The 121,896-nt window shown below is 42.3% G+C and overlaps 1 protein-coding gene across 1 annotated transcript; it reads right to left on the bottom strand.

Annotated features, from left to right (window-relative positions):
- Nucleotides 1-6,353: 6,353 nt before the first annotated feature.
- On the bottom strand, nucleotides 6,354-85,446 carry LOC126176179 (putative inorganic phosphate cotransporter). The gene is made up of 10 exons (XM_049923320.1): nucleotides 85,407-85,446; nucleotides 72,707-72,927; nucleotides 68,800-69,033; nucleotides 63,049-63,133; nucleotides 56,470-56,693; nucleotides 46,030-46,191; nucleotides 33,912-34,044; nucleotides 31,225-31,466; nucleotides 14,012-14,135; nucleotides 6,354-6,448 (listed from the first exon to the last, which is right to left on the bottom strand). The coding sequence occupies exons 1-10, from the start codon at nucleotides 85,444-85,446 to the stop codon at nucleotides 6,354-6,356; spliced, it is 1,560 nt and encodes a 519-aa protein (XP_049779277.1).
- Nucleotides 85,447-121,896: the final 36,450 nt, after the last annotated feature.

The following is a 121,896-nucleotide window of genomic DNA, read 5'->3' as shown; positions in this document are numbered from 1 at the left end:
TCCCAAGCATATTGCAACAAACGATGTATTTCTATCGCTGCTCGTTTAGTTTTTATTGCCGTTTCAAATATACCGGTCATTTTTGAAACACCCTGTACATACTCCGCAATCCACCATACGGTGCGTGGCGGGGGGTAAACACCAATCACAAATCCTGTCCAAGTCATCTTGTATCCTCCTACAGTCACTCAACGACACCTTCCCGTACACCACAGAGTCATCAGCAAACAGCCGCACATTGCTATCCACCCTATCCAAAAGATCATTTATGTAGATAGAAAACAACAGCATACCTACCACACTTCCCTGGGGCACTCCAGATGATAGCCTCACCTCCGATGAACACTCACCATCGAGGACAACGTACTGGGTTCTATTACTTAAGAAGTCTTCGAGCCACTCACATATTTGGGAACCAATCCCATATGCTCGTACCTTAGTTAGGAGTCTGCAGTGGGGCACCGAGTCAAACGCTTTCCGGCAGTCAAGGAATATGGCATCCGTCTGATACCCTTCATCCATGGTTCGCAAGATATCATGTGAAAAAAGGGCGAGTTGCGATTCGCAGGATCGATGCTTTCTAAAGCATGGACAGCTGATGCATGGACAGCAACTTCTCTGTCTCAAGGAAATTCATTATATTCGAACTGAGAATATGTTCCAGAATCCTGCAACAAACCGATGTTAAGGATATTGGTCTGTAATTTTAAGGATCCGTCCTTCTACCCTTCTTATATACAGGCGTCACCTGCGCTTTTTTACAGTCTCTCGGGACTTTACGTTGGGCAAGAGATTCGCGATAAATGCAAGCTAAGTAAGGAGCCAATGCAGTAGAGTACTCAGCCATATGAATATGTTAATGCTATTAAAATTTTTCTGTTATTTTACTATTAAGTTGCAATCCACATAGGTTTAAAGTGCAGGCGTTTAACACTTCACATTTCTTTATTGTCATAATAGGAGAATTAAGGTCATCACGTTTTTCTACGTACCAGTGAAGCACACCGAGAAACGATTTCAAATGCTTAAGAAAGAGGGATATATTGCATGAAACCTTAGTCAAAATCTTGTGTATATGGTTATTTTTCCACCAGATTCAAACTCTAGTAATCGATCGATTATAGGGAACAAAAAAGGTCTAAGGAACTTATGTACGGAAATGGATAGTTTCAATGCTGGAGCCCATTCATTCAATTATACATTCTTACAGAGACTGTGGTCTAATACTTGCTGTACCATGCAGCCACAGTTACAGTACGTGTTGAAGATGGTTTCTATGTTTTTCAGTACATGCGTGTACGCGCCGTAGCGCGTTCTGTCTCACACGTTCACGTCGCCCAGGCTGCATCCGAATAGGGTCAAAGGCAGCATGAATACACTGCTCAAGTGTTTCTAAATCTGGAATGGGCTCTTCATACACGATACTCTAGAGATAAGAAACATAACCAGAAATTGCAAGGTTAGAGATCCAGTGAACAAGTAGTCCATAGACCAGCGAAAACACGATGAAGATGCGTCCGGACGTTAACGGCGAAGTGGGCTGGAGCACCGTCATGTGGCAGCCACATAGCCGCTCGATTCATCAATAGCACTTCTTCCAGCAGGGGAAGCAAAGTCATCTGTAAGAAACGCCGAGAGTCCCGGCCTGTTCGGCGACGTGGAGGGAAGACTGATTCTCAAATGCGGTCGCCAATAATCCCGGCCTACACATTCCGGCTGCACCGATGCTCTTGATTCGCTGTCACCATAACATGAGGGTTCTGCGTACTATCCCACAGGTGAGTGTAATCCGCGTAAAGGTGGCCTCATCTGAGAATAGGATGAATTACACAAATCCCGTAATCGTGATTGCCTTGTGAAGAAACAACTGCCAAAACTGCTCCCGATGTGGAAAGTTTGTCGCTAGAAGCCCTGCACCCGCTGTAAGTGACAAGAGTAGTAACAATTGTCGTGGAGAATGTTCCACACGTTGGTCTGGCTTACTCTGTACTGGCGGGCCAGCTGCCATGCATACTGTAACTGTGGCTTCATGGTGTAGTCTCGGTAACAAAGTATGACTGAATAGATGGTCCCTGGCATGGCAACCTTGCCTTTCCGGAAATAATTTTGCTAAATCTTTTTTGTTCCGTATCCTCTCATCGGTCAATCCCCAGAGTTTGCACATGGGTGAAAAAATCACATGTCCATGTGAGAACTCATGTCTCACTCGAAGTAGGTTAATTTTCTGTAAATTTTCTTGATACATAGTTACTTCTTTAGAGCCATGAATCATGGCCAATACGTTTATATTCAGTTTTACGCGCAATTTGTTTCGGCAAAGAACTGCTTCGCAGCTTACCTAATCTTTTCTCCACGGTAGTCTGAAAGAGATTTTTAATAAAAAAAATTCTTATCGTTTCACACTAGTCTATCTTAGTGCGGCTCTGTGCAATTTTTACACTGGTTTTGGAGATGATGAAACGCGTCAGTCTGGAATGACGCGTGTCATTCCTATTTCATTTCATGAATTCATTTTCGCATCTGAAACATTCTGGCACTGACCAAATACGTCAACCGTGATTATGAGCAGCCTCCCATGACTGCAGCGACAATGCATCACTTCTCTTTTTAACGTTCTCTCCATACTGGATAGTTTTTGCGTGTGATTTTCTGTAGCAGCGTGTCTGGGACATCTAATGCGCTCAGGAAGGGTCAGGCATGATTCAGTGACTCCAAGGTAACTCTCAAGCGTGGTCGATTCCGTTCTAAGAGGCGTCCGGCCTGGGTATGCCACCAGCTGTCGACTGGCTGAGGACGCAGCTGCTTTCTCTGAAATACGGTGGTCAGCACAGCACGAGGATATGTCGAGTCCACCTTACAACACCAGTGTAATGAGTTGTGATGAAAATTTGGCCCTGTATAAAAAATAACCCTTTTTACAAAGCCAAAGCTATTCTGATCTGCGGTCTACAGAAAGGCCTCTCGTAACGTAAAAAACGCGGGAAGGAGCTCTATTGATTGCTCTAAAATTATCAGAGAGTGGAAGACAGGAAGCCACTTTCTGACGAGGGAGAACTGCGGATTAGCTGAAATTATTACATCTACGAACAGTGGGACTCTTAGTTTAAGTTTTAGGAAATATGCTTGCAAAAACGCGAGCCATTGGCTGACTGACAAACCTTTTCCTAGGAGGAACGTTTTGTAGTTTAGTTACGAACATTTTCTTTGGCCAGAATGTAATTGTACTTGCAAAAACACGAGTCACTGGCTTGCTGACAAATTTTTTTCCTAGAAGAAATGTTTAGTAGTTTAGTTACGAACGTTTTCTTTGCCAGAATTTAATTGCACCTGGACACTGGCGAAACATAATTTTATGTCAACTTCAGGGAAAGCAGAGAGGAATGAGCTCGGGGATGGGGACTTAGATTCAGCTCCGCAAATAATGAGGGGCTTTGGTTCGATAGCTGTACGAGGACGTGCAGTGTTCAGTGGCCAATCTGTCGGGAACCCTTCTTGCTACCCCATCCTGCAGCTCAAATCTCAGTGAGAATCTGCAGCACAGGCTATTGGGAACAAGAGTTATCAGTTGATTGATAGGTGCTGATTTTGAATAGTTAGATTGCGGAATCTTTTTGTTCTAGATTAGGCTTCCAGGGTTCAGTAACGGCTCAGTCTGTATGCTAGTGACGTCGTATGTCTTGTGGCAAGGTCGGAGCAATCACTATATGGTTCCAGCGACCCTTTCAAGAGTCAGGTACCTTGGTGTATATATCCAGAGTGAAGGGACGAATGAAAATTTGTACCAAGGCGGGCAGATGCGCTGATCAACAAGCCACTCTGGCACAATGACATCTCCCATTCATTCGTCGCTTCAGTCTGCATATATACCTCATAGATGTTTGAAAATTGAAAAGGTCTCTGGAAGCACATAGTTTCATTCAATTAAACCGACTATACCTGGGTTTCAGGCAGGACCCCCCGTTTCTTTCGATGCTGAGGTGCTATTCCAATCAAGCTGGAGAGCGTCTGGAATTCTGTTCGAGTTTAGGTGGAATACCAAGTGGGCTGAGACATGAATGGGAATGGAGATTGAGGAGGGAGACGTGCTAGGATAGTCAACGGAGATGTGCAAAGCCACTGTGCCAGGGTGGCGTAGTGGTTAGCTCTCTTGCCTAGTGAGTAGGAGATCCAGGTTCGAATGCTGATCTTGGTGCAAAGTTTCATTCATTGCTTCAGTCTGCATGCACACTTTTGATCAGTCATGTGTAAGATGAAGATTATTGCTGTCTTCCTTATTCCTGCAGCCATTATCAAGTGAATCAGTTATTAGTTTATATTGTTCATTATCTATCAAGATTAGTTGTTTTTGGTATGTATATTATTTCCTCATGATTTCATTTTCTCTGAAAATTCGCGTTATGTGTTTGTCACAGAGACTTTGTTATAAATCGGTCACATAAATCGGTCATACTGGACTGACATTTTACTTCATCAGAGAGATGAATCAACTTTTATTGACATTATTAATGATTTTTGAAGGAACCAAGATCTCGGACTCATTTGTCAGAGCCACGTTTGTCAACCCTTTTTCTCTGCCGCGCGACGGTTTTGCTTACCACATCTGAGATCCAATCGATGCAGATCATTGTGGCTGCCAGAAGGCATATCCAGCTCAATTGGTGTCTTTCAAGTTTAGTTGAAGCTGCTCTTAGCATTTCACGGTTATTCTTTAGATGTCACACACCCTTACTATGACTTCTGTCCCTAGGCCTCTAATGTTATTCGAAATGTCATAAATCAACCCAACCACATCAAAGATTATAGATTCGTGAATATACAGTTCGTTTACGATGGTACACTGTGATACGTTTCTGACAGGTCTGGAGGAGAGGAATTGAATTATAGTATAAAAAAGTACAGAATCTGTTCAAAACAGACGTGCTACTTTTCATATCTTCGTAATGAATATACTTACGAGACAGGCAAGCATGCTGGTTCACGGCCCCCTGGTATAAGCATAATTAAATGGATCCATTTATAATTAGCTTCTGCACAAAATTCATTTGGGGTGATCAAGATAAAAGAGACACCCTGTATCATATTATCTTGCGAATATTCTTCGGCTGGAGCCTCTTCTCACTCCAAGATTTCAACTTCTTGCGATCATGCGATCACACCAATCTCGTTATAGTCCTCTAGCATCCACCGAGTCATGGACCTCTCCAGCTACTCTCGGGTTTTCCACGCTTTCTTCTTTCCGCTGGAGTTCACTGTCACACTTTCTTTGGCCATAAGCTGTCATCCATCCTTTCCAGGTGTGCATACCATTTTACACGTTTCAAGCGAACTGTCTCCAACCTGGACAACGTACCAAATACCACCGTACAAATATACAGTGTGTTCCATGTGTAGATACAGATATTGTGATCATTGGTACCTTAATGTATACCCATATACTGTGTTAATTGTTTTCTCTCTGGATCTAACAGTATTCCTGCATACACGCCAGTAACTCGTGTTTTCTGCAAGGTCGTAACTGTACCGGAAAATGGATTATGTCTCTCACTACAGACAATCCCTTTTGCGTAGACACTTCACTGCCTGAACTGCTGCCCAGGGGAAGAAAACATTAATGCCTTCTTTGTGCCACACGTCCTTGGAAGTACTAATCCATAACATACTACTCTTAATAGCTGTAATTATTAGTTAGTAAAAGAAGTGGATACTGATGTAGTATTATTCAGTACACCGTCCTTAATCATCAATAAAAACAACTGCATTTGTGCTCCTAATACCTTGGATAGTGTGTGTGTGTGTGTGTGTGTGTGTGTGTGTGTGTGTGTGTGTGTATGTAGTAGAAAATATATAAATTTCGTTTTCAGTTTAGGGCTGATTGTGCATATAAGCTAGTTAAGTCCACTCATGAACTCGACCTATTTAGCTGAGTGACCACACTTCACAGTACAGTTTTGCAAGGACTTTTACTTCTACTACTGTCTAATCAGTACAAAGATATATGTGACATCCTATAATGTAGTTCTAACACATTTCCTAAGAGAAAGATTATGCTTCAGATATTCCAAATATGTGTCAACAACTGCTGAAGGTGGTTCTAATGTTTCATTTTGTGAATTCTGTTGAAATATTTCTATCTTCCAAGGGCATCTCTATAACTATGTAATGTTTGATACTCCAGAGAAAAGCAATGTATTCAAATAACATAACATCTTTAATCTGCATAGCATTGCAGTCTTTATGTGACAGCTATGTACACGATATTTACAAGGTAACAAGTAACAAATAATCGTTACAAAATGTAAATAAATATTAGACTTAATTTAAGCAAAACGTCCAACACAGCTAACAGCTGCATTTCAGATGTACACCGAGTGTTCTTTCTCAAACGCATCGTTGACGTGGCCCTCGTCGAACTTCTTATAGGATTCTGGAGTCTCTGGAATCTGACACGCTGTAAGCAAATTAAATACGAAGTTATTATTTAGTTCTGTACCTTGCAGTACTTGATATATACGACATTACCGGTAGACACTGATTACGTGTCAGAAATTCAAATTTTGATTTTCTAACTCTGTCTCAAGCTATGACTGAAAATTATAAATTAGAAATCTGGTATTATCTTGCAATTGTTTCTACAATGCTACTTTGTGCAACACAAAGTAGCCTTTATGAACACTTATTTTCCAAGCAATTGGAGCAAAAATATTAGATAGAAAAAAAATATATGAACGTACTAAGGAAGAAAACAGAAATTTTTCGAATTTGTTAGGCAAGTATTTTAATAACCAGTATAATCAGTTGTTAGGATAACGTTACAGACAAAACGAACGTCAAGCTCTTCTTCTGTTTCTCTCTCTCTCTCTCTCTCTCTCTCTCTCTCTCTCTCTATTTTTAAGCAGAAGCCTTTACTGGTATTAAAAATGCTAACTGATTACATGGCATCACAGGGTTATTCATATATCTCTGAGTCCTTTTTACAGCAAAAGTAACTAAATCTATCGATGGGGAAAAATCGAAGTTACTTAGGCCTATACGTTTCAAGAGAAGACTGCAAGTACAGTATGCAAACAATGGAATAACATCTGTTACAAATTTTTAAATATTAATTAAAAATTCGTTTAGAAACAACTTTTTTGTTTCTCATCCAGAATCTAGATTGCATAAATTCTAGAATGAACCCTCAGTTCAGCAGCAGCAACAAGGAGTTTCTTGTGGCAGAAGCAAGTTGATCTCAAATCCAACTCCGGACACTTCCTTCTGTTCGACTGAACTTGTGCTCAAATGTCAAGGGGAGTGTAAACAATGGCCTTGTTGACCTTTACTTCTACATACTCTCTTCCAACTTCTAGGTAACCTAGAGGTATCTTACTCACACACTATCTTTTTCCAGCCAGCAGGTTTAATTTAAACTGTTCTCGGCGAAGGAGAAGAATGTCACCTAACACCCACCCCTCTGCGTTCTTGGATTGTCTTATCTTAACAGAAACTTTTCCCACATAGTAACATGTCGATCGAACTATTTAAAATCTTACACTTTACCTCACGCTCTTCACATCCCCTGGCCCATTCATAACGGAACTAGGGTATATCACAACGAAATAATTTATTTTCTCAGTTAGTAAGCCTTGTGTGCACCTACTTCGGTTGAAATTACTCTACGAGTTCCTCACTTACAAACCCATTTCACTCCTCTACAAGTGACACACTTGTCGGGGTCAAAATATGAATGGAAGACCGAATTTGTTTGTAGGAAAGGAATACAGGCTATGTATGTATGTATGTGATAGGGTGCGTTCTGTTTTCGCTGTCACAAGTAACGTTATATACTGTTCGTCAAGCACATATTTCCTGAGATGAAAGAGAACGGTGAAAGGTTTCCAGGATCTACTTTCAAAAAGCGGTACGTGATCTGCTACAGCTGATAATCAGAATCTATAAGTCAACTGGGACAAATTTAAGTTCGTTATCTGATTATCTGCATTGACCCACAATAGTCTTCATTCTAAAAAAGAAACAACGAACAGAATGGTACAGTTAAGCTTTTTATGATATAAATGAGACTACAGTCGTAGTTCCTTGCGTGTAAAAATTCCAGATATGTCTGATTATATTAGCCAAGTTAGCTACTGCAAATGTCAAAACTTTTGAAATTGTTAAAATCTGATCTGCTGGCGTATCTTATTAAGCAACAGCATGTGTACTGCATTACGAACGGGACGTGGCCAGAATAGAACAAACAAATGAGAAAGGCATAATGCTGATCATTAACCGCCGCTTACACAATTTGTACAATATGAGTACTGGTGACGTCAGCGAGGTGCTGTAGATCAATAGATGTACATCTGTCGCCAAAACTGGAACTAACTTTTTTTCAGCGTAAATCAGTTTCATATTTACACTTTAGCATGTCTACGTACTTTCGCTGCCTTGACGATAATTACACACCAAACTACACTTTCGTGAGTAGCTTCACTTTAATTATAACGAGGAAGTAAAGTGAATGTAGAACGACTAATACTGGTCAAAACCATAGTGTCATGGTCGTGAGTACAATCACATGTGATAATTATACTGCCTGTGGCAGCACTTACGTCTATAGGGAATAACAGCGGTCTTATCACATTTCTACATCTGTATCTATATACAGGGTGGAGAAATATTGTGTCACGAATTTTTAACCCTGGATAGCTAATGCCAGTAGAAACCAAAATTACTAATGTTGTGTAGGTCGACAACGCACAATTTTTAAACTACGGAAACTTGGCGCAACGCGCTCCGATTGGCCGTGGGATTGCCCCGTTACCATTCATCAGTTGACGGTTCACACATACAAACGTCCCTCGCCCCTTCACTGCCCCAACGTGATGGCGTTCCTGTTACGCTCCGCCCCTCACACAATTTCATCAGACACCCTTTTGTTCCCCCAAGAATCTTATTTTCCGGTCCAAAAAACCAATGCAGTGACATGGGTACGGGGAATGGTGGTGGACTACGTGTATAACGAATCGGAAAAGGACAAAATTGATTTTTGGCATTTTCTCCTGGATGGACACACGAAGCTGCAACAGCATAAGAAATATGGGCAAGACTTCGCTAATTACTTGCGACTTACATTTACCGACCCGCCGGCCAGATGGGGTGTGACGGGTGAGAGATGAGATAGACGAAGAAGCCGAGACAGACATCGATCAAACTTACGGACCCTTAGTTCATTTCGAGAAGACGACCCAGTCTTACACCAACGTCTGGAGAACGAGTCGATAGATGGCTCTCTTGCTCTATCGAACGTCGGGTCGTGAGCAGGTGTCGCCCCCGACACGAATTTCATTTCATTGCTACAGGAGCATGTTTCTTTTACATTTTTCCTACCCGCAAAAAAAAAAAAAAAAAAAAAAAAAAAAAAAAAAAAAAAGGATGTTAAGGGCTCGTACTCTTATGCCAGAGGTCTCGGGTTCGATTCCTCCTCCAGCACTTTTTTTTTCTTCTGTTTCATTTTCTTTTGTTATTCCACCAATTATTCAGTACGTTTCCCAAACCTACATAAAAAAAAAAACGTGATAGGCATACGTGACAAATAGATCTTGCTGTTTGTCTCTACCCCACGTAAGATTCACTTCGCTTCGGAGCACACACACACCTGCGATTTAGTCATACAGTAAGCTTGGCGGCACAGTATTTCCACTACTGCAATTTCGGCCTTAGCCCATTATCAAGTGCAGATGTTCTGGCTTTAAGCCATGTCACCTTTATACACGCTGACATGGCTTAAAGCCAAAACATCTGAACTTGATGATGGCATAAGGCCGAAATTGCAATAGTGGAAATAAAACGTTTAACAGTCACTGGCGTAAATATGATGCGTTAAAAAAAATTTTACATGACTGTGAATCCCAGTTTTGAAAAGTTAACGAGGTATAGTTTCTGTTTGTGGACTAGCCGAGGGTAATGCGCATGAAGCTCGACGGTTGTATGAGGAACGGTACCCCTCAAGACGCCGCCAACACCCGCATATGTCGACTGCTACGGTCGCAGGTTCGAATCCTGCCTCGGGCATGGATGTGTGTGATGTCCTTAGGTTAGTTAGGTTTAAGTAGTTCTAAGTTCTAGGGGACTGATGACCACAGATGTTAAGTCCCATAGTGCTCAGAGCCGTTTGAACCATTTGAACCCGCATATGTTTACAGCAATTCACCAGCGACTTAGCGAAACAGGCTGGTTAGCGGGATATCATGGTGATGCTGGAAGATCTCGAACACAACAGGATGCTGCATTTGAAGAGGCTGTTCTCGAGCGCTTCCAGGAAACACCTTCGACAAGTACTCGAGCCGTTAGACACGACATGGGGGTCACTCTTCAGTTAGTCTGGGAGGTTTTGAGAAATGACGGCCAGCATGCATTTAGTCTCCACCCTGTCCAAGACCGAAATCCTGTGGCGGACTATGAACACAGGCTAGGGTTTTGACGGTGATTTCTGCGACGTGTTGCACGAGATTCCGCCTTCTCCGCCATGGTGTTGTTTACCGACGAGTGCACCTCCAATCGGAATTGCCTTTACAACACTCGATACGCTCATTACTGGGCAAGGGGAAAACCTCATGTCACGTACGTCCACGGACACGAAGAACGATTTTCGCTCAACATTTGGGCAGGCATTGTGGGTGACCATCTGATTGGGCAGGTCGGTCAACCTCCTCGACTTACCGGGGCGAATTACTTTACCCGGTCCGCTGGAAGATGTTCCTCTGGACATACAGCAATGCATGTGGATGGAGCATGATGGGGTGCTTGCACACAACAGTCGTGTTGTGAGTGGATATTTAAATGAACTCTACGACGGCCAGGTAATTGGCAGAGGTGCTTGTAGGACATGGCCCCCGCGATCACCAGACTTCACGCCACTGGATTTTTTCCTGTGGAGATTCTTCAAGGTTCTAGTTCACCCACCCGGACGCGAACCACCTAGAAACGAAGAGGAATTAATGGATCTCATCCAACAGGCCGCCAATCACATCAGGACAGTGCCAGGAATCTTTGAAAGAGTTCGGCGAAACACAGTTCGACGTCACCAAGCTTGTGTCACGTCAGAAGGTTGCCAGTTTGAGCGCTTGCTTGAGGTAAACAACGTCCTGGCTACAAAAAAGGCCTTTATCAGCGCTGACGCAATTTTCAAAAGACTTTATGCGAACTAACAGCAGTTGACGGGTTTGTTCTCGGTACGTCTTATCATAAAACTAAATTAGATTTGTCGTGACCCCGGCGGATGTCCCCCTCGCCCCCCAGGCCCCCAGAGTGGAAGGCTGAACGCTACCACCGAGCATGCGGGCCGCCTTGGATACATCGCGATCTCCGGCTGGCAAAGCACTTGCGGTCATGCGTTGTTCAGAGCATCCGGCAACAGGGCAATCCCGTGGCCAATCGCAGCGCGTGGTGCCAAGTTTCCATAGTTAAAAACTGTGCGTTGTCGACCTACGCAACATTAGTAATTTTGGTTCCTACTGGCATCAGCCACGCAGGGTTAAAATTTCATATTTCTCCACCCAGTATGTACTCCACAAGCCACCGTATGGAGCATAGCGGAGGTACCGCATACAACAACTGACCATTCGTATCGTGTTCCACTACCAAACAGAGAGAGGGGAAAACTAGTGTCTTTATGCCTCCGCAAGAGCCGTAATTTCTTTTGTGTTGCGGGTTTTTATACGAAATGTAAGTTCGCCGCAGTAGAATCGTTCTGCAGTCAGTTTCAAATGTCTGTTCTATAAATTTTCTCAATAGCGTTTCGCGAAAAGAACGTAGTGTTTCCTCCAGGGATTTTCACTTGATTTCATCAAACATCTACGTAACACTCGCATACTTATCACATCTCCCTTAAGAAATCTATCAGTATGTCTCTGAATTACTTTTATGTCTTCCTACAATCCGAAATGGTGGGAATCCCAAACATTCGAGCGATACTCAAGAATGGGTCGAACAAGTCTTCGAATAACTGATCTCCTTTATAGATCTACACTTCCCTAAACTTCTCCCAATAAACCGAACTCGTCCATTCTTATGTGCTCGTTCCATTTCATATCGCTTCGAAACATTACGCCTTAATATTTAATCGCTGTGACTGTGCCAAGCAGCACGCCAGTAACACTCATTGTTGTTATCTCATGCTGTCTTTCCAAGGATCCATTTACGCCATTGCGCCTTGCTCCTAACGCGGTGCGACTGTGCTTGTTCCATACGCAAGTAGAGGCACGTGTGTAGGTAGTCCCCGTCCCCTCCTCCCAGTGACAGTCTCCTTCGCTCTGTCCTACCAGTACTGTCTCCTCTCGCTGTCACTCTCTCCCTCTCGTTCTCTCTTACTATTAGTATCTCATTTACTTCTTCCCACTGCTGCCATTTCTTCTCACTGGCACTCTCTTAATCGTTGCCAATGGCGCAGATCCTCTCAGTGTCACTGGCTTTCACCCACTTCCACTTTCTTCTTCTCTTTATTCGTCTCGCACTGGCACTGTTTCGTGTTTCGTTCACTCTTTTCCTAGTATTGTTCTGTTCTGTCAACTACGTTCCGCTGCCGCTGCGTCCTTTTCTTTCTCTCAGGCTTCTTTCTCTCAGGCCTGCTACTCCCTTTCTATACCTCAACCACTGTCTACTATCTTCCAGTAACTGTGACTTCTCTGTCTCCTTCCCAATGCCATTGTCTCCTTCTCTCTCACCATAAAATAGCGCGAATACCTTCGCATGCCAAAATTTTTAAAGGTGCTGAGGAAGGTAGAATGAGGCAACTGGTACCCCTTTTCGGTGAGTCTTCTGATAAACAGGTGTGTATTCGCCTTTTCTGGGCACGGATGGGAGTATTTTTCCGCTAGTACCCTTCTTCCCCCCCCCCCCCCCCCCAAAGTAGGGCATGTCACTTATATGAAAAGAACTGTATGGTCAGCAAAATTTTGATAGTTTGCTTATGTGAAATTGAAGTAAAGTAAAACTAATTTTACACCTCAGACCGAAATTTACGTGCAAATTTTTTTTTGCATATGTTTTAGTTCTGTAACAACGTCGAACTTCAAGAACCCTTCTGATGAAAGCGGAGAAACTTAATGGCATACTTCTCCTTGCTACATCGCTTTATAAGCTACGGTAAACTGCACAACGGATTTTACGAGTACGTGTAGAGTAACTTAGAAACATCTGTATCAAGAACACTTAACATCTTACTAATATATCGTCATAATTTCAGCCATTTCCTGTGTTTAGCGGTCTTGGAATCCACTACATTGCATATACGCTTCAGCGACGCTCCCAAATGGAAACTTTTTGATCGCCCCATGTATAAACATCTCGTCAAAAGCCTGTGCTCGACAGAAATATGCGTCGACCAAACTGTTTTATGTCACTGTTTTATTGTCACGGTGTGTAACTCCATTAGAATTAAATCTGATTAATTACTGAGCGCGCCTCTTTCTAAAAGTGGCCTACGTTCCGCTACTGTGGAATATTTTTCTGTTATAAAACTGCATACGGTGCAAAGGCTAAAGGAAAGAGTGGTACAAAAAGGCGTAACGTGGTTGTTAGATAATGGAGGCATGAACTACTGTTGAAATACACGAATGGGCACATTCACACAAACAAAAGCTATGGACACATGGCCAAGACTTGAAATCAGACCACGTATCAACCACAACACATCGTAACACAAGCCACAGTGTCTTTGACAACTGAGTTACGTAAGGGAACGTGTATTCAGATTTTGCTAAACATAACATCTTATCTTAGTTGAAGGATAAACATTGTAGTACTCTATTAGTGAACGTTGGTCCATGAAGAGGTTCTTTTCTATGGGGTGTCGGTAATGACTTACAAACAGCGTTCTCTGCATTGTATGAACAGCAGTTTGGTTTTTGAAAGTTCTTGTGTACTCTGATGATGTAATGTTTCCTCACCACCTTTGGAAGAATACAGCAGAGCAAGTAGAATGGTGCGTATTTTTGGAAATGAGAAGTACAAATCCGTGCACGTCGGTACCGACCTTCTTCTTCAGGCCTGTTCCAGGGTTGCTCCTTGTCGGTGGCCAGCACCAAGTACAGCAGGAACGTGACCAGGCCCACGCCGGCAGAGATGAGGAACATGATGTCCCACTGGCCTCTCGTTTGCTGAAACATTCATGCCGGACGAGGAATGAAGCACTCGCTATCCTCACTACTTCACAAAAATTATCATTCGTACTAAGAGTTAACCACTTAAAGTATCAGTAGACCCTTCATACAAGTTACGTTGCGTTTATCACTTTATCTCAAAATTTGCATACATTTTGTCTTTACAGCACTGTCAGCAACGACGCTGTCCACGTTATTGTACAAATCTACTGTACTTACACACTGGCTTGTCAGTTATCATTCCTTGCTTATTTATTCCCCTATAGTGAAGTAAATGAATTATCACGACCAATTATAATCCATATAACGAATTAATCTAAAGAGAGAAAGAAATGGACTGCTGTTCACTCAAGTGTCATTACCTTTAGTGTATCGCTAACGGTAAAACTGTCAGGAAAAGCTGAAATTTTTTTTGTTGGCACGGGTGTATAATAAAGAGCAGCAGAATAGTTCTGGGTGACAGTTTGTTAGGCGTGCAGCTATGTCATTGCAAACTGTGTAAATCAGAATCTCCCGGAAACCCATGTTGTGCAATTTGGAATAAGTAAATGAAAAGTAAACATTGACAGTCACACAAAAAAAAATGTATTTTACGCTGTCAGAGTGAGTGTTAAATTCTGTAACGGAGTGTGGGCAGTTTAGCACTGCTGCCAGATCCTTCCCGTTCACCTAGTTGTACCGTATTTTGGAGTTCACGTTGGACTTTAGCAACCCACTTAACTGGCAGGGTACATTATTTAAAACGTTGAAGAAAGGCAATATCTACAATAAAATGACGTCTAGTAAAGCGCTGTGGTGCTCAAACCAATCTCCGCATAGCATTCTTTACTAGGATATTTCATTATAGATATTCAGTAAGATATTTGACAGATATAAGTATCACGACTTAATGTATTCTATGCTGAAAAACAGAAATAGGCTGTGGCCGTTACTGAAGCGACAGAGTTTCACTGCAGATCTCCCACTGCTGAGCGTTATGCCATATTTTATGAATCTTACAGGTATATACAAAGATTAGCGGCACATTTTGTAAAAGCCTGTTGTGACTATTCAACGCACCAAATAATCCACAAAGAGTACGAGAACTCAGCTCCGATGAAATTATTTTTAAAGACCGCAGGCACTTACTAATTTGTAAAAACATTTCTTTCAAACCAGAACTACTATGCGTCCTGATGATACGATTGTAAATGGTAAATTAGTGTCACGTACACTCAAACAAAAAGAAAAAAAAACAAAAACAAAAAGACTCGCCACGAAGGACTTGTCCGAATGGGATGGAAATCGGTAGTCGTGATATACATGTACAGAAAAAAAATGATTACAGTTCCAGAACACTTGCCTGATTTATTTCAGAGAGAAAGAGCTACACAAAATAAGCAAGTCAGTAACACATTTGGCGCTTATGGAACCAGTCATTCGGCTTGGCACTGATTAACAGAGTTGTTGGACGTCCTCAGAAATATTGTTCAATTGGCGCTTTAGATCGTCAAAATCGCGAGCTGTTTGGAATGCACTGTTCAGAATGCTCCTAACGCTGTCATTTGGGGAGAGATCCGGCGCCATTACTGGCCAAGACAGGATTTAGTAAGGACGAAGACATGCAGTGCCAACCGTTTGCAGGCGGGCACTATCTGCTGAAACGTAAGCCCAAGAGGGCTTGCGAGGAAGGGCAACAAAACAGTGCCTAGAATTTCGTCGACACACAGTATTATCGGAAAACCGATGTGATGTAAGGGTACCGCAGATGTCAATCAAAGGGGTCCTGTTATGAAGAGAAATAGCACTCCTGACCATCACTCCCAGTTGTCAGGTCGTATGGCGGGTGACACATTGGTATTCTACCGTTGCAAGGAGCGTCTGCAGACACGTCTTCTCTATTCACCGGGGTTCACTCCGAAGTGGGACTCATCACCGATACAATTCTAGTCCAGTCATGAGATTCCAGGCCGAATACCCCTTAAACTTCTGCATACTGGTTTATTGATGTACAGAGGTCAATGGCAGTTGGTGCGAGGGGCTTCGTGAGCTAAGCTCGTTTCCTGTTTGCCGCCTATTAATGCTCCATGTGGCCACTGAAGCACCAGCTGCACTTTGGGTGGATATAATGAATCCAGGGCTCTGAGTACCTCTCTGACGAATGCTCGGTCCTCTCGTCTGTCGCCTTTCTAGGTCGACCGCTTCCTTCTTGGGCCATGGTTCACCCAATCCTGAATAGTGGCATCGCTCCTATTCAAATGTTAAGCGATTCGCTCATTGTTCCAACCGGCTTCTCTGAAACCAACTATACGTCTTCCTTCAAATGTTGATATCTATATACATAGTTCACACCCCTGTTCCAAGGCATAGTTACTGTCCAAATAATTTCACGGAATGAAATTTGTAAATATTTTATTCTCTGGTATCGATATGTCAGAAGTTCGCTGTTCTTCCAATCTGCGAGGCGAAAATGTGTTGCAGCGACCCACATTCATCCATCGGCTACCAGTGTTTACATTGTTGCATTTTCCGTCGATACCTGTATGATTAGAGTGTATAACATACTGTCCTAGAGACTCTTTTATCCTATGTCATATTCCACTAAATCCTTTCGTCTAAATTACTGTCTAAACTGAGTATGAAACATGCGGGCAGCAACTCTACTTAATGGACTCCGGATATATGTTAAGTATTAATTTACGACTGCCCAAAGCATATGAAAAGCATGTGAGTAATCCGTAGATAAGTGTCAGTCTTTTAAATGTATGTCGGTAGTGCGAAAGCCACCATATATTGTATGGTGGAGGTTGCATAGTGAACCAGAATCATATTCGTCATTTCCTATTCAATTCGCGGATGGCCTTTCTTGTAGAGTCAGCCGTCGGATTTTTTACAGTACTTGCGTGAAGCTCACTGAGTAATTGAACACTTGTGAAAGTATAAGAAACTGAAGCAAGAGCGTTTCTTTCGTTTACGAGGTAATTGCAAATATGTGATTTCGAGCCACCATTGACTTCTGATACGATGTATCGTCCATAGCACAAATATATTTGAACTGTAAACTTTTCAGTCTATTTCCTACTTAACTGAGCACAAATTTCACTCATAATCTGTTACTTGATAAAAGTTACTGTACAGTCGTTCCTCTTACTGCAAGTTTTCTACTTGTCGTTTGCTGCAGACGGAGAATTCATCCAAACACCCTTCGACCATTCTATTAATCACGACAAGATGTACTATTCGGACTTCAGTTCTGAAATGCTACCAAAGCAAATTCCACGCCATTCCTGAGATGGTTCCAGACAGAAAAACCACAGGATTGGGGCAGGTGAGTTAGAAGGCAGAGATCGGCCGGCTCGACCTACCTATCTAGGACCATAAGGCTTGTTATATGTGATGTTACTCTCGTCAGCAAAATGTTGATGTGACAATCACGCATGTATCACATTCCATAACCACACTACGTGAATGAAATTTGAACCCAATTCGTATATATTTTTACTAACTAGGACAACACTTCATGACGAGGTCTGTGGTGGCTCGTAACTTTACATGCGAAACTTCATTGCAAACTACTCATTTGCTGATATATGTTTACCGGAAGCTTTTTTTTTTTGCATCTATTAGTGTATACTTTCAGCATGTCAGTTTTTGCTAAGAATTATGATTCACACTGTATATTGGTAAACACATTATGATTGATTATCAGTTGATTATCATGCACTGTAAAGTATAAATCCAAGATGGCGTTATCGAGAAATTCAGAAATTTTATTCCAGTGGTGGGGTATTCAAAAAGGCAAAATGGCAGAACTAACCTGTTTGTGCTAGCCAGAAATTTAAAAAAATTGTCTTAGTCATCAGTAATTTCTAAATAATAGCAAATACTGCAGTGTTTTATCTAAAAAAAGTGAGCTTCTTTGTTATTTTTTGTTAATTAGTGCCATCTACAAAAGTAGTCAATTATTTATCAAAAATGCGTAGAGTTATTAACAATATCTGTTTAAAATGGCACTAATGATCTATTTTATAGGTTAAGCAGCACTTGTAAACGAATTTAGTTTGATTAATGTACCAAAATTGGAGCAAGCCACAATTGACTCAAAATGAAATGAACACACACACACACACACACACATACACACACACACACACACACACACACAAGCACATCTGTCTTTTGCTACATGCTCAGAAGTGTGGATGCTTCAGTTAAACAGTGTCATTTGGCCCCACGTTCAAAGTATCCTAACGTCTTGCATTATTGATCAAAAATACATAAAAGGTATAACTTACAGTAATTCCACATGTAAAAATTTGTGAAAAAGACGTCAGGAAGAAAATGTTCATGTTAAGTATCACAATGCTATTCTCACCTAAATGGTGTAACTTACAGTATTTCTATGTCTAAGATGTCTGTAAAAAATATGTAAGTAACATAAACTGCGTTTATATCAAGTGTTGCAATGGTATCACCAAATCTAAATTATTTGTCAGACTACATAAGGGGCGTTGACATTTCGATTGTGGGATTAGTTGAGGCTATGTTACACATGGTAAAAAGATCAAACTATGAACACCTGACATTTCAAGAAATTTTTCAGTTTCACTTCACGAAGCACCATTTTAGGGGGAAGAAGGTAAATCTCCATGTACCGTACTATAAAAACATAATCGTCAATACAGATTTGGTAATACTGTTTTTTAATAAATTTGCTGTAGGCCTACGAGAGAGTATGTGGCACCGAAGTGAAATTTCGAGGAAGGCTGCGACAGCTTCTGATCGACACTATGGTACCAAGGCTCTCTAACACTGTATTTATCTCCCTTCCCAAAATCAGCTACTTCTCCAAACATATTGTGTAAATACACAAAATGGCTAAAGATTAAGTAACTGACCAACCACCATTTTAGGGGGGAAGAAAACATTTTGACAAGATCTTTAATGTGTAGCAACACATAAATTACAAATTTTCGTAATACACAACGAGACATTCATAATGCATGAAATACAGTTTTAGACATGACCAAAGACAATGATTAACTGGCTTCGACACAGAGAGAGAATCTCTACACTAAAGTAAAACCATTTATCAAAACACAAGCAGGCTGTTTATTGCAATACACAAGTATAATTATAGAGCTCCTATTGTGAACAAGTATTCGATCTTGCAGCAAAATAAAGTTATTTCTCAAAACATGTAAAATTTTGTGTATAAAACACATGTAGCTATACTGTCGTAAGCTGATTGTTCTACAACATTCAAGAAGTAGATGGCTCACATAGTAACACTAAAGATAAAACTTACAGCTTAAACAGTGGTTGTGGATGAACTTAGTTCGATCTATGTACCACGCATTGAAGAAACCAAAATAAGTAATGATATATCCTACAACATTATTAACATTATAAACACATGTAGGCACCACTGTTCTCTAACTTACAGTACACCTTTCAATGAGAATAGTTTGATCTTCGTAACAACGTAGACAATGCTATTCCCGTGACTAAAGTGAATTATTTCTAAAGATAAAAATCTCATCGTACTTCAGCTAAAAACAATATCAAAATCAGACCGACATTATAGAGATACCACACTAGGGTATTAACTTTATCCTGCACTGGAAAACTTTGTCGTCTTTTCTTTATAACGGTAAATTTTGCTGCCTCACAGTGGAGATTACGGCACTGTGCCCACATACATCGTTATGTTTAGGAAAATTGCTACAAATTGTCCTACACATCGTCATATTCACAAAACGCATGTGGGTTCCATGCAATGTAAAGTAATTTGTAAGACAGGCTTTTTACATTTCCGAATGCGGAGATGGGAAGTGAATTACAATAAAAGATTTGTTGTACAACAGTTTACTGATTTATGAGCATACATTTATAAAACTAAAAATTTGTCATCATTTTACACACATTCAGCACTTTTTGTTAGATATGCTTGGTCAGCATGGTCTCATGTGCTGTGTGGGCTGCAGCTCTTGTCACTGCAGCACTACTGCAGTGTATAGCATTCGCTTGTCAATTACTTCTGGAACTTCAAACAGAATCAACTTATTTTCACTGAACTGTGTGTTCAGTAGCTTAATTCGTAAATTTCCTATGAATTTGTGTGCTTAGTAGACACAGTTTCGCATTTTAATAACTATGGCTGAATAGTTCCACTGCTTGTATCGCCTCATTCTTTTGTTTCAAGCTGAACATCCAGTTCAGCTAGAGCTCAGTAGGGCGGCAGCCGCATGTCCCTGCAGAAACGCAGGAGAGTACAGCGTTAGTTTGTAAATTATTTGTACGAGCTTCACTCCAGAACGTCTCACGTGAGCCCAGATGAGTCCGCTACTGCGGCGACCCCCATCTCTGCCCGTACTGAGGTCGACCCCTCACCCACTGACGAGTGGGAGGTCGTTGTGAGGTGTGGAATGCAGCAAAAGACTTCCCGGGGGGGCGATCGTAAGACCTGTCCAGTGCCTGTCGCTGATAAACATCCTGAGACAAATTCAGTCGCTTGTCCTGTTTCAGGGGAAGGCTCTCAGCCGACAAGATCCGGGCAAAGGGTGAGATTGCGGTAGGTGGAGCTCCAATGTTGGGCACATAATGGAGCCTGTTAGGGATATGGCAGCCAAGAACTTCTGTAAAGTTTGGAAGGTAGGAGACGAGGTACTGGCAGAAGTAAAGCTGTGAGTACCGGACGTGAGTCGTGCTTCGGTAGCTCAGTTGATAGAGCACTTGCCCGCGAAAGGCAAAGGTCCCGAGTTCGAGTCTCGGTCGGGCACACAGTTTTAATCTGCCAGGAAGTTTCATATCAGTGCACACTCCGCTGCAGAGTAAAAATCTCATTCTAGCCAAGAAAAAGTTCGGTGTGTACTGTGTGTGTATACTGTGGGGGCATCACTTCAGATATGGAACGGGTCTTTTCAGATGTCGCGAACAGCACAGGATGTAGACAACTGCAGGTAGCGGCCCGTGTTGGTGCTAATGATGTGCGCGTCTCTGTACTCGAAGAGACAGTCTGATGTGGTAGAGACTTCCAATCTCACTCACCGGATGAAGACAGTGTTCTCCATCTGTAGCATCGTCGACAGGACCGATTACGGACCTTCAGTACAGAGCCGATAGGAGAGTTTGGATGACAGCTACACGGGCTTCTGCAACCATATATGGTGCCGATTCCTTGACTTGCGCCGACGTTTGTCGGGTTTCGCTTAACATGTGTGGTTTCATCAAACACAGGAAGCCGCTTCGTGGGTAGTGGAACTGTGCGGAGAGGAGTGGCCTTTTGTAAGGCTAAAGGACTTCAGGAAAGAACAAATTGGGCTTCAGTCTCAAAAAGAGCGGGTCAAACGCAGGGCGAGGATAGACCGAGAAACATTAGGTATTATAGTGGTAAACTGCTATATCTGTCTCGGAAAAGAACCAGAGGGACAAGCGCTGATAGAACCTCAAGTCGTTATAGACACTGAAACCTGGATGAGGTAGGAGAGACATTCCGCCGAAACTTTTGTAGGGGATCTAAAGATTTTCAGGAACGAGAGATTAAATACAGTTTACGGTAGCGTGTTTGTTGCTGCGAGAAGCAGGTCTTTAGGTATTTTTTCTTTTTTAGCGAAATTAAAACAGTTGCTTCTTGTGAATTAGGACAGATAGAGGTTACACTGTACAAACTAAACTAAACTCCGTCCGAACAAGCCTTGAAAGGACCAACGGTACCAACCGGCCGTCGTCACATCCTCAGACCACAAGCGTTGCTGTATGCGGATAAGGAGGGGCATGTGGTCAGCACACCCCTCTCCCGACAGTATGTCAGTTTTCAAGACAGGATATACTGTGCAGCCGGAATAAATTAATAATTGGTTCATTTCACTGTCTCCCGCTCCACCCCTGAGCTAATAGGGAGCATCATAACGGATGCAAGATTTGTAATCACAAAGTCATCGTAGCGATACTGAAAACCGTAACATCCAAACCCACCAAAAATAAACGCAGAATGTATCTGTTTAAAAAAGCAGGTAAAAATTCGCTTGACGCCTTCCTAAGAGGCAGTGTCCATGCCTTCCGATCTCATTAAACAAGCAAAGCCAGATGATTTTAAATTCAAGGAAATAGTATCGATAGCAATCAAGAGATTTATACGAAACAAATTAATACGAGAAGGAGTTCATTCCACATAGAAAAAAAAGAAAAAACAGGGTAGGCAGAAGCAACGATTAATGCACGACAAATTTAAAAGAACGCACAATCCCAAGACTGGTGAAGCTTTACGGACGCTCAAAATTTAACACTGAGTCCAATGCGAGATTCATCAGTGGCAGGACATAGTAAATACCCTCACTGCAAGCTAACGATGATAATATCACCGACAACAGTGCCATTAAATTACAGTTACTAAATACTGTCTCCATTGAAATTCCTTCATCGAAGAACATGAAGTAAATATTTTGGAAATCGAATCAAAAACTATTGCTTACTAGAGTAAGGTAAAAGTAGATATCCTCAGTACAGCGAAGCAACTCGGATCAAAAACTGCAACTTTTCCAGTACAGACCGTGTACCAGTTAGTTTCCTTTGCCGTAATAGATCCATACCTACAAATCATATACAGCCAATCGCTCGAGGAAAGATCCCTATCCAAAGATTGGAAAGTGGCACAGGAAACAGAAGGAATCCGTTGAATTACAGGACCGTATCACTGACTCTGATTTGCAGGAGGATTCAGGGGCATGTACTATTCTCGAACATTGCGAATTAGCTCGAAGAAAACCATCTGCTGAAAAATAGCATAGAGTCAGAAAATATAGTTCTTGTGCAACACTAGCTCTTTATTACATGAAGAAATGGGTGCTGTAGACGGGGAATCTCAAATTTGTTCCATATTTCTGGATATCCAGAAGGTTTTTGATACCTTTCCTCACAAGAATTACGTACCTATCGAGCATCATCTCAGTTTTGCGACTGGATTCGTTATTTCCTGTCAATAAGGTCACAGTTTATAGTATTTGAGGGGAACTCATCAATTAAAATGGAAGTGATATGTGGCATTCCCCAAGGAAATGTTATGGGCCACCTGCTGTTCCTAATCTTCATAAATGGTGTGAGACAATCTGAGTAGTACTCTTAGATTGTCTGCAGATGATGCTATCATTTACAATCATCAGAAGATCAAAACCAACTGCAAAATGATTTAAACAAGATATCTGCACAGTGCGAAAATGGGCATTTGATTCTAAATCACGAAAAATGTTGGGTCAACATGAGCTCTAAAGGGTCTGTTGAATTTCGGTTACATGATAAATCACACAAAAATATACAAGCTGTCAGTTCAACTAAATACCTAGGAGGGATAGTTACGAACAACTTAAACTGGAACGATCACATATACAACGTTGCGGGAAGGCGATCCAAAGACAGCATTTAACTGGCAGAATGCTTAGAAGATGCATCAAATCCATTAGATGGGCTACACTACGCTTATCGTCCTCTGCTGGGGTATTCCTGTGCAGTGAGGGATCCTTAACAGATATGATTCATGGCGGACATCGAAAAAGTTCAAAGAAGCGCAAGTCGTTTGTACTCTCATAAAATAAGAGAGAGAATGTCACAGTTAACTTAAGAGAGTTGGGATGCCAATCATTAAAACAAAGGCAATGTTCCACATGGTGGAATCTTTTCATGAAACTTCAGTCTACGATTTTCTCCTCCAGATGTAAAAATATTTTGTTGATGCCCAACTGCACGGAGAGCAATGATCGTCCCAAAAAAAAAAAGAGAAAACTGAGCTCACACAAAGAGATTTAAGCGTTCGTTTTTCCCGCATGCTGTTCGAGAATGGAACAATAGTCAAATAATGTGAAAGTGGTTCGATGAAATAAGGCACTTAAATGTGGACTGCAGAGTAAACATGTAGATGTAGATGTAGAAAGGACAATTTGTTTGACACTTACCAGTAAGCGTGAACAAAATGATAAGGATTCAATAACTGACACCCACTGTACATACACATTGTAAGCTTCTGGTGCTAAAGTAAAGTTTCAAAATTCATTAGATGACACCCACTAAAAATTTACGCTATGACCTTTTCGTGTTAGAATACTATGTCAGATACAGTAGCCGACAAACGCTGCACATACACACTGTATGCTTCTGTTTTACGATACAGTTTCAGAACCAGTAGTTAACACCCGCTATACATACAAATTACCAGATTCTTGTGTTGAATACTATTATTGTAAAAATGGGCCTGTCGTAAGAAATAGTATGGGCGTAGGTGGTGTTAGTAAATTTTACGAAGTTTCCAGACCATCTGTGATTTATAAAATCCCTGGAATATATCCAATTCTTAAACAGATGGGTCTCTCCTGTATACTCGGTCAGTGTGAAGCTCATTTAGTGAAGTGGATCTCGTTCAGCCAAGGTATTGTTTCACTATTAGCAGACGTCAAGTAACACAATGTGTCCACAATCTTATTGCTGAGCTGAAGCTGGATATTTCATTCAAAGATGGAAAACCTGGCAAGAAATGGATAGGATTTACTTTTCCAAGACACCCAGACATTACATACAGAATTCCAGACGTAATGACTCCATGAAGACGGAATGTTACTCATAAAAGACCAAAGATGCAGCATCTGCAATTCATCCTGATGTCAAGAGTTTACAAAGAGTATCACGAAAAGAAGGATATAATGCGATCAAGTATGGTTAAAACTGCAGAATGTATGAAAAATGCTAAAAATAAATGATGGTATTCTTTTATTTGTGTAAATGTATATACATAACTCTGTAAACTACTTTTACAATAAATGATTTTCTTAAATTCGCTTCCCACCCAATGGAAAATGAATTAGGTAGACTTACAAATAACCTTAAACCATTGTATGCAGGCATATATCTTACACATGACAATCTATATGACAATTCATTGCAATTTCCCTGTAACACGATCATGTGTGAAGTGTGATGAGTCACATAGTCTCCACAGTATGACAGTATAAATTAATTATCAATAGAATATGACACATTTTGTACTGGAAGAAAAAGTTAATACCTTAGCTTGGCGTCGCTATAATGTTTGTTGTTGTTGTTGTGGTCTTCAGTCCTGAGACTGGTTTGATGCAGCCCTCCATGCTACTCTAACCTGTGCAAGCTTCTTCATTTCCTAGTACTTATTGCAGCCTACATCCTTCTGAATCTTCTTAGTGTATTCATCTCTTGGTCTCCCTCTACGATTTTTACCCTTCACGCTGCCTTCCAATGCTAAACTGGTGATCCCTCGATGTCTCAGAGCATGTCCTACCAACCGATCCCTTCTTCTAGTCAAGTTGTGCCACTCCTCTTCTCCCCAATTCTACTCAATACCTCCTCATTAGTTATGTGAACTACCCATCTAATCTTCAGCATTCTTCTGTAGCACCACATTTCGAAAGCTTCTATTCTCTTCTTGTCTAAACTATTTATCGTCCACGTTTCACTTCCATACATGGCTACACTCCATACAAATACTTTCAGATACGACTTTGTGACATTTAAAACTATACTCGATGTTAACGAATTTTTCTTCTTCAGAAACGCTTTCCTTGCCATTGCCAGTCTACATTTTATATCCTCTCTACTTCGACCATCATCAGTTATTTAGCTCCCCAAATAGCAAAACTCCTTTACTACTTTAAATGTCTCATTTCCTAATCTAATATCCTCTGCATCACCAGACTTAATTCGACTACATTCCATTATCCTTGTTTTGCTTTTGTTGGTGTTCATCTTGTACCCTCCCTTCAAGACACCATCCATTCCGTTCAACTGCTCTTCCAAGTCCTTAGCTGTCTCTGACAGAATTACAATGTCATCGACGAACCTCAAAGTTTTTATTTCTTCTCCATGGATTTTACTACCTACTCCGAACTTTCTTTTGTTTCCTTTATTGCTTGCTCAATATACAGATTGAATAACATCAGGGAGAGGCTACAACCCTGTCTCACTCCCTTCCCAACCCCTGCTCCCTTTTCACACCCCTCGACTCTTATAACTGCCATCTGCTTTCTGTACAAATTGTAAATAGCCTTTCCCTCCCTGTATTTTACCCCTGTCACTTCCAGAATTTGAAAGAGAGTATTCCAATCAACATTGTCAAACGCTTTCTCTAGATCTACAAATGCTAGAAACGTAGGTTTCCCTTTTCTTAATCTTTCTTCTAAGATAAGTCGTAGGGTCAGTATTGCCTCACGTGTTCCAATATTTCTACGGAATCCAAACTGATCTTCCCCTAGGTCGGCTTCTATCAGTTTTTCCATTCGTCTGTAAAGAATACGCGTTAGTATTTTGCAGCTGTGACTTATTAAACTGGTAGTCCGGTAATTTTCACATCTGTCAACACCTGCTTTCTTTGGGAAACATACATCTTGCTCATCAGACGGTAGAGTTTTGTCAGGACTGGCTCTTCCAAGGCTGTCAGTAGTTCTATTGCAATGTTGTCTACTCCAGGGGCCTTGTTTCGACTCAGGTCTTTCAGTGCTCTGTCAAACTCCTCACGCAGTATCATATCTCCCATTTCATCTTCATCTACACCCTCTTCCATTTCCATAATTTTGTCCTCAAGTACATCGCCCTTGTATAGACCCTCTATATACTACGTCCACCTTTCTGCTTTCTCTTCTTTGCTTAGAAATGGGTTTCCATCAAAGCTCTTGATATTCATGCCAGTGGTTCTCCTTTCTCCAAAGATCTCTTTAATTTTCATGTAGGCAGTATCTACCTTACCCTAGTGAGATAAGCCTCTACATCTTTGCATTTGTCCTCTAGCCATACCTGCTTAGCCATTTTGCACTGCTTGTCGATATCATTTTTGAGACGTTTATATTCCTTTTTGCCTGCTTCATTTACTGCATTTTTATATTTTCTCCTTTCATCAATTAAATTCAATATTTCTTCTGTTACCCAAGGGTTGCTACTAGCCATCGTCTTTTTACCTATTTGTTCCTCTGCTGCCTTCACTATTTCATCCCTCAAAGCTACCCATTCTTCTTCTACTGTATTTCTTTCCCCCATTCCTGTCAATTGTTCCCTTATGCTCTCCCTGAAACTCTGTACAACCTCTGGTTCTTTCAGTTTATCCAGGTCCCATCTCCTTAAATTCCCACTTTTTTGCAGTTTCTTCAGTTTTAATCTACAGATCATAACCAATAGATTGTGGTCAAAGTCCACATCTGCCCCTGGAAATGTCTTACAATTTAAAACCTGGTTCCTAAATCTCTGTCTTACCATTATTTCATCTATCTGATACCTTTTAGTATCTCTAGGGTTCTTCCAAGTATACAACCTTCTTTCATGATTCTTAAACCAAGTGCTCTGCGCAAAATTCTACCAGACGGCTTCCTCTTTCATTTCTTAGCCCCAATCCATATTCACCTACTATGTTTCCTTCTCTCTCTTTTCCTACTCTTGAATTCCAGTTACCCATGACTATTAAATTTTCGTCTCCCTCCACTACCTGAATAATTTCTTTTATCTCATCATACATTTCATTAATTTCTTCGTCATCTGCAGATCTAGTGGGCATATAAACTTGTAAAATTGTAGTAGGCGTGGGCTTCGTGTCTATCTTGGCCACAATAATGCGTTCACTGTGCTGTTTGTAGTAGCTTACCTGTACTCCTATTTTTTTATTATTTATTAAACCTACTCCTGAATTACCCCTATTTGATTTTGTATTTATAACCATGTATTCACCTGACCAAAAGTCTTGTTCCTCCTGCCACCGGACTTCACAAATTCCCACTATATCTAACTTTAACCTATCCATTTCCCTTTTTAAATTTTCTAACCTACCTGCTCGATTAAGGGATCTGACATTCCACGCTCCGATCCATAGAACGCCAGTTTTCTTTCTCCTGATAACAACGTCCTCTTGAGTAGTCCCCGCCCGGAGATCCGAATGGGGGAATATTTTACCTCCGGAATATTTTACCCGAGAGGACGCCATCATCATTTAATCATACAGTAAAGCTGCATGCCCTCGGGAAAAATTACGGCTGTAGTTTCCCCTTGCTTTCAGTCGTTCGCAGTACCAGAACAGCAAGGCCATTTTGGTTAGTGTTACAAGGCCAGATCAGTCAATCATCCAGACTGTTGCCCCTGCAACTACTGAAAAGGCTGCTGCCCCTCTTCAGGAACCACACGTTTGTCTGGCCTCTCAACAGATATCCCTCCGCTGTGGTTGCACCTACGGTACGGCTATCTGTATCGTTGAGGAAAGCAAGCCTCCCCATCAACGGCAAGGTCCATGGTTCATGGGGAGAGGCTATAATGTTTAGCTAATTTAATCAGTAGTTTTAGCCAAGTTAATATACCATTCTGACAAATAATACAGACAGTTTCGTCAAGGGGCTAACAGTGTTTATTTTGGTACATAGATCAAACTATTCTCGTTGACAAATACACTTTAAACTGTAGGTTGTATCACCCATGTGTGTTTGTAATATTGTTGGGCATAAGTTCACTTAGTTTGCTTTCTTTTATGCACAGTTCATAGATTGAACAAAACTCATCCACAACCACAGGTTAAGCTGTAAGCTTCATCTGTAGCACCATTATGTGAGCCATGTATAATTTCTCAAACATTATAGAAAAATTAGGTTACAAGGATAGTGCCACATATGTTTTGTGCTCGAAATTTTATGTGTTTTGAGAAATAACTTTTAGTGCTAGATGGAATTTTTGTTTGCTGTCAGAGCTCCATAGCTATACTTAGGTATTGCAATAAACAGCCTCCTTGTGGTTTGGTAAATAATTTTATTTTAGTTAAAGATTGTGTTTTCGAGATAAATGACTTTCCTCTCTGTGTGGAAGTTTTTTCCATCAGTGCCTACAAGTTTTGAACATGTTTCAAATTTGAGATTTCTGTGATTCTTTTGAACACGGTGCCATAATGGCTGCTAACACAAGTGAGCTAATTCCCCGATATTGGATTTTTGTTACAATTTCCCACTAGCATTACTGGGTTAGCCGCGTCATCTTGTGTTTTTTGATTTCTTGCCACCACCATGTTGCACTGCTGAACTTCCAGCCAGTGCCATCTTGGATGTATGTATTTCTCACCAACATCATGAGGCATCTTGGATTCCACAACTTCATCGCCGAAAATTGGCAGCCACTTGAAATGTGGCCCAGAATCCCTACAGCAACTCTAATGGACCATCTGAGGTTACACGGCCACTTGGTGCATGCCATTGCATGTGACACCATTCCGCCGACTTTTGTGTCGGTGATGATGACATGAAATAATCAGAGCAATATAAACATCCAAATCCGGAGCGAATAAAATCTCTAATCTGGCTAGGAATCGAAACCATAACCCTGCGATCTGGAGGCAGTGACACTAATTGCTACAACACGAGCCGTGGATAAACGACTGATAGCAAATTTTTGCCAATGAGAATATCGTTTTAACAACGAGACTCAAAAAACAAATACAGGGAGACACACGGGAGACGGACGTTTTTGAACTGCGTAGTACCGAGGGCGCGGTGGTGGGAGGTGGTCGTGGGGGGGATAGTTCTGATCCACACAAGACGCCATTTCATTTACTCAGTCACTATGGAGTAGTGGGACTTGCAACGTAGAGTGTTTGTCTATGGCAGTTTTGTGAAAAGTGGTGAGTCTGTTATTGCTATGCAGGGATTGTTTCGTGCGCGGTTTAATGTCGGTTGATATGGAGCTGTCCCGAGCCGTAACACAATCCTCACATGGGTGGAAAACCTCAGATCAACTGGAAACATACTGGATAAGAAGCATCCTGGCCCGAGAAGCAGAGTAACGAAACCAGAAAATGTTGAATGGGTAAGGCAGTCAGAAGCCCAGGACGGTCAGCTAGACGTCATGCTAGTGAGTTACGAATCAATTGTGAATCGGTTGGACGAATTTTGCATAAAGAATTAAAATTCCATCCCTACAAAATGCTCATTGTCCAACAACTTAAGGAAACTGATTTTGCTGTACGAGAAGACTTCGCTTACAGAATGCAAGTGATTTTGGACCGAATGATAATGAAATTTTAGTGATGAGCAATGAAGCTCATTTTCATTTAAACAGGACCGTGAATAAGCAGAACCTACGTCACTGGGCTCCAGAGCATCCACACCTTACCCACCGGCGTCCTCTACACTCAGAAAAAGTTACAGTCTGGTGTGCTCTTGGCTCTGTTGGCATTATTGGACCTTATTTTTTTTAAGAGAACGGGACCACAGTTGCTGTTAATTCGGTTCGTTACATTCGTATGCTTGAAACATTCTTGAAACCAGAACTAAGAATACGACGAATCCCTTTAAAATGCGTTTGGTTCCAGCAGTATGGGGCAACATCGCACGCCGCAAACACTTCAATGACAGTTCTTAGACGCATGTTTCCTGACCGGATTATCTCACGTTTTGGTAATGTTCCTTGGCCTCCCAGGTCTCCCGACTTGCCAGTAAGTGACTTTTTTTCTGTGGGGGACCCTTAAGAACTGTGTCTATAACCACAAATCACGAAATTTGAACGAGTTGAAGAATGCAATCATTCAAGAAATTACTGCCATCTCTGCAGAGATTTTAGTCGGTGTGATGGAGGATTTTGAGAAGAAACTTGCGTCCTGCATTCTAAATGATGGACATCACCTTGACGACAATATTTTTCACAAATAATTTTGTTAACTAAAATGGAAAATAATGAGCTGTGATTTTGTAAATAAACATGCATTAATTTTAAAGTTGGCTGAGTATTATTTCATTAAAAACCATCCGTCTCCCGTGTGTCACCCTGCACCTCTTTTGTCATTATGAGTGATTAGGCTATTGTTCCTTTGTCCTCCAATTTTACATAATAGTGGAAAAGTGGGTAGCTGTTGTTCCCTTGACGCTCCAAATGTTACATGAAAGTGGACAAAAGACAAGGGCAACCCCAGTGTGGTTCATAAAATTTGTCAATTCGACATTACGTAAATTTTTGATACAGCCTTCTGTCTACATACTTCTTAATCGGTGTTAAGCAAAACAAACAGTTAATGAACGGGAAACCTGTAAGTGCTCAGTTCTTCTACAGAGTCGTTTTATGCGTGGTGTGCATGACTTACGTTTCCATTGGTGAGGTAGCCGACGGCGTACGGCGCGAGGATGCCAGCGACGTTGGCGAATGTGTTGGAGATACCGTACAGCGAACCGGAAAAGTTGGGCGCGAGCGCCAGCAGGTTGGAGCCGTTGCCGGCATACTGCGCGCCCAGGCACAGTCCGTTCAGCGACAGCAGCCCCACGGCCAGCATGCGATCGCAACCGGCGCGAGGCAGCAGCAGCAGCGTCAACGCCGCCCCGGCACCCGCTGCAAGCACAGTGGACAGTATCAAGAGGTGTGCCGGCTTCTAGGGTCAAGGCTGGGAGGCTTCAGTAGGTATTTCAGGGTGTACCCGAAGAGTGAAATGTGCACGAACGACCAGCTCTAATTACTTTGGCCTCCTTCGTGTTTCGCTCTAACCCCAGCAGTATAAAAAACGATTATACATTCATTGTAACCTTATACTAAGGTGCCAAAAGTCATAGGATACCTCCTAATATCGTGTCGGACCTCCTTTTGCCCAGCGTAGTGCTGCAACTCAACGTGGTATGGACTCCACAAGCCGTTCGCTGCAGCCTCTACAGCTGTCCATACCTACGAAAGTGTTGCCGGTGCAGGACTTTGTGCATGAACTGACCTCTCGATTATGTCTCATAAATCTTCGATGGGATCAGTGTCAGGCGATCTGGGTGGCCAGATCATTCCCTCGAACTATCCAGAAGTTCTTCGAACCTATCGCTAACAATTGTGGCCCAGTGATGAAGTCCATGAAAGGCCGCACATTGGTTTCCAAGTAGCCGAAAATAACGATTTCCAGTCAATGATCTGCTCAGTTCGAACAGAGGCCTCAGTCCACTCAACGTAAACATGGTTCACGCTATTATGGTGCCAAAACCAGCTTGCACAGTGCCTAGTTGACAACCTGGGTCCATGCATTTGTGGCATTTCAGTCACATTCGAACCCAACTATCAGCTCTTACCAATCGAAATCTGGACTCAACTGACCAGGCTCAGTTTTTCAGTCGTCTAGAGTCCAATCGACATGGTCACGAGCACAGGAGAGGCCCTCCAGGCGATGTCGTGCCGTTATCAAAGGTAGTCGTGTCTGTCGTCTGCTGTCAGAGCACATTAACGCCATCTTTAGCCACACTGTCCTAACGGATACGTTCGTCGCCCGTCTTACATTGATTTCTGCGTCTATTTCACACAGTGTTGCTTGTATGTCAGCACTGACAACTCTGCGCAAACGACACTGCTCTTGGTCGTTTAGTGAAGGCTGTCGGCCACTGCGTTGTACGTGGTAAGAGGTAATGCGTGGAATTTGGTATTCCCGGCACACTCTGGATACTGTGGATCTCGAAATAGTGAATTCCGTAACTATTTCCCATTCGTCTAACTCCAACTACCATTCCGTGTTCAAAGTCTGTTAATTCCCGTCATCCGGCCACAGTCACGTCGGGAACCTTTTCACATGAGTCACCTGAACACAAATGACAGCTCCATCGTTGCACTGCCCTTTCATACCTTGTGTAGGCGATTCTACTGCCATCTGTATATGGGCTTATCGCTGTCCCTTGACTCTTGACACCTCAGTGTATATGTCTCAAAGAACAGTACAAGGATTAAGGTGTGCTTATAATATGCTATGTTGGCCTTGTGAAAGACACGACTGTCTAAACTTTCCATTCACATAAAGCGAAATGTTTCGCGACACAGACACGAAAACGATGAGCTGTTAGTTTCGGAGGCTGCCGTTTTGGTGGAGTGAAGAATTATTCTTACGAGAGAACTCGCAGAGCTTTATCTATATGCCCGCTAATATTTTGTATATCTTGTATCACTGGACTACGAGTAAAACCTGAAAAACTTGAGTCGCATGGCGGACTATGGAGAGACGACATACAGTGATAAGATGAAAGAACACTGCAGGGGAAGGAAGAGAAAACAATAGATTACGATACTGATACACATTCGGTCATATCGTCGGTAGGAGCAGAAATAAATCGTCACTGACAACTTAACAAGTAGTGCTGCAACACGTCAGCTTGTCAAAATATACATGCCACAACTCTTGAAAACACTCTAGGTTATAGTGATTTTTGTAGCCAATTAACTCATCACCGCTCAAGAAAGAGCGTAGAGGCGTTACCATTCCTATTCTGAAGGCGTGTTTCGCTAACTGGCTGCACAATCCTACTTTCCTTCTGCACTTGTATCACTTCACTATCCAATGTGCAATGCATTAATCATCGCAGAGCTGTAACAGAAGACCTAAGCGCATGCCCTTTCATTTGATTACTTTGTCTAACACCCCCACTTTTTTTCCTGTGAGTGTAGTAACAAATCTCACAAACGCTTAAAATTTTCTTCCGAAAGGCCAACCACACTGACACATGTTATCAAACTATTTTATAGTGTGGTTTATAACTTACAATATATATGTCAGAAGCAACTATGTCGTGACCTCATAAACTTAAGTATATTTAAAATAAACGGCGAATTATCCTGAGCTGTTTGTGGCAGTTACATAACAATGTAATGTAAAATTCGGGAAAGAAGAGAAATCCAATGATTGGTTGTGAGGGAGTAGTGCATACTAACACTACTGAAAAAAAAATGAAACCTCCAGTTAGTATTTGGATTTTTGAGTGGCATAATCTATACTTTTTTTAATTCATGGTGCACCTATTGTAACCATCAACAGGTACTCACTGAGGCCGTTGAAGATCTTGTAGCCGGAGAGAGGCGTCACCAGGCCTCTCTTGATGATCACGTCCAGGATGATGCTGGATAACACACTCGCCACTCCGCCGACCACGTAAGGCAGTGCCGACAGTGCTGCGTTCTGCAACAGTGATGTAGAACATTTGTTGGACACTACATGCTTTATCAAAATACGTGACCACAGTGAAAGTCACGAAATACTAGCAAAAGATCACAACCATCCCACAGTCATACATGATTGAGTTTAAGCAAATGTTGCTGTTGACTCATTAGTTAATCTGCAGCATTCCTCTGTAGCACCACATTTCTAAAGCTTCTGTTCTTACCGTCCACGTTTCAGTTCTGTGCAAGACAACAGTCCAGATGAATACCTCCAGAAAATATATGCTAACTGTTAAATTTACATTAGATATTAACAAATTACTGTTGCTGAAAAATGCTTTTCGTTTGATTTTATATGCTGCCTACTTCAGCCTTAGTCAGTTATTTTGCTGCCCAAATAACCAAACTCTTCTACCCACTTTAATTAGGACACATTGAATATCCTTGTTTTACATTTATTCGTGTTCATCTCATAACTTATTTCCGAGACAACGTTCATTCCTTTCAACATCTCTTCTTGTCCTTTCTTGTCTCTGACACGGTTAGGGGGACGTATTGGAAAACCTCAATATTTTTATTCCTTTTACTTGATTTTTAATTCCCTGTTCACATGTGTCCTTTGTTTCTTTGACTGCTCAATGTACACTTTGAATATCTCTGTCTCCCTTCCATCTCAACCACTGGTTCCATTCCATGTCTTTCCACTCGTATGACTGTAGTGTCTTTCTGTGCAAGTAGTAAACAACCTTCCGCTCCCTGTGTTTCATCCTTGCTACCTTCAGAATTTTGGAGAGAGTATTCCAGTCTACTTTGTCAAAAGCTTTCTCTAAATCACCTGATGCTATAAATATAGGATTGCCTTTTATAAGTCGTAGGATCAATATTGCCTCGCGTCTTAGTACATTTTTTGGAGCCGAAAATGTTCTCCGAGATCGTCTTTTACGAGTTGTTCTATTGTTCGGCATATAATCCTTGTCGGTATTTTGCAAGCAAGACGTACGTATTAAACTGGTGATTCGGTAATATTCACAACTGATGGCGCCTGCCTTTTTCGGAACTGGGATTATAACATGGTTATTGAAGCCTGAGGTTATTTCGCCTGTTTCATGTATTTTGCACACCAGGTAGAACAGTTTTATCAAGGCCGATTCTTCCAAGAATCTCAATAATTGTGAGAGAATATCTTCTAATCCAGGGGCCTTGTTTCGGCTTGGTAATTTCATTTTATATCGAATTCTTCTCGTAGAAATAAATCTCACAACACGTTTTCAAGTACTTCCTCTTCCCTTCCTGCCTTCTAGCTCGTTTCCGAGTAATTTTATATGTTACCTCCCCCTTTCACCTACCTATTCTTTCCTTAGTATTGGTTTTCCAACTGATAGCTTGGTAGTTATACAATGCCTCTCTCTCCGCCAATATTTCAGTAGATGACATCCACATTTTTCCTAGTTATGCATGCTTCTACATCACTGACGACGGTTCAATCCCGCGTCCGGCCATCCTGATTTAGGTTTTCCGTGATTTCCCTAGATCACTTCAGGCAAATGCCGGGATGGTTCCTTTGAAAGGGCACGGCCGATTTCCTTCGCCATCCTTCCCTAATCTGAGCTTGTGCCCCGTCTCTAATGACCTCGTTGTAGACGGGACGTTAAACACTAATCTCCTCCTCCTCCTCCTACATCATTGAGGCTCGTGTCCAGCCTGTTTCTGCCTTGCCATTTTGCACTTTCTTTCAACATTATTTTCTAGATGCTTATGTGCTATTTTGGCCTGCTCAGTTTCCTTCATTTTTATATATTCTCCTTTCGTCAATTAGATATCTCGTGCGTTATCGAAGGATTTATACTGGAATTTGTCTTCTGTCTATTTTAACAACTGGTCAGTTCACTATTTCGTCTTTCACGGTTACCCATCTTCTGTGGTATTCCATTCCCCACTTTCTGTCATTCATTGTCTAATGTTACTTCTGAACCTCTCAACTGCCTCCAGTTCTTTCAGTTTGAGCAGCTCACATCTCCTTCGTTTTGCAATGTCTTCAGTTTTAATCTGCAGCTGATAAAGAATAAATTATGATCAGTGTCTGCATCTGCCCGTGAAACGTTTTTCTGTGTAAGATCTGATTTCTAAGTCTCTATCTTATCATTTTGTAATTTTTTTCAAACCCACCTGTGGCTTAAATGTATGTTTCAGGACTGTTAAACCAAGTATTAGCGATGATTAGATTCTGCTCTGTGCAACATTCTACCAGACGGCTACCTTTCTCATTCATTCCCGCCACTCCATGTTCCCGTAATGGTTCTCATTTTCTCCTTTTTGCTGCTTAAATTCCAGTTCCATCACAATTAAACTTTCTACTCATTCAACTACCTGAATAACTTCTTTTATCATGTCATACATTCTTTCCAATCCTTATTTTTTCATCACCTGCATAAACTTGTGCTACAGTGCTGAGTACTTACTTCGTGTTTATCTTGACTATGATAAGCCGTTAACTATACTGCTCATAGAAGCTTATCTGCAGTGCTAGTTTCTTATCCGCCACTAGACATATTCCTGCAATACCCCTATCGGATTTTGTATTTATAATCTTTTACTCATCTGACCAGAATTCCTGTTCTTCCTGGCGCGACACTTCACTAGCTCCCAGTATATCTAACTTCAACCTCTCCAACTGCCCTTGTTAAATTGTGTGGCCTACCTAGCCGATTAAGAGATCCAACATATTTCGCTCCGACCTGCAGAATGCCGTGTTAGGTGACCCTAATAACGACGTACTGTGGAGTGATCTCCACGTAGAGTTCCAAGTGTGGGACTATTAAGGAGATGGGAGTTGGACAGACTGAAAGAACCGAAGATTATAGAGAGTTTTAGGAGGAATATTAGACAATGATTGACAGAAATCGGGCAAAGGAATACAACAGAAGCCGAATGGGTAGCTTTGAAAGGCGAAATAGTGATGAGAACGTTTGTTCAAATAGACAAAAGGTAGAGCTGTATGCTCTTGTGAAATATGTCTGTAAGTAGTTTCACCCTGCTTTCATTCGTTCGCAGTACCAGCATAGCGAGGCCATATTGGTGAATGTTACAATGCACATCAGTCATAGAGAGACATGGTTGCCTCCTACTTCTATTGAAAATTGGCTGACCTCCTACGTTGTGGTTGCACCAACGGTACTGTTATCTGTATCGTTAGTTTTATGCATCATCCAACCTTGGCAAGGTCCATGGTTCAAGGAAGGACCGAGAAACTATAGAACATGAAACGGTCACCACAACAATTGATTAACCTAACATATTAAACATGCCATTATCATATGTGATTCTTGACATTTTCACTGAGGAGGGAGTATTCCATATAGTTTCTGGACTGCACCCGCATGAAATATACATCTTGTCACGATATTACGGTTGACAACCATTCAGACATCTTCAGGTAAATGTTTTGCACTGGAGAATGTTATTTCACTTCCCTAACTTTATACTAAGCATTGGCGTGGAGATACACGCGCAAAGGCAGCTGCTACATGTGCGATATCTATCTACTTTAGCGCCATCTTCGAATGTTGCTCAGTCTATGGCACGTAATCGTAATACCACATGCGCACTGTCTGTCGGAATGCGGACTCGTGGATTTACGGTTCAAAATTCGAATTAATAAAATTTAGTGTGGCTAGACGTGTCGTTACGTATAAAATGTTTTCTTCTGACGATATGGAAGAAATCACTGGTTCCTGCGATTTGATGATGATGAGGTCCCATACTCCGAGGAGTGTGATGGACGATGCGGGAGCCCCGCACCGCCTACTAGGCAAGGTCCTAACGGAGGTGGTTTGCCATTGCCTTTCTCCAACCGTAATAAGGGTAAATGATGATGATGAAGCCGACACAACAACACCCGGCCATCTCGAGGCGGAAAAATCCCTGACCCCGCCGGGAATCGCACCCGGGACTCCGAGCGCGGGAAGCGAGAACGCTGCCGCAAGACCACGCAAGACCTGCGATTTATACAGCTGAAAACTGCCATAACGAGTAATAAGATTTTCCGCCAATCTGATTTTCAGAGAGTCCTTAATAACTAAATCTCAGAAGCATCTCGTCGAGGCCAATATTTCCTTGGAAGAACAATCCTTGGTATGTTCTGTGGAGATACAATACACGGCTGTGGCTTACTTACTGGACTGTGAAAAACGAGTGTCGCCTTCTCTGACCACTAAAGACTTTGATATCCTGGCAAGGTATTCCTGAAATTCCAGCCCTCCACCGTCGTGATATTATGTCAGTGCAACCGCGCCGGCTCCGACACGCCGTACAGCATCGCAACACACAGGCTCGTTTCTTCTGCACCAGCCACGTCGCGTTTATTTTCACGCTTGAAATAGCAGACTCAGCAATAAATGTAGAACCAGCTGCAAGCAGCGGTATCAGCAGAATCGTGATAAAATCTCCACCGTTCTGACAAAATAACCCCGTATTATGGTTCGCGGAACTGGAAAGCCAGTTCGTACTAGCAAAGATATCGTCAGATGAAACCAAATACAGCTACGTAGTCGCAGCACAAAATGAAGATCTATCTGCGGAAGTGCAGGACATCCTAGCTGTACCGCCGAACATCCAACGTTACGCGATACTGTAAACGCTTTATTTTCACGCCTACACCAATCAGAGGCGAAGCGACTGGAAAAACTTCTGTGAGCGGAAGAACTCGGCGATGGCACCCCATCTCAGCTTTTACGACGTCTACGGCCGCTGGGGAGTATTACAGTCACTGACGCCATACCGCAAAACATCTGGTTGTCACGCTTACTGTCCGATACACAGAAAATTTTAACGCTTAGCGCCGGTGATTTTAAAGCGCTAGCACAGACAGCAGTTTAGTGGAAATGTATCCGACTGCAAGCGTGTCTATATTAGTTTCACAAGAAGACAACGTGCCCGCAGTGACTCTTTCATCGCTGCAGTCGCAGTTAGCTGAACTAGCTACACAAATCGTTACAATGCAAACGACACGCACTCGTCGTCGGCTACGAAGTCGATCGTCGCGAAGCAGCAAGCGATCATCTGCCACGCCGAATATCTGCTGGTAGCGTAAGAAGTTCGCCAGCGACACCCGGAAATGTACGCCACCATGCAGTGGAAACATGACGCAGAGTGCACACCTGCAGCCGCCACTCCTGACAATAGCAGACGTCGCCTTATTGTCACGGACCGTGACACAAAAATGCATTATTTGGTAGCCACAGGGGTGGAAGTGTCAGTGTACCCGGAACCCCGACTACAACGCCGCAGCTCCGACGATGATTACTGCCTATTAGCCTCCAACGACTCCGAGATCAGGATATATGGGTGCGTGACACTAGTACTTAATCTCGGATTACGTCTCAGATCCGAATAGCAGCAGTTTCAATTGCAAATGAGTCGCATCCTATTCTGGGAGCAGATTTATTATCTTTTTACGGCTTGGTCCCCAACCTACAACACCAGCAGCTGATAGATTCTACTACTAATTGGGTAGCCGAGGAAAGATATGCTTTGTCACTCATATGACAGTAAATACGATTTCGGGGGATACTCCACGACTTTTTAGTGACATCTGCGTCAGAAGTGCAACATCCAGAACATTTAAACAACATACTTATCGCTTGCGTATGAAAGGCCTGATTATTAACCCTGCACACTGTACCTTTGGGGCAAGATACGAAAGTTCCTCGAGATAACAAAGTAATCGCACATCCTGGCGCCAGTGAAGCACGCCACAGAACATAGTACCCTTATCACACCAGGAACATCAGTCTACGCACCTCCTCGGCGGCTAACGCCGGAAAAATTAAAAGTCGTGAAGCAGGAATTCTATAACATGCTGACACGAGACATCTGTCGAGCTTCCTGTAGCAGTTGCGCAGCCACTTTCAACGTGGTGCCAAACAAGAATAATGGATGACGTCCTCGTGGCGATTACCGGCAACTCAATTCAAGGACCACTTCTGACCGGTATCCGGTGCCGCACATAGAGAATTTCGCTTTCAACATACACGGTAAGAATAATTCTCTACATTTGAGCGTACTATCAATTTCCTGTTGTACTACAAAACTTGCACAAGATGGTTGTAACAACGCCCTTCGATCTTTTGAGTGTGTGAGAATGCTTTTCGACTGTGTAATGCGGCGCAGATATTTCAACGCCTTATGGACGAAATGACAAGAGCTCTGGAGTTCTGTCTACATTGACGACATGTTAGTGATGTCTGCGTCAGAAGCGGAGAATCTAGAACATTTGAACAAGATATTGATTAGTACCTCGTCTCCTACCTTCCAAACTTTACAGAAGCTCTCCTGCGAATCTTGCAGGAGTACCACTCGTGAAAGAAAGGATATTGCGGAGATATGGCTCATCCACAGCGTGGGGGAAGTTTCCAGAATGAGATTTTCACTCTGCGGCGGAGTGTGCGCTGATATGAAACTTCCTCGCAGATTAAAACTGTGTGCCGGACCGTGACTCGAACTCAGTAGGCTAAGGTCCCGAGTTCGAGGTGCGTTTTGGGATGGCATTATGTGGGATTGACGTATGCCGCTGGTGGTCATGGAAGGCGTCGTAACGGCTGTACGATACGTGAATGCCATTGTACGACGGATGGGGCAACCATTTTCGCAGCATATTGGCGAGGCATTAGTCTTCCTGGACGACAATTCGCTCCACCATCGTGCACATCTTTTGAATTACTTCCTTCAGGATAACGACATCGTTCGACTAGAGTGGGTAGTATGTTCTCCAGACATGAACCCTATCGAACATGACTGGGATAGATTTAATAGGGCTCCAGAATGAGATTTTCACTCTGCAGCGGAGTGTGCGCTGATATGAAACTTCCTGACAGATTAAAACTGTGTGCCCGACCGAGACTCGAACTCGGGACCTTTGCCTTTCGCGGGCAAGTGCTCTACCATCTGAGCTACCGATGCACGACTCACGCCCGGTACTCACAGCTTTACTTCTGCCAGTATCTCGTCTCCTACCTTCCAAACTTTACAGAAGCTCTCCTGCGAACCTTGCAGAACTAGCACTCCTGAAAGAAAGGATATTGCGGAGACATGGCTTAGCCACAGCCTGGGGGATGTTCCCAGAATGAGATTTTCACTCTGCAGCGTAGTGTGCGCTGATATGAAACTTCCTGGCAGATTAAAACTGTGTACCCGACCGAGACTCGGTAGCTCAGATGGTAGAGCACTTGCCCGCGAAAGGCAAAGGTCCCGAGTTCGAGTCTCGGTCGGGCACACAGTTTTAATCTGCCAGGAAGTTTCATATCAGCGCACACTCCGCTGCAGAGTGAAAATCTCATTCTGAAAACATCCCCCAGGCTGTGGCTAAGCCATGTCTCCGCAATATCCTTTCTTTCTGGAGTGCTAGTTCCGCAAGGTTCGCAGGAGAGCTTCTGTAAAGTTTGGAAGGTAGGAGACGAGGTACTGGCAGAAGTAAAGCTGTGAGTACCGGACGTGAGTCGTGCTTTGGTAGCTCAGATGGTAGAGCACTTGCCCGCGAAAGGCAAAGGTCCCGAGTTCGAGTCTCGGTCGGGCGCACAGTTTTAATCTGCCAGGAAATTTAATAGGGCTGTTTATTGGCGAAGTGATCCACCAACCATTCTGAGAGATCTAAGCCAAATCGACGTTGAAGAATGGGGCAATCTGGACGAACAGTGCCAACTTGTGGATAATATGCCACGACGAATATAGGCATGCATCAAAGCAAGAGGACGTGCTACTGGGTATTAGAGGTACCTGTGTGTACAGAAAACTGGACCACCACATCTGAAGATCTCGCTGTGTGGCGGTACAACACGCAATGTGTGGTTTTCATGAGCAATAAAAAGGGTGGGAATGATGTTTATGTTGATCTCTATTCCAGTTTTCTGTACAGGTTCCGGAACTCTTGGAACCGAGGTGATGCAAAACTTTTTTTGATGTGTGTGACAGTATGCGATAAATTCGCCTGTGGCATAGGATAAGCTCATTGTCGTCTAGCAAATATCACTCGCCTAAACTGTTCTCAGCCCTATTTTAAGAATATTTCTAATGAAACTCAAATCCAAATCACAACAGAATACTTCGTAACCATTCAGCAGAAGGAGTACTCCACGACCAAACTACTAAACACTTCCATCAAAATTCAGAAACAGCATCGTTATATTTTTTTGTAATACATACAGTAATGCGCCACTTAAATTCCGTAACTAGTTCTCAGTTTAATACAATGTTCAATAATAAACCCGCAATACTAACATGGCGCTGTATGTATAAGTACATGACCAAGTCGACCATATCCAAAGAGTTTAAAATTTCATTGAGTAACTATCCGTCCGTCCTTTTGATGCCAGCTGAACTGCCTTTTTTCTGGAGAATCAGTTAGAGTCCAAACCTCCTGGAAAATTCCATCTACTTATATTTTCAAAACAGCTCCACGATTTAAATAACGATTTTTCCTTTCTTTTCACATCAGCACAGCTATCACTGACCGCACGATTTAGTTATGCATGCTCCCTATAAACACGAAGAAATGGTATTCAATTATTCGATCTTTTCATACTCCACATACAGACATGTATTGATACTACAAGCATACTGCAAAAATCTCAGTTCAATGTCTCCGGTACTTCAAGAGATATAAAATTTCACGTAAAACATATATTTTCTGCTGTTAGTTAACTGAGCTAGAGGCTGTAATTTATTCATTTATAATATCAGTTGAAGCTATAACTAGAAATATCCAGTTCATAGAACTTCTTTTTCTAGACTTTTCTTTGCTTTCGTTACAATAGCTTTCTGACGTTATAGCAACCACTTTGGGAATTCTAATTTATCTTTTGTTGGGTGCAGGATACAGGGAGACAGAGAGTGTGTGGAGGACATACGTAAAGTTCAGTTGCTTCATTTCATTGAAAACTATGTAAAATGTATGCGTGGGTAAATCCTTGTGCAATCATGTATCATGTGATGCACGTCCAGAGTGCATGCTTTTGTATCAAGGCAGCCAGAAGAAATGTTACATGTTAAATACGTGTTAAATAGGTTAGAATTTCATTTCTGGAAATAATTCTTATTTTATTTTATTTAAATTAACTTTGGCTCCGTAAATTCAGAATTTTTTTCATAAATTTACTTCAGTTTTTTATTGGATGACAGAGGAATTACCGCATTTGACGGCTGCAGCTGTTTTGATTGGCTGTCTAAATCATCAGCCAATAGGGCCTAAGCATTTCCCGCGCTATGTGCAGTGCTTTATGGCACAGTTCTGTGTATCTAGGATTCGCTCGGGAACAGTCTTATTGTGCAGATCCTTGTGGAAAAGCTGCTTCATATTTCTGTTAAGACGAAGAACAACTTGCATTTTTTCAGTTGTTTTATGGTATTTATAAAGCGACTTTAGTTTTGAACATTACAGTGAAATGGTTATCTGACATAATCAGTCAGTGCAGGAGGCGATCTATAATTTTGTATTATAGCTTTCTTTTGGAAACCAATTTATTTGTCAAGACCTCTGTTTTAAACACAGTTACAGGATTACTAGTTTCGTCAATATATATATGTTGCCATCCTCATATCCATAAAATCGGGTAGTGGTGCTACATCATACAATGCTTACATCACTCTGTCACATGAAGACTATACAGTATGCAAAACAGCCGCGACTGTTTTATGCGTATTATATAGTCCTCATGTAAGAGACTGATGTAAGCACTGTATGATGTAGTTACCACTCCTTATTTCATGGATCTGAGGACGTCAAAAGTAGTAGTATAGTGATTGTGCTTACGTAGCGATCTTTGCGAATAAAGTGGTTTTCAGAAGAAAACTAGTATACATTATTGAGAAAGTTTGGAAGTTAGTAGCGTGTGAATTATCTTGTCGTGCTTGAAACTCCGCATGACGTGTTCCGTGAATATCTCGGGACATTTTGGGGAGCATTTCTTCTTAAGAAGTCCACTGAACGATTTGATGTAGGAACTCGCGAATAGAATGTTAAAATCGTTCGGGTCGAAATCGTGTATATCTGGCTGCTTTCGTGGAGAACTTGTAATAGAAACTGTTCATAATTTCCGTCATTATTAGTTGTAATGTAAGTAGGGAGCTTCATAGCCATTTACAACATATTTTGAAGGCAATAAAACCTGATTAGTTGAACTGTAATACATTTTCAAGCAAGTTTTTTAGAATCCTGAACGCCAGAAATTTTACGAACTTACAGGTGCTGCTTCAAAGCTTGAGTTATACAGCCTTTGCTTTGTAGATATTTAGTCGGTGTTTCTTCAACGCTACACATGCATAGTGAAAGCGCAGACAACAGAAAACCTGTTGGGGTAGGTGCGATTGTAGCAGTTCTCCATATTCTATGATAACTTGATTATTAGTTCATATTGAACAAAAACTGTTCATTCATGTTCTTTTGAGAAGCAAAATCAAACCCTTGACTACTCGCCGCGCGATTAGCCGAACGGTCTGAGGCGCTGCAGTCAGGGACTGTGCGGCTGGTCCCGGCGGAGGTCCGAGTCCTCCCTCGGGCATGGGTGTGTGTGTGTGTGTTTGTCCTTAGGATAATTTAGGTTAAGTAGTGTGTAAGCTTAGGGACTGTTGACCTTAGTAGTTAAGTCTCATAAGATTTCACACATATTTGAAGTTTTTTTTTTTTTTTTTTTTTTTTTTTTTACTATTCCAAACAAAGTACAAATGGAAGCACTGAACTCCTTGACCGCCTTAATACCGTATCTGAACTGTTGTCGACACTCGAACATCCACACATCACTTTAATAACGCGTCACAATGACACCCCCCCACCGTTTTGAATTTGGGAATGAAGTTACGTTTGTGTGCAGAACTTAGCTGCTATTTCCTCTTCTCTTGGTCTCTTGGAAACGTGGTTCATTGTTACCTCTGGAAACATAGGATAGATTCGACGGACAGCTCGGGAGGAAACCCCTCTGTCGTCGTCCTTATCTCTGTCGGTGCCTTTTTATTGTACCTTCCAGTGTTAACGCCTTTCCACCACTGTGGGTGTCCGCAGTTGAGTGTGCTGTAGGCAGCACTGCGTCCTCTTCTTGTTCCATATACGCTGGCTTTAGCCTCTCTGTATGTACTGTCGTGGTCTTGCGTTGTTGCTGTATGATAAAATTATGAGTCTTACGTTCCAAGACACGGTAAGGTCCTACATGCAGTGGGCACAACGGTGGTTTGACTGCATCTACTCGTAACTACTATTGTGAAAATAGCTGAAGATCCTTATTCATAAATACAGGGTTTTGTACCGTGACGAAGAAGGACCTGTGGACTGATCCTTCTCAGCTCGTGATCAGCAATGTAGCAGTTCCCTATGTTCTATAATAACTAGATTATAGCCGGCTCCTCCGCGGGTCTTATAGCCACGCCGTGAAGTTTGAGCTCTTTGATCATACCACTACCCTCCATTTTTATTTTGTAATTTAATGTAAGTTCAACCCTCGGTCGTCTCGGTTATGTGTTCTTTGATGCCTGCCAAATTCTCACTAGGCCGTCGGCTATCCGCTTTTGGTGACCAGTTGTCGGTCGTAAGACTGACAGCAGAGCCCAATGATACATATCATGGTTTGTACAACATATTTTCAGAATAGTTTCAACACAGAATTTTTTCCCATTTTGGACCACGGTTGCACCGTCCGCTGTCTCTTTATCAAATATCATCTCCAAGTGAGCAGGTAGTGGGGTTTGCTTATATATTACCACGGTGGCAATAATCGATAGCTTACAACCTGCAACAGTTCAGTAACATGTGAAGACACCATGCGTGTATCGCTAAAGTTACAGGGTACACGACAATGTGTGGAGAAAAGGTACAGTTAGGAAATAAGTATAGCCATGATAATCTCCGGTGACATACTATCCTATTCCCGTACCAACAAGAGAACAGACACGCAAGGAATACGTAAACAGGTCATTGGTACGGAATTTGGAGTGGAATTTAGATGAGTTTGGTAGATATACTTACGCTGCGGATGGGGAACCTGAGGATGGCCGCCATGTAGGTGGGCAGGTAGGTGATCTGGCCGAAGAAGTTCCAACCGATGCCCACGTGCATCATGGCGCACGCCCACACGCCAGGGCACTTGAAAATGGAGCACCACGGCACTGGTGGCCTCTTCCGCTGGCCCTGCAACACATGCAACACGCCCACTCAGGTGTAACTGCTTTCAAACGATGAATGGACGGAAATTATTTCCCGAAAACTACTTGCTGAAAGAAACAAGCGAGAATAAGATTGATCGAGTTATTAACTATCAAAGAATAAAGATTCTTATAGCAATGAAGCAATATCAATAACAATTACGTCGGTAAGTGCACCAACGATTCGTGCTGCGATCAGAAATTTATGCATGACAAAATTATTAAACTATCGATGAATTGAAACTGACATAACGATTAAGCAATATCAATAAGACCTAAGTGTATAAATGCACCATCGGTTTGCGCTGTAATCAATCTGTGCAATCTGTCTTTCAAATGCGGTCCATTTCCACAAAGAGCCAAATGAGTACACTAACTTTTCAAACAGGAGATAAAAAACGCAGATAGACAGATTTTCTTACTTCCACTGTTTTCGAACTTTCTGATGATACCATGTGTAAATGACCATAATACACAGTCTCTTGTAAGATCCAGCCTTCGGCTTCTGGAAACGAATATCAACAGCAAATTGTTGATTCTGCTGTGTGTGAGATCTCCTTAGCAGTAAATGAGAAGCTGCGGAGATTAACAAAATAATTTGGTTATGTATTTCGAGTAAGTTGGAGCAGTATGGAATAAGTGGATAGCCTCCCCATGCCGGGAAGAATAATGTTGGCCTCCAATGCCAAGAAATGGGAAAAAGTTTGAATCTGAAAAAGATGCTGTAAAAACTATTGTAATACTGAGTCTTCTGCTTTTCTTTGTATATGTCAACGAACAGCCACAAACACAACAAATCACACTACATTTTTTCTACTTGCAATTGACGCAAGTCTCATTGTAAGATACGTTCTGATGATTTTTCGGTTACATCAGTCACTTATTCTTAGCCGTTTGTCTCGCAATCGGGCACTCATACTTGTTGGACTATTTCTGAGGTATACGGCGAATGCGGTGCTTAGCACCACTTCGTCTCCAGTCAGAGGATTGGAGACGCACAGCTGTGCGGCGACAGATTCTTTTCTGACTTACTGTTCACACAGCTAATAACTATTGTTTATCATAACATGGTTGTAGCACTAAGTAAGTTCGAGGGAAACTTCTTAATATATACTGATTCAAATAATGTATTTTATTGTCCGCCCGGCTAGCCACGCAGTCTAACGCGCTGCTTCCTGGGCGGGGAGGCGTGCCGGTCCCCGGCACGAATCCGTCCGGCGGATTAGTGGCGAGGTCGGGTGTGCCGGCCAGCCTGTGGATTGTTTTTAAGGCGGTTTTCCATCTGCCTCGCCGAATGCAGGCTGGTACCTGTTATTCCGCCTCAGTTACACTATGTCGGCGGTTGCAGCGCAAACATTTAGGGTTACTCTCGTCTGGTATGAGACGTCCTCCAGGGGGAGGTGGGTGGGGAGGGGGGGTGGTCCACTGTGAGCCGAACCGCACAACAGCCCTGGGTTCGGTGTGGAGCGGCGACGGGGTGGAACGAAGCCCCTCCGTAGCTTCTAAGTCCCCGGTTCAATACACACAAATGTATTTTATAAAGCAAATGAACTTAAGTTTGAATGAGCAGTGAGAGATGGAGGTGTTTACCTTGAGAATTCGGTTGTGGCTAAACCTGTGTGAACATTCACGAGGATAAAATCAAATAACAGTTTTCTCAGTGCCTGCACCTTCAGTAAAAATGTTATTGTCTACGTGTTGTTGTTGTTGTTGTTGTGGTCTTCAGTCCTGAGACTGGTTTGATGCAGCTCTCCATGCTACTCTATCATGTGCAAGCTTCTTCATCTCCCAGTGCCTACTGCAACCTACATCCTTCTGAATCTGCTTAGTGTATTCATCTCTTGGTCGCCCTCTACGATTTTTACCCTCCACGCTGCCCTCCAATACTAAATTGGTGATCTTTTGATGCCTCAGAACATGTCCTACCAACCGATCCCTTCTTCTGGTCAAGTTGTGCCACAAACTTCTCTTCTCCCCAATCCTATTCAATACTTCCTCATTAGTTATGTGATCTACCCATCTAATCTTCAGCATTTTTCTGTAGCACCACATTTCGAAAGCTTCTGTTCTCTTCTTGTCCAAACTATTTACCGTCCATATTTCACTTCCATACATGGCTACACTCCATACAATACTTTCAGAAATGACTTCCTGACACTTAAATCTATACTCGATGTTAACAAATTTCTCTTCTTCAGAAACGCTTTCCTTGCCATTGCCAGCTTACATTTTATATCCTCTCTACTTCGACCATCATCAGTTATTTTGCTCCCCAAATAGCAAAACTCCTTTACTACTTTAAGTGTCTCATTTCCTAATCTAATTCCCTCAGCATCACCCGACTTAATTCGACAACATTCCATTATCCTCGTTTTGCTTTTGTTGATGTTCATCTTATATCCTCCCTTCAAGACACCATCCATTCCGTTCAACTGCTCTTCCAAGTCCTTTGCTGTCTGTGACAGAATTACAATGTCATCGGCGAACCTCAAAGTTTTTATTTCTTCTCCATGGATTTTAATGCCTACACCGAATTTTTCTTTTCTTTGCTTTACTGCTTGCTCAATATACAGATTGAATAACATCGGGGAGAGGCTACAACCCTGTCTTACTCCCTTCCCCACCACTGCTTCCCTTTCATGTCCCTCGACTCTTATAACTGCCATCTTGTTTCTGTACAAACTGTAAATAGCCTTTCGCTCCCTGTATTTTACCCCTGCCACCTTTAGAATTTGAAAGAGAGTATTCCAGTCAACATTGTCAAAAGCTTTCTCTAAGTCTACAAATGCTAGAAACGTATGTTTGCCTTTCCTTAATCTTTCTTCTAAGATAAGTCGTAAGGTCAGTATTGCCTCACGTGTTCCAACATTTCTACGGAATCCAAACTGATCTTCCTCGAGGTCGGCTTCTACTAGTTTTTCCATTCGTCTGTAAAGAATTTGTGTTAGTATTTTGCAGCTGTGGCTTATTAAACTGATTGTTCGGTAATTTTCACATCTGTCAACACCTGCTTTCTTTGGGATTGGAATTATTATATTCTTCTTGAAGTCTGAGGGTATTTCGCCTGTTTCATACATCTTGCTCACCAGATGGTAGAGTATTGTCAGGACTGACACTCCCAAGGCCTCAGTAGTTCCTATGGAATGTTGTCTATTCCGGGGGCCTTGTTTCGACTCAGGTCTTTCAGTGCTCTGTCAAACTCTTCACGCAGTATCGTATCTCCCATTTCATCTTCATCTACATCCTCTTCCATTTCCATAATATTGTCCTCAAGTACATCGCCCTTGTATAGACCCTCTATACACTCCTTCCACCTTTCTGCTTTCCCTTCTTTGCTTAGAACTGGGTTTCCATCTGAGTTCTTGATGTTCATACAAGTGGTTCTCTTATCTCCAAAGGTCTCTTTAATTTTCCTGTAGGCAGTATCTATCTTGCATCTAGTAAGATAAGCCTCTAGATCCTTACACTTGTCCTCTAGCCATCCCGGCTTAGCCATTTTGCACTGCTTGTCGATATCATTTTTGAGACGTTTGTATTCCTTTTTGCCTGCTTCATTTACTGCATTTTTATATTTTCTCCTTTCATCAATTAAATTCAATATTTCTTCTGTTACCCAAGGATTTCTACTAGCCCTCGTCTTTTTACCTACTTGATCCTCTGCTGCCTTCACTACTTCATCTCTCAAAGCTACCCATTCTTCTTCTACTGTATTTCTTTCCCCCATTCCTGTCAATTGTTCCCCTATGCTCTCCCTTAAACTCTGTACAACCTCTGGGTCTTTCAGTTTATCCAGGTCCCATCTCCTTAAATTCCCACCTTTTTGCAGTTTCTTCAGTTTTAATCTACAGCTCATAACCAATAGATTGTGGTCAGAGTTCACATCTGCCCCTGGAAATGTCTTACAATTTAAAACCTGGTTCCTAAATCTCTGTCTTACCATTATATAATCTATCTGAAACCTTTTAGTATCTCCAGGGTTCTTCCATGTATACAACCTTCTATCATTAATCTTAAACCAAGTGTTAGCTATGATTAAGTTGCGCTCTGTGCAAACTTCTACCAGGCGGCTTCCTCTTTCATTTCTTACCCCCAATCCATATTCACCTACTACGTTTCCTTCTCTCCCTTTTCCTACACTCGAATTCCAGTCACCCATGACTATTAAATTTTCGTCTCCCTTCACTATCTGAATAATTTCTTTTATTTCATCATACATTTCTTCAATTTCTTCGTCATCTGCAGAACTAGTTGGCATATAAACTTGTACTACTGTAGTAGGTGTGGGCTTCGTATCTATCTTGGCCACAATAATGCGTTCACTATGCTGTTTGTAGTAGCTTACCCGCATTCCTATTTTCCTATTCATTATTAAAGCTACTCCTGCATTACCCCTATTTGACTGTGTTTATAACCCTGTAGTCACCTGACCAGAAGTCTTGTTCCTCCTGCCACCGAACTTCACTAATTCCCACTATATCTAACTTTAACCTATCCATTTCCCTTTTTAAATTTTCTAACTTACCTGCCCGATTAAGGAATCTGACATTCCACGCACCGATCCGTAGAACGCCAGTTTTCTTTCTCCTGATAACGACATCCTCTTGAGTAGTCCCCGCCCGGAGATCCGAATGGGGGACTATTTTACCTCCGGAATATTTTACCCAAGAGGATGCCATCATCATTTAATCATACAGTAAAGCTGCATGCCCTCGGGAAAAATTACGGCCGTAGCTTCCCCTTGGTTTCAGCCGTTCGCAGCACCAGCACAGCAAGGCCGTTTTGGTTATTGTTACAAGGCCAGATCAGTCAATCATCCAGACTGTTGCCCTTGCAACTACTGAAAAGGCTGCTGCCCCTCTTCAGGAACCACATGTTTGTCTGGCCTCTCAACAGATACCCCTCCGTTGTGGTTGTACCTACGGTATGGCTATCTGTATCGCCGAGGCACGCAAGCCTCCCCACCAACGGCAAGGTCCATGGTTCATGGGGGGGATTGTCTACGTAGAGAGTGTAATAGTGCCGATAGAGGTCACACTAAATTCATGTAATGAAATTCCTATTTCACTTCAAAGGAAACCCACAAAGTCTACATTAAGTAATCCCACTTAGTTACTAATATGGAAGGGGGGCGAAGAAGAGGTAAAAGGAATAATTTAGTCAGTATCCGCTATGTGTTTTATTTTTCTTTCAGGTGGTGTCAAATTCATGCGTCTGTCTGTTGGGCATGACAAAGAAACAGGGATTACTGCGTAAAAGGAGTAAATCAAGGGATACGTTATAGACTTCCATGCTGACGAAACGCGTTTGGCAGTGCATGAAGCCTTCAACGACTACAGTAGCGGAATGTTACAGAAGTGTCTCTTACAAAATCGTAAGAAATTATGGTCACATGTAAAGGCTATGAGTGGCACTAATTTTAATGTCCAATAACTCAGAGATGACACAGCAACCGAAATTGAGGGCAGCTAAGCAGAAGCTGAACTTTCTTATGAATTATTGTTTCTTTACAAAAAAAAGATACGGTGTTAAAGTCTTAGTTTAATTGTAGCACCACTGCAAGGATGACCGATTTGGAATAGTGCCAGTGCAGTTGAAATCCCTAAAATTAAACTAGTGTCTAGGGCCTGTCAGATTATATGCAGAATACGCAGTTGTGCTAGCTCCCAGTTTTACTATAAGTTACCGTAGATACGACAACCAAGAAAAAAAATGTGCCCACTGGTTGGAAGAAAACAACGGTCACACACCTCTAAAAGGGTAGCTGAAGTGATTCACAGAACTACCATCCAATCTCAGTGACGTCCGTCTGTTCTTAAATCTTAGAAATTGTTCTAAGCTGAAACCTACTAAGATATCTCAAAGAAAATGACCTCCTCTATGCAAATCATTATCGATTCCGAAAATAACAGTCACACGAAACTGACATGAAATCCTGAAAGCCATGGATAAAGGTAACCGGGTGGATGGTGTTCTTCTTGACTTCTGGAAAACATTTGATTCGGTCGCACACCAGTGTTGATTAAGAAAAGTGCAATCATGTGGTTATCAGACCAAGTTTGTTACAGGACTGAGTATTTTTGGACAGGGAGGACGCAGCCTCTTGCCTTTGCTAGAGAGATGACTACTGAAATATTTTGAATGAAATGATCAGCACTGGCTGTAAAATACTTTTATTAAAAGTCACAAACCGTTTCACATCAATATAAGACTCATCATGGGGTGATAGATATTCTTTTAAACAAGTGATAGCAGTACTGCTCTGTCTGCTGACGCTCAACCACCTTCCTGCTCGTGGCTCGATTCTGTTATCACCTTCAGTTTAACTACGGACTGCCCTTTTACAGCGCTGTGTGTTCCTACCTTGACGTTAATGGTGAGTATTGGGTCTATGGCAATTAGCTTCCCGCCATCACTTGTTAAAAAAAATCTCTATCACCTGAGCATGTGTCTTAAATTGAGGCGAAACCGGTGGTAATTTTTAATAAAGGCATTTTTCAGCCAATGTGTATCATTTCACTGAAAATGTGGAAATTTACCCGTGGTGGCCCATAATTTAAAATAACATGCTCAAGATTGTCTACAGAAATAGGTGTAACATTAGGCGTGCGCCAGAGAAATGTATTTCAACACTTACCGTTTGTTATGTATATTTATGAGCTGCCAGACAATGTTAATAGTAATCTGTGACTTTTTTCAGAAGATGTGGTTATCTACGGTGATGTATTTGAAAAAAAAGTTGTGCAAATATCCAGGCAGACCTAAGAAGCCAGAACTGTGCAAAATTGGGGAATTGTGTGCTTCACGAAAGGCAGAAAATTAGTATCCTATGGTTACAAGATCAATGAGTCCCAGCTACTGTCAAGTCAAATACATAGGTGCAACGCTTTGTGTGGATAAGAAATGGGTTCATCATATTGGCTGATAGGTTGAGTAAGTAGCAGACTTCTGTCCATTGCAGTCAGTCGACAAAGTACCTTGCTTAGAAAAGACCTATGGTAGCACGGATGGTCACACGTTTGTCTGACTCAGGAAAAAACGTTACGGAAACGCTGAAAACCAACCACTGGCAGACTTGAAGATGGGCGCCAATTTCCCCAAGAAGGCCTACCTTTATTAATTGAGATCATCCAGCTTTAAATCAACCTCTTAACTGAAAGGATTAGGCTAATTACAGAGCACACGTAGGTGTTCATGCAGTCATTCTTGTTGCACCCTATGCGGTAATGGATCGGTAAGAAACCATAACATGTGGTGCAATACTAAGTATTCTGTCATGTATTTCTCGCCGCTAGTGTTCAAAGTATATGCACTGATCAGCCAGAACGTTATGAATAATTACCTAAAAGCCGATAGTCTACGTTTGGCAATGATAACAGCAGCGGCGCGTCGTGGCATGGGAGCAAAGAGGTCTTAGGTCGCTGAAAGGAGTCGGCACCACATTTGCACTCACAAGACACCTAATTCCCGTAAATTCCAGGGAGAGTGGCGATGAGCTCTGACGCCACGTTCAATCGCATCCCAGATGTGTTCAATCGAGTCCTGATATGGCGAGCTGGGGGACCAGCACACCAATTGGAACTCGCCTCTGTGTTCCTCTAACCACTGCATCACACTGGCCTTGTGATACGGTGCATTATATTTTAGAAAATTTCCACGGTCGTATGGAAACACGATCGTCATGAAGGAGTGTACGTGGTTTGCAATCAGTGTATGGTACATGTTGGCCGTCTTTGCGCCTCGCAAAAGCTCCACTGGACCCATGGATGCCCATGTGAATGTCCCCCAGAGAATCATGGGGCCGCCGCCAGCTTGTCTCCGTCCTGCAGTGTCGAGGAGCTGTTGCCCTGGACGACGACGGATTCGCGCCCTTCCATCGACATGATTTAGAAGGTACAGGAATTCAAAAGACCATGTAATTCTCTGCCACTGCACCGACGTACAGTGTGGATGGTCACGTGCCCTTTCCAATCGCAGTTGCCGATGTCTGAAGTTAACATTGGCACATACATGGATCGTCGGCTGCGGAGGCCCTTCGTTAGGAGTGTTCGGTTAACTCTATGTTCAGACACACTTGTTCTTTGACCAGCATTGAAGTCTGATGTTAGTTCCACCACAGTGCGACGTCTGTCCTGTTTTACCAGTCTGCCAGTCTACGACTTCTTACAGGGTGTTTCAAAAATGACCGGTATATTTGAAACGGCAATAAAAACTAAACGAGCAGCGATAGAAATACACCGTTTGTTGCAATATGCTTGGGACAACAGTACATTTTCAGGCAGACAAACTTTCGAAATTACAGTAGTTACAATTTTCAACAACAGATGGCGCTGCGGTCTGGGAAACTCTATAGTACGATATTTTCCACATTTCCACCATGCGTAGCAATAATATGGCGTAGTCTCTGAATGAAATTACCCGAAACCTTTGACAACGTGTCTGGTGGAATGGCTTCACATGCAGATGAGATGTACTGATTCAGCTGTTCAATTGTTTCTGGATTCTGGCGGTACACCTGGTCTTTCAAGTGTCCCCACAGAAAGAAGTCACAGGGGTTCATGTCTGGCGAATAGGGAGGCCAATCCACGCCGCCTCCTGTATGTTTCGGATAGCCCAAAGCAATCACACGATCATCGAAATATTCATTCAGGAAATTAAAGACGTCGGCCGTGCGATGTGGCCGGGCACCATCTTGCATAAACCACGAGGTGTTCGCAGTGTCGCCTAAGGCAGTTTTTACCGCCACAAATTCACGAAGAATGTCCAGATAGCGTGATGCAGTAATCGTTTCGGATCTGAAAAATGGGCCAATGATTCCTTTGGAAGAAATGGCGGCCCAGACCAGTACTTTTTGAGGATGCAGGGACGATGGGACTGCAACATGGGGCTTTTCAGTTCCCCATGTGCGCCTGTTCTGTTTATTGACGAAGCCGTCCAGATAAAAATAAGCTTCGTCAGTAAACCAAATGCTGCCCACATGCATATCGCCGTCATCCATCCTGTGCACTATATCGTTAGCGAATGTCTCTCGTGCAGCAATGGTAGTGTGGGTTGCTGCGTTTGAATTTTGTATGGATAGAGGTGTAAACTCTGGTGCATGAGACGATACGTGGACGTTGGCGTCATTTGGACCGCAGCTGCAACACGGCGAACAGAAACCCGAGGCCGCTGTTGGATCACCTGCTGCACTAGCTGCGCGTTGCCCTCTGTGGTTGCCGTACGCGGTCGCCCTACCTTTCCAGCACGTTCATCCGTCACGTTCCCAGTCCGTTGAAATTTATCAAACAGATCCTTTATTGTATCGCTTTTCGGTCCTTTGGTTACATTAAACCTCCGTTGAAAACTTCGTCTTGTTGCAACAACACTGTGTTCTAGGCAGTGGAATTCCAACACCAGAAAAATCCTCTGTTCTAAGGAATAAACCATGTTTTCTACAGCACACTTGCACGTTGTGAACAGCACACGCTTACAGCAGAAAGACGACGTACAGAATGGCGCACCCACAGACTGCATTGTCTTCTATATCTTTCACATCACTTGCAGCGCCATCTGTTGTTGGAAATTGTAACTACTGTAATTTAGAAAGTTTGTCCGCCTGAAAATGTACTGTTGTCCCAAGCATATTGCAACAAACGGTGTATTTCTATCGCTGCTCGTTTAGTTTTTATTGCCGTTTCAAATATACCGGTCATTTTTGAAACACCCTGTATATCCGTAATGAGGGGTGGCTGCCCAACACAAGGACACCTGGACGTGGTTTCACTTTGGCCTCCCTACGTGTTGAAGACAGTCATTATAGCACTCCTCGACCACCCAAAAAATCCTGCAGCTTCCGAAATGCTGCTGCCGAGCTTTTGGGCCATCACAATCTGCCTTCGGCTAGACTCGGCCAGGTCGCTCGCGCCTTCGCCGTTCTACACACGGACAGCATACTCACTGTTACTACACGCACTGGGCGTGTGTCTGATTAACAGTCATTCGTCAGCAGGTGGCGCTGCTATCGTCTGCACGGGTTTACATCGACAGTAGATCAGTGGTCATAATGTTCTGGCTGATTAGAGTATGTACAGCTACATTGTGGGGTGGGGGAAGTGGAAGGGGAAGGCTGTTCATTTTTCCACTTCCTTACGACGAAGCCGTCAAGGTCTTAATGACATTAATGTCGATGAAAGAGATGTGTTACACGACAATTTAATAATCAATACACTTCCTAATGTAAGAGTGTGTCGCACATGTAGTGTAGATGTGGCCAGAATGCAAGACCAACCTGCAGCTTGTCCGCGCCGACTGAGGCCTCGATGTAGCGGCGCTCCTCTTCAGAGATCCATGGATGGTCTGCGGGCGATTCGTAGACCAGGACGAGCCACGGCACGTACCATAACACGGTGATGGCGCCGAACACGTAGAAGACTAGCGGCCAGCCACCGGCCAGGTTAGAGTCGCACAGCAGGCCGGACACGGGCAGGCAAATGCTCAGGCCCAGGTAGCTGCCTGCCGGAGACACAAAGAAACTCGCATACCGTCGCTCATCAACCAGTCACAAGCAACAACAAACCTACTACAAAATCAAAGTCAGCACCAAATCTCTGTAAAACCACAATCAGTAGTCCATATGCAGCACTAGTTTCAGAACATTCGACAGTGTAACACCTGACAAATGACGGAGACATAGCAATCTGCATTATTTATTATAAATGTTAATGGTCTCGATCGCAATATAATATAATTACAACTAGATGATGAGCACTTTCGGTCGATTAATAATAATTCCCAGTCTGTGTAACCAAACAGAAAAAAATGCCTTTCACTTCACATGTAAATCCCCTGCAATATTTTTTTAAAAAATACACGTTCTACAAATAAATATTATAACACTTAAATAGTGAAGGATCTACCATGCTTATACTACAACTGGTATGTGGTAATCACAACAACATCATTAATAAGTGCATCTCGTCAGTACTAACAGCCTGGTTAAAGCATGACTTTTGGTGTATAAAACCAGTAGGAGTCTCACTGCTGCACCTGTTTGCAAGCAGATGCAATTTGAAGAAACAAACGTTATGATGACAGCTATAAAATTATTGAGACAAATACAAAGATATACATTTTATTGATAATCCCAATATAAATATAAAATAGCAAAGAGCAATATGAGTTCGATTGGAATGGTAGTTTTAATAGTTTCGATGACCTATTTTAAAGTTAGTGTTTTGATATCACTAGTGTGCAGATAGACAGGAACCTCCAAGCCGTGAATGGGTTTCTCATGGAAGACTGCCAACACAAATACCCTAGCTTCCCTACGGTTTGCTGTGCTGCGGCATTGTCTCTGCTATGCAAACCTGCCGGAAGTTGGTGCCTCAGCCATGACGTATGACCATTGGCGATTAACAACGATTTTAGTATCAAAGTGCTGTCCTCGTTAGTTTTCGTTATTCAAAATATAAATTACATTTCTTGGGTAATCCATTGTTTTAATAGCTACACATTATTTTCCGTTCTTATGTAATCCTGAGACAGTTTTAGTGTTTTTTATTTGTTTTGGGATATTAATATCTTGCTTGCTTATCCAAGAGCTGGAATCCCTTATCCCCAGCGGCTATTGACTACAGTGGCTAGGACACGCCCTACTGACTGGTACTAATTTGATAGCTGCACTTCTCCCACCACCTGTACTGTTCAGACAGCTAGGAGCCCTCTCCTATTATTCACAAATAGATCAGTAGTATGCGTCATATACAATGCCTGGTCTATTTTGTCTTCATTTTTCTGTACGTGTCGTTCTCGTTGTCGTCGAAGAATCCGCTGTGTTTACCGTGGACCGTCAACATAGCCGCCCTCCTGGTGACTTCTACCAATTCAGTCATCTCTGCTGCCACTGCCTCCGCCTCTGCCACCACCTTCACCCCTGACATTACTGCTGTCACCCCTGCCAACCTCAAAGACGTTTTGTCACCAACCACTGACTCATCATCCACATCGACCACTCTACATCACAATCACCCAAGGCACCACTTTGGCTGCTGCTTCCACATCACTCACTGCCTTCAGATGGTTCAAATGGCTCTGAGCACTAACTGACTTAACGTCTGAGATCAGTCGTCTAGAACTTAGAACTAATTAAACCTAACTAACCTAAGGACATCACACACATCCATGCCCGAGGCAGGATTCGAACCTGCGAACGTAGCGGTCGCTCGGCTCCAGACTGTAGCGCCCAGAACCGCACGGCCACTCCGGCCGGCTCACTCACTGCCTCTCGTTGCCATTCTCCACCATGGATCAGTCAACCACGTCAGTCACCTGTACTCCCCCATTTCCTATTCGCACTGCCACCACGTGGAGCACATTATTTCATGCACCGTCCTAAGTTTGTCTCGCTTTACGTACAATATGCTTCACCATCATTACCAACACGTATGCACCTCTCTCCCTTTCCACACCTCTTTACAATTTCTCTTTCAGCCAAGATTCAGCAGCCAACACTTCTACCATTTCCACATCCAGGACAACCTGCTGAGCAACAGATGATGACACGAACATCCCTTCCACGAGCAACACTGTACCTACCAATGCAAGTCATGCTGAAGGTTCAGCACAAATAACGGTAAATAACGCAATATTACGCCACCCCCATCCCACATCCGTCCTTCCATCCAACAGCCACTAAAAGACCACCAAAACGCCAAATACGGATGATGCTCCCAGTCCCACACCCAAGAAACATGAGACTCAACTGGACAACACTGTATACATGGACACATCATCCCCTCTCCCTACTTACCTTTTTCATCTTCATCCTCTGCAACTCAGAACCACAATTTCTATTACCCAAGTCCCTCGCCCTCGAAGTCATAAAATACCTCTCAAACCTACAAATCCAACAAATCATTCCAGGAAAGAACCACTGCTTACTGAAGTCCCTAAACTAACTTTTATACCAACCTACTCTCCAAAAGCACTACATAACCTTTGCTCCCAAAGCCTCCTTAGCACCTCCCACCACAACACCAATCCCTCACCATCCTTGCACACTCACTGTAGTAGTCACAAAAGTCAGCCTCGAGGTCACAAACGAGCATGTGTAATTCTATCCTGATTTAGAGGTCTGAAACATCCTCCAGGTCAATAATGACCTTGGCCCCCTTAACTCATGTTTTTATTCAATCTGCCTCCACCACATGTAATCTGTTTAAAGAGGGAGCCCTGATAAAACACTGCTAAAATAAGATCTAACCTTCCAGATCCCATCCACAAACCCAAAAGTATCTCTTTTGCAGTGATCACCTCTAAGTCGAATGTCAAAACACACTCAATTGTCCAGACTGTAAGGCTGCTCATTTTCTTAAACCTTGCCCTCCTACCTGCAACAATTCCCAAACCACCCATCCCATGAAATGCAAAGCCAAGCCCCAACCTACCAATACTGAACTCACTATCTGAATCTGCCCTATTGATAACCCCATGAATCCCGAAAATTCCCTTGAAGAAAAACCTCCCTTTGCTGAAGAATTCATAGCATTCATTATGATCATCCTTTAAAGTATCCATCAATTTCAAAATCGATACACTCTCCAACAAATCTCCCTTACTGCCCATTCCATCTTCCATATGAACACCCAAGTTATTTGCTCACACAGTCAGGTTCATTAAGTCTTCGTCCCTACCGACACCCTACTCTAAATCCCCTCTAGTTCTCACCCACACAAACCACACTCGATTTCTTACTGCTGTGCGACAGCACTACAACACCATATTTCACAACAACCATTCCCTTCCAATAAGTAAAGCCTTCTTTATGCATAAATTAAACTAAACTCCGTCCGAACAGGCTTTGGAAGGCCCAACCGTACTGACCGGCCGCCACGTCATCCTCAGCCCACAGGCATCACTGGATGAGGGTATGGACGGGCATGTGGTCAGCGCACCACTCTCCAGCCGTATGCACTTTACGAGAACAGACCAGAGCCGCTACTTCTCAATCAGGTAGCTCCTCAGTTTGCCTCACGAGGGCTGAGTGCAGCCTGCTTGCCAACAGCGCTCGGCAAACTGGATGGTCTCCCATCCAAGTGCTAGCCCAGCCCGACAGCACTTAACTTTGGTAATCTGACAGGAACCGGTGTTACCACTGTGGCAAGGCCGGTGGCTTCTTTATGCATATTCCACACAAATACAAAATCCTTGCCTTGCTTTTAAATCAGACCTTTCTTCAACCCTGTATCCCATACGACATAGATAATTCCATTCCCTGACCAGGGGCTGAGTTGCAGTCGGTCACAAAAAGAATATTCCTATTTGGCCATAACCCTTATACAATGTTCCCACCGAACATCTTGCCCTCCTTTTCTTCTTCATAAGCTTTTTCTCCCCAAAAAGGATTAGGTCTTAGTGACCTGTTCTGGTTTCATAGGACTGTAGGATTTATTCCCATCTTTTCACTAGTCTCCTCGCCTAACTGCAACTGGCTTGTATCTGCTAGCTGCTTTTGTTAGTCTTCTTCCACTCTTAAGTTCTGATGGCCTTTCCATTTTTCATGTAGGCCTATTTTATCGTTTAGTTTACATACAGGGTGTTTCAAAAATGACCGAAATATTTGAAACGGCAATAAAAACTAAACGAGCAGCGATAGAAATACACCGTTTGTTGCAATATGCTTGGGACAACAGTACATTTTCAGGCAGACAAACTTTCGAAATTACAGTAGTTACAATTTTCAACAACAGATGGCGCTGCGGTCTGGGAAACTCTATAGTACGATATTTTCCACATATCCACCATGCGTAGCAATAATATGGCGTAGTCTCTGAATGAAATTACCCGAAGCCTTTGACAACGTGTCTGGCGGAATGGCTTCACATGCAGATGAGATGTACTGCTTCAGCTGTTCAATTGTTTCTGGATTCTGGCGGTACACCTGGTCTTTCAAGTGTCCCCACAGAAAGAAGTCACAGGGGTTCATGTCTGGCGAATAGGGAGGCCAATCCACGCCGCCTCCTGTATGTTTCGGATAGCCCAAAGCAATCACACGATCATCGAAATATTCATTCAGGAAATTAAAGACGTCGGCCGTGCGATGTGACCGGGCACCATCTTGCATAAACCACGAGGTGTTCACAGTGTCGTCTAAGGCAGTTTGTACCGCCACAAATTCACGAAGAATGTCCAGATAGCGTGATGCAGTAATCGTTTCGGATCTGAAAAATGGGCCAGTGATTCCTTTGGAAGAAATGGCGGCCCAGACCAGTACTTTTTGAGGATGCAGGGACGATGGGACTGCTTTTCGGTTCCCCATATGCGCCAGTTCTGTTTATTGACGAAGCCGTCCAGGTAAAAATAAGCTTCGTCAGTAAACCAAATGCTGCCCACATGCATATCGCCGTCATCAATCCTGTGCACTATATCGTTAGTGAATGTCTCTCGTGCAGCAATGGTAGCGGCGCTGAGGGGTTGCCGTGTTTGAATTTTGTATGGATAGAGGTGTAAACTCTGGCGCATGAGACGATACGTGGACGTTGGTGTCATTTGGACCGCAGCTGCAACACGGCGAACGGAAACCCGAGGCCGCTGTTGGATCACCTGCTGCACTAGCTGCGCGTTGCCCTCTGTGGTTGCCGTACGCAGTCGCCCTACCTTTCCAGCACGTTCATCCGTCACGTTCCCAGTCCGTTGAAATTTTTCAAACAGATCCTTTATTGTATCGCTTTTCGGTCCTTTGGTTACATTAAACCTCCGTTGAAAACTTCGTCTTGTTGCAACAACACTGTGTTCTACGCGGTGGAATTCCAACACCAGAAAAATCCTCTGTTCTAAGGAATAAACCATGTTGTCTACAGCACACTTGCACGTTGTGAACAGCACACGCTTACAGCAGAAAGACGACGTACAGAATGGCGCACCCACAGACTGCGTTGTCTTCTATATCGTTCACATCACTTGCAGCGCCATATGTTGTTGAAAATTGTAACTACTGTAATTTCGAAAGTTTGTCCGCCTGAAAATGTACTGTTTTCCCAAGCATTTTGCAACAAACGGTGTATTTCTATCGCTGCTCGTTTAGTTTTTATTGCCGTTTCAAATATACCGGTCATTTTTGAAACACCCTGTATTTTCAGACATTCTACAATCGCTTCATTTCTAAATCGATATCATTTAGAAAACCCTTTCATAAACCTTAGAAAGTTCATTTTCGCTTTTTATAAGCGGCTTTTACCTCTCTCTCTCTCTCTCTCTCTCTCTCTCTCTCTTTATCCATAGCTAACTTGCATAAAGCAGGGTAGGGATACCGATAGCATTATAGAATCTGAGCTGGTTGTCCTTGTGGCTTTTATTTTTTAATGTTCTTACCACATATGCTTTGGAACTTATTTAAATAAATATTTTCTCTCTTCAGAAGATGTGTTAGATTTGAGATATCTAAAGTTGGAGACTTGTACAATGAATTGGTTATTGATCATTATTTTGGCTCTTAGGAAGGTTCCTTCCTAAGAAATCTATCACCTTTATTTTGTTTATGGAAATATTTAGATTATATTGAGTTGAGCACAACTGAAAGTATGTAAAGTTCTTTTCGATCAAAGATAGCGTTTTCGTTGATCATAATTCAAATCAGGGTTCTTTACCAATTTCAAATCTCGATCGATCGGCAGTAATATTCAAAAAACTAGCTGAGCACTTCCACTGCTCTATAACGTGGTGCATTGAAGCAAAAGAAGTTGAGAGTATAGCCTATAATGGTTACATTGAATGATATGTGTTTTTGTATCATCAATCTCGGATGATGGGACAGGGGTCGCTAGTAGATATGTCTGTTTCTAAAATTGGGGAATGGTGTAAGAAAGTATACCTGAAAATATTATGGAGAAACGACTTCTCTCTTCCGGCGGCGACCACTTGGAAATCATATACTGGATAGCAGGAAAAGTCACACCCTGAAACAGAAAACATTCGTCATCTAAATTAATGGCGTTCTCAACCCAATGGTTGACCTAAACACCGGAATACATACTCCATTAAATTTCGGGCATGCAGCCGCGCAAATAAAATTCCTTCTACTGATATTTCGGCCGCGTATCGTCCGGCCATCTTCAGAGCGAGTCACAAGACTGATGACAAGGTGCCAAGCGCGGCCTTATATGCTCCACCGCGGCGGTACTGCGCATGCGGGTCACAGATGCTGCGCCGCCTGTGGCGAAAGCGTACGGACGTTCGATGTGCTTATCGATGTTTGATCGGCGGCGATGACACGGTGACGACTTCTCTGCAATTTAATTAGTCCAAGAGCCGGATTCCATGCTTTGTCCAAATTGAAACCTTTATCTCTGTTTATTAAATTGTTGGCTAATCGAATTTCTATGGCTTCCTTGAATACAGAATCCCAAAAAGAAGAGGTGGATGTTAAAATCTTCACATCACTGTAATTCATGGAATGACCCGTATCAATACAGTGTTCGGCCCCAGCTGACTTGTCTGGTTGTAATAGGCGTGTGTATCTTTGGTGCTCCACGCACCTTTCATGAACGGTGCGTGTTGTTTGACCTATGTATGACTGCTCACAATTTCCGCAAGGAATCTGGTACACACCCGCCTTACGAAGCAATAAATCGTCCTTTACAGAGCCGAGTAAAGCCGCAATCTTCGTGGGGGGCCGGAAGATCACCTTAACACAGTGTTTCTCTAGAATACGGCCTATCTTTGAAGAAAGAGCACCCACATAAGGCAGAAACGCCCTAGATCTGAAGAAATTACTATCTTCTTCCGCATCGTATACCTTCTTTTTAGGTTTTACATCGAATGCTCTACGAATTTGTTGCGGAGAATATCCATTCGATTTAAAAATACTCTTGAGGTATGTTAGCTCTCCTTGTAAATTGTCTTCATCGGATACACAGTGCGCCCGATGCACTAAGGTGTTAAGGACACCCATGCTCTGAGAAGGGTGATGGCGGCTACTGGCATGAAGGTATAGATTTGTATGCGTTGGTTTCCGATGTACGGCATGTCCTAATGTGCCATCACTTTTACGGCGAACGACAACATCCAGAAAGGGGAGGCACCCGTCTTTTTCTATTTCCATGGTAAATTTAATGCTAGCATGGATAGAATTCAAATGCTGAAGAAATCGATGTAATTCATCCATACCATGGGGCCATACCACGAATGTGTCGTCCACGTACCTCCAGAAGACCGTGGGTTTAAAACATGCTGAGTCCAGTGCCTTGTCCTCAAAGTCTTCCATGAATAAATTAGCTACCAGAGGGGAGAGGGGGCTTCCCATGGCAACACCGTCAATTTGCTCATAAAATTCACCATCAAACTGAAAATAAGATGATAAAAGCACATGTTCAAATAAGGCCGTAATGTTCTTATCAAAATGTTGGTTGATAAGAGCTAAAGAGTCCTTTAAAGGTACCTTGGTGTATAATGATACTACGTCAAAACTAACAAGAACATCCATACTATTTAGCCTGACATTGCTAAGTCTCTGAATAAAATCCATAGAATTACGAATGTGGTGACTACATTTTCCTACCAATGGTTTTAATAAGGAAGCTAAATATTTGGCAGAAAAATATGTTGGTGAACCAATAGTGCTCGTTATAGGTCTCATAGACAAGTCCTCTAGACGCTCATCCTTACCCATCTTGTGAACTTTATGGTCTTCCTAAAGTTCACAAGATGGGTAAGGATGAGCGTCTAGAGGACTTGTCTATGAGACCTATAACGAGCACTATTGGTTCACCAACATATTTTTCTGCCAAATATTTAGCTTCCTTATTAAAACCATTGGTAGGAAAATGTAGTCACCACATTCGTAATTCTATGGATTTTATTCAGAGACTTAGCAATGTCAGGCTAAATAGTATGGATGTTCTTGTTAGTTTTGACGTAGTATCATTATACACCAAGGTACCTTTAAAGGACTCTTTAGCTCTTATCAACCAACATTTTGATAAGAACATTACGGCCTTATTTGAACATGTGCTTTTATCATCTTATTTTCAGTTTGATGGTGAATTTTATGAGCAAATTGACGGTGTTGCCATGGGAAGCCCCCTCTCCCCTCTGGTAGCTAATTTATTCATGGAAGACTTTGAGGACAAGGCACTGGACTCAGCATGTTTTAAACCCACGGTCTTCTGGAGGTACGTGGACGACACATTCGTGGTATGGCCCCATGGTATGGATGAATTACATCGATTTCTTCAGCATTTGAATTCTATCCATGCTAGCATTAAATTTACCATGGAAATAGAAAAAGACGGGTGCCTCCCCTTTCTGGATGTTGTCGTTCGCCGTAAAAGTGATGGCACATTAGGACATGCCGTACATCGGAAACCAACGCATACAAATCTATACCTTCATGCCAGTAGCTGCCATCACCCTTCTCAGAGCATGGGTGTCCTTAACACCTTAGTGCATCGGGCGCACTGTGTATCCGATGAAGACAATTTACAAGGAGAGCTAACATACCTCAAGAGTATTTTTAAATCGAATGGATATTCTCCGCAACAAATTCGTAGAGCATTCGATGTAAAACCTAAAAAGAAGGTATACGATGCGGAAGAAGATAGTAATTTCTTCAGATCTAGGGCGTTTCTGCCTTATGTGGGTGCTCTTTCTTCAAAGATAGGCCGTATTCTAGAGAAACACTGTGTTAAGGTGATCTTCCGGCCCCCCACGAAGATTGCGGCTTTACTCGGCTCTGTAAAGGACGATTTATTGCTTCGTAAGGCGGGTGTGTACCAGATTCCTTGCGGAAATTGTGAGCAGTCATACATAGGTCAAACAACACGCACCGTTCATGAAAGGTGCGTGGAGCACCGAAGATACACACGCCTATTACAACCAGACAAGTCAGCTGTGGCTGAACACTGTATTGATACGGGTCATTCCATGAATTACAGTGATGTGAAGATTTTAACATCCACCTCTTCTTTTTGGGATTTTGTATTCAAGGAAGCCATAGAAATTCGATTAGCCAACAATTTAATAAACAGAGATAAAGGTTTCAATTTGGACAAAGCATGGAATCCGGCTCTTGGACTAATTAAATTGCAGAGAAGTCGTCACCGTGTCATCGCCGCCGATCAAACATCGATAAGCACATCGAACGTCCGTACGCTTTCGCCACAGGCGGCGCAGCATCTGTGACCCGCATGCGCAGTACCGCCGCGGTGGAGCATATAAGGCCGCGCTTGGCACCTTGTCATCAGTCTTGTGACTCGCTCTGAAGATGGCCGGACGGTACGCGGCCGAAATATCAGTAGAAGAAATTTTATTTGCGCGGCTGCATGCCCGAAATTTAATGGAGTATTCATTACGCCGCGAGAAGTTGAAAATGCACCGGAATACATGTTGGACACAGTTCCATTAGTGTTACGCCCTTCCCTGATTCCGAATCCGGTTACAACAAGTAACTTTTCACATTAAGAAAATAATGTCAGAGGTGAAAGAAGCGGCAAGCATCAGAAAAAGCCACTACTTTGGTCACATACTGTAATTAAAATATTTTTCATCTACGTCGTTAATTGCAAGTTTCCACCCTCCTCCGTCACCCACGCATTGCGCCATTATCAAGTTGATGACTCTTCGCTGCTTCTCGATGTATGTTTACGCCAAGTTGTACCATTCTCTTTCTTTCCAATTCCAGTCAGTACCCCTTCATTAGTTATCTGATCTACATATCTGATTTCAAGCAGAACCATGTCTGAAAAGTTTCTCTTCACTTCTTATGTTAACTGTTTATCGTTTACTTTTCACTTTCGTACAAGCTACGCTCCAGATTAAAACGTTCAGAGAAGTCTTCCTAACTGTTAAATTTATATAAGATATTAAAAAATCTCTCTTTATGAAACATACATTTTGTGTTTTAGCAAATATGCATTTTATATCCTGTCTACTTCTGCATCTCATTTCGTTAATCTAATTAACTCTTTCTGTGTCGCCTGATTTAATTCGACTACATTCTATAACTGCTTTTTTTCTCTTTTTTGACATTCATCCTACAACATGTTAATACTCTATCATTCGGTTAACTGATCTACTACGTCTTTTGCCATCTCTTTTCCCTGAATGTTAATGCCATTTGGAAATTTCTCCGTATTTCCCTTTGGTGTTTGCTCGGTGTACAGACTGAATAAGATCAGGAATAGCTACAATCCTCCCCTACTCCCTTCTTAATCACAGCTTCCCTTTCACATTCTTTGACTCCTACAATTTCTGATTGGTTCCTGCGCAAGATGTAACCTTCGTCTCCCTGAAGTTTATACCTAATACTTTCATAATTTCAAATAGATTATTCCTTTCAATATTACCAGAAACCTACTCTAAATCAACAAATGCTGCAGTGATTTTCTTTACCCATATTGATATCTGGGTTGTTATGGGTATAGATGGAGATATTACCACTAGTGACTGAACAACATTACGTCAACATTTACATCATCTGCAGACAAATAATTGTAGCTATTACGGGACATATGTATTTAGGTTGGTTAGTACGTCCAAGTACATGTGGTAAGTGCAAGCCATTAATGCTTATTTTCCCCCAGGCAGCAGGTCAGGTGTTGAAGTGTGGACGCCAGAACGCAAAACGTTTATCCCATACTGACAGGTGTAATGCACTTAGTGATGCAGCAGCTACGACCAAGCAGAAAACATCAGGTCGTACAGTTTGTGACATGTTTGTGGGAAGACTGTTCAATGCAGAGAAAATACAAGCATCACATTGATATGTGTACATGTTAAGATACCAATGCACACAATATCTGCACTTATATCTGTTACATCCTGCACACACACACACACACACACACACACACACACACACACACACACACGTGTGTTTTCTCGCTCACTGCATGCAAACTATTAGTCCGACACAAAAATGAACAGGACCTTTTTGTAGCAAATTTTTTAAAATTATCCAAGAAAAACATACAAAGAAACTTTCAAATGTATTTTTCTTGAATAACTAGTAAATTGTGACTCCCAGTGAATACACATCCCTACAAAATTTAACTACTTCAAATTTCCTACAAAAAGGTCCTGTTTGCTTTCTCTGTACGGCTAAGTCTGTGCACAGCGTTCTAGAAAATATGAACATCTCACATGTGGTTTCGAAACCGTTGTGGGTAGCTTAAAACCTGTACGTATATTTTTTAATTCGAACCTTTCCATACAATGAATGATCTTCTGTGCTACTTACCATTCGTCAAGAACCACATTATACACAATATATTGAAAGATTGTGCTCCAATCAATGCCTCACAATTCTAAATGAAAATGGTTCAAATGGCACTATGGGACTTAACTTCTAAGGTCATCAGTCCCCTAGAACCTAGAACTACTTAAACCTAACCAACCTAAGGACATCACACACATGCATGCCCGAGGCAGGATTCGAACCTGCGACCGTAGCGGTGGCGCGGTTCCAGACTGTAGCGCCTGGAACCGCTTGGCCACCCCGGCCGGCACAAATCTAAATGTAATCCTCTGGGCCACAAACATCTGTTCATAATTTTAAGTACAAACAAACAATAGCCCATCAAAACTATAAAACGATTGTGCATACTTTATCTCCGGCAGGTCTTACCTCGGCAAGGCCTTCCAGCAGGCGTACAACAAAAAACAGGTCCTCTTGCAGCCAGACGGCGAACGGGCTGACGATGGTGAGGACCCCGGTGAGGAATGTGCCCAGCCCGAACACCAGCTTCCCGCCGAACTTCTCTGCCAGGATGCCGCCCGGCAGCTGCCCCAGGGCGTAGCCGTAGAAGAAGCCGGCCAGCATGTAGCCCTGGCGCTCCTCGTTCCACAGGAACTCCCCCGTCTGCGGGTGGCGCATCACAGTGCCATATTACCCAACGTCATACGACTCTCATACATGAACATTACCTCAGTATCCGTTTTTCGCAAAATTTCATATAATGGCAGTAGGATGAGTTTAAATGGTGCTACAAAAAATTTCAATTGTTTTCGCAAAAGTATATCCTCCGCGTGAACGAAGACAGAAACTTGGGGTGAAATTCAAGTTACGCAATGAAAACGAACGTTTACCTTGGCCCCTTTCGTAAATTTCCGGTCCATGTTGTTACCGGCAGGAGTCTCTGTGGCACGGCTGGCTCACTTGTTCGCTCGTTCATTCCCCAATGAGGCTCAAGATAACGATAGCACAGCAATAAGTAGCGTTTTGTGTTTTCTGGTTTAGCAGGTCCAATTCAGTTACAACTGTGAGGCGTGATATTTGTCGAGAGCACAGTGCTATGCTTCCTACAGCTCAGAGCAGTGTACGTGGCATCAGCGCTGTTGTGTATACAAAGCGAAATCCAAAGGTCACCGCCGTATGATCGTCCGAAACGTAGGTTACATCAAACAGTGTTCTGCACATAGTCCACACAAGTCTACTCGTCGTGCCAGCCATGATAAAGTGGGGCGAGTTATGTGGCGAAATTTAAGGTCCAAACCAAACAGGATTCTAAAAATTGACATATTACTAAGTGGAAGTATCCGACCTTCATAATGTTTGTATTATGAGTTATTACATCAACAGTCACTTAGATACACATAAAGGAATATTCGTGTTATCGGTTTCAGCAATTATATGCTATCTTTAGAAGTGCTTAACCCAAAAAAGATTTCGTACGCGTTAAACATAGTTAAGCTCTTTGACATCGTAAAGTTCCTTAACATTTTAACGAATGCACATCATACCGTCACATAAGACACTTTTGTCATGTGACGATCTGAAGCGCATTGAAATTTTAAACAACTCTATGATGTTCAAAGTGCTTAACTATATTTGTTTAGCCTGTACAAAACTTTTGCGGGCTAAGACAACCGAAGATGGAAAATAATTTCCGAAATCGGTAATGTGAGTAATCTTTTATATATCTCAGTGATCGTTGGCGTAATAAATAATTTTCAAATTGACAGTTAGGTGCTACAAGCTACAAGAGGTAATTAATATCGTGTGAGATTTTGGAAATTCATTAAGGTCGTGGAGAAGGTTAATAACAATTTATTGTTTACTGTTCATTGATGAGACTACATTCGACTTAAGCTGAAAGTAAAGTGCAGTAACTCGAGAATATGGGGAACACAATCGTCACAAAGCGCAGCAGGGCGTGAGGAAGATTCTCCAAAGCATAATGCGTTATTTAACCGCTTCCCGAAAAAAATGTTCCATGTACAGTCTTCTTTACAAAAAAGATGGTTACAGAAATCATGTACTGTAAATGTATAATTATGCAATAAATTTTTTTTTTAGTTGAGAAAATTTCATACCTATACCCTAATTTTCTTTTATAACACAATTAAATCACAATAAGTAGTTTTTATTGTTTACTACAGCTATCTTCAGATAGACGAAACTGTAAGAAAGCCGCCAATATGCAGCAAAAACTATCGTTTATCTGAAATTATACAGTTACATGCATTCGTATTGTGGGCCAATAAGACAACGATATCATGTAGTTACAAACTTCGTAATGAGACAGATAGGTGGCGTAGGTCCTGAATTATCAGATAATTCAGTTAGTTTTTAAGTATCGTGCCCGGGTGGGTGGGCAGTTAGTTTCCACCTTGTACAAGTTTTATAAACATAACTATTTTATACGCTAAGCTGGCTCATTTCTGTGGAAGCCAGGCTCTGCAAATACTGACACTGCATATGCTTTTCTCACTATAATACTTGCTATACAGTTACAAAAATTGTTTTTACTAATGCAGATAGCCATTCGCTATCTTTATTACCGTCACGTTGTGAAATTATGGTTTTGCAACCTGGCTCGCTGTTGATGTTTGTAACTACATAATGTCAGTCTTGTTGACCCCCAATACAAATGCACGTAGCTACATGACTGCAGGTAATGATGATAGTTTTCACTGTATTTTCATCGCTTCTTTTTCGGTTTCGGCGATCTGAAGATGGTTGGAGAAAGGAACCGAAACTAGTTACCGCGCTTTAATTGTACTAAAAATGCACTCTAGACATTTATAATGTAGAAAATTTTAATTAATACATTTTTATTACATTGAGACCTCCGTCTCCTCCCTGACAACACAAGACTTTACTAGTACCTCGATATATTGAAGATTCATTTCTTGTACAATTGAGAGAGTATTCTGAGAAATTCGTTTTTCAACAGGTTGGAGTATCGCCGCACTGACACCAGTATTTGACAACAGTTCTTAAAAATGTGCTGCCTCAGGGATGGATCGGCAGTGAAGTGCATACGGGTGTCATGGAATGTGATTTTTTGGGTGGAGGAGGCTTTTAGAAGACTCCAACTTTGCGTTAATTGCAACACTATATAGCAGTATCAGCTAATACAGTATCGCCAGACATGCCTGAAAAAGAATGGGATGAGTTAGCCTGTTGTGTAGATGTTTTCCGTGCGTCCAGTGGAGGGAACGCTGATCATTTGTGAAACGTAAATGAAAACTTTGACCAGTAATCTAATTGTAAAAAGTACCCAAAGATTATATGTGAATACTTCTGAACGATGCCAGATACTGCCTTTGAAAATAAAAACTGAGAAACTTGAAGTAAATTTTAACTTGTATATCTCCATCCATGTAGGATATATATAGCCTAGTCAAATCAGATTAATGTTTTTACTACATCCTGTATATTCCGGACAAATGCTAGAGTAATACCGTGCAGGTGTTAGAGGCAAAGCAGAAAAGTTAGGATACAGTCACAAAACCATCACTGGGCTAAACAGCAGAGTATCTTCCTGCCTTAGAAAAGCGGGCTGAAACTTACCGAAGTTTTTGGTTAGCCTATCGACGTAATGGCACCACTTCAGTACATTTTTTATACATGGTTTCATAGAAACTTTAGACACTAAGCTCTTTAGTCTGTGTCCATTGATCTATACTGATAACTGAATTCTATTCTTGTCTGGAACAGATTAATCTGATTAAGAGTTAAGCTGTTTTATGTGAACCATTAGTAATCGTTTCTAAAGTTATTCTCATTTCAGTGTGTGCTATGGATGTATTTGTGCCCTTCACCAATAATATAACCGTTGCATATTGAGGCTTGAAAATTTCTGGTTGTATCCAATATGCATTTTATCTCGTTAGAGAAGGAGAAGTAAGCGTGATACCAGTGTACGTATGTGTTCATGACAACAATTACAATACACAGTACACATTCTCTAAGCTAAATAACCCGATTTTCAAAGCACAGGGTAACGAAATTTTCCACTGTAAACAGTTTAAAACATTTATTCTTGGAGCACTTGTTGAAATGGCATGTTACCAGTTAGATACAAATTAAATGTTTCTCGTCATTTTCCTGTAGCATTCTTGACAATGAGCTACGGACGTGTAACGAAGCGACCAGACTGGAGAAAACCGAGAAACGAACTGCAATGATTTGTGTGGCGAGGTTCCTGATTTGGGTCACTATTATATATCTGTCACATCAGTTCAGTGCTCCACCTTAAAAAAACTGACAACTAGTGGAAGCAGGTTCCATTTAGAGAGCTACTCACGACCGCAGTGCTCGGTTCGTAGATTTCTCCAGGGCAGACGTCTTCGGTGCTGGTGTTGGCGTAGCCGTTCAGGTGATGACCCTCCCTGGCCTCTCGGATCTCCAGCGCTGTCAGATTGACCATGGTCACGATGGCCACCGACAGGTTGACACGCAGCGCGTACAGGTTCGCCACGCCCAGCATTCCCATCAGCAGGAGAGTGTAGCGTACTTTCCACCAACCTGCACACACAAGTGGGGTTTTGTTTCAAATAAACTACATTTCCTCTCCGTTGACAAGATAACACTAAGTAGCCTTATAGCCGTTCCCTTTACTGACGTGCTGCTCTTCTATAAGGTAACCGGTTCGAATGCTACAAAAGACTTTCTTACCCAGTATTTGACAAGCAATGAGATAATGGCTTGTGCTGTAGAACCGATCACCAGACTGTGCCCCAAAGTCTGGTGTTAAATCTGGAATGTGTCAGAGTATGTAGTGTTCCTGCTGATCCATCTGTGTCATTCATACTTCAAGCTCTGCAGTGCTTTTGGTATAATTACGTGGATACGGAAAGTAGATGAATATTTTCCGATGAGTCAACACTTTTTTCGTGCGTAGTAGCAAACAAGTCCAATGTCTATGTATGGTGGAGAGGAAACGATGCCACACAAAAGTTGTGTGTGATAAAAACAAATTCAATATTTTCTTAAGGGGGGTAGGACGTCAAACGGGTTGACTTGGAGCAGGGGAGGCACCACAGGACATTTTAATTTCCACTGTCTATACTTTTACAAGTAAATTCATAAAACTTTGTCAGCATGACCAGGAAGGATTCAGGATTCACACTCGTAGCAGCGGAGTTCAAAAACATAACAAAATAATTTTTTTTACATGTGAAATTTCATCATTTTTTCACTTACTATTGGCTGCAGTTGTTGCTATAGGTACACTTTTCTTCATAAGTAAGACAGACTGTTCGATGAATTTTGCACAGCATACAAACCATACTTACAGGTGTCTGAAACTCTAGAATCTATTTAATTTATGAAAAAATGAATGAGCTGTTAGGTTTTAAACTTTATGTTTAGAAAAAAATCAAATTTTGTAGTTAATTATCTCAATTTTTACCACAGTTTTTAATAGATTTGGAAAATTCTAGAGTTTCATACCCCTGTAAGTATGGTTTGTATGCTGTGCAAAATTCATCAAAGAATCTCTCTTACTTGTAAAGAAAAATGTACCTATAGCAACAAATGCAGCCAACAGTAAGTGAAAAAAATGATGAAATTTCATATCTAAAAAAAATTATTTTGTTATGTTTTTGCACTTCCACTGCTATGAGTGTGAATTCTGGATCCTTCTTGGTCATGCTGACAAATTTTTATGAATTTATTTGTAAAAGTATAGACAGTAGAAAATAAAATGTCCTGTGGTGCCTCTCCTGCTCCAAGTCGGCCCGTTTGACGTCCTACCCCCCTTAATGGGTTCAGGTCTGTTATTCGCAATGGACAGAAGAGATCACGAACATCGCAAGAAAAATATTCGGGAATGGGAAAAGAGTGTATATGAACATTGTCCAGTTAGAAGTGGCGACCCTGACGTTGTAGGAACGACTATAGAATGAGGTGGATGATGATCTTGAATCATCCTACGTTGTCAAATGATTCCCTCAAAAGCTTCTTCTCGGTTCATTAATCATTCTGTTTATGAATGGGCTAAATTTAATTAATGCGACATCGATATACAGTTTAAAACGTTTTTCTGCTTTTCATTGCGTAACATCATAGTTGGAGCGTCTATTTCCGGGAATTTTACTGCGCTTTTAGAAATATTTTGTGATAGATTCCTGCCCAGTAAACAGTCCGTAAATCCCAGCCAATAAATCTGGGAGATGTGCACAGTATTTCTCTGCTGTGGCCAGAATTGAATCCTGCATGTCGCTGTCTGTAACACCTGTACAGCTACCGCTCCGCATATGGAAGTGCCCTCGTAAGCGACCCTGACGTCTCTTTTCATCAATTCGCTACTTCATAGCATTCATTTCAACTGCATCTTTCGCAAGTAGGGTGACTCGTGATGCAGTCTAAGAGGCAGCCCGGTGAGCGGCACCTTCGCTCGTAGCCCAGCTTAAAATAAAATCCCAATAATGTTAGAAAATACTTTGAATGCGAAATCAATTATGTGGCAACGCTTAACCGTAGTGTAAATCATTCTTAATTTTACACAAACAACTCGTTTGAAGAGCTAAGGCGATAATCATCATTTAAATCACATTATTAAAAGTTCTTAGCCGGACAGACTATAAAACGTACATCATACTTTAAAATCACTTTTTGTGATTGGAGATTCACATTGACTGTGACACTACAAAATAGTGCGGAACTACAACTGGACTTCTGGCGCAGCTAGTAAATTCACTGAAGGAAGAGGGCACGTTCCAAAATGTGGATGCGCTGAAGATGAGGCTGCCAAAGTGGACAGTGATGGGTACTTTTGAAGTAAAAAAAGGTCCCTCAGATCAATGTGTCTTTGACATTTTGGTGGGAGTTGTGCTCAGTAGTGGAATGTAACTGCCGACTTTGGTATCTAAAAGTGCTTAAGATTCTTTACCCAGTATGAATATCTATGCAGACGCGTGATCAGAGGTCTTCAGACAGTGTTGGCACACGATCTCATGGAGGGTACAATACAGTTGCCATGCGAGATGGATGTCGCCGCTCCTTAGCTGACTAATACCACCTTGCCATTTTTCAGTAACTGCCTCCTTGAGTCAACGAGACTTTTGCCTACGTCTCATACTACGGGGATTATTCCGAGCTCGATCTGGGCTGTTTGAAAGAAATCGTTCTGGGAACTGGCCCTCGTCATTTTGAACCTTAGAAACGTTTCGATCGTCTTTGCAGAATGACTAATTGTTAATAGTTCATGATAGCGCGACCCAAAATGATTTTATTTGATGAAGTTTTTTTTATTTCCGCCAGTGATCACAAGACTTTTGGTCCTTAGACTACCAGTTTCGGTAAGTAATGACCATCTTCAGATCTGTAGCAAAACATGGGAAATAAAATACAATCAGTGAACAGATTAAGTCTTGGAAAAATGAAATGTGCCATAAATAAAAATTATTACTTTCATAGATGTGAAAGCCTACGTTTAAGATATGGCGAGGCATAACTGTTTTATAACATTTTCTACTACAATAAAGCCGTATTGGCATCGTCACAATATAAACACAGAATCAGCTTAACAGTGTCTCACAAATTTGAAATGTGATGTAAACTAGGTCACAGTTCTGGCAGTCACACTGTCTCTATCGCTACTGTTTATGACTAACTGCAGTGCAGTAGCCACAGCAAATGCTCGTGCCGTAAGCTTATTAGATGTCGCTATGTAAGTCTACACATATTCGCTGATTATAATATTGTAAAGTATGCAATAAATGAGTAATGGAATAGGTAAAGTCTATAGTAAGCTTACCAAATGTATAAGTTATTACAGTGATAAACTGTAATAATTAGAAAAACGAATAAAGTTAAATTTAAAATTGTTGAAGGAAATAGTTAAGTGATAATACATGTTTGTGAGACGCCCTTGTGGCCATTTTAGATAAAAATAATAACATATACAAGAACAAGGTTATGGAGCTAGGAAAACAACGAAGTTGATAGGATTGCTAGAGAAAGAAGCGAAAAATGATGAAGACAAATCAGTGACGTCTGTTGGCGTCGTCACCGGAATGCAGCGTAGGCAAGAAGCCAGTGGAGTTTAATAAATAGAGAGCCTCGAAGCCAGTGGAGTTTATTAAATAGAGAGCCTAACGTACCTTCGGGCACGCCGTTCCAAGAAAACTGTAATGAAATATTGTAACAATCACTTAATAAGATTATCTTGTTAATGAAATGTGTCATATAAAAAGAGAAGGGAGACTCAAATTCGAGCAAACGGAGCAAATGTGTGATGCGATGCGCCCTATACTACGTAACGACAGGGCAAGATAAACAGATGAGAGGTTTTCTATCATTAACTTAAAACATCGTCAAACAAAGAAAAGCAGGCATTGGGTACAAAATTATGTTCCCCATTGAGCACTTTCGCGGCTCTATCTTTTGGCTTTATAAATTTAAAGTTCATCCAATAAACTGAGAGCACGGCCTTTTTGCGCTCTGTGGAGAACACGCATACTTTTTTCAATACTCCCTACATTATGCTCGGTTTCCGCTAAGTGCAAACCAAAGACAGTTTTGTTACTCGGCTGTAAAAGCTTCTCAAAACTAACATTAAAAGAGCGACCGGTTTGGACGATACAGTACTTAACACAATTATTACATTTGAGTCTGTTTACGCCTCAGCTGTCAAATTTGTCATGTGCACTTCTCAACTAATGTTCTCCGCGAAGTTGTAGCGTGTTGTTAACTTGGAAACGGCATCTGACTTTAGATTTTCTAACACATTTCTCTGGTTGGGGGCACATTGCCGTGAAATTTCATTGAGATGGTTTTCATTATTTCTCTATTTGCACTGTCTCCTGGTTGAGTTTGCGTTTGCCTACTATTTGTTTTTTTTATCTCTGTAGCCTCTTGTAAGGACACGTGAACAGGCATTCACGATAATATATGTGCATTTGGGTTTTCTGAAAATGGATCATCTGTGTTTGTTGTCAACTTTCTTAATAGTAAGGCAATAGATTTCTTCTGCTTCCGTAGTAAAAGTTATTTTCGGGCGTGCTGCATGTTGCTGGGGCCTAAGCTGAAACTGGCCGTGGAAGCCTGTTTACGTTTCTTCGTTTGTGTTACTCTCTGCAATGCCGTCTGTGGGAGCCATCACAAACTTTGATTCTGCCTAAATCCGAGTCGAGTGGAGAATTATCAACGTCATTATCAGAGGTTTGGCCTTTTAAATTCTTTATTGTGTCATTTGGATATTATACAGGATGGTTGAATCCTACAAAGTGATTTTTGTTGCAACAAAAGCACCGGTTGTCTCCAGCTCCTAAAGTATACAGCATCAGAGAATTCCTGTTGCAGCTGCGTTTCTCATGCGGTGCACAAAGGCTGCTTTCCTGGAGCAGCACGTCAAGTGGGAGTGAGTGCGCTGCTGGCCTCGTGAGCCACGGCAGCGAGCGCCTGAGCGTCCTGTCACTGTCACTGATACTCAGACGTCAAACGTGTTGAACAATCTCTCAGCAAGACCGTCCACTCTCCCACGGCCCCACAAGAGTAACAAAGTTCTGTCAGTTGCAAAGTGACCCTTGGTGCTTTTCAGGATTGTGCTCATTGCTTACTAAGCCGGTAATAAGCTCTATATAACAGAACGATTGTTGAGAAAATCAAAGTTTTTATGAGATCATGTTCATCATTGGCTCCATTTAAGTCAACAGCACTAGGCTTTGACTGATTACTTTTAGTGCCCTCGATTAGTGCCCTATAGGCCACAAACCTGTTTCTTCTATCATGTATTCATGGAATACTTCTTCTCCTTCCTTACAGTTAAGCGAAAGTAGCTGTTGTAAAACGTCGGCTACCAACACAGTCCCAGTATGAAGGTACTTGATGGGAACCCAAATGTCCCGCATGATAGTTACTACCCTCTTGCTAATCGAATGCTCGAACAGATTGTTCTGTACTTTGAAGAAAGAGTCACACAAGTGTGTTACACGCTTTGAAGCTGTAATAGATTAATTAAGTTTGGGCTGTAGGAAAGGGCAGCAGTTTTGGTCCCCACTAGTACTTACTGACGTATAGCCATTCTAAAAATACACTATCACTCAACATACACATTTGTTTTAAGAAAGAGAGAAACTACACACCACGAAGGAATTATCAAATAGGGACGGATATTGTTAGATGTGAAACACATGTACAGACAATGTGAAATACATGTACAAACAAACAAATGATTACAATTTCAGAAAAATTGTATGATTTATTCAAGAAAAGAGGTTTACAAATTGAGCAGAATAACAACGTATTGGTCCACCTCTGCCTATAATGAGGGACATCGTGCAAGATTCTGTCAAACTGGCTCATTAGATCGACTCAATCCCGACCTGGTTTCAAGGACCTGTTCCAAAGATTGTGAACTGGGGAGAGATCCGGCTATCTTGCTGGCCAAGGCAGGGTTTGGCAAACACGAATCCAGCCAATAGAAACTCTCGTCATATGCCGGTGGACATTATCTTGCTGAAATTAAAGCCCAGGATGGCTTGTCATGAACGGCAACAAAACGACGTAGAATATCGACATACCGCTGTGCTATAAGGGCTCTGCAGATGACAAGAGGTCCTGTTACGAAAGAAAATGGCATCCCAGACCATGACTTCTGGTTGTCGGGTTATGTGGTGGGCGACAGTTAGGTTGATATCCTATCACTGTCCGGAGCATCTCCAGATATGTCTTCTCTGGTCAGTGGGGCTCAAATCGAAGCGGGCTCATCATTGAAGACAATACTTCTCCTGTAAACGGGATTCCAGCGGACAGCTGTGGCATATCAACCTGACTGTCGTCTGTCTTACGGCCCGACTACCTGGCGTGATGGTCTGGTTAGCCATTTCTTTCCGTAGTACGATCCCTTTCGTCATCAGCCGGCCGGAGTGGCCGAGCGGTTCTAGGCGCTACAGTCTGGAGCCGCGCGACCGGTACGGTGGCAGGTTCGAATCCTGCCTCGGTCATGGATGTGTGTGATGTCCTTAGGTTAGTTAGGTTTAAGTAGTTTTAAGTTCTATGGGACTGATGACCTCAGAAGTTAAGTCCCATAGTGCTCAGAGTCATTTGAACCATTTTGAACCTTTGGTTATCATCCTAAGAACCCTTATAGCACAATGTACGTCGGTGATATTCTACTCCCCGTTTTACTGTTCTTCATGACGAGTCATTCTGGGCTTACATTTCAGCAAGATACTGCCAACTCGCACATGACGAGAATTTCTACTGCCTGTGCTCATGCTTGACCTTGGCCGGCAAGGTCGCCGGATCTCTTCCCAGTTCAAAATGTTTGGAGCTTCTCGGGTTTCCACGATCTAACGTGCCGATTGCATAGACTTAGGCACCGTATCCCTCAGGAGGACATCCTGAAACCTTTTCAGTCATTCTAAGCCGAATAACTGCTTGCATAAGGGCCCGAAGTGGATAAATGAGTCAGCTTTGGCAGCAGTCATTGGCCTAAACCAGCTAAGCACCGAGTCGAAATCTTGGAGAACGTTTACTGGTACGCCATTACAAGCTGCTGAATCTGTACGCTACATCCATGCCCGACGCAGGATTCGAACCTGCGACCGTAGCAGCAGCGCGGTTCCGGACTGAAGGGCCTAGAATCGCTCGGCCACAACGGCCGGCAAGTACAGTTTCGTGAAATGCTTTTTTTACCAAGTGGAAATTAACGAAAATTTTGTAAATGTACTGAAGAATCTAGATTCAATCGTAAAGGAATTCTCAACTTCTACAACAGCCATTACTGGTCGGAACACAACCCACATTTCATCCGTGAACGTGATTTTCAGACACGCTTTGGGATAAACCCGCGGACTGGAATCGTGGGAGCAGTGCTTTTAGGTCCCTACCTACAGTATTGCCATACAAATTCAATGTCCCTATGTATGGTATGTTTCTTTGAAATACTTTGCCTGTCGCATTAGAAAACTTTCCACTTCGTATTCGGCGACAACTGTGGGCTCAGCATATTGCTGCACCCCCAGAGTTTGGAATGAATGTGCGTAATTATTTAAATGAGGTGTTTCCAGGGAAATTGATTGGACTTGGAGGTCCAATGTTTTGGCCTCCACGTTCCCCGGCCTTAATCCACTAGACTTTTATTAGTGGGATACTTAAATTAACAAGTTTATACTACTCCACCCGTGGATGTACAATACCTAATAGCTGCTTCGGCCATGGTCGATGAAGGTGTGTTGCCTAGGGTTCAGCAATGTGTGATCCTCCGGTTGGCGAAGAGTTTGCAAATACAAGGTGCTCACTTTGAACATCTTCTTTAAAGTGAACAATGCTTATACGTGTATGTACTGCCTCTGTGAAGGTAAGCTTATATGTCAAATATACAGAATGGAATCCTTGTGCGTAGCATAATGTGCAATCCAGTGTAGTCTACCTTTTTTGTAGTTGTACCTCACTGGATAAAGCCGATGTTGCTGTATTATTTTCTGTTGGCTTTATTTGCGTTATAGACGAAACAAAGTGTCCGTTTAGGTCTGTAAGAACTTTATATGTTATGTCTTAATGTTTAAATAAACGTAGTAGTAAAAGAAATAAATACACAAGATACCGCATTGTGGAGGTGTAAGTTGGATACAATTATATGCTGTAACTGAAAAAAGAAGTTTGCTGTGAACGCGAATCGAGCCTCTACGAGTCTGCATATCCGTTCCCCGTAGAATTAGTTGTCCCATTGAGGTAATGCTTCTTCACCGCGCTAATTTCACGCTCTCTATTCTTGACCACGCTTCACGCACTTTACATCTTTTCTAGGGCCTCAGTTTTTAAATTGTATCTGCATTAAACCTATTGGCGGGACTAGGTTGGTTTTTCTTGGTACATTTTTGTCTTGAACTGGGGTCAGGAATCGCTTGTCGACTTCCAAGTGCGGCATTTTTTCTTCACCCGTATACCGCCACATCTAGAATGACCATGAATTTTTTTCTCTCGAATCTGAGTGTAGAAATGTGCAGTCCTGTCCCACCTATTAAAATGAAGTGGTTGACAGAAGAAAGTGCTGACCCACATAAGCGTATTTTGTGCTATTGCATGTTTTACGTTCGGTTAAGTTCTAAGAAAAGCACTTAAAATAATACAAGACAATTTTATAGCAGCTAGAGCTTTTTAGTAGTACATTGCTCACATGTTTTATTCAAAACTTAAGCAGGGATTGAGTCAGGTCCCAGAACGATTCGGTTCCTGGTCAGACTAACTCCTCTTAGTCTTAAAACCGTATCGCAGAAAACAATTGCCAACATTTGTGGCCGCGGATCAGAGTGCGGAGGCATCAGTTATAGTTCTACTCTACCATTGCCCACTGCTTGTTAAGTATCTCCATCGGGGATCTACAGTCCCTACCTGCTGTATGAAGATACCTAGTAAAAATAAACCCATGCAGTGAAGTTGAAACACATTGCAAACTGTGGAGCGGCATTATGTACTTCTAGAATCACATCACAGCTTTCTCGACACAAGATTGTGAAGGTTTATTTCGACGATATTTTATGGAAAACATTTCGCACTTTTTCCTTGAAACAGATGTTTAACCGTGTAAATCTCAGCTTTTTAGACCATAAAAAAGCAGAAGATAGTTGCAGACGAAAGGTTTTTACCAATAGACCTTCATATTGGCGCTGTAAGCTACAACAATAAGTAATTGCAAATTCACGTATTGCACTGAAAATTTGATACCGTTTACAGATTAAATATTCACTACTATACTGCTGCCGACCGTATATTTTGTAATGTCAGTACAATGTAACAACATTAAAATTCATAGACAAATAATATTTATTTTAACTTCGATACCAATTTCAGGGACAAAGATAACTGAAAACGTAACTACGCTTTATATTATAATAGCAATACTTTTGCTTTGAATAATGTTCAAATGGCTCTGAGCACTATGGGACTTAACTTCTGAGGTCATCAGTCCCCTAGAAGTTAGAACTACTTAAACCTAACTAACCTAAGGACATTGCACACATCCATGCCCGAGGCAGGATTCGAACCTGCGACCGTAGCGGTGGCGCAGCTCCGGACTGAAACGCCTAGAACCTCTCGGCCACTCCAGCCGGCTTGAATAATGTATAATACTGAATAATTACAGTATATATCATTTACATGTATCTCTCATATTAACCGAAATTAATGATATTACAAATTACAACATATATAAATATGAAAACATTAAATATCACTCGCTCTGCACTTCCATCTCTTCGGGTGCAATCGTACTGGAATCCAAATAGCGAAGAGACACTTTCTCAGGATTTCAGAATCATAAAGTCTGAGGCGTTTCTTTTTTTATCTTTCATTGTACCAAGAAATAGTGTAGTAGTTGTCGGTGGACACATTTCAGTGAGAACCTAAGACGGGCTGAACTAGTCGCTTGATTATGTCGAACGGTTTGTGCGATATAAAGGAAGGACCTTCTCTTCGTTTGCCGCGGTATGTCTCAAGGCTGTGCACATAAAACGTTCTTTTGTCGCACATGGCATAAAATTTCAGGTCGAACTTTGCCGACTTGGCAGGCATTTATTGGATGAAACTACACCGATCTCGAAAGGGAAGCAGCTTTTCATCAATGGTCACAAATTCTGATAGTGAGTGGATGTTTTTACAGTTACTTTCAAAGTTTCTGTGTATCTCCCTAGCGGATAATAATCTCTCATACTTTTCTCGTATTCCCCTAGTCGCCCTCTCATCAAACCTGATGTTTCTCACTAGGAGCCTACGTCTATTACAGGATAATGCAGCTCGGCAAGCTCTTCGGGCATAGGCGAGGCTACATTTGTTGAGACCGATCAAGAACAGAACTCCACAAAGAGCTTTCATTTCCGAAGAAGAAGTTAATCTAGTATTTATTTCCCTCGTATATCGAACTGTACATCTCCGTTCTCAAATATATAGGTTTGTGTAGCCAACAATTTTGTCTATCATATTTGTAGGAATGAATCTCATAAAGGGGTCCAATACCGAGGAAATATTTCTCCCTGCTGGCTCGGGCCTGGAAATACTTTTATAATGTTTTTTGATTTCGTTTTCATCGACAGAGATAAGGAGTCACTTATCCAAAGTGTTGCCCCACCTATTCCGAAGCAAAAACTGTAATCATTGCCTTGAATATCATCTAAGGGATAGGAATGTTCGTCCCCAGATTGTTCTGAGTCGCTGCGTGGCAATCCATGTTCATACTTTCTTCCTTCCCTCTGTGGCAATCCATGTTCACACTTTCTTCCTTCCCTCTGTGGCAATCCATGTTCACACTTTCTTCCTTCCCTCCACTTTCATTGGTGAAATCGCATGGAGGCTCTACCCCTTCACCTTGGTCCTCAGATAGTCCACGAAGCATTTGAGGTATGATTTCGTAAGATATCTTGTCTCTGTTCCTAGAAAAGCAAAAGGGAGCAAAGACGTAATATGTGCATTGCTCTTACCTCAATATGCAGCGACTGTCAGCATAGAGGACGGTAAAAGCAAAAGGAGATACGATAAAGTGAATACGTAAATGATTGACCGCGCGATATGCAATGCCGCCTGTGCGATGTTTTCAATTCAACGGGTAGTTTCTCACTAACTACACCAGGAAACAAGGGACAGACACGTGCAATACTCGGTGGAAGGCCTAACCTGGGAATTCCTAGAAACAGAACACGAGGGGAGTGAGGACTAACACGTACTTCCTCGAAAACTGCGGTTGCGGCACTTTCTGCCACCGCGCGGCATTTAGAGGGTTAATCACAAAATAGGAATTAAAATGATTAAAGAAGCTAACACAATTGTCATGCAGAAGTTACGTGAGCGAAACATGGGGAATACTGCGCATAAAATTTAATACTCAATTCAGTAAGATGTAAAAATGTCATATGAAGAATTTAAGTTCACGTGCCAGTTACTGTAGTTTACGCTACATGAAAGCAAATATCGTAATACAATTAGCACAGAAAGTATAGAGGATTAAATATTTATATTTAATTATTGTCGGTGTATCAGTGGGACAGTGTTAGATGTGCAGGACGCCATTTGGGATTTCGAAACACAGTGAAAAATATGCAACAGAATGCTGCCGTGCGGATACGAAATACGGTCCATCTGTACAGGAGCCCAGGCTCTCAGATCTTTCGCAAAATGAACTTGACGAGTGAATAGTCCAGGGAGAAGAAATTCATACTTCAAGCTTTGTCGATTAGACGGAAGAGAACCAGGAAGGAAAACTGAACAGAGTAGTTTATGACTTGGAAAGATATCATGCGATGAACTCAACAAACGTACAACAATGGTAATAGAATCCAGCAGGATTGGCCCAGGGGACACTGAGGTTAATTTTGTTATATTGGCTGTAAAATAGCAGATAACGACCGAAGTAGGTAGGATACACGAGAATGCAGACGGGCAATAGGAAGAAAATAATTTCGGAAAAAGAGCTATCCGTTAAAATCACATACAAATTTCAGTGTTAGGAAGTAATTTGTAAAGGTATTCGTCTGGAGCGTATCACTATGTGGAAGTGAAATGTGTACAATATAAAGTTCAAACAAGAAATGAAAATAGAAGTTTCTGACGTGTCATGCTACAGAATGTTGCTGGAGATTAGATGTGAAAATAGAATGACTAGTGAGGAGGTGCTGAACGAAATAAGGAAGAAAAAAGTTTATGGCAGAATTCATAGGTATCGAACTGAGGCATCAAAGAATCACAATTTAGAAATGGAGGACATAGCAGGCGACAAAATTGTAGACGGCGACCAAGACTGGAGTGTAGTGTTCCGATTCAAATGGCTGGAGGATGCAGCAGTTAGGCAAAGGTAGTGAGACCAGCACAGGGTAGACTATTGTGGAGAGCTGAATCGGTCCAGTCTTTCCATCTAAGACCACAACAAACATAATAACGTTATATTGTTCTATAAATCAGAAATCAGAATACTATATATAGTAGAAGTAGTTCTTCGTTTAAAAGTGAGCAGTCATTCAGTACTAACTGGGTCATTGTTGGAGACTGTGTGTAGTTCCTAAAATTACCCTGCTCGAACTGGGAAATTTGTCCCACGGACAGTTCCATAGCGTACAGATACTGGTCATAGATCCTACCAAATATACATACATCTCAAGAAATTAAATCTCTTGTCAGTTGCTGCCTTCCCTGACACAGTTACCTTATCCTAAGGTACTTCCACTATATACAGCCTACACTTCTGTGGAATAATTCGTTTATCATGGTGTGTATTTCACTCCCTTAGTTAAATCTTTGTGGATAGTTTCACTAATGTCCCATATTTATTAGTAGCGTGTGGTATCGTGCTAGCATCTACCACAATCCATAAACTGTCTTGTCAGTCTTTATCGTAAAGCATTATAGTTGTAAATTGTCTTAGCCCTGATGGGAAGGAGCCAGAGCTCCAAGCCTTAATAGAAAGTACTGAAGCTCAAATATTTATAGGTACAGAAGTACAGAATGCTGGCTAAAGCCGGAAATACGTTCAGCCGAAATTTTTTCAAGCGATCTGACAGTGTTAAGACAGGATAGATTAAATACAGTAGTAGGTGGAGTATTTATTGCTGTCAGAAGTAGTTTGCCTTGAAGTGAAACTGAAGTGCATAGTTCCTGCGAAATAGTATGGATAGAGGTTATACCTGGCAATCAGACTAAACTATAAACTGGATCGTTTCATCGACCCCCGACTCAGAAGATATAGTTGTTGAATAGCTCAAAGAAAACTTGAGTTCCATTTCAAATCACACAACTACAGTCGGTGGTCACTTCAAACTACCCTAGATATACTGGAAAAATTATACGTTTAAAGCCGACGGCAAGCATGAAACGTTATCCTGAATTATACTGAATGCTTTCTAAGAATATTATTTTCAACAATTAGTCCATGAGCCCACTCGAAGCGTAAATGGTTGCGAAAGCTTACTTGACCTCTTAGCAACAAATAATCCTGGACAAATAGTGAGTATCGTTACGAAAACAGGGATTAGCGACCAAAAGGCAGTTACTGCTCGGCTGAATACCGTAACACCTACAACCATCAAACAGAATCTCAAAGTATATTTATAAAAGCTGATAAAATACTCTTAACGCCTTTTTAAGAGATAGTCAACACTCCTTCCGATCTGATCATGTAAGCGTAGAAAAGATGTGGAATGACTTCGAAGAGATAGTAAAGAACAGCAGTTGAGAGATATATACCATATAAACTAATATGTGATGGAACTGATCCACCATGGTACACAAAACTGGTCAGATCGCTGTTGCAGAAGCAGCGAAAGAAACATGCCAAATTTAAAAGAACGAAAACTCTCCAAGGCTGGCAAAGTTTTGCAGAAGTTCGAAATATAGCGCGTACTTCAATGCGAGATGCTTTTAATAATTTCCACAACGAAATTCTGTCTCGAAATCTGGCAAAAACTCAGAGAGATTCTGGTCATACATAGAGCACGCCAGTGGCAAGACACAAGAATACCTTCTCTGAGCGATAACAACAGTGAAGTCACTGATGACAGTGCCACTAAAGCAGAGTTATTAAACACGGTTTTCCGAAACTCATTCACCAAAGAAAAAGAAGTAAATATTCCTAAATTCCAATCAAGAACAACTACCAACATGAGAAACATAGAAGTAGATATCCTCGGTGTCACAAAGGAGCTTAAATCAATTAATAAAGCCAAGGCCTCCGGTCCAGATTGTATACCAGTCAGGTTCCTTTCAGAGTACGCAGATACAATAGCTCCATGTAACATACTGGCAGATTAAAACTGTGTGCCGGACCGAGACTCGAACTCGGGACCTTTACCTACCGCGGGCAAGTGCTCTACCAACTGAGCTACCCAAGCACGACTCAAGCCCCGTCCTCACAGACTTACTACTGCCAGTACCTCGTCTCCTACCTTCGAAACTTTACAGAAGCTCTTCTGGTCTCGATCCGGCACACAGTTTTAATCCGCCAGTAAGTTTCATACCAGCGCACACTCCGCTGCAGAGTGAAAATCTCTTTCTGGAAACAATAGCGCCATATTTAGCCATTATTTACAACCGTTCGCTCACAGAAAGATCCGTACCTAAAGAGTGGAAAAATGCTCAAGTCACACCAATACCCAAAAAGGGAAGTAGGAGTAATTTGCTGAATTACGGGCCTATATCACTAATGTCGATTGACAGTAGGGTTTTGGAGCATATACTGTATTTGAACATTATGAAGTACCTCGAAGAAAACGATTTATTGACACATAGCACGGATTCAGAAAATATTGTTCTTGCGAAACACAACTAGCTGTTTATACTCATGAAGTAGTAAGTGCTATCGACAGGGGACGTCAAATTGATTCCATAATTTTAGATTTCCAGAAGGTTTTCGACACCGTGTAGCCTCCCCCTCGCTTATCGACCTTAATGACAGTGAAAAATTAAACCGCGTGCACCTAATGGAAATCTGGGAAAAGCAATCGTCACCGAAGTTAATTTGTCGGTAAAGAGGGAGGAAAGGGTTACATCTAAATGAAAGGAAAAATGCAAATTAAATTGGTGGAAATTAATTTTGAGAAAAGGGTAAAATTAATAAATAAAGTAAATGTGCGGTCGTTACGTTAACAATTAATTGGCGTTAATTAGATATTTGGGATTTGGGGGAAATTACGGTCACCAGTCCTATGGACAACTACTATAATAACTGAAAATGAAAGATTAATGCACATATAATTAGCACTAAAAGCGTGGGAACTGAAGGTTGACACGTGTTGTGTGAAAACTGAATGTTTGTCAGAAGTAATAAATTTCGCTACAATCTGACTTAATTTAGCAAAAGAATTAATAAAACCGGAAAATTGAAAGTTAATTTAGTGACTGAAATTAATAGTGAACTTTGCTTCTAAAGCACTACGAAATTCAATAAAATAAGGTTAGTCTTGGGCTACCTCAACAATCATTTCAAAAGCTACTTGCAATTGCGACAATGAGCAACAAAGGTTCATGCTAAGTTGCTGTATTTTTGTGATGCAACAGTTTGAAAAGCTGAGGTCTGCCATACAGTTCTAAAACTTTCCGTGCTTTTAGTCCTCCTTGTTGGTTGATTTAAGGTTTGCAGTCGTCGGTCAGGGAGGTGGCGACAGTCACTCATTGTCGGCCGTTGCTGTAGGAGAAGCTGGATGTTGGCGCGCCTTCTTCTCGACACGGTCACCAGGCGAAACGGGCTCTTGATGTGCGCCAGCTAATGCTTCCCGTCCGCGACACCGTGTCAGAACTATCATAGCAAGTTGAGCGCAATTACATGCTGCCAAACCCCGAAAGCGCGGCAACTCGCGGAAGCGTCACACAACACACCTGCTCCACGCCCTACTCCAGCCAGACCCCCCTCTGCCCGCGCTCCATGCAGCAGAGTTAACACTGCCAAATATCCTAAACACTTTGGTTCTCCACACGACCTATCGATGTAATCGTTCGATAGCATAGTTTTCCCTAGGCCAGACCCAGCGTAAAAGTACAAATAATATTTACGAAACAAACCAATTATACATCGACATATATATATATATATATATATATATATATATATATATATATATATATATATATATATATATATATATATATAGTAAAACAATTACAATATATAAAGACACAGAACTGTCATATCTTCAGGTAACAAAATAACGAAAAAAATTTATAGTACAATAGATGCAAATAGGAGGGAGGATATGCATTTCCGGCGTTACAACCGTCCCTCATAAGCGTCTTCTAACCAAACTGCGTGCCTACGGAATATCGCCTCAGTTGTGCGATTGGATTCGTGATTCCCTGTCAGAAAGGTCACAGTTCAAAGTAATAGACGGAAAGTAATATCCGGCGTTCCCCAAGGTAGTGTTATAGACCCTCTATTGTTCCTGATATATCTTAACGACATAGGAGACAATCTGAGTAGCCCTCTTAGATTGTTTGTAGATGATGCTGTCATTTGCCGTCTTGTAAAGTCATCAGATGATAAAAATGACTTTCAAAATGATTTAAATAAGATATCTGTATGGTGCGAAAAGTGGCAATAGACCCTGAATAAGGAAAAGTGTGAAGTTATTCACATGAGTTCTAAAATTAATCCGCCAAATTTGGATTACGCGCTAAGTCACACAAAACTGAACGTTGGAAAATTGAACTAAATACTTAGGGATTACAATTACAAATAACCTAAACTGTAACGACCACGTAGATAATGTTGTGGGTAGAGCAAATAAAGACTGCGATACGATGGCAGAACACTCAGAAGGTGCATCAGGTCTACTAAAGAGAATGCATACCCCTAGCTCCTATTCCGCCCTATTCCGTATTGGTGTGCGGTGTGGGATCTGCATCAGGTGACATCGAAAAAGTACTAAGAAGAGCAGCTGGTTATGTATTATCAAGAAATAGGGGAGATAGTGCCACAGATACACTCCTGGAAATGGAAAAAAGAACACATTGACACCGGTGTGTCAGACCCACCATACTTGCTCCGGACACTGCGAGAGGGCTGTACAAGCAATGATCACACGCACGGCACAGCGGACACACCAGGAACCGCGGTGTTGGCCGTCGAATGGCGCTAGCTGCGCAGCATTTGTGCACCGCCGCCGTCAGTGTCAGCCAGTTTGCCGTGGCATACGGAGCTCCATCGCAGTCTTTAACACTGGTAGCATGCCGCGACAGCGTGGACGTGAACCGTATGTGCAGTTGACAGACTTTGAGCGAGGGCGTATAGTGGGCATGCGGGAGGCCGGGTGGACGTGCCGCCGAATTGTTCAACACGTGGGGCGTGAGGTCTCCACAGTACATCGATGTTGTCGCCAGTGGTCGGTGGAAGGTGCACGTGCCCGTCGACCTGGGACCGGACCGCAGCGACGCACGGATGCACGCCAAGACCGTAGGATCCTACGCAGTGCCGTAGGGGACCGCACCGCCACTTCCCAGCAAATTAGGGACACTGTTGCTCCTGGGGTATCGGCGAGGACCATTCGCAACCGTCTCCATGAAGCTGGGCTACGGTCCCGCACACCGTTAGGCCGTCTTCCGCTCACGCCCCAACATCGTGCAGCCCGCCTCCAGTGGTGTCGCGACAGGCGTGAATGGAAGGACGAATGGAGACGTGTCGTCTTCAGCGATGAGAGTCGCTCCTGCCTTGGTGCCAATGATCGTCGTACGCGTGTTTGGCGCCGTGCAGGTGAGCGCCACAATCAGGACTGCATACGACCGAGGCACACAGGGCCAACACCCGGCATCATGGTGTGGGGAGCGATCTCCTACACTGGCCGTACACCACTGGTGATCGTCGAGGGGACACTGAATAGTGCACGGTACATCCAAACCGTCATCGAACCCATCGTTCTACCATTCCTAGACCGGCAAGGGAACTTGCTGTTCCAACAGGACAATGCACGTCCGCATGTATCCCGTGCCACCCAACGTGCTCTAGAAGGTGTAAGTCAACTACCCTGCCAGCAAGATCTCCGGATCTGTCCCCCATTGAGCATGTTTGGGACTGGATGAAGCGTCGTCTCACGCGGTCCAGCACGAACGCTGGTCCAACTGAGGCGCCAGGTGGAAATGGCATGGCAAGCAGTTCCACAGGACTACATCCAGCATGTCTACGATCGTCTCCATGGGAGAATAGCAGCCTGCATTGCTGCGAAAGGTGGATATACACTGTACTAGTGCCGACATTGTGCATGCTCTGTTGCCTGTGTCTATGTGCCTGTGGTTCTGTCAGTGTGATCATGTGATGTATCTGACCCCAGGAATGTGTCAATAAAGTTTCCCCTTCCTGGGACAATGAATTCACGGTGTTCTTATTTCAATTTTCGGGAGTGTATGATACGTGGATTGGAGTGGCAATCATTAACACAAAGGTGTTTTTTGTTGCGACGGGATCTTCTCATGAAATTTCTCTTCAGATTGCGAAAACATTCTGTTGGCATCCACCTACATAGGGAGAAATGATCATCACGATAAAATAATAGAAAACAGGGCTCGCACAGAAAAAATTATGTGCTCGTTTCCCGCGCGGCGTTCGAGAGGGGAACGGTAGACAGACCGCTTGAAGGCGGTTCATTGAACCGTTTGCCAGACAATTTATTGTGAATAGCAGAGTAATCATGGAGATGTAGATTTAGATGATACTCATGTTACTATAGGTTTCTCCATCTGTCATAACGTCAGTTAAAATTTCTAAAGTTAGCAAACCAACGAACATCATCAGTTAAAGCTTCTCACATTATCGGACTGTATGTTTTTGGGAAATGTTATTGAAAGATCGGGTAAGAGAGCTCAAAATTTTTAATCTGTTATCTAATGTTTTTAAAAATATGTTCGACTGATTTTTATAACAGCTGTACTAATGTAACGAGACGGAAGTAATACATCTAGGCCTATTTTTCTCAGAGAAAAGAAGACGCAAATAAATCTTCCAGGTATTACTCTTCCTTGTGCATTATGCAAAGGTACACCTTACTCTACAGCATTCATTTTCAGGGCTACTAAATTCTCTCAGTGGTTAACCACAGACGTTTCATGTGCACCTTAGTGCTATATGCAACGGCAGCTCACACCGAGTGACTTCGTCTTAGCTAAGACTGTCGCACTGAAATTTTCCTTCTTACTGACCGTTTCGGACAGGCTGTTTCCTGCTAATATCGTTTGTTAAATTAGTGAAGTTAGTGCGTGTGCTGCCTGCAGTTCATGATTTCGCAAAGTTCATTTTAAAATCCTGCAGTCTCCTAGATCACGAAAGATAATTGTAAATTATATCGAAAACCTTGTTTTGAAAAGCAAATTTCGCACCTACGAGAAACTCAAGAATACTTGAACAGATAGAAAGACAAAATATGTACAATAGTAAGACATTTTTCCGCAACAAACGAATTTATGCAAAGAAACCTGTACAGCCCGCAAGATCGAGAGCTCTTGAAAAGTTTCAGTGTACTACTGCTTGCCGCAGTGCATGTCCGGTGCTGTTGTATTAAAACATTTTATGTGAACGTATTTCAGTCACCTACGTCTATGGCAAGATAATCTGAACCTACAGACTAAATCACATAGACACACAGGAATTAAAGACAGTAGCTGCCAGTGATCTATATCAATGGGACAAGTTGAAAATTTGTGCCAGACCGAGATTCGAACTCGGGTTGCCTGCTTACTAGGAAAATGTGCTGACCACTGCGCCGAATAGACACAGTAGCAATCACCGCACGCACTAGCCTAGCACGCAGCCCGTCAGACCCCAATTAGCCTCACTGGTCGCGACATCTCGCCAGCTCCCGTACGAGTTCGAGCATCGTACGCATCTTCACTGAAGGAATGTCCGAGGGAACTGACATCACACGTAATTAAGGCAATGACCCCCTTGAGTGAATATGCACACCAATCTCGAAGTCCTACAGCAATCGGCGAGAAGCTACGAATAATGAGGCTAACGAGCAGGGCTCCTACATCAGTAGTGTGTGGTATAAGTTGAGAATGTGGATCTAACAGGAGGCGTGCTAGGGTAGTCCATGCGGTTGTGGTGACAGCTGTACCCGGCTTGAATAGTGGTTAGTACGTTTTCCTAGTAGACGGGTCACCAGGGTTCGGATTCTTCAACTTGCCCCGTTGATATAAATCAATACCTACTGACAGCTATTGTCCTTAATTCCTTTGTACCTTGCTTGATTCACAGTAGCTGCAGGATCACCAGATATGCAGAGATTCCTTGGTAGCAAGATAACTTAATCCTACTCCCATACCACTTGGATTCGTACGTGACTTGACTTTACTACTCTAATTTTTCGTTGCTACAGAGAAATAAGATGGGAGAACGAGCTGGAGAAGGAAGCAAAAGTAAGCGGGAAACAGAGCATACTGCAAAAGTGTTGCTATCAAGGAATTGTTTGCTGTTTTGTTTAATTTATGCTATGTACGATAATTGAATATGTTCATCATACTCTTAAAGTTGTATATGGACCAAACATAAGCAACACATTCATATATGTAGTGGGCCTTTCGAAATTTCCTAGAAATTCCGACTGTGGAGACTCAAGGTGTTACAAGAAATCTGAATGCTTCTGACAGTTTTCGGAATTTTCACCTTTCACCAATTATTTCGCATGATAATTAGGCCGACAGAAAAAAATCAATGCCACAGTCATGCAAATTCGAGATTTAATTGCCTTATTTTTTACTGTACCAGCCAGGTTAGCTGACAGCGCTAATGCGCTGCTTGCTGGACTCGGGTAGGCGCGCCGGCCGCAGATAGAATCCGCCCAGCAGATTACCGACGAGGGCCGTTGTGCCAGCCAGCCTGGATGTGGTTTTTAGGCGGTTTTCCACATCCCACTAGGTGAATACTGGGCTGGTCCCCACGTCCCGCCTCAGTTACACGACTCGCATACATCTGGACACGTTCGCATTATTCCATGGATTACACTAGATGCAGACAGCTGGGGTACACTAATTCTGTCCCTGGGGGTGTGAGGCGGCGACAGGAAGGTGTAGTGGGACGCGAAATCCCCATCCACCAGTGTCAGCCCAGTTTGCAGGTGAATATAAGTTTAATTTAGGTTTTGTTTATGTATTTTTGTAATATTTTGTAATGGTTGTGAATTGTCTAAAGTTTTTGTATTTTTTTATGTTTCATGTACGGAGAGGACGGCGCAACGAACGGAGACAGCATCTTCGCTGCCGCTACCAGAGAGAAAATTGCTGGCCACTATACGTCGCGGGTCGACAGCCAAAGAGCAACAGAAGATCCTGGAACCGAGTTGTTGTGTCGTGCTTCTAAAAATTGAAAACGAATTTTTTTGTAATGTTTTGTACAACAATGACGTCATAGAGAGCTTGATCTTATTGAAAATGTCAGTCCTAGCTTGTCAAGGTTCAGGTTCACATCTGTATGTAGGAAGATAATAAACTGGTGAATGCTATTAAAGTTGAAACACGTGTTCTGAGGATTTATTTATGAAGAATTATGTGAATTGACTAATAATATATTTGACAAGATTATTGAATTTTGACAGCGTTCATCGCAACTTTGAATCTCAAAAGTTTATTTAATGTGTGATTCTAATATCGATTAAATCAAGATAACGTGTGTCAATATAATTTCTGAGGAGAAACAAACGACATCTAAAATTGAAAAAGTTCACGCAAACCAATTTGCCCGAGTGACGTAATTCTGTGCAAACGACTCAAATGATGTTTTACGGTTTCGTTCAAGAACCATTCTGAGACAATTTAAAAAGAATATAAATAATTTTGAAGTGGGTTGTAACTGACGTAGGTGACGAAGTCTGCACATGGTCATATGTCAAAAGAAAATCGTTTATAAAAAACTTACGTCGTTACACTACAAAGGGCATCCGACCACCCTCTGACACTAACAATGCCAAATCTGTAGTAACACTTAGACCCTGCAGCAAATGGAGTGGAATCTGGACACAATTGTATTTATATACATTAATGATAAATTGTAGGTACTGATTCATATGAAGATTTCTATACATTAATGATAAATTGTAGGTACTGATTCATATGAAGATTCCGTACGCCTTTTCGTACATCACACGAGTTATCTTAGGGATTATGAAGAGCTGTAATGCGCCCGCATCTCGTGGTCGTGCGGTAGCGTTCTCGCTTGCCACGCCTGGGTTCCCGGGTTCGATTCCCGGCGGGATCAGGGATTTTCTCTGCCTCGTGATGGCTGGGTGTTGTGTGCTGTCCTTGGGTTACTTAGGTTTAAGTAGTTCTAAGTTCTAGGGGACTGATGACCATAGATGTTAAGTCCCATAGTGCTCAGAGCCATTTGAACCATTTTAGCTGTAATGCACGCACTAAATAAACGCATAAAAGCTTATTACACCAGGTTTCCCGAATTAATTTTCGTTGTGTAGCGCATATTGTGTTAATATGAAACTTCCTCGCAGGCTAAAACTGTGTGCTGGATCGGTGACTGAGCTTGGGACCATTGCCTTTCGCAAGTTCTCTACCGACTTAGCTCTACAAACACAGACGATAAACGCCGTCGCTTCTTTAGTTCTGGCAGTATCCCTCTCCTATCATCCAAACTGCGTAGAAGGTGGACATAAGAGAATGGTGGAACTGGAACTGTGGGGGTGGGTTGTGACTTGTGCTTGGGTAGCTCAGACATGTGAGCCCTTGTTGCAAAAAGCAGAGGTTCCAGATTTGGGCCCAGGTGTGACGCACAGTTGAAGCCGCCAGCAACATGTATATCACGTTTGTATATGAAAGTGACCAAGCATTCACTGGTGGGAAGTGAAGCAAGTGATATGTGACACCAATGGAATAAAATATTTAACTATCATCTTAGATATTTTATTAAATCCTCGGTTCTGTAGTGCTCAGAACGTAGAGTTAGAACAAAAGTATATGAAACTAAACAGGTACATGAACTTGGATGTTAAGTAGATTGCGTCACTGCAGATTCCGGAAACGGAGACAAATTTATCTCGCAGATTTCCTTTAAATTGGGTATCAGTTATCTCATGTAAAAAAGCTAGGGCTTGCAGATGAAATACTGTATCAAATACAACGTACATAAATATTAGATATTTCTGTATACTATTTAAATCAATGGAAGCTAACTACTGTTACTGTAATTTGGTAAATATTATTCAACACATACAAAAATAATTACATATTCGGTATGTGGGTAAACAGACGACATTTTCTGTGTTAAAATTTAATGTACATTTCACTATTCTCTTCTAAAACTGAAAATCACTGTAAACATTTGCGTAATTTTACCAATCTGTTCTTTCATTTATTTTTTCCGTTTTCATTGTTTTATAGTAACGGACGAAAATGTTTTGCTTAGTAAATAAACTAGATGAATGTGGCCAGTATCCATTCAGGTCTAGCTTATTCAAAGATTCTTCACGATATTTTATGCCATCGAGTAGTACATGTAAGAAACATTTTTTTGCATAATAGTAAATTATGTTGTTGACTAATTTGGCACACAGTACGCTACTAATCTAATGGCTGAAAATGAAACCCACAGTCGACCGCTGAGTTGATTTTTTTTTTTTTTTTTGATGTGATACAACATACAACATTTCATTTAGGCAAAGCCTTGTATTCGTTGGTAGCCCTAATCCGTATTGTGGTTCTCCGTTGAATTACCGGTCGCCGCAACGGACTAAACGGACTGGGTGGGTTGGTGGAGAAAAAGAAAGAAATCGAATCAATGTTTTCAAATCTCCATAGCCATGCGTCAGAAAGGACTATAGCTCAGATTGGATCATTTTAACCTTTGCGCAGTACACTCAATGCCCGTTACAGATGGCAACTTACTACAGTGTGGCTGCCACTTGTCTTTCATGAGCAGCACTCATCCAATGGAATCATCAAAGCTTGCATCCCACCGATTCGATACTTCAACTTTCCTATTAATCCTCTTCATCGAAATTCCATCAAGGCTCTCTCACGATGCTGTTACAAACAGCACGGGAAGAGGGCATGAGCTACACTTGATACACCTAAGCAGCACCCTGTAGCTTTCATCTATTACACTAGAATACCTTTTCACTTACATCCAAGAGGGTGTTCTGAAGGACAACCTGTGTAAAATTTCGGCCGAAGTGGAAAGAAGTCAGCATCGAGATTCACGTAAGAGTTAATTAATGGGGGACGCGCTATATCAACTGTAAGAGAGTGGTGTCTTTCTCGAGTCACAAGTTGGTGCTGAACTGTTACTTGTTACAGAAACCTATGATGTTCAGATAATCCTGAAGTTAATCTACTGCGACACCTCCAAGAATTATGGGGCCCAAGGCGAAGATGGGATCAAGAGTCTCCTCCCTTCGTTTATTCCTACAGCTCCACAGTAAAACATTAAATTGTTGGAAGACTGTTACTACAATGTGTTACAACGCATTAGTATTTGCTTTCGCAAAACGTTCGAGATTCATAATAAAAATATATAAATAAACTATTAGCAAAGCCATATCCAATTCAAGAATAGTCATAAACACCATAAGTCAGGGAAGAGAAGTACATATGTTGAATGGCTCTCGAATATCATGTGAAAGCAAAGTGATCAGTTTCCTGCCGGAGTTTATTCTAGGACTGTGCCACTATTAATTCAACAAGTTTGTAATTAGAGGTTTATATTTTACAGGTAGGGCACTAAGGATACTCCGAAGGTCATTTAGAGACCGTATTTGTCCTAGGACAGGGCAAATAAACTGCTCTGCAAAAATTAAGGTGGAGATACATTAAGTACCAAAAGTTATTATCTGCTCGGGGACGTTGCAGACGTTGCAGACGCTTCCCAGTCGTGGCGAGAAAGATGAACGTCGGATGGCATGAGATCAGCGTGGCTGCAGCGCCAATGAGATTGGCTCCGCAACACGAGACAGCTGAAAAATCGCAAAAAGATCGTTTGTGACATCAGCGAGCTGTTAATTTGCAATGTGGTGGTGTTCTTCATTACAACACGGCCTGAAGACGACAGACACGTGGATGACTTCATCCTGGGAAGTGTCACAGGGAAACTGGAAGAAGGACGAAGTGTGTTGAGCACAGCCCAGGAGTTTCGTATTGCTCACAGCATTGCTTCATGTGCATAGTGAGCGTTCCAAACGATAGGCGCTGCTGCCCAATGGAAATGAGATGGTCGACCAAGGTCAACTGCATCAGCAGATAACCGCTACATTGTGCAGCAGAAGGGACTCACATAAAACAACGGTGGCAACTGCAAGCACATTTAACAGGACTACAATGCACGCAATCTGACACTCTACAGCCGCAAGGCCACTGCATGTGGGTCTTCGCTTTGTCCTACGACAAGTAGATTTTGTCCTTTGACACCGATACATCAGCCCGTTTGCAGCTATTCCGAAACATGGGGACTGGAGTAACGAGGGGCAGGGCCTTCTGCTCTTGTCGGATGTGAGAAGATTCTGTCTGATTAGTGATTCTGGTGCATCCTCACATGGCAAGAGGTGGGAATGCACGAAGGAACGTTGTCGAACGTGATCGTTTTTGTGTTCCTGGTGTTATGGTGTTGGGAGTCATATGATACATAGGTGTACTGACCTCCAGATCGTCGAACATGGTACATTCACTGGCCAGTGTTACTATGACACTTTACGGGCCTGCTCCTTTCTTGTGTGCGTCTTTACAGGGCTGCATATGGCCCTGACTTCATTTTCATGAATCACAACGCATGACCACATCAAACAGCGCAGGTGCAAAATCCCCTAGCAGAGGCTATTCCGCGAATGGACTGGCCTGGCCGTTTCCCCGACTTAAGTAACATCGAGCATACAGTATGTGATCAAAAGTATCGGGACACCTGGCTGAAAATGACTTACAAGTTCGTGACGCCCTCCATCGGTAATACTGCAAATCAATATGGTGTTGGCCCATCCTTAGTCTTGATGACAGCTTCCACTCTCGCAGGTATACGTTCAATAAGGTGCTGGAAGGTTTCTTGGGGAATGGCAGCCCATTCTTCGAAGACTGCTGCATTGAGGAGAGGTATCGATGTCGGTCGGTGAGGCCTGGCACGAAGTCGGAGTCGGCGTTCCAAAACATCCCAGAGGTGTTCTACAGCATTCAGAACAGGACTCCTTGCAGGCCAGTCCATTACAGGGATGTTCGCCACAGGCCGTGCATTTTGAACAGGTGCTCGATCGTGTTTAAAGATGCAATCGCCATCCCTGAATTGCTCTTCAGCAGTGGGAAGCAAGAAGGTGCTTAAAACATCAGTGTAGTCCTGTGCAGTGATAGTCCCACGCAAAACAAGGGGTGGGAGCCCCCTCCATGAAAAACACGACCACACCGTAACACCACCGCCTCCGAATTTTACTGTTAGCACTATACATGCTGGTATATGACGTTCACCGAGCATTCGCCATACCCACACCCTGACATCGGATCGCCACATTGTGTACCTTGATTCGTCACTCCACACAACATTTTACCACTGTTCGACCGTCCAATGCGTACGCTCCTTACACCAAGCGAGGCGTTGTTTGGCAATTACCGGCGTGATGTGTGGCTTATGAGGAGCCGCTCCACCATGAAATCCAAATTTTCTCACCTCCTGCCTAACTGTCATAGTACTTGCAGTGGATCCTGATTCAGTTTGCAATTCCTGTGTGATGGTCTGGATAGATGTCTGCCTATTACACATAATGACCCTCTTCAACTGTCGGCGGTCTCTGACAGTCAACAGACGACGTCGGCCTGCACGCTTTTGTGCTGTACGTCTCCCTTCCTGTTTCCGCTTGACTACCACATCGGAAACAGTGGACCAGTGGATGTTTAGGGGTGTGGAAATCTCACGTACAGAGGTATAACACAAGTGACACCCAGTCGCCTGACCTCGTTCGAAGTCCGTGAGTTCCGCAGAGTGCCCGATTCTGCTCCCTCACGATGTCTAATGACTACTGAGGTCGCTGAAATGGAGTAGCTGACAGTAGATGGCAGCACAATGCACCTAATATGAAAAAGTATGTTTTTCGGGGTGTGCGGATACTTTTGATTACATAGTGTATGTGGGATGCGTTGGAGAGACGAATTGTAGCAAGTCCGCATGAACCAACCAATATCCCACAGAAGCAATGGAACGCACTACCAGAACAACTCCATATCAACTTTGGGGGAGCATGTTGCAGAGTATGCATTGTTGTCCATGGTGGCCACACAGTCTGCTAAGATCCATGACCCAGGTTTTCTACCATCGAGAAGACCCTCAGAAATAGCGTGACTTCAGTGTAATTACTGTCTTATAATAAGAGCATCATTTGTGTTCGTCTCTTTACATATTTCTTTGAGTTAGTTTCTCTGTTACTCATAGAAGTTTTTCTATGTATGGCGCAAGTTTCATTGAGCTACGTCATTTGACACTGACACATCGAGGGAAACTTACTTTCGTCATTAAGTTTTGCACACTAGCGTATTTATGTTTCATACCATGTAATGCTGATTGGCGCTTTAAAATTATTTTGACGAGAGGGGTAAACCGCTAACAAGTTAACCAAATCCAATTCGTGAAAAGTTTATGTATTTAGGCCAAAACTTTCTCGCCCATCCAAATTGCAGGGCAATAGGCGGCTGCCTAGTTCGTCTCTACGATGTAGCTGGTTCTGTATACTGCTTCAGAAGCTACAGGTGAAAAGTACAACTCACTCACATTTGCTTCACGATTTATGCTTTGGGTAGCAGTAAGTGAAAGGGGTGAGAGTTATTTACAAAAAAAAATAATGTTTTGGTTTTGGCATTGCAGTTGTCATGTCGACTGCAGTTAGTAGTGATCTCGATCAATGACAGAATGTCATACAGTTTGGATGGGTACACAATTTATGTAATGTTTTAGTAGCTGAGAATCATTAAGATAAAATTAAAGAAAAGTTTTCTAAACAACATATTTCTGATTTCTCCATTGTAACGTCATGAACCGTCTGTTACTTGTAGCGTTTTCGATAACTGAACGAAAGAATGCTTTCAAAATGAATTACAAACTATCTCGACGGCACCAAAACATTTATTTCATTGGTTAACGATTTCGGTCACAGTGTGACCATCCTCATACCATTTATACCACGAGCGTATGCGTTGACGGTGAACGGGTGTTATGACTCCACGTCGAGCAGTCCTTCTCCGTTCACTGCCATCTCCTACCACCAAGGTATAAACGGTTTGACAATGGTCGCAAACTCACCGAAACCGGTAGCCGCTGAAATAAGTATTTTATTGCAGTCGAAACAATTTGTAATCCATTTTTAAATCACTTTTAGCGAGCCCACTGTTTCTCCAAGAGAAACGTTCTCAAAAATTGCCAAAAAAAAAAAAAAAGCATCGGGATCCTCGACATATGTACTTTTGGCAGCACTTAGAGAATTTATTTATAAGTAGTACAATTTTTGATTTTTCACGTTGTAATACGTCACGCTAGTTTTGATTAGTGGCGTTTTGCAGGAAAGCCGGCCGGAGTGGCCGAGCGGTTCTAGGTGCTACAGTCTGGAAGCGCGCGACCCCTACGGTCGCAGGTTCGAATCCTGCCTCGGGCATGGATGTGTGTGATGTCCTTAGGTTAGTTAGGCTTAAGTAGCTCTAAGTTCTGGGGGACTGATGACCACAGCAGTTAAGTCCCATACTGCTCAGAGCCATTTAAACCATTATTATTATTATTATTATTATTTTGCAGAAAGGGTAATGCACATGAAACTGAAAAATCTGTGGTGTGCGTCGTGAGACAGCAGAAGACTTACTCTTGGTGTCGGGGGGCAGCGGTGGCTTTTGGCTGTCAGCACTGGCATCGGCGCCGGCGCCGCAGCCCCCGTTGGCTGCGGCAGCTTTGAGGGCCTCCTCGACGCGCAGCTGCACGGCGGCGGGCAGCGGCAGGGGGTCCAGCGACACCAGCGTCCTCATGGCGGCGGCGGGCGGCACTGCGGCCACGGGCCAGCCTCCGCACCTAGTCCTCCCGGCGGCGGTCGTTAGCCGCCGCGTGCTAAGTGGGCGCTCAGCGCCGGCACGTGATCACTGACATCACGCCCTACCCCCGCGACTCTACACCTTGTTGATGTCTAGCCTGGCATCCAGCGGACGCAGGCGGCACCGGTCATTGGTCAGGCGGTCGTTGATCGGAGCTGGGGGTGGGGAGTGGGAGCATCCTCACTCCTTCTCACGGGCGACTCTGGTTCCGCTTCGCAAACTTTACCATATTTGGTCGTGCGTGTCACTGCAGTCATGCCGACTTGAGAATCATGAATGTATGAGAGGATATCGCTAAGGTAGAGATTCTTGGTTAATTTCAAACTAAAAGATGTATATTCGTCAATTAAGAGATATCATAACGCTGGAGCCGGCCGTGGTGGCCGAGCGGTTCTGGGCGTTTCAGTCTGGAACCACGCGACCGCTACGGTCGCAGGAATCCTGCCTCGAGCATGGATGTGTGTGATCTCCTTGGGTTAGTTAGGTATAAGTAGTTCTAAGTTCTATGGGACTGATGACCTCGGCTGTTACGTCCCATAGTGCTCAGAGCCATTTGAACCACTTCGAACGCTGAAAAAACAAAAGCAGCTTACTTTTCGTTAGAACCACATTCAAAAAAATGTTACGTTCTACACCCTCAAAAAGAGTGGTAGTGTATTCTTGCATTGTGCAGGTGTTAAATCCGCACCGTCGGAATCTGCAGATCCAGACAAGAGATGGAGAGGCGTGAGGTGGAGTAAGCACATGACTTCCCCAAACAAAAATTTTCTTAAAACCGTTTATATTTTTACGCGTATCAGTTTCCCAATTTCTCAGACATCTTTCCGAGAATATAGAAGCCTCAAAACTCTCAAAATGGCAAGGAATTCCAAAATAAATTGTAAGCTATGTTTAACGTAGCTTACTTTTCAGTTTCTTTCCCACATGGATGAACTTGCTTCCTGACCCTCTGCAGAAAGAAGTCCAGTTCAGAGGCGTTCCATACTAAAACGGTTTCTATATTGACGCGCTGACAACCATAAGGGCCCAAAGCACACAAAATTTTTTTGATAAAAGTAGGCCCTTGTGAAAATCAAATAACAAGCCACCAGTCTCATAGGTCTGACCAGCTTTTCGACGAAGTCTCAACATCCTTAATTTCCAATGGGAAAATAATGCACCCAATTTACGATTATATTTACTATTAATGTTAATTGACAAATTTAAATTTATAGGCTAGTGACAATAGTGTCTTTCGACATTTGTTATGCCTGTAACTAAGGTGAAAGTACAATCGGAACATAAAGAACAGGTACTATATGCGCCACACATACATTTATAAGCATTCTAAAAAATGGTTCAAATGGCTCTGAGCACTGTGGGACTTAACAGCTATGGTCATCAGTCCCCTAGAACTTAGAACTACTTGGACCTAACTAATCTAAGGACATCACACAACACCCAGTCATCACGAGGCAGAGAAAATCCCTGACCCCGCCGGGAATCAAGCATTCTAAAACTTCGTTGTCCTTGTTACCATCACTTTAATTAACAACGTTCTCTGACTTCTGGTTCATATATAACTGCCAATATATATCCGATTATGAAATACCACACTGTATACATGATGTAAAGGCTAAACTATGTTGCCAACAACTGAGCAGCGCAGAGTAACAAAATTATGCTTCTTCTTTGGGCCCATATGAAAATAAATATCTGAGAAATCGATAAAACTGCTGTTGTCTTACAGATAGAGATAGAGGTGAATCTTCCTGTCAGATTAAAACTGTGTGCCGGACCGAGACTCGAACTCGGGACCTTTGTCTTTCACGGGCAAGTGCTATACCAGGAGTTTTACTTCTGCAAGGTATGCAGGAGAGCTTCTGCGAAGTTTGGAAGGTAGGAGACGAGGTACTGGCGGAATTAAAGCTGTGAGGACTGGACGTGAGTCGTGCTTGGGTAGCTCAGTTGGTAAAGGACTTGCCCGCGAAAGGCAAAGGTCTCGAGTTCGAGTCTCGGTTCGGCACACAGTTTTAATCTGTCAGGAAGTTTCATATAAGCCCACACTCCGCTGCAGTGAGAAAATTTCGTTCTGGAGAGATAAAGGTGTTTCACCGTAAGATCACTGGATGTTAGGAGCGTACATACATTCTACAATCTCAAAATCTATGATGGTTTAGTTGAAGCTCTTATGGTTCTAAGCGTCTCAATAATATGATGTGATAAAATACCGCCACTATTTATCTGTCTATACACTCTCCACTACTGTTTTCACACGTCTGAACACCTCCTGGAGGGGCAGAATAATGATTGCAGCTACTAACAATGACAGCTGATGCTGTTTCACTTCCTACAGTAGGCCAAAACATTTAAAATATGAGGTGCCGTTACTGACTGTTTTGAAGCACCCTGCAATAGTGCTGCTGAGCACTCTGTCTTTGAAACTTTCTTTCAGAACGATACACCTTTAGCTTGCGTCACACTCACCAGAAAACCAGAATATCTTCTGTGTATACATTAGTTGAAAAGTAAACAGTTTCTCTAGATCATCTTAAAAAACATCGTAATTTTCAAATATATTAAATACGTCTTTTAAGATCTGCGGCTTCGATTTTGCATTAAAGCGAACTGTTAACGTACTCTGATTACTCTGTATGTTAGTCGATATTCTGAATGATAATACCAATGTCATTGACGTATAAACAGACTCGAATTGTTGAACTTTGTAGAACCACTTCAATATAAAATTGAAATAGCCAGTATCTTAAAAGATCTGTTGTGAAATATCTCTAATAAGCTGCGGTATTCTGTCGCTTTAATAGTGTTCCCGTTAAATAAAAGTAAATCTGAACTATTCCAAACGAACATAGGGAAATGAACAACTTCGCGATTACACTGTGGAATTCGTATTAGTAGTTCAGTGTAGTTTAATGGAATTGAGCACAAATGATTTCACAGTACACTTTATTAGGTGGTGCTGCTGTTGCAGTAAATTGCTCGTTTTGTACCACTGCAGATGTTTGACGATTCAGGGACTAGGACAAGATGGCAGACACTATTTTGTTAATGCAAATTCATTTTGAAAAAGTACTAAATAAATTTCACTACTGCCCCGGTGCGTAGTCCTACCATGGAATGCACACTGTTAAAATTTCAACCTACCTCAGGGAGGATGTGGGACTGAATTGTGCCAGGATAATGTGCAGAGATAGTTCTAGTTACATTCGACAATGGACGACTGCTCAACTACACTGAAGAGCCAAAGAAACTGGTACACCTGCCTATTATCGTGTGGGGCCCCCGCGAGCACACGGAAGTGCCGCAACACAATGTAGCATGGACTCGGGAAATGTCTGAAGTAGTGCTGCAGGGAACCGACACCATGAATCCTGCAGGACTCTCCATACATCCGTAAGAGTACAAGGGGTTGGAGATCTCTTCTGAACAGCCTGTTGCAAGGCATTCCAGATATGCTCAATAATGTTCACGTCTGGGGGTTTGGTGGCCAGCGAAAGAGTTTAAACTCAGAAGAGGGTCCCTGGAGCCACTCTGTAGCAATTCTGGAAGTGTGGGCAGTCGTATTGTACTGCTAGAATTGCAAAAGTCCGTCGGAATGGATGCAGTGATCAGAGAGGATGCTTACGTACGTGTCTCTTGTCAGAGTCGTATCTACACATATCAGGGGCCATTATCATTCCAACTGCACACGCTCCACACCATTGTAGAACCTCCACCAGCTTGAACAGGCCCCTGCTGACATGCAGGGTCCATGGATTCATGAGGTTGTCTCCATACCCGTACACATCCATCAGCTCGACGCAATTTGAAACAAGATTCGTCCGACCAGGTAACAAGTTTCCAGTCATCAACAGTCCAATGTCGGTGCTGACGTGGCCAGACGAGACGTAAAGCCTTGTGTCGTGGAGTCATCAAGGTTACAAAAACGGGCCTTCGGCTCCGGAAGCCCATATCGATGACGTTTCGTTGAATGATTCGCACGCTGACACTCATTGATGGCCCAGCATTGAAATTTGCAGCAATTTGCGGAAGGGCTGCACTTCTATCACGTTGAACGATTCTCTTCAGTCGTCTTTGGTCCCGTCCTTGCAGGGCCTTTTCCTGGCCTCAGCGATGTCGGAGATTTTAAGTTTTACCCGATTCTTGATATTCAGGGGGTACTCGTGAAATCCCCACTTCATCGCTACCTCGGACAAGTTGCTTCCCATCGCTCGTGCGCCGATTACAACACGTTGTTCAAACTCACTGCATGTGGGAGCAGTAGCCGATCTAACAACTGCGCCAGACACTTGTTGTCTTATATAGGCGTTGCCGATCGCAGCGCCGTATTATGCCTTTTTAATAACTCTTATGTGGAAACGCAAACTTATATCAGATTCTTTGGCCCTTCAGAGTATTTATTTCATAGGTAGTACTGGCACTTTATTGGTTTTCACTTTCAGTTATCATACGGTTTGCTCCACGCACGAAATAGATTAATCATATCAGGCTGTTCAAGTTCGGTATTTCAGTTCATGAAATAATTGATAACAGTCACTCTTCATAATGGCAGCTGTAGGACTTGCTTAATTTATGGTCTCTCTTCAATCTAAACCAAACTGCCCAGCACGCTGCCTAAGTGGAACGGCAACACACTCGTAAACATTCTGAGCGCTCAGACTGTTTACGAGTGTACAGCCACGTTACATTCTCTGATGTGGATACTAGTTCACTTTTTCTGGGTAATTTGTCTGGAAATACAAGCTCAGCCATCATGATGTCATAATGGAATGCAAAAATCGATTCCCTCTGGAATAAAGCAGAGATGAAAATACAGCTCTTGGTTTACTTATACCTGGTAACGGCATAACAGTAGGTGCCGTGGTAGAAGTATCAGGGAACTTCAGTATGATGCAATTAATGGAAGCATGTACCAATTACAAGTAAATACTTCATTTCAATTTTTTTTAATTTAACTCGTATTGAATTCGCTGGGACATTCTGAAGGTGAGAATCAGACGCCTAACTAGGGAGGGTTTTTTGTGATTTGTGTGGTTTGTGTTGGGTCTAGGGGTAGCGTCTTAGGCAGCCGTGGTCTAAGGGTAGCGTGTTTGATTCATAATCAAACGTTTTCGGTACCAGTTTCGAATCCCGCCACTGCTTAAATTCTGATTAATATCCAGCATTGGCAGCCGAAGACTTCCGATATAAGAAGCCAGTCTCATTCTGCCAAAGGCCTTGTCAAAGAGGCTGGGGGTCGACAGAGGTTCAGGGCACTCTCTTGTCCTTGGAACGGGAAACTGCCCCTATAGGCGGAACAATCAGAAATGATCAGCGGCATGACGATGCAGAAGGCAATGGAAACTACTGCATTAAAGACATGGAACGACTATCCACAGAACATGTGCCCTGTAATTGAAGAGGTGTCATGATGATCTCTCCATTGGCGAAAGATTCTGGAAAAGTCTCCCATTCGAATCTCCGGGGTGGGGGGGGGGGGGGACTGCCAAGGGGGAGGTTACCATAGAAAAAGATTGAATAACCAACGAAAGGATAATGTTCCACGAGTCGGGGCCTAGAAAGTCAGGAACTTTTATGTGAGAGGGAAACTAGAAAATTCAAAGGCTCAAGCTAGATATAGTAGGGGGTCAGTGAAGTCAAGTAGAAAGAAGACAAATATTTCTGGTCAGATGAGTATAGGGTAAAATCAACAGCAGCAGAAAATGGTATAACGGGAATAAGATTCGTTATGAATAGGAATGTATGGCAGAGAGTATGTTACTGTGAACAGTTCAGTGACAGGGTTGTTCTTATCAGAATCGACAGCAAACCAACTCCGACAACGATAGTTCAGGTATAAATGCCGACGTCGCAAGCTGAAGATGAAGAGATAAAGTGTATGGGGATATTCAAAGGGTAATAGAGTATGTAAAGGGGGATGAAAATCTAATAGCCATGGGGGACTGGAATGCAATTGTAGGAAGGAGTAGAAGAAAAGGTTACAGGAGAATATGGCCTTGGGACAAGGTATGAGAGAGGAGAAAGACTAACTGAGTTCTGTAAAAGGTTTCCGCTAGTAATAGCGAATATTCTGTTGAAGAATCACAAGAGAAGGAGGTATACTTGGAAAAGGCCGGGTGATACGGGAAGGTTTCAGTTACGTTACAGACAGAGATTCCGAAATCAGATACTGGATTGTAAGGCGTACCCAGGAGCAGATACAGACTCAGATCACAATATAGTAGTGATGAAGGGTAGGCTGAAGTTTAAGGCGTTAGTCAGGAAGAATCAGTACGCAAAGAAGTGGGATAATGAAGTAATAAGGAATGACGAAATACGGTTGAAGTTCTCTAAGACTACCTCAGTAGGCAGTACAGCTGATAGAGGAATGGCCATCTCCTTAAAGGGTCATCACAGAAGCTGGGAAAGAAAACATAGGTACAAGAAGGTAACAGTGAAAAAACCATGGGTAACAGAAGAAATACTTCAATTGATCCATGAAGAGAGGAAGTACAAAAACGTTGCGGGAAGCTCAGGAATAGAGAAATACAAGTCGCTGATGAATGAAATAGAACGGAAGTGCAGGGAAGCTAAGACGAAATGGCGACAGGAGAAATGTGAAGACATCGAAAAAGAGATGATTATCGGAAGGACAGACTCAGCCTACAGGAATGCCTAAAAAACCTTCGGTGACATTAAAAGGAAGGATGATAATATTAGGAGTGTAACGGGAATGCTACTACTAAATACAGAAGAGAGAGCGGATATAGGGGATCCAGTATTAGAATCAGAATTTAAAAGAGCTTAAGATCAAATATGGTAGATGGGATAGATAACATTCCATCAGAATTTTTAAAATCATTGGTGGAAGTGCCAACAAAACGACTATTCATTTTGGTATGTAGAATGTGTGAGTCTGGCGACATACCATCCGACTTTCGGAAAAACAACATCCACACAATTCCGAAGACGTCAAGAGCTGACAAGTGCGAGAATTATCGTACAACCGTCTTAACACCTCACGCACCCAAGTTGCTTACAAGAATATTATACAGAAGAATGGAAAAGAAAATTGAGAATGCGCTAGATGACGATCAGTTTGGCTTTAGGAAAAGTAAAGGCACGAGACAGGCAATACTGACGTTGCGGTTAATAATGGAAGCAAGACTAGAGAAAAATCAAGGAACGTTCATAGGATTTGTCGACCAGGAAAAAGCGTTCGATAATGTAAAATGGTGCAAGATGTTCGAAATTCTGTAAAAGCAGGGGTAAGCTACAGGAAGAGACAGGTCATATACAATATGTACAACAGCCAAGAGGGAATAATAAGAGTGGACAACCAAGAACGAAGTGCTCATGTTAAAAAGGGTGTAAGACAAGGATGTAGTCTTTCGCCCCTACTGTTCAATCTGTACATCGAGGAAGCAATGATGGAAATAAAATAAAGGTTGAGGAGTGGAATTAAAATTCATGGTGAAAGGATATCAATGATACGAGTCGCTGATGACATTTCTATCCTGAGTGAAAGTGAACGGAATGAACAGTCTAATGAGTACAGAGTACCGGTTGAGAGTAAACAGATGAAAGAAGAAGGTAATGAGAAGTAATAGAAATGAGAACAGCGAAATACTTAACATCTGGATTGATGGTCGCGAAAGAGATGAAGTTAAGGAATTCTGCTACCTAGGCAGTAAAATAACCAATGACGGACGGAGCAAGGAAGACATCAAAAGCAGACCAGCTCTGGCAAAAAGGGCATTCCTGGCCAAGGGAAATTTATTAATATCAGATATTGGCCTTAATTTGAGGAAGAAATTTGTGAGAATGTACGTCTGATGTACAGTATTGTATGGTAGTGAAACATGGACTGTGGGAAAACCGGAACAGAAGAGAATCGAGGCATCTGAGATGTGGTGCTACAGACAAATGTTGAAAATTTGGTGGACTGATAAAGTAAGGAATGAGGAGGTTCTGCGCAGAATCGGGGATGATAGGAATATATTGAAATACTGATAAGGAGAATGGACAGGATGATAGGACATCTGTTAAGACCTGAGGGAATGACTTCCATGGTACTAGAGGGAGCTGCAGACGGCAAAAACTGCAGAGGAAGATAGAGACTGGAATTCATCCCGCAAATAATTGAGGACGTAGGTTGCAAGTGCTACTCTGAGATGAACAGATTAGCGCAGGAGAGGAATTAGATAAATTCGTTGCGGGCCGCGTCAATCCAGTCAGAAGACTGATGACAAAAAAAAGGATGAGAAAAGGGGGAAGGTGGAACCCGGAGCCGGAACACAGCCTACTCCTCTCAAATTACACAAAGGCGGCCGCCGAGCTTAACGTTCGCATGCGACGGATGTGTCATCACCAACAGTGCCTCACTTTATCAGACACTGCACTCGTATAGAGGTCTGGAATTTAATCCAGAACATTAGCGGGAAGACTGTTGATCAGAACTTTACACCACCACCTCTACTCCCTTTTGCCATAAAGGAAAAAATGAAAGCAGTTAGCAGTACGTAGCTCCTCCTGGCATGTACTCATCCAAATACCGGTCACTTCCGACGTCGCTTGACTTCGGTGATCTGACGAGAACCAGAATATTCAGCAAGGCAACGCCGCTGGTACAATTAGACTTTTGAATAAATAATAAATTAGAAATGATGCGTCATTAACATGACGAGAGACAGAGGTATAAACGCGTCTGCAAATAGACGAAACACTACAATGTATATACCAACTCTTTTGGTTAAACGACATGTGGAAACTGGAAAGCTTTGACCACGTCATTCAGTTCAAATTATGTTACTGAACTTGTAATTAACTTTTCTGCTACCAGTCACGATTCTCTATCATTTATATTTGACACACGCGTTTCGGTAAACGATTCTCATTTTGAAGTGCGTTTTCTCTGTGTACTAAGCCATTATGAAGTAATGATTTTCCAGTGTGAGGCTCTACTTCATTTTCTGCTTCTTTTTCTTGATTCTTCTGCAATATATTAAAAAATTTGCAGTTCTTACAGTTTTCTTATGGTCCATTTGTATAGAGTTGCACACTTTTTGAACACTACACACATTTTTTGTGCACAGTATACATCGAGAATAATTTACATAAACAGTTACAAAGATGTTTTTAGATGTAGTCGGCAGAGATAATGTTATAGGTCTTCTACAGAGTATGGTATGCTTTTGTGCAGAGATATTTACCTAAACAATTTCGATCATGGTTTGCTTACATATATTTTACAATTGTGCTTATTTCTGTGTTGCTATTATTATTTAAGTATACTGTCGATGTATCTGAAGAAATTCACTTTCAGTTTCGTCGCTTAACATTTTATCATCATATTTTTTTGTAATGTGAATACACTCAGGTGATAAGTCATAGGTTAGCGTAATGCGTGTATACAGATGGTGGTAGTACCGCCTGTACAAGATATAACAGGGCAGTGCATTGGTGAAGCTCTCTTTTGCACTCAGATGACACGTGTGGAAAGGTTTCCAACGTGATTATGGCCGAACTACAGGAATTAATAAACTATGAAAGAGTAATGTTAGTTGCAGTTATACGAATGGGACATTCCATCTCGGAAATCATTAGGGAATTCGATACTCCAAGAACCACAGCGTGAAGAACACCAGGTTTCAGGCATTACCGCTCACCACGGAGAACGCGGAGGCTATTGGCCTTCCCTTAACGATCAGAGCAGCTGCGTTTGTGTAGAGCTGTCAGTGCTAACAGATAAGAAGCCGAGAAATAACAGCAGATATCAACGTGGGACCTAGGACGAACGTATCCGTTAGGACATTGCTGTGGAAGGTGACGTTAATGGGCTGCGGGAGCAGATGACTGACGCGAGTGCCTTTGCTAACAGCTCGACATCGCCTGAAGCGCCTCTCATGGAATCGCGACCATACCCTATGGTCCCTAGACTACTGATAAACCGTGGCCTGGTCAGATGAGTCCCCATTTCAGTTGGTAAGAGCTGATGGTAAGGTTCTAGTGTGCTCCAGTCTCCAAGATGCCATGAATCCAAGTTGTCAACAAGTCACTGTGCAAACCTTTGGTGGCTCCATAAGTGTGTGGGCTGTGTGTAGATGGAATGGGCTGGGTCCTCTGGTCGAACTGAACCAATCATTGGCTGTAAATGGCTACGTTCGTCTGCTCGGAGACCATTTGCTGCCATTCACGGACGTCATGTTCCCAAACAATGATGTCACGTCAGTGGGTCACAGTTGTTTCCGATTGCTTTCAAGAACATTCTGAACAGTTCAAATGATATGGCCACCCATTATGGACGGCTATAGAGGCAACAACTTTATCAAAGAGGGCGGAGTAGCGAACAGAGGTTCAGGACACTATGTTGTCATTGGGGTGAGAAACTACCCCCAAAAGCAGAAGAATCAGCAATGATCATTAGTATGTGGATATGGATAGCAATGGAAACTACTGTATTAAAGACACATAACGTAAGTCTCATAATGATCTCTCCATTGGCGAAAGATTCCAGAATAGTCCCCCATTCGGACCTCCGTTAGGGAATGCCAAGAGGAGAGGACCATGACAAAAGATTGAATAACCAACGAAAGGATAACGTTCTACGGGTCAGGGCGTGGAATGTCAAAAGATTGAACGTGGTAGGGAAGCTAGAAAATCTGAAAAGGAAAATGCAAAGGCTCTACCTAGATATAGTAGAAGTCAGTGAAATCAAACGGAAAGAAGACCACGATTTCTGATCGGATGAGCATAGGATAATATCAACAGCAGCAGAGAATGGTATAACGGCAGTACGATTCGTTATGAATAGGAAGGTATGGCAGAGAATATGTTACTGTGAACAGTTCAGTAACATGGTTGCTCTTATCAGAATCTACAGCAAACCAACACCGACAACATAATTTAGGTATACATGCCGAAGTCGCAAGCTGAAGATTAAGAGATAGAGAAAGTGTATGGGGATATTTAAAGGGTAATACAGTATGTAAAGGGGGATGAAAATCTAAAGCCGGCCGGTGTGGCCGAGCGGTTCTAGGCGCTTCAGTCTGGAACCTCGTGACCGCTACGGTTGGAGGTTCGAATCCTGCCTCGGGCATGGATGTGTGTGATGTTCTTATTAGTTAGGTTTAAGTAGTTCTAAGTTCTAGGGGACTGATGACCTCCGATGTTAAGTCCCATAGTGCTTAGAGCCATGAAAATCTAATAATAATGGGGTACTGGAATGCTGTTGTAGGAGAAGGAGTAGAAGAAACGGTTACAGGGAATGTGGGCTTGGGATAAGGAACGTGAGAGGAGAAAGACTAATTGATTTGTGTAATAAATTTAAACTAGTAATAGCGAATATTCTGTTCCAGAATCACAAGGGGAGGAGGTATCTTGGAAAAAGCCGAGAGATACGGGAAGATTTCAGGTAGATTTCATCATGGTCTGAGAGAGATTCCGAAGGATTGTAAGGCGTACCTAGGAGCAGATACAGACTCATAACATAATTTAGTAATGATAAGGAGTGTACTGAAATTTGAGATATTAGTGAGAAAGAATCAATACGCAAAGAAATGGGATACAGAAGTATTAAGGAATAACAAGATACGCTTGATGTTCTCTAAGCTTGTAGACACAGCAATAAGAAATACCTTAGTAGGCAGTACAGTTGAAGAGGAAAGAGCATCTCTAAAAAGTGCAGTCGTAGAAGTTGGAAGGGAAAACATAGGTACAAAGAAGGTAATTGCGAAGTAACTGTGGATAACAGAAGAAATACGTCAGTTCATCGGTGAAAGAAGTACAGAAATGTCCAGGGATATTCAGGAATACAGAAACACAGGTCGCTGAGGAATGAAAGAAATAGGAAGTGCAGGGAAGCTAAGACGAAATGGCTGCAAGAAGATATGAACAAATCCAAAAGGAAATGAGTTTCTGAAGGACTGACTCAGCTTGTAGGAAATTCAGAACAACATTCGGTGAAATTAATAGCAAGGATAGTAACATTAAGAATGCAACGGGCATTGCACGTTAAATGCAGAGGAGAGAACGGTTAGGTGGAAAGAGTACCTTTAAGGCCTCTATGAAGGGAGATTTGTTTGATGTGATATAAGAAGAAGAATTTGTAAAATTATTAGGGGAAGTGGCAACAAAATGACTGTTCACTTTGGTGTGCAGAATGTATTAGTCTGGCGACGTACTATTTGACATCCACAAAAATGTCATCTACACAATTCTGAAGGTTGCTAGAGCTGACGAGCACGAGAATTGCCGCACAATCGTCTTAACACCTCATGCATCCTAGTTGGTGACAAGAATAATATACAGTATTATTATTACAGGATTACTCAATATAAAGATTAATTAATAACAACATCTTGTTGTATTCCTGTTATCCTCCTTTTCGATGCTGCGATTTCCATTACTTCATTTATGTGGTCTGTCCAAGAACGTCGTGGTCTTCCGTGCTTACGTCCGCCGGGTGGTTTCCATTCATAAACTTTCTTTGGCCACCGATTATGACATCTCCCTTCTTTTATGAATGCATATGACTTATTTACCGGTGCATTAATATAATCACTTATATATTTGCACCTGGAGTGGACGTAATTAAGGGCGATGCATAACAAAGTTTTTTTTTGTACTTATCTTGTAATTTACCTAAGTCGGGTAGCTGGTGATCCCTTCTAATTAAAACTCCAGGTCATACAATTTGCGGAGGTTTCTTTGTTGTTGATAACATTTTTCCAAAGTCATTGCAGAATACATCAAACTTCACATTTGGTCTCTTTGACAATCCAACAGACTGACGTACTGACCGAAAAGACTTGACTACAAAGTGAACCACTTGGCGAACTGACGCTGCATTGCCGCGTTTGCTTGTATATATTCCAAACAATGAGTGTTCATTACTTCAATTATTACACCATCGTGAAATTAATAGCTACAATTAAAAGTTACAAATATACAAAAGGTTGCCAATCAGATTACTTACTGCATAAAATTTTAGTTCATTACAGATGATTTTTAGGTTAGAAATTGTACAATTTAAGATTGAAAATTAAATATGACTTTTTTACAACAACGTGTTTCATTAATTTAATAAATAAAATTCTATTATCGATCAGAAAATATTGCTAACATTTACGTAATATATACACAAGTTGTTTAACCTCTTTAATAGCTCATAACTTTGAAATATGCATCCAAACGTAAGTAATGGAGTTAATTACATGTGCTAACAATGATCAATCAATTATTTGAGTAATAGTATTAATTCTGGTTTACAAATTTGGGTTTGAAATTACATATCACTTGAAATTACGTGAATTGAAATTTGGTTCTTGCTTTTTGATCGATTTACAATAACATTTTCCAAACTGAACTTCCGAGATCTAATTGCAGTTAATTAACGAAAATAATAACGATGCTAACGTTTATAACTACTTCTAATCAAATGAATTACGTACTGATTATTATAGTTCTGAGTAAATATTGATGTTTCATAGTGATTATTATGTTACATATTTACGTATTATTTAATTATTCATAAATTTTGTTTAAATATCATTCATAGTATTGTATAGTACAATTACATAACAGGAAAACGTGCCATAGTGGCATGATTCTTATTATTTGTGTAACAGAAAGTACTGATACCCAGCTACAAATTTCGGGTATCGAATACTATAGTAACGCTGGGGGCGGGTGGGGGGGGGGGGTTGTATGTTACAAGCTTACTCCTGTGGATGTCAGAAAGATCTGTAGCTGAGTAATCTGTACAGGGACCTTATCGATATGCAGATTGCTCCTCTTATGGTCACGTGAATTTAATTCCAGGTGTCGCACAACAGATAACTTAATTAATTTAATTCATTAAACAGGTGTGGTGCGAGAATACGTGGAACATGGATACTGTAACATACAATAGACGAAAATAGGGAGTTCATCAAACTACTGAATGAAACAGTGGTCACTACAAAACCCTAGTTATTACAATTCCCTATAGATTTCGCATTAAATTCAAGTGCACACAGACAAGAACCTTTTACATCCATTAAGCACTAACAAAGGTAATAATAGGAATAAAATATCAGTACCCTGGAAAAGATTAGGTGATGGGTTTGAGGTGAATATGTTAAACACCTAAGTTCGCAGAAGCCACATAGTGATTATCGAATGTTAATCAGAGAGGAAACATGCTTTCACCCACTATCTTGACTGAACACATGTTGAGCTCGGGATTGCTAATAAACGTACTTGAACTAAAAATGCGAAAATTCGAACGTCAATTGAAATTTTCGCGAGCATCCTATAACTCTACTTGTGAGCACTGCAGTGGTTTACCATTCCTCAGATATCGGTTCCTGTTGGTGTTGGTGTGGTGGTTGGACATTCTGTCATCTGGTTCGCACCGAAGACTGCTATCCCTCAGAGCCCAGAATCGATGTCCCTCTTTCGGCTGAAGAATCCCACGCCGAGTCTCGGCTCAAAGTAAGTTTCCCAGAGCGCTCCCAGCAGGAAGCAATATCTCTCCTCAAACATTCTGAGTGTTGTGCTTGACTTTGATCACCAATGACAGTGATTCTTCTGAGTGCTGACGAATCAGGTCCATTATAACAGTGTAACGATCTCCTCACAATGTTAAACTGTTAATGATGATGCATAAATATGTTCAGACAGTTCAATTTCTATACATAAAATTAAAATATTCAATTTGGTTATGATTACTACCATTATAAGTCACGATGAAGAACATTGGCATAGTTTTGCACAAGCTACCACTGTCTGCTTTTTTGTTAACGCAATACTCATCTTCTCCCATTTCGTTCCTCAGCAAATTTTCGATGACTTCCTCTCTGAAAGCTGTAAGGAATCGAATGTTAGCGTCCACGTTAAAAATGCATTAATCTTGAAGCTGCTCCTTCCATGAGTAAGCCCCATTGACACTTCCTTATCGACTTCTAGTTTATTTACACCAAAAGGATACTGAGGCGTGAGCCCTGTCAACGGATATGCACGCGTTCTTTTCCTCCTCGTGGCCAGAGTTCCGAGCAACCCTGTGGAAATCGCATTGTACAAACAGCTCAGTACCTCAACTCTCCCGCATAACACAAATGGAATAGCGTGGTCATACTACCGCGGCTCGATTCCCGGTACTGCCAGGGGATTTTCCTTGGTGGGAGGACCGGAACTGGGTGCACACAGCCTCGTAATGTCAACTGACAAGCAATTTGACAGGGCAGCATCGGCTTACTGCACTACTGGCCATTGAAATTGCTACACCACGAAGATGACGTGCTTCACACGCGAAATTTAACCGACAGGAAGAAGATGCTGTGATATGCAAATGATTAGCTTTTCAATGCATTCACACTAGGTTGGCGCCGGTGGCGACACCTACAACGTGCTGACATGAGGATAGTTTCCAACCGATTTCTCACACACAAACAGCAGTTGACCGGCGTTGCCTGGTGAAACGTAGTTGTGATGCCTCGTGTAAGGAGGAGAAATGCGTACCATCACTTTTCAGACTTTGATAAAGGTCGGATTGTAGCCTATCACGCTTGCGGTTTATCGTATCGCGACATTTCTGCTCGCGTTGGTCAAGATCCAATGACTGTTAGCTGAATATGGAATCGGTGGGTTCAGGAGGGTAATACGGAACGCCGTGCTGGATCCCAACGGCCTCGTATCATTGGCAGTCGAGATGACAGGCATCTTATCCGCATGGCTGTAACGGATCGTGCAGCCACGTCTCGATCCCTGAGCCAACAGATGGGGACGTTTGCAAATCAACAACCATCTGCATGAACAGTTCGACGACGTTTGCAGCAGCATGGGCTATCAGCTCGGAGACCGCGGCTGCGGTTACCCTTGACGCTGCATCACAGACAGGAGCGCCTGCGATGGTGTACTCAACGTCGAATCTGGGTGCACAAATGGCAAAACGTATTTTTTTCGGATGAATCCAGGTTCTCTTTACAGCATCATGATGGTCGCATCCGTGTTTGGCGACATCGCGGTGAACGCACATTGGAAGCGTGTATTCGTCATCGCCATACTGGCGTATCACCCGGCGTGATGGTATGGGGTGTCATTGGTTACACGTCTCGTTCACCTCATGTTCGCATTGACGGCACTTTGAACAGTGGTCGTTAATATTTCAGATGTGTTACGACCCGTGGCTCTATCCTTCATTGGATCCCTGCGAAACCCTACATTTCAGCAGGATAATGCACGACCGCATGTTGCAGGTCCTTTCTGGATACTGAAAATGTTCGACTGCTGCCCTGGCCAGCACATTCTCCAGATCTCTCACCAACTGAAAACGTTTGGTCAATGTTGGCCGAGCAACTGGCTCGTCACACTACGCCAGCCACTACTCTTGATGAGCTGTGGTATCGTGTTGAAGCTGCATTTGCAGCTGTACCTGTACACGCCATCCAAGCTCTGTTTCACTCAATGCCCAGGCGTATCAAGGCCATTATTACGGCCAGAAGTGGTTGTTCTGGGTACGGATTTCTCAGGATCTATGCACCCAAATTGCGTGAAAATGTAATCACATGTCAGTTTTAGTATAATATACTCGTACTTGTCCAATGAATACCCGTTTGTCATCTGCATTTCTTCTTGGTGTAGCAATTTTAATGGCCAGTAGTGTACATTTTTGCTGTACGTACACTGCAGAATCAAGACTGACGTTTCAATTTATTTCTTCTTTACTATTGCTTCTATTCCCAACACACTTTCCAAACAGTGTACACGTATGGCAATGAATATACGTGAGCAATTATATCATTGTACACTGTGTAGTTCGGGAAGTATGACGACATTAACAGTGAGATGTGCGGAAAACTAGTTTTGCTTAAAACTGAGAGCAAATTACTCGGAATATATTCAACCACTGTTTGAAAATGAGAGCACTTACTGATTTTCACCAAGCTTTGACCAACGTTTTCTCGTTTACATGCTTAACGCCAATATTTAACACATTCCTAATTTGTAAAACAGAAGTCTGAAGCTATGTCATACATGTGTTTTCGATTCTTTAAGGAATGGTGAATATATTGGTAATTTCTATAATACAAATGAGAATCAAAGGTAGGTATCATAATTTTTCAAAGAGTAGGGACCCTTTTAACCTGATACCAGTGGTAGAGTAGCTATGCTGCGTTATGGCAGCGAATCCTGGACTGAGAGGAAAAGAGATAAAAATAATTTACTGTCAGCAGAAATGAGATTTTTAAGAACTGTCAAAGGTTGATCAGTGCAATGAGAGACCACAAGGAAAATCACATCCGTTTAGAATTGGGAATTTATATTTTAACGAGAAGGCTGAAGAATACAGGGAAGCACAGAGTCAAACCTCAAGCGGATGGATGAAGAAATTCTAGTCGTTGTAAACAAGTACAAGTACTCAGAAAGAGGAGAGGTAAATCGGCCAAGAAAGAGATGCAGTTAGGTATGTGAAGTAGGAACAGACATAACGCCCAAGCCTTGAAGTGCTGCTGCAGCACCAGCAGAAGCAGTAGCAGAAAAAGGAGACTAGTTGTGCACCATCTGCAGCGTTCCAAGTCAAGTGTGTTCTCCTGAGCAGGTAACTAATATTATGACGAAGATGACTAGCTTCGTATGAGATCTGTTGTGGTGCCACCATGATTTCAGTGGAAGCCTGATTTCTCCATCAATCATGTCCACCATTGCCAAGACATGCGTTTCGGTTTCAGTACCCTTGTTACTTTTACAGACGAAATTTCGTACAGCCAGCTATGTTGCCTTCTATGAGTTTCATCCCCTCGAAAGCACGAGAAAAATCAGTGAAGGACATACTATACCGGTATGACAACAGATTCAAACGACACTGCAGGAATCACGTGAACAGAAGCCATCAGCAGTTGTTTAAATCAAACATCTAATACACTCCCCCATACACATTGTCTGCTCTCTTACGTGATAGACTATTGAATGCGCCGTCGTATTTCACAAAATGCAGTCTGTTGTAAAATTTTATTTCTCATATGAAAAAAATCTCATGTCGAACCAACGACGTCCAGTATAGAATTACAAACATATATTAACACAAAAATCAATAAGCGAATTACAAGCCACAATAATTCCATAAATTTCATTATAATTAGTGGCAGTCCCACGGTCCAAAGGCCGTGTCAGTTAAGCCCCACGTTCAGTCCGAGTCTGTCATGAAGGGTTTGCTAAGAAGTGGCTGGTCTCACCTCAGACCGTTGCTAAGTTACCATATGAATGAGATCTCGCTACGTAACCGTGAAACAGGGGGCGGAGGTATGGACAGAGGTTCAGGCCACTCTCTTACCCCTGTGGTGCAAAATTTCCCTAAAAGGTGGGAGTACCAACAGTGATCAGTACTTTGAGGATTCAGAAGGTAATGGAAACTCCTACGTTAAAGACACTTAAAGTGTATCGAGGACACGTGTCCTGTCATTGAGAAGTGTCATGACGACCTCGTCATCGGCAAAATTTTCCGAATTAGTTCCCCAGTCCGATCTCCAGGAAGCGACGGACAAGGGGGAGGTGACCATTAGAAAAATATCGAATAACCAACGAAGGATAACGTTCTCCGAGTCGGAGAGTGTAATGTCAGAAGTTTGAACGTAGTAGGGAAGCTAGAAAATCTGAAAATGGAAATGCAAAAGCTCAACCTAGCAGGTGTCAGTGAAGTGAAATGGAAAGAAGACAAGGATTTCTGGTCAAGCAAGTACAGGGTAATATCAAAAGCAGCAGAAAATGGTATAACGAGAGTAGGATTAGTTATGAATAGGAAGGCACGACAGTGAATGAGTTACTGTGAAAAGTGCAGTAATGGGGTTGTTTTCATCAGAATCGACAGTAAGCCAACACTGAGAACCACAGTTCAGGCATGCATGCCGACGTCGCAAGCAGAAGACAAAGAGACAGAGAAAGTATATGAGGATACTGTACGCTGTACGGGTAATTCAGTACATAAAGGGAGACGAAAATCTAACAGTCATGTGGGACTGCAGTGCAGGTTGTAGGGAAGGAGTAGAACAAAGGGTTGCGGGGGAACATGAGCTTGGTACTAGGAATGAGAAATAAGAAAGCCTAATTAAGTTCCACAACAAATTTCACTTGGTAACAGCGACTACACTGTTGAATAATCGCAAGAGGAGGAGGTACACTTGGAAAAGGCCGGGAGGTACCTCAAAATTTCGGTTATATTACTCCATGGTCAGGCACAGACTGCAAAATCATGCGCTGGATTGAAAGGCGTTCCTAGGACTAGATTTAGACTCAGATCGCAATTTAGGATCATGAAGATTAGGCTGAAGTGTAAGAGAGTAGTCAGGGAGAAACAATGTGCAAAGAGGTGGGATACGGAACACTAAGATATGAAGAGATACTTGAAGTTCTCCGAGGATATAGCTACTGCGATAATGAATAGCTCAATAGGCAGTTCAGTTGAAAAGAAAAGGACATCTCTAAAAAGTGCAGTCACAGAAGCTGGAGAAGGTGACTGCGAAGAAGCCGTGGGCAACAGAAGAAATATTTCAGTTGATCGACGGAAGAAGGAGCACAAAAACTATCAGGGAAATTCAGGAATTCAGAAATACAAGCAAGTTAGGAATGTAACAAATAGGAAGAGCATGGAAGCTAAGGCGAAATGGTTACAGGAAAAATGTGAAGAAATCGAAAAAAATTGATTGTTTGTAGGACTGACTCAGCATATAAAAAAGTAAGTCAAGGCGTCCTTCGGTGAAATTAAAGCAAGGGAGGCACCATTAAGAGTTCAGTGGGAATTATGCAGAGGAGAGAACAGTAGGTGGAAAGAATACATTGAGGGCCTGTATGAGGGGAAGGGCTTATCTGATGGCATGACTGATGATCAAAGAGGAGTCGACAGGCAAGAGACAGAATAACCAGTATTAAAATTAGAATTTAGAAGAGCTTTGGAAGTATAACAATCAAATCAGGAAGAAGAGATAGGTAACATTCCAACGGCACTTCTAAAAACATGGAGCAAAGTAGCAACCAAACAGCCGGCCGAGGTGACCGAGCGGTTCTAGGCGCTTCAGTCTGGAACCGTGCGACCGCTAC

The sequence above is a fragment of the Schistocerca cancellata genome, chromosome 3 (assembly GCF_023864275.1).
Source record: "Schistocerca cancellata isolate TAMUIC-IGC-003103 chromosome 3, iqSchCanc2.1, whole genome shotgun sequence".
NCBI lineage: Eukaryota > Metazoa > Arthropoda > Insecta > Orthoptera > Acrididae > Schistocerca > Schistocerca cancellata.
The sequence above is the reverse complement of the archived record's forward strand: the minus strand, read 5'-3'. Positions and strand labels throughout refer to the sequence as shown.

Bases quoted from the DNA above. Each gene is read 5' to 3' on its own strand.
- LOC126176179 (XM_049923320.1), bottom strand. From the start codon at position 85,446: ATGGAACTGTCCGTGGGACAAATTTCCCAGTTCGAGCAGG. The intron at 63,134-68,799 runs GTAAGACCTGCC...TTTCTGTTTCAG, and splicing joins TGCTGGAAGGCCTTGCCGAG to GGTGTGACTTTTCCTGCTAT. The intron at 56,694-63,048 runs GTATACTTTCTT...TGTCTCCGGCAG, and splicing joins TTTCTCCATAATATTTTCAG to GCAGCTACCTGGGCCTGAGC.